At 35.3% G+C, this 121,896-nt stretch overlaps 9 protein-coding genes and 1 non-coding gene across 11 annotated transcripts; 5 read left to right on the top strand and 5 right to left on the bottom strand.

Moving 5' to 3' along the window:
* Nucleotides 1-387: 387 nt before the first annotated feature.
* Nucleotides 388-3,423, bottom strand: LOC126779542 (zinc finger protein 62-like). The gene is made up of 4 exons (XM_050503637.1): nucleotides 3,240-3,423; nucleotides 2,911-3,025; nucleotides 1,755-1,874; nucleotides 388-1,390 (listed from the first exon to the last, which is right to left on the bottom strand). The coding sequence occupies exons 1-4, from the start codon at nucleotides 3,372-3,374 to the stop codon at nucleotides 402-404; spliced, it is 1,359 nt and encodes a 452-aa protein (XP_050359594.1). The 5' UTR covers nucleotides 3,375-3,423; the 3' UTR covers nucleotides 388-401.
* A 376-nt stretch (nucleotides 3,424-3,799) lies between these two features.
* Nucleotides 3,800-9,526, bottom strand: LOC126779517 (zinc finger protein 39-like). The gene is made up of 5 exons (XM_050503566.1): nucleotides 9,383-9,526; nucleotides 8,887-9,043; nucleotides 8,393-8,506; nucleotides 7,784-7,912; nucleotides 3,800-4,822 (listed from the first exon to the last, which is right to left on the bottom strand). Exons 1-5 carry the CDS (start codon nucleotides 9,524-9,526, stop codon nucleotides 3,813-3,815), a joined length of 1,554 nt encoding a protein of 517 aa, XP_050359523.1. The 3' UTR covers nucleotides 3,800-3,812.
* Nucleotides 9,527-14,623: 5,097 nt separating this feature from the next.
* On the bottom strand, nucleotides 14,624-26,172 carry LOC126779774 (uncharacterized). Its single transcript, XM_050503912.1, has 9 exons — nucleotides 26,150-26,172; nucleotides 23,074-23,155; nucleotides 22,275-22,467; nucleotides 21,648-21,900; nucleotides 19,352-19,484; nucleotides 18,286-18,367; nucleotides 15,887-16,023; nucleotides 15,563-15,733; nucleotides 14,624-14,731 (listed from the first exon to the last, which is right to left on the bottom strand). The coding sequence occupies exons 1-9, from the start codon at nucleotides 26,170-26,172 to the stop codon at nucleotides 14,624-14,626; spliced, it is 1,182 nt and encodes a 393-aa protein (XP_050359869.1).
* Nucleotides 25,401-25,482, top strand: Trnas-cga (transfer RNA serine (anticodon CGA)). The gene has a single exon. It is a non-coding gene; the product is annotated as a tRNA-Ser (tRNA).
* Nucleotides 26,173-26,629: 457 nt separating the features above from the next.
* Nucleotides 26,630-30,107, top strand: LOC126779773 (uncharacterized). Its single transcript, XM_050503911.1, has 3 exons — nucleotides 26,630-26,766; nucleotides 29,098-29,281; nucleotides 29,879-30,107. Exons 1-3 carry the CDS (start codon nucleotides 26,685-26,687, stop codon nucleotides 30,105-30,107), a joined length of 495 nt encoding a protein of 164 aa, XP_050359868.1. The 5' UTR covers nucleotides 26,630-26,684.
* A 778-nt stretch (nucleotides 30,108-30,885) lies between these two features.
* Nucleotides 30,886-38,683, top strand: LOC126779502 (gastrula zinc finger protein XlCGF57.1-like). 2 transcript variants are annotated; one of them, XM_050503545.1, is made up of 6 exons: nucleotides 30,886-31,130; nucleotides 31,949-32,088; nucleotides 33,010-33,056; nucleotides 34,612-34,701; nucleotides 34,805-34,870; nucleotides 35,514-38,683. In XM_050503545.1, exons 1-6 carry the CDS (start codon nucleotides 30,960-30,962, stop codon nucleotides 36,701-36,703), a joined length of 1,704 nt encoding a protein of 567 aa, XP_050359502.1. In that variant the 5' UTR covers nucleotides 30,886-30,959; the 3' UTR covers nucleotides 36,704-38,683. The 2 variants fall into 2 exon arrangements, with proteins under 2 accessions (XP_050359502.1, XP_050359501.1); XM_050503544.1 differs by having other exon boundaries at nucleotides 31,949-32,084; nucleotides 33,003-33,056; nucleotides 35,514-38,682.
* A 441-nt stretch (nucleotides 38,684-39,124) lies between these two features.
* On the bottom strand, nucleotides 39,125-49,866 carry LOC126779648 (ferritin subunit). Its single transcript, XM_050503801.1, has 5 exons — nucleotides 49,555-49,866; nucleotides 41,216-41,358; nucleotides 40,620-40,754; nucleotides 40,271-40,420; nucleotides 39,125-39,899 (listed from the first exon to the last, which is right to left on the bottom strand). Exons 1-5 carry the CDS (start codon nucleotides 49,616-49,618, stop codon nucleotides 39,744-39,746), a joined length of 648 nt encoding a protein of 215 aa, XP_050359758.1. The 5' UTR covers nucleotides 49,619-49,866; the 3' UTR covers nucleotides 39,125-39,743.
* A 480-nt stretch (nucleotides 49,867-50,346) lies between these two features.
* On the top strand, nucleotides 50,347-56,068 carry LOC126779644 (uncharacterized). Its single transcript, XM_050503796.1, has 5 exons — nucleotides 50,347-50,598; nucleotides 51,102-51,214; nucleotides 53,976-54,209; nucleotides 54,888-55,069; nucleotides 55,653-56,068. Exons 2-5 carry the CDS (start codon nucleotides 51,106-51,108, stop codon nucleotides 55,815-55,817), a joined length of 690 nt encoding a protein of 229 aa, XP_050359753.1. The 5' UTR covers nucleotides 50,347-50,598; nucleotides 51,102-51,105; the 3' UTR covers nucleotides 55,818-56,068.
* A 5,756-nt stretch (nucleotides 56,069-61,824) lies between these two features.
* Nucleotides 61,825-100,637, bottom strand: LOC126779435 (putative U5 small nuclear ribonucleoprotein 200 kDa helicase). The gene is made up of 40 exons (XM_050503357.1): nucleotides 100,449-100,637; nucleotides 99,938-100,101; nucleotides 99,246-99,444; nucleotides 98,619-98,730; nucleotides 96,914-97,041; nucleotides 96,570-96,680; nucleotides 95,481-95,609; nucleotides 94,840-94,972; nucleotides 93,786-93,916; nucleotides 92,628-92,817; nucleotides 91,228-91,361; nucleotides 90,010-90,207; nucleotides 86,689-86,833; nucleotides 86,211-86,347; nucleotides 85,770-85,876; nucleotides 84,513-84,630; nucleotides 83,931-84,028; nucleotides 83,101-83,263; nucleotides 81,546-81,723; nucleotides 81,026-81,187; nucleotides 79,912-80,047; nucleotides 77,936-78,167; nucleotides 77,335-77,512; nucleotides 76,278-76,384; nucleotides 74,582-74,806; nucleotides 73,376-73,557; nucleotides 72,489-72,669; nucleotides 71,659-71,868; nucleotides 70,939-71,039; nucleotides 68,501-68,631; nucleotides 68,268-68,407; nucleotides 67,600-68,190; nucleotides 67,250-67,410; nucleotides 66,379-66,530; nucleotides 65,515-65,647; nucleotides 64,941-65,088; nucleotides 64,149-64,325; nucleotides 63,576-63,710; nucleotides 63,010-63,117; nucleotides 61,825-62,093 (listed from the first exon to the last, which is right to left on the bottom strand). Exons 1-40 carry the CDS (start codon nucleotides 100,491-100,493, stop codon nucleotides 61,854-61,856), a joined length of 6,450 nt encoding a protein of 2,149 aa, XP_050359314.1. The 5' UTR covers nucleotides 100,494-100,637; the 3' UTR covers nucleotides 61,825-61,853.
* A 3,388-nt stretch (nucleotides 100,638-104,025) lies between these two features.
* On the top strand, nucleotides 104,026-115,326 carry LOC126779710 (probable lysine-specific demethylase 4B). Its single transcript, XM_050503871.1, has 8 exons — nucleotides 104,026-106,851; nucleotides 110,170-110,294; nucleotides 110,649-110,793; nucleotides 111,202-111,306; nucleotides 111,646-111,717; nucleotides 113,110-113,206; nucleotides 114,041-114,118; nucleotides 115,062-115,326. Exons 1-7 carry the CDS (start codon nucleotides 104,296-104,298, stop codon nucleotides 114,070-114,072), a joined length of 3,132 nt encoding a protein of 1,043 aa, XP_050359828.1. The 5' UTR covers nucleotides 104,026-104,295; the 3' UTR covers nucleotides 114,073-114,118; nucleotides 115,062-115,326.
* Nucleotides 115,327-121,896: the final 6,570 nt, after the last annotated feature.

The raw sequence follows: 121,896 nt of genomic DNA, 5'->3' as shown, positions 1-121,896 counted from the left end.
GGTTTGAAGGGTGAGTGAGCCAGTGTAATTACAGGCACAATTGACATAAAATCTTAGTTCCCAAGGTTGGTGGCGCATTGGCTATGTAAGCGATGGTTGACATTTCTTACAATGCCAATGTCTAAGGGCGTTTGGAGACCACTTACCATCAGGTGGCCCATCTTCCTATTTTATAAAAAAAATAAAAAATAAGTGAGATCTAAATGGGTGCCAAGTTCAATGGTCAGTCCTGAAATTTATTTATAAAAATATAAAATATTTTATAACAACTTAAAATACTATTTCTTTTTACAACTTAGGATAATATACATTGAAGTCTGACTTGGCTAGTTTTCATATACGAGAGTACTTTTTTACTTGCCAGCCTTAAAATAAAACAAATACCAAAAAAATACATTTATTTAATCAACAATCAATCTATCATGTATACGTTTCAAATGACGTCTCCATGAATCCTTGGATTTAAATTTTCCTTCACAGTAACTACAGGAGAACAATTTGACATCCTCATGTTTGGTACCGTGTCTCTTTTGATCAGCCTTAGTGAAGAACCTCATACCACAAACATTGCACTGATAATTCCTTTCCTTATCATGAACGGATCTTATATGAATCTTCAAGTTCTGCGGTGACATGAACGTTTTCCCACATTCCTTACAAATTGATTTTAATCGCTGAGCTCCGTGGTCTTTGATTTTGTGTTCTAGTAATTTGTATGAATGTCTAAAGTCTTTGCCACATACGGTACAATATCTCCTTATAACTCCAATATTATGCACAACCCTCATATGTTTCATTTTGGTATAATTCTTTTCAAACTTAGCCGTACACATAGTGCATTTCTTCTCTCGATGAACGGATTGTAAATGTGCTCTCAAACTTAATCTGTTTATGAAGAACAAACCACACTTCTCACATACATTGTTCGTTGAGTGTTTGTTCATGTGGGTAGATAAACGGACAAATGAATTAAAGTCTTCTCCACACGTTACACACTTGAAGCCAGTCTCGAGTTTAAATGGAACAAACATATGATCCTCTGCAGCAAATTCTATGCTGTGTTTATTTGTCAAGTGCTGTTTTAATATCTCCAAGTTATTACACGTCTGATGACACACGCTGCAAGATAATGATGATATGTCTGCATTTTTAGAGGAATACCCTTTTAAGTTGATTTTGAACCCTCTATTGTTGGGATTTGAGTGCATTTTTGTGTGTGATCTTAAATCTGACATGTTAAAAAAGGTTTCTTTACAGGAGTAACATTGGAATTTCGTTTTCAATGACTTGAATAGACAAATATTTGAGTATTTAAGGAGTTTCAATGAGTCTTCTCTTGTTGCTCGATGAATTTTACTGCATTTAGTATTTTGTGTAATTAAAGTATTCTCTGAAAACAATTATTAGTGTTATTGATTAATAGTAATTAATATAACATAAGAATAAATCAATCAAAATATAATTTACTTGAGTAGGCTTTTTAGAAGAACTTTTCAATTGACATGTATCATGATAATAATAAATGCAAAGCAAAGTTTTGATTATACTGAACAGACCGACAAGAAACTTAGTATTTACTCTTCTCAAAATATGAAGATTAAGTATCAGATGGAATTCTGCCCTGAATATATCCACCAACCCCCACTGAAGCAGCATAGTGGAAAAAACTCCAAATTTTCGTCTCAAAAGATAAAGAATTGTTAGCCCGGCAAAACATTTGGAGGCAGTTACTTTTATTTGTGCATTTATCATACCTTCATTACTTTTGGCATTTTCTTTCATTTTTCTTGTAGGTTTATCATTTATATGTATACTAGTTCTTAGATCCGATTCAATTTTAAATGTTGTGATCAAATGCTTTGGATCTAATGTATCTGTAAACAGGAAGAATCAATATAATAATAAAAAGTTTTAGTTATAAGTGGAAACTTGACTGGTTTGTGTGCTAATGTTAATATCATAGTTTTAAAAATCAATGTATTGTTTGTTTCTCAAATTAATTAAAAACAATATATATATCTAGACTAGATATAGTATTCACATACATAAACTATTCGATAATTTTAAACGATTTTCTTATTATCTCTAATAAGAAAATCATTGACAAAGTTATTAAATTGTATTTATTTGACAAGGGATAGTTAACCTACCCACTTCGATAATACATAATAATATGCACTATGATTTGAATTTTCAGCTATAGCCTATTTTTTTTTAATGCTGGAAAAACGCGTTTCGCGTTTCCCCCACGGAAACAGTGTGGGGGTATGTGGGGCTCGCCGGTGTCTAAGGCGCCGAGTGCGCCCCGAACATCGAAATATCCACTAAAAAACCAGCGGTACCCTTTCCGTCTTAATGAGGAGCGCCACGGGATCGCTTTCGAATGCTACCGTGACGCTCTGAAAATCAGCTATAGCCTATTCCAACCACATCAGCTGTAAAGGCATACAACTTCGACATTGAATTGATGCCATTGGTCGTAAATTTGAATAATTTATGATTTTTTATTATGAATTGGCGAAATGAAACTCATCCTTGGAAAGAGGGCACCAGATCAAACATTGAATTACCATACAAAATAAATATTTATTTAAAACAATCAATATATTAATATGGATATATTCATAATGTTGTATCAAAGTAAAGAATACATTAGGTTGTAATAATACAGATAAATATTATCAATCTTATATTGGTTTGTGTTGAGTTAAATCTACCCATAGTAATAAATCATTTTATAAATTTTATTTAATTTTTTTTTTTGTTACGCCTAACTGAGAAAACCACTTAACTAATCTATGTAAAACTTATTAAAGAATATGCAGCATATAATATAAGCAGCTGTGTTTCGCAGTTTAAAATTTAACATATATTGAATTTTTTTTTACAGTGGAATGATATTTTACTTGCCTTTGCATATTTTTTGTAATTCATCTTGTGTCTTTTGAATAAGACGTTTAAATTCTGATGCTTCTTGGAGTTTTTTTACACATTGGCCACATATTTTACTAATTTCTGTAGTAATCTAAAATTAAAAAAATGTTATAATACATTTTTTTAAATATAGTTGATAAAGTCTTGATTTATAAATCCTAAGAACACAAAGGATATTGTTTGAATTACAATATTATTTTACAACTATCATCCTATAGATTTCTATAAATAACATATATTTAATATATGCATATTTATAATATATAAACATATTTAATATATTTATAGCGTGCACTTAAGCTTACATTAAAAGTTTCTTTTACTAATTCGGAATAAATAACTTTTTGTCCGAATAAATTATTATCCATGTCTTCAATATTGTTGTAAGAAATTGAAAGACAACATTGGCACATTTTATCACTCATTTTAAGTCTTTTCATGGATATTTTAGGTAAGACCAGAATAACAATATTTGTGAAAAACACTTCACAACAAAACAAAGTTTAAAAAGTGACAATTAACATTAAATGAAATGTTACCATATTGAGCATGAATCTATTATGAATTATTTACTAAATATTTATTACATTTTTACGAATGAATGTATTTTATTTTAAGCCACGTTATATACTATTTAAATAAATATTAAATTTACACTAAAGCTATTTTTAATTAATTTAATTTTTTATTTGTGTGTTTGAAACTTTGAAATGCGATTTCATATTGCCTTATTTTTTTTTATTACAAAATTTTTCAAAAACTACTAAATCGAGAAAAAAATCTAAAATCTTACAATTATACCCAAAAAACGATCCATGTTTAAAACTTTTTTTCATTTGTTTTGATTATAAATAAAACACAGAAATATAGATAGATTTTTAATTAAGGGCCTCGTGTGTCCTTTTCATATGTCGGCGAAGTGAGTCTCGTGTAGAGAATGGACTGTTGCAAAGAGAACAGGAGAATTTTTTCTCACCAGTATGAGTAACTCTATGTCTAGTGACGTCAGATTTCGTATAAAAAAGATTATGGCAAATGTCACATTCATGTTTTTTCTCCTTCATGTGAACATTTTTAATATGATTATTACACAAACTCTTTGTTATAAAAACTTTAACACACAAAGAACATTTGTATTCCGGTTTCAACATGCCATGTTTTTCAACTAAATGTTGTATTTTAAAATTCTCTTGAAAGAACCTCTCGTCGCAATTCGGACAAGGGAAACGTAATTTTCTTTCAAATTTGACATTGTGTTCGATTCTGTCATGGTTTTTTTTATCTGTTCTATTTGGGAACGTTACGTCACATTCGATACAATTAAAAGTTTTATGCGATCTCGTTTTGTGTAAGTTCAGAAATACTAAATTAGTAAAACTCGCGCCACATATATGACAAACGTGATTTTTAAAATGTTTATTAACATGCATGTTCAACAGCCGGAACTTCCTAAAGGTTTCTGAACATATTTGACATTTCAAGCCCTCAGTTTGAATTTTAAAAGGTATTAATAAGTCTTCTTCAATGTCAAATTTGATTTCGTGGTTTTGTATTAAATGCTGACGCAAATCGTTTATTGTGTTTAATTTTTTTTTACACTTCTTACAATTTAATGACGATATTTCAACTTTTAATAATCTGTTCTGTTGTGTTATTATTTTTTTCTCTATATTTTGAATTGAGTGTTCTTTATTTGAATGTTCTCTTAACGAGCACATGTCCATGAAAGGTTGTTTACAACAGAAACATGTGTATCGACTCTTATTCCATTGAAATACAAACATAGTTGAATTTGAAAGGAGTTTTAGAGAGTTTTCTCGCAGAATAGGTCCTCGTCCCCGCCTCTCTGCTATTTTTATCCAATCCTTTCCACTGTCTGGAATTTTATCTGAAACAAATATAGCAGAATTTTATAACGACTAATAAATGTAAAAATTTAATTGTCTAATACAACTTTATTTTCAATAATGGCAACACTAACAATAATAAGATGTTACTCTATTTTTGTACGTGAAATAAAATACATTCAATTTCGGTTAATGAGAGTTGGTTTTTATTTTTAAACTTGGAAAACCCGCGGCTCAGCCAAAATGAAATTCCGTTTTTGATGAGAACCTTCAAAATCTAAACGTATAATGCCTATTTGAATTATACATATATTGTATATATATAAAAATAAAAAATGGTTGTTTTCGTAAATAGCCATATTAACATAAAAAGAGGCAGTAATTATGAAATCACAGACAGATACAATTTTATTTTATATATCTTAGTGTATATATTCATTACAAAGACAATAGAAAACGCTTACTTCCAAAAGTTAAGTTAAGTTAAAAGTTAAGTTTGGTAGAGCTTTGTGCAAGCTCGTCTGGGTAGGTACCACCCACTCATCAGATATTCTACCGCAAAACAGCAGTACTTATTATTGTTGTGTTCCGGTTTGAAGGGTGAGTAAGCCAGTGTAATTACGGGCACAAGGGACATAAAATCTTAGTTCCCAAGGTTGGTGGCGCATTGGCTATGTAAGCGATGGTTGACATTTCTTACAATGCCAATGTCTAAGGGCGTTTGGTAACCACTTACCATCAGGTGGCCATTTGGGCTCGTCCGTCTTCCTATTTTATAAAAAAAAAAAAGTTAATATGTAAGAAACTATACTAATATTATAAATGCGATAGTAACTGTCTGCCTGTTAAGTTTTCACGACTAGAACACTGAACCGATTTTGATGAAACTTTGCATGTTTGAACCCCGAGAAAGGACATTGGCTACTTTTTTATAACAACCCAACACCAACATCTTCCCCTTACCTAAAATGCGGGCGAACGCTAGTTAGGTACTTATATTTACGTACATAAATTTTCAGTTTACTAATTAAGCATTTGTAATTCATTAATACTATTAAGAAATTCAAACACCTAAGTTAATTATGTAATTAATATATCCATTGTATAAGAAATTAGAAAAAAAAAATCAGTGTGTGTTAGTCAATGAAACAAAATTGAATATAACAACAAAAATATTTATTTTAGAAATTAATATATTTTCTTTATAATATAATAAAACAACCAGCGCCCCAAACTACTAGAGGTCGAACACTAAGTATAATATATATATATTATACTGTTACTATATATGTATAAATCTAAGCCTGAAATGACGTTTATGTGGTAGGAACATAGAAGATACATAAATATCAACAGATAACGTAGTATTTATTCTTTTTAATTTTTATCAGTCATACAGACCACGAGAACAGCAAGAGTAGAAGTCGTAGTAAAAAGTCGTAACTTGGAAAAATGAGTAGAAAGTTACTTCAGACCTATTGAACCTCATTCCAATCGAAGGAGTACGTATAAATCCTATCGATAGGTTTATTTCTAATGCAAATAGCTCTGCCATATAACACACTACAAACAGACGATTAATATACAGGTGACTGGTTGAATAATATCGATACTTAAGGACGTGATCTTTGACGATCATATATGATTTAAAAAAAATACATATAACATAAATATTAATAAACTTCTAAGTAAAGTTAACCAAGAGTTATGTAATTAATTACGCGTCGTGTGGACACCCTAGCTGCGCTGTCGACACAAAACAGGTAGGTACATTTAGTTATCGCGCGGTAGTATAGCTACATCCAAACGCCGCCGTGTTAATAGGGTAGCAGGCTACCTTTGATAAACAAGCATGATCCAATCCCCCTTCATACTTTAATCCTGGCTTAGGACAGGCAAAAATACCACGATTATTCACTCGTTTAAGCAACAAATTTTGTTGACTAGGTAAATGATGTGAACTCGGGACAAAAATTAATATGATTTATTTACCTATCTTGGTATTTCCAGCGTATTTAAAAATGGAATCATACTTATTTACAACGATTGTCAATCATGAAACTACCTATTTACCTACATAACTACACTAACTTTATTCGTGGTTCGTAATAGTTAGCACTGAGTTCTTGAACATGTCGAAAACGATACGGGTGTAGCCCTTCTTTGTGAAGTAGATTCCACACAGTCCACTGAGATACAGGTCACACTCACACACAGATTAGGCGCGTAAGATCGATCGCTAAGCGCGCGCGCGGGAAACGGACGTGCGAACCTTACGGCGGCGCTCACCTGACTACTTGGCCGCGGGGCAGGTGTTGCGGGTGGCGGGCGGCACAGTACAACACCGCGCCGCACGCGCCGCCGGCTTGTGTCCACACTTCATAAATTTAAATTTTTGTAAATTTAGTCAAAAATTAAGTTCCTATTTTTTTACATAATTCGAATGAGAATCATGTACCGAGTATCCTCCTTAAATAGTGATAGTAATTCACTAGTCACCCTGTATAATTACGACAGTTTAATCTCATAATTTGGAACCGTTTTATTTCAATAGAGGTCATCTACTGGATGGTAAGGATGTGTAAGCCTGCCTGGATAGGTACCACTATTAAATATTCTACCGTCAAACAGCAATATGTTTTGTTGTGTGTTGTTTTTAAAGATGAGTAACCAGTGTTAAAGGGTATCTTAGTACACAGGTGGCCCATTAGTCAGTCTGACTATCCTCAAGCACCCTCTCTCAAGCGAGCACAACCATATTTTATAATATCAACAAATAAGGTCATTTTCTCACTATAAAATTTAAAATGTTATTTATTATGAAATAGAATGAGAAAAAAAAGCAATAAATAATATCATACCAAAAGACCTGACATCTAACTCTAATCTGATTTTTTTGTAACAGAATAATTTATTCATTAATTAATGAATTAAAGAAACAAAATGACTAGGCTGTATCAAACAATAAAGTTACATTTAATGAGATAAAAAAAGAAACATACCGCTACTGCTACAAGCAAATTTTTTCCTCTTAGGTTTCTTAGTTCGATGTTCTGATTTCCGTTTCCTGTTTATTGTGTCATCCCGATCTTTTTCATCACATTCTAATTCATTTTTAATACTGATTGAATCTGAAAACAATTTGGAAATTATTACTTAGGGTTTAATGGCTAGCCAAAATAATTATGAAATGGAGTAAAATTCTAATACAGCTACTACTAGCAGTTGTCTGTTTCGACTTTATTCTATTGAAATAACAATAACATTTATTAAAAAAATTATCTCCTAAACTCCATTACAGCACCACCTGCCAGCTATGATCCAAGTCATATATTCAAACTCGAGCACACACAAAAAAAAATATCCAAATCAGTCCAGCTGTTTAGGAGTTCAATGACATACACACGTACGTAAGATTTATAATATTATTTTATTTAAAAAAACGGCTTATTTTGTGATTTATATAACAGACTCGGTCTGTTAATTTGGTTCATATCTGAGCTGTCAGGAGAGCTCACAGTTCACACATCTCTATTATCAGCTGAGTCTACTCACCTAGTCTACTGATCAAATCTCAATACAGATAAAAAATAAAAAAGGCAATTATTTACCATAATCCAATATATTGTTTTGTTCGTTAGACACAGTAAGGTCTTCATTGGACTCTATTTTAAGTGTCTCTGATTTAATAAAACCATCATTCACGCTCACATTGTATTGTAATTCTAAAAATAAATTAAAAATAAAATGAGTAAGGCATCAAGTTAATTTGATTGTTAAATTATTACTTTTTATTTCAAATAGGTAGGCAGACTAGCAAACAGACTTAAAACGGCACTTATACCATTACTTTCACCAAAGAAAAAAAATTAAATGCACTGTCAAAAGAATAAAGTGTGTGAAAAATTTAAGCTTGTTAAAATTCAGTTGCATGATTTGTACATTTGCTCGAATTGAGATAGAGATATAACAATAAAAGCAAAAGTAAATTATGTTTTATAATTAAACAATTTCAATTTTAAAAATCAAAATAAGTAAAACATATTTATAATTTAAAAATATTTTTTTTTATTTCTAATAAAGTATGTGAATGTATAAATTGTACCTTTGTCATTATCACTGTGTAATTTAACAAAGTAGCTAGACAGCTTCTGTTCATTAGCAATCACCATGTTTTTAAAAGCTAGTGCGTCTCTCAGTTTCAAAATGCAGCTGTCGCATATTTGTGCACAAATTTCAGAGGAATTTTTGTTAATAATTATCTGTAATGTCATATTATTGTATTTATATATTTCATTAAATTATGAAAATAAAATGTTCAAAAGCAATAATGAGATAAACCAAAAGATTGTGACGGAGATATTCACTGTGATTTCTTAGACACAGTTTTAAATCCTAAATAATAAATATCCTATGATTGTTTATGAATAGTTAAACGATAAAAAAGAATACTTTTTATGTTCAATACTTTGTACGAGTATAACTCGTCCTTCGCCTAAGACCATATCATTAGAAATTAAAAATATAATTTACCGTTAAGGGCTGTAATATATATATTATATTATTACGTTTACTTGTTATACAGCTAGAAATATACATACATTTATATTAAAGGTTTCTTTTAACATATTTTCGTAATTTTCTTTATGTCCTAAATGGTAGTTATCACTAAAAATATTTTTTAAAACGCCCTGCAAATGACAACAGCGACATATATTTTTTAAATTTCCTCCGAAAGAATACATTTTTAAATGGTGTTTTTAATTAGATTCTATAATATCTTGCTACTTAAATTATACCTATACACAGGTTATTGTATTCTGTCAAAACAAATTATAAATAGTAGCAGTGTTGCCAGTTGCCTTCAATTAAAAAAATAATATTATAATGATGTTTGAGTCGAATTGCAATCGCATTGTAAAATTTGATCCGACATTATATAGATTTAGGTTTAAAGATTATTTATTCCCATAAAGAAAATTACATCACTTACATGAGAACACAATTGAAGAAAAAATACAAACAATTAACAGACATTCGTTGTCGTACTTACATTTTTCAATGGAGAAAATAACACACAAATCAACAAACACAATTTTTAAATAACACACAAAACATCTCCACGATTTGAAAACCACTCTTATTCCATTCTACATACTCAGACAGATATTTTTGTAATAATATAATGAGACAGTCGCTTTTTGAATATATAGAACGAGTCAATATTTTTAATGTCTGAGGGTATCTTTTTATAAAGACGCGCACCGTTATATGTTATTGTGGTTTGACCAAACTTGGTACGAGTTTTAGGCAAAACAATGAGACTCGCGCGTCGAGTGCAGGGGCGCCCAGATTTTTTGCTGCTATTAAAATTGTAAATTGTAGTTCGGTATGGACATTTTTATTAATAGTTTTACGTATGAAAGTGCAGGTGCTGTAATTATATATATTTTATTATGCTCATTAATTTAGTTTCGCGATAATTTTTTTTAGTTGATGTTCGAAATTTAAAATTAAATAACATTTTTATTATTTTATTTTTTTTTATTTTATTCTTGTAGTTTGGCCAATCGTGTTTTGGCAGCACTTCCCCAGATTTCGATTAGATATAATAAACGTGGTTTTATTAGGGAATTATAAATTGTGAAACGTAGTTTACGTAGTATGCACCGAACATTAACCCGCAAGTAGGCATGGAGTGAGATGAATTTGCTTATTAAGTGATTTTTGTGAACATTCCATGTTAAATAAGTATCTATGTATAAGCCAAGATATCTTTCATGAGTTTTTTCTTGTAAAGGCCTGTTATTAATTGTGAGAGGTGTGTAATTTGGTATTAGTTTATTTTTAGCTTTGAATAGTATGTAGCTAGTTTTAGAAATGTCAATAAATTGTACTGAAGCCACTCATGAAGGACATCGAGATCGTATGGGCCTGAGCTATTATATCGTGCATTGACGAACCAAAGTAAAAGAGGCATGTGTCATCAGCGTAGAGTGATGTTACCGTTTAAGCCAAGTTCGTGCATGTTATTAATATAGACTAAGAAGAGCAGAGGGCTTAGTATTGATCCTCGTGGAACGCCATAGGATATGGGTAGTGGGGGAATTTGGGAGTTACTATCAATTTTTACTATCTGTAATCTGTTCTCGAGAGGTACGATTTAAACATTTTTAAAGATTTACCGACAATACTAATGACTTCCAGTTTCTTTATCAGCAATTTGTGACTGGTGGTGTCAAAGGCCTTTTTAAATCAATGAAAACTCCCAGTACAATGTTTTTTTTTAATTCAATATTGTGTTTAATTTTGGTTACCAGATTACCAATTGTAGCTGTGAGTGTATTACTTTTAGGCCGAAACCCGTACTGCCGGTCAAAAAAGAAATTTATACAGTTGAAGTAGTTCAGTAGCCGTGTATGTAAAACTTTTTCGAATATTTTTGATAATATTGGTAATACAGAAATTGGTCTATAATTTCCGGGGTCTGTTCTTGTTCCTTATTTGTAAATAGGTGTAACTTTAGCTATTTTGTTACGTAAATTATATACTATATAGTATTATGTTTGTTATTAAAACCTGATAATAATAATTTTAATTATATATCATTTTTATAAAAAAGTATCACCAATATTGAAAAATGTTGACGATATTTTGTTATATTGACAGTGGGTTAAAGAACGATAATTTAACTACGATTACAGTGCGCAAGGGGTCTATTGGCGCCGTAGACAGAGAAATTAATAGACCATAGGGCCGTGAAACCGCGATTGAGACAGAGATAGTTTGTCAATGTATGCATATAATGTTGCCATAGTAACTGCATTCCCTGTTTTGGGAGATAAATAATTTTCAGGATTTAACTAAAACAAAATAAGATTATTTAATTTTACTTTTTAATATTTATTATACATTTTTTTAATTTAAATATTTTTTTGTCTTCCAACTACACCCAAAAACCGTTGCATTGTTTGTTTTTGTTTCCGTTATCAATTGTACTTCAGCATCTTTATATGGTACTGGATTGGCATTTTCCTCAGATGTTGAAATCTAAAACACACAATTAAATTATTAATAAAGAATGGTTGCCACATATATTTCGATGTCAACCTCTTGACTTGTAAATTCAGAATTATATTATAATCTCAAGAAGAATATTAAATAATGTTGTCATTAGGAAATTATAAATAGAAGAACGAATAAATTAAAATAACATATTCATACAGCATGACTGTTTGAATACTATCGATACTTAAGGACGTGATATTTGACGATCATATATGAAAAAAAAATATAACATAAATATTAATAAACTTTTTAAGTAAAGTTAATCAACAGTCATGTAATTAATTACGCGTCGAGTAAGCACCCTAACTGCGCTGTCGACACAAAACAGGTAAGTATGTAGGTACATTTAGTCATCACGCGGTAGTTTACCTACGTCCAAATACCGCCACGCCAAGATATTACACTTGTTTAAGCAACAAATTTGTTGACTAACCTAACTGTTTACTTGGTATTTCCAATGGTATTATTAAAAATGGAATCATACTTATTTACAACGATTGTCAATCATTAAACTACTTATTTACGTACATAACAAAACTAACATTAACAAATGTTTAAAGTGAGCTCCTTCTCACGTGATACACATGTCGGCACGTTCACGCATATTGTCTTTCACACGATTTAACACGAATGGGTCCCTTTATACAGTTTCGAAAGCTCTGGTGATTTTTACTTTCAACAAACTCCGAACGTATTATTTAAGTACTCACGTACTTGCGTCTGATAGTGCGCGGGTGCTTCGTCTTGTTGATAAAATAAGTTTTGGTGATTACTCAGTGGTACAACATCTAGCATGTCGTTCACTGCATTTATTTAAGTATGACACACCTTTGAGTCTTCCTTCAATGAAATACGACACTACAAACAGTTATTTAAAACACCAGCCCATACGTTAACACTAAACCTGTGCTGATAAGCGTAACGTATGGATTGGAATGACTCCACCATGTTCATTGTGTACGTTAAACTCGAAAATCTCTTTGTAAGGAGACAGGATATGCCGCTCCACCTCATCCTTGGGCATGTGTTGGAACTGTCCGAAGTCTCGTAGTCTTTGTTTAGCGTTTAAGATTACGCTGGCAGTAGGTACTCGGCGATTGTTGAACATCTCCTGGTACAAGTTGATAGCACCCGGCAAGCTATCATTCGCAAGCGCATAAGCACGAACCATGTCAAAGTATTCTGCATTTGTGTATTGATAAGCTATACCTAAATACTAATGACGGGTCACACTCACACACGACATATTAGGTATACGCGTAAGATCGATCGCTAGGCGCGCGCGGGAAGACGTACGTACGAACCTTACGGCGGCGCTCGCCTGACTAATTAGCCACGGGGCGGGAGTTGCGGGTGGCAAGCGGCACAGTATAAATCCAAGCTGCACGCGCCGCCGGCATTTCTGGAAATGTGTCCACACTTCATTTATTTAAATTGAAATTTATGGAAATTTTGTCAAAAATTAAGAACCTATTTTTTACATAATTCGAATGAGAATCATGTACCGAGTATCCTCCTTAAATAGTGATAGAAATTCACTAGTCACCTGTATATAACGAAGCACCTTAGGCTGTTATTGGACTCCGTATTTATTTATTTACATTGTGGACGAGTCAATATTTTTTATCAAATAACGGGATTTTTTTATGAATAATTATAGGTTATGAATGATAAAAACTGGAAAATCCAATCATCTTCAGAATTTTAATGCGATATAAGGTTCCGTCATACTATGGCATAAATAATTATCACTGAGAAAATATATTTAGGGACAAAACCGTCATACTTACGCGTGAAAACACACGACGGCAATTTTCTTCTTGCTATTGCTTTAACATGAAATAATACGACAATGTACCATTGTACAACCTACGATATGATATGAGGATTATTTCTCTGTCTTATCAGTGGTTTAGAATCGTTTTCTCACAAAAAAATAAGCAAAAATTGAACAATGAACACACCAACTGTCAAGTTTGTTTCGCTACTTGAGTAGCCGACCTTGATAAAACTGGTTACGTGATAAGGGACAAAAGATTTGATAATTCTATCTCTGTCTAAACAATTTGAAACGTAATTTTCGGTCTCTTTCTTGTATGAGTGAGAAGGAAATCGTCATTGCTTCTATTAGTTTCCCTGTCTATGTTTGGCGCGTAGCCAAAATCGGAATTAATATCGACACCTTGTCAAATGTCATATTTTTATAGACGCTGCCATAAGTGTTACCATACCCACTTGGAAATCCTAAGCTCCCCTCAATAACGAATGCATTAAATTTTATTAAAAATATAGTATAATTTATAGTAAGTATATTTTGATATCCAGTAATATTGTTACACCTGAATTTATTACACCTGAATAAAAAGAAATCATAAATTTTTGGTAGATAAATTGTAATGCCAATTGACTTGGTGGTAGTACTTTGTGCAAGCCCGTCTGATAATATTCTACAACAAACCAGCTATACTTAGTATTGTTGTGGTCTAGTTTGAAGGTTGAGTGAACTACAGACACAAGGGACAACATCTCAAATCCTAAGATTTTGCATTGGATAAGTAAGGTACGGTTAATATTTCTTACAGTGCCAATGTCTATGTGACGACCACTAACGATAAGGTGGCCCTTTTGCTTGTCCGCCTAACAATTTTATAAAATAAATAAATGTATAGTATAGTAATGGAGATTATAGTTATGATTTTGTCGCAATCTTCAAAATAAAGCAAGTTATATGCCCATACCCATATCCGTTTATTTATTTATTATAATCAAACTAATTACAACATTGATCTGAGCTTCTTTCTGTCCAGTTTAAGTCCAGCGCCTCGCGGCAGTTCGTTTATGAAACGCACTCCGCCCGCCATTTGCATTTCATTTTGAGCCACCTGTAATTGTACTTTCATTGTAAAACAAAAATATTGGATAAAACACATAAATCCTTACATTAATTCATTAAAAAGCTGGCAAAAATCCAGTTTGGTGATCGTAAGCGTAGCAATGACTTAAATAAACATATTGCTTTTTTCATAGGTAGGCCTGGCAAATAAACCTAAAAGTAAGTGATTCCGTCTACGATACATTGGCCAAGAAATAAATATTTACCATTCGCCAATGCGCCAAACTTGGATCTAAGTATAAACTATAATTATAATCTTAAGTTTTTATACTATTGTTCAATTAGCTCAGCAAAAATATTAAAAAGTATGATACATAAGAAAATTAAGCAATTTATGTGTAGAAGAATGTCCTCCAGACCGATTTCGGCCACGGCGGCCAATCTCTAGAGAGACTAGCCAACTGCGCAGGAGATATTATAGTGCACAAGTGTGTGCGCGAACACAGGTGCACTCTCTATTCCCTAACTCTCATAATCCGATGGGACGGCAATCTGTTACGAAGAGTTCAGGCACATACTTACATAATAGTTGCTTTTTACATAGAGAATAGTTGTTGCATGGCAAAATTTTTGCAATGTCGTTATTGTTTATTGTAGAATTAAAATTGATATAATAATTTTAGTATGGCGAATTTGATATGTTATTATATAATATGATAAAATATAGTCTTGAACCGCTACTCGTGTTATTGTATATATTGCATTAAAACTGATTATAATTCTATTAGTCCAATTTATATAATTTTGTATTTGTCTTTTAAAACGTAAAAATATTTATAAATAATGAACACGGTACGTTGGAAGAGAAATTTTAACTCACGGTCTTATTAAAGAAATCTATGAGCTCCTGTTCGGTGACCTGGGTACCAGGTTTCAGCACCACGAAGGCTGTAGGCAGTTCTTGTGCTTCCCCGTGTGGAGCGCCCACTACTCCTACTTCGTGCACTGATGGATGCTGTAGCAGCACCGCCTCCAGCTCAAATGGATACACCTGGTGATAACAACACCTTAAGATAGCAAGCATTAACAAACCAGCCCTTGCGTTTTTTAAAAACATTACTAGTAATTTTAACATTTTTTTTTCAAGTAAGTAATTCGTTTTCTGTTTAAATTAGTTTTGATTTTCTTATAAATCATTTATTACCGCGAAGCAGTTGTATTTTATTATATCTTTAATCCTGTCCACGACATAAACGTATTGGTCTTCGTCGTAGTAACCCAGGTCGCCGGTCTTAAAGAAGCCTTCTTCGTCCAAATAATCGACTTCTCCGCCGATGTAGCCTGCAAATGAAACCTTTATCGTTTTATCTGTTACGTACTATATTTTTTATCTATGATTGACCATAAATGAGATCTTGACATAACAATTAAATAATACTAAAAAGAAATGTTACATCGTGGTACTCAGTAAATAAACACAGGAACTATAAATAACGTAAACAATGGTTTAACTAAGAATAAGTTGCGCAAATGTGCGTTAAGTAAATATTAAAAAAACAAAAAACTGTAATTAAATAGTTATATAACAAGAAGAGTTTACATGTTTTTCGAACTAGATGGCGTGACTTGTATTTTAGATCGTGCTAACGTTGTGTTCGCTTAGTAAAATAAGGCATTTGATTTTTATTCAATGAACAACCCTGGCTTAGCAGTCTTGGTCCGTCGGAAGATTATCCACCAATTGCTTCCAGTACCACAACTGCAAACGTCGTACGCCCTGGACGTGGAGATCTGCATCGACCGCCAGCCCTCCCGCGTGTTCGCCTTTTACAAGCCTCCGCGAAACCGACTTGCAGTGGCTGACGTCTACACTCTGCTGGACTCACTGCTACCTGGACTGGACCAGAGGTCCCGACGCACTACCCGTACCAAGCAACCCACATACCAGACGTCATCGACATTGCAGTCACTCGCGACCTGGCCGCCGCACCGTCGATCGATGTAACGGATGAATACCTGATTTCCGACCATCAAATAGTTCTTTTGACGCTGAAGGCCACGCCCCACATCCAGCCACGTGACGAACAGTTCGGTTTTCGTGCCGAGCACTCCACCACGCAGCAAGTCTCAACCGCCTACAACAAGCGAGAACATTCCGTCGCAGTACTTCTTGATATGGAGAAAGCGTTCGACCGCGTCTGGTACACCGGACTCATCTACAAGCTGTCTACGTCTACTATTCCCCGTCGAGTAGTTAAGACTGTGGCCAGCTTTGAAGACGCCCTGTCCAAGGAACGCCCCATCCGAGCCGGTGTTCCCCAAGAAAGCTGCCTGTCACCCGTCTGCTACAGGAGATACACGCATGATATTTCAATTGCGAACTATGAAAAAAAACAAAGGTGAATCCCATACCCCTGACCTCATGTGGGGGAAACGCGTAAATGCGTTTTTCCAGCGGGAAAAAACAGTGAAGTACTTAATAAATCGTCAACTTAGAAGATTGGTAGTGTTTTACTTTACACTGTAATAAGCCATTTCCGCCCTTACAGTGATAAAAATTAAAATAACTTAAAAATTTTAAAAATCTAAAAAAAAAAACAAAACATTATGAATTGAGAAACAATTTTTTGAGTTTTTTTTTTATATTTGACATTTCATATCTATTACATGTATTATAATTATTATTAATTATTATCAATTAATGGTTTAGTTTATACCTTATTATTACGCCTTTTCATATTATTTTTATTCTTTCTTTTAATATTGTTAAATTTTTGGACGCCCTAAAATGAGTACTTAATATTTGTAAGATCTGTAACTCAAAGTTTTATGCAAATAAATTATTCATGTTATATTATTTTATTTGAAGAAAAAAATTATTTTTTTAGACTTTAGGAATAAACTTAGTTAAGATAGTAAATAATTGTAGCGATCGAAATAAATGCATTTGCAATGCACCCTCCGATCATGTTGTTTTCGATAATTATTAATATGGATGGACCAAATATTGGTCTTGCTATTATCTGTGTCTGATCACATCCTTAAAAAGTTAAGGTTTGCAGTTTAAAGCCACGATGCAAGTGTCTAAAGATGTTTCCTTTCATCGCGTTTTGTTATAAGAAACCTAGCAGGAGTTTCACTCGTTCCAATTAGCTGATGTATGACTGAATATGTAGGCGGGCGAGCAAATAGGCCATTTGATGGTAAGTGGTCACCAACGCCCATAGACCTTGGCATTTAAGAAATATTAACCATCGCTTCATCGCCAATGCGCCACCAACCTTGGAAACTAATATGACAGATCTCATGTCCCTTGTGCCTCTAATGCGCTGGCTCACTCACCTTTCAAACCGGAACACAACAATACCAGGTACTGCTGTTTGGCTGTAGAATATCTGATGAGTGGGTGGCGCTTACCCAGAAGAGCTTCCACGAAGCCCTACCACCAGTAATACCCAGCCTTCTACTGATAATTTTTCAATACACTGCAAACAACTTTTTATTCGCCCTTAACTCGACTTAAAGCCAGGATCTCGGCATAAGCAGTGAACCAACGAAACATTTGACGACCATTTGTGGTGATGAAGTCTGAAGTGTACTCACCTTGCAGGAGTGTAGGTGACTTACAACAAATCTCCCCTCGCTGGTGCGGCCCCAGAGGCTCTCTTGTCTCCACGTCTACGATCTGCGAAGATGACATTTTGATTTACTTTACTTGATACACTTTTAAATAAAAACAAAATTGGATTTGTCTGGACAAAATCAACTTTCGTTTCCATGTGTTTATCTCATATAAGTATAAAAGTAAAGTAACAAACTTAAAATATTTAATAAATATTATCCTCGGACATTATTCACACACGGCCATCTGGTCCCAAATTAAGCAGAGCTTGTGCTATGGAAACCAGACAACTGATATACTACATATACTGCTTTCTTATAAATACATACTTAAATAGATAATTTCACCCCGATTCTGGTCAAACAAGCATGTTCATGCACACAAATGTCTGTCCTGGGTGGGAATCGAACACACAACCTCCAGGTGAAAGGCAAGTATCTACCAACCACGCCAACCGGCCCGTCAAATTATTATTATATTTAATTTTAATTATTATATTTATTCATTCTGCAATCTAACAAAAATATCGTATCCATATAACACATAAATTATACTTAACAATAGATTTTAAGCTATGTTACAATTAATGTTTCATGGAAAAAGCTTGCCAACTGTATTTGTATAAAATATTACAGTAAGCTGGTCTTCTTTATCCTTAGAAATCTTTAACTGTTATATTATATAATATTAATATTGATATTACGAAAATATATATATATTTTTATAATATAGATAGGCGGACGATCATATGGGCCATCTGGAAAAATGGTCACTAATGTCCATAGACATTGCCATTGTAAGAAATGTTAACCATCGCATACATCACCAATGCGCCACCAACCTTGGGAACTAAGATGATATGTCCCTTGTACCTGTAATTACACTGGCTCACCCTTCGAGCCGGAACACAATAATACAAAGTACCGCTGTTTTGCAGTAGAATATCTGATGAGTGAGTGGTACCTACCCAGACGAACTTGCATAAAGCCCTATCACCAGTATATAGTTTGATAGATTTATATTCTTATTCCAAGACTTATTTATTACCTTAACAACGAACATTTTCCGCACCCCACCAACGCTCCCCTGCCGATATCCAAACCTTGAAGATTTCGCATTGCATATGCAGCCAAATTCTGTCATACCATAGTATCGACTCCCTACTTCAGCGCTCGGTATTCTGAAACGATAATATCAATCCATTGTTAGATGTGAAAATGACATTCTGTGAATGTCCCACTGCTGGGACTCTTCTCCTTTCTTGAGGAGGTTTGGAGCTTATTTCACCACGTTGCTCCAATGCGGGTTGGTGGAATACACATGTGGCAGAATTTCACTGAAATTTGACACATGCAGGTTTCCTCACGATGTTTTCCTTCTCCGTCGAGCACGAGATGAATTATAATAACAAATTAAACACATGAAAATTCAGCGGTGCTTGCCCGGGTTTGACTCACGATCATCGGTTAAAATTCACGCGTTTTTACCACTGGGCCATCACATGACATATATACAAATGAAATATAGCTAATTTAGAGGTAGTGACTCTTGAAGGAATGGGATATTTTGATTTGAATAAATTTAAAACAGATAAGACAATTTGATTGTTCTCACCTCTCCTTAAAGGTATTTAAAATACTCTCATTGCAAGTACCACTGACAAATATTTTCCGCAACGAGCTTGTGTCGTACTTGGAAATATCGTTCACGCTATTGATGGAGATGATAGATGGATAGATGGATGCTGCCGATATGGTGCGAACCTGTTTAATAATTAATGTGAAAAATATTTTGTGCGGCCATTTTGAAAGGAAACTAGATAACTGTGCAAGATGCAGGCGCAGTCTCTATTACATCTCATAATCCGAAGGAACGGCTAATTTGACACGACCGAGAGAATTCAGATGCTGGGTTTACGTGTGCAACGAGACAGGAGAGCGTATACTTTGCAAATATCCAAACTTTGGACTGCTACTTAAAATTCTTATCAGAGAAACCCTATCACTCTGTCATCCTATGCGGATGACGACCGAAAATCACTTAGGAAGAAGTTATATTAAGCCTTTGACGTTACATATAGAAAAGCACTTCATTTTGACTTTAAAACATTGCACAAATTAAATCCCAAGAAGTCTTCAGACATTTCTCACCTGATATCTTTGTATTATATCAAATATTTGCGCTCCATCTTGACTAGAACTCAATACCATCGTCCCACCCCCTTGCAGATGTGAAAACAATATAACGCAAGAATTCGATCGGTCCACGGATCCTAGTGACACTGTACCTTCGTTTGCGCTGAAACAGATAAAGAAAAATACAAAAGAATAATAATAAACTGACAACATAAGTAAATAAATATGTCACATTTTTAAACTTGTTAAATGTAACAAACATTATGTAACATATATAAAATTTTATGATGTACGTAAGACACGTACGAAACGATTTGCTTCCTCGTTTCTGATACGTACCGCTAAGGTCTGGAATACCTTCCCCACCTCCGTTTTCCCCACCACCTAGAATATGGGTACCTTTAAGGCAAGAGTGAATAGGCATCTTTTAGGCAAGCGCGCTCCACCTTAGACTGTATCATCACTTTTCATCAGGTGTGATAACAGTCAAGCGCTAGTTTATATATTAATAAAAAGTCACTATGCACGTGATTACAACCGTCACCTCTCACGTTCTCATTTTAAAGACACACACACGATTTTAGTATGTGTTTATTGACACTGTATGTTACTTGGTGGTAGGGCTTCGCAAGCCCGTTTGGGTACCGTACCTTCCATTTAACACATATACCAGCCAGTAATAACACCTTAGTTCCCATGGTTGGGGATCCATCGATGATGTAAGGGATGGTTAAAATTTCTTGCAACGCCAATAATAATAATGTCCTCCAGACTGATTTTCAGCCACGGCGGCCAATCTCAAGAGAAATTAGCCAACTGCGCAGGAGATATTATAGTGTACATGTGTGTGTGCAAACACAGGTGCACTTTCTATTCCATATCTCTCACAATCCGATGGGACGGCAATCCGACACGACCGAAAAGAGTTCAGGTGAAGGAACAACGACTCTACGTGCTTACGTCCGAGGCACGGGAGTGTACACACTTTCAACTTCCAGACTCCGGACTGCTACTGAGAATTTTCTGACAGAAATTCCCAATAACTTTTTATTGGCCCGACCTGGGAATTGAACCCAGGATCTCCGGGTCTGCGGCCTTATATCTAGCCACTGGACCAACGAGGCACTTCTATGAGCTTAGACTGTAGATGCTTACCATGTAGCCCATTTCCAGTAAGCTTACTTAATAACAATTAAAAAAAAAAGTACCTAATTGAGGGATCCTGGACGGAGCACAGGAAGCTGTAATGAGTATGTCTAACTCCTTTCGGCATGCCAGTTGTACCGGATGTGAACAAAATAATTGCCAAATCCTCACATCCGTTCACAGGAGTCGCTTCGAAGTCCTCGACACTCGCGTGTTGGCTCAAGAAGTCTTTAAAATGTATCGCCCCCTCCACAGGTTCGTCGAAGACAATGGTCTTCTCAATGTCGGTGTCGCTTTTAATGATTTCTTTGTTCTCTTGGTATTTAGACGATGAACAAAATAAAATTTTCGATTGCGCTAATTTTAATCTGTGCAAAAGTGACACTGAAAACATTTAATTTATAAAGTTGTATATAATGTATTTTTATCGTAGAAAAATTTAATATTCAATCAAAATCTTGCTAATAAAATGTTCTTTATATGAAATTATAGTTTCTCGAGGTATATACACCTATATAACAGTTTTTGGTTAAATGCTAATTAAAATAAACCACAGCTAAAAATAAAAAAAAAACTTAAAAGGAGGCGGCCATTTTGAAATATCTATGCAAAATTATATGACAATCGGTTGGTTCGTATTTATAGTACTAGAATAAATAGACGAGGGCACTTACAGCCTGTACAGGTACCATTGATGTTAGCTAGTACAGCGCCAGCTAATAAGGTCCCAAAAGCAATAGGTATATATTCCATCCTATTAGAGCTGCATATGGCAACTATATCTCCCTTTTTAACGCCAATATGAGCAAGCGAGAGGGCGATATCGACAGACTGTTGGGCGAGCTCGTTAAATGTCATACGTTCGTCCGTCGCAGCATTAATCTAGAAATACATTCAATATATCAAGCACATTTTAAAGAAACACATCGACTTCGTTTCTAACGCTATCTATTGCCTTTACTTTTAATCGACACAGACCGACACGCACCAGTGGAAGAGGCTTGGTGCGGTACGAGACTGTCCGTGGTCATCAGCGTGAATAATCCACCGAATCACGCAACGTGGGGAACGTGGTTCAGAGGTTTAAGCCTTTAGTGTGATAACAATGCAGTGATGAAAGTTTCCACTGGGGGTAGGGCTTTGTGCAATCTCGTCTGTCATACTTGGTATTGTTGTGTCCCGGTTTGAAGGATGAGTGAGCCAGTGTAATTACAGGCATAAGGGACATAACATCTTAGTTCTCAAGGTAGTTGATGGTTAACATTTGTTACAATGCTAATGTCTATTGGCGTTGGTGACCACCTACCATCAGATGTCCCATTCCGCTTAACTATTCAATAAAAAAAGCTGATTTAAAAAAATGTCGTAGCTAGAAATTAAACATTATTAAACAACGAAAATAATCGCATAATTCCTATGACATTAGCGGTAAATACCATCGGACAGACGGCTCGTTCAAATAACAAAACATATACTCACAACAGCTACCCGATCGCCGAATGATTTAACTTTTTGCAACATATGTTTGCCGAGGTGTAAGTGAGCTGCGATATTAAGATCTTCATCATCACTGCCGTACAAATATAATTTATTTTTTAACATTTTTACAAATTTATTAAAACCTTTTTGCGTGCGTAGACTATTTGTAGCTAATGTGAATTGAATTTATACGACTAGATTATATGTATGTATTTATAATACACGGTATCTATGCCAATTAATGTTTAATTTATAATTCATTTAATTATCTTAATTTTTAATGGTGTTCCAAAATGTTTTATCACGCCCTTTAATCGTGGGGTGGGGTGGAGAGTTGCGCGTTCCTTGAAATTCACGCTTCAGTAGCGCCATTAAAATTTCATATATTTCAAGCGACACTTTTTTTACACGAAGAGAAAAATTACTATAATTATTTTTTACCTCTATCCTCGACATTATAAGAAATCTACCGCAAAACAGCAGTACTTGGTATTGTTGTGTTTCGGTTTAAAGGGTTAGTGAGCCAGTGCAAATACAGGCACAAGGGGCAAAGGGCAAGGTAATCTTAGTTCCCAAAGTTGGTGGCGCATTAGCGTTGTAAGCGATGGTTAAAATTTCTTACAATTCCTATATCTATGGGCGTTGGTGATCAATTATCATTAGGTGGCCCATATGCTCGTCCGCCTACCTATACTATAAAAAAATATATAAAGTTTTATTGCAATAGTCAGTATCTCTTAAATACGTTACTCTATTTTGGCATTATTGTATTTTATCGACAGTTATATATATATATATATATTGTTTTCATTGTCAAAACAGATATGTGTGTTTAATTAAAATAGTGTGTTTTCGATGTCAAATTTATACGAAACCTCAAATAAGGATTCGGCTCGAATTATCTCGTAATTCAATTTATTATGTGTTTAAATATTCAGCTGATAATCACAAGAAATATACACGAGTATATTAATTAGAATTTAAAACATTTGACGTTATCGTCTTCGATTAAGTATATTATATACTAGCTACCTCTCCTAGCTTCGCTCTGGTAAAGTAAAGGTCTAATATTATTTATATCATAATACATATGACTAATAGTTAACGCGGCACATGTCAGTTAAACTCCCAGTCGCCATGTTTTTTCCGACATCTTCAACATTTATCGTTATTTTTCAGCCAATTTTCATAAAATATTAATTAATGATACACCTAAACCTTCCACACGAATCGGTCCATCTATTGATGAAAACTGTATGAAAAATCATTCGGTAGTTTTTGAGTTTATCGCGTTCAAACAGACGCGGCGGGGGACTTTGATTTATAATATGCAGCGATTCTGTTTTAGATATACTATAGATGTCTTCGACGATAATATCAGGGCCATTAAAAAGAAAATGTCTACACAAATCGGTTCATTTTCAGTTTTATCTTTACATTATTTATTTACTTTTTAGTTTAGTTTAATTTTGTTTTGCTTTAAAGTTATTTATTTTTATTTTATGGATAATAGTTTTTATAAGTTTCTTCTTCTTCTTCGAGTGCCACTCCGACTAGCGAAGGTTGGCAGTCAGCTTTAAATACTCCTTCTTGTTCTTCGCGAGGCGAAAGAGTTCGACAGCACTCGCGATTCCCGTCCATTCACGGATGTTGCACAGCCAAGACTTTTTTCTGCGCCCAACAGCTCTCCTTCCGGCAACTTTTCCCATCATAATCAGTTGCAAAAGTTCATATCTTTCATGCCTAAGCACGTGTCCGAGATATGCAACTTTTCTCTTCTTGACAGTCTCCAAAAGTTGCCGTTTTTGGTTGACGCGTCGCAGAACTTCCACGTTCGATAAGTTTCTTATGTTTGTTTTAATGTTACGATGTGGTTACTATTTTTTTCTTTTTTTTTGCTTTTCAGCCCTCATGTAATGTCCACATCGAGAAGTCTTAGTTGTAAATATTTTCTGTAAATAGATTATATAATTGTAGTCAGATTATTGGAATAATTGAAAAAAAGATTCTAATCAATTGAAGATTGAGGATATATTACGTTATTGTGTTTATAATAAAATTAATCACATATTCGACGGTGAAGGGAACGTCGTTCAAACTTCTGTCCTTTTATGTCATTCATACTCTTCCTATTCTCCACACATTCTCTCCTGGGCTATCCGTTGGCGACGCCCTTGTATCCAGGATTGGCTCCAGACCAAGGAACTCCTCGGCAGTATAGATAAGAAAATTTATTTTAGATATTTTTTTACCATTATTTTATTCCTTAAAGTTTAATATACCTTGAGAGGCACAAAAATTGCAAATAAGACGTTACTTTCAGTTTTATCTCTCAAGCAGTCGTGGCCGAGTGGTTAAGGCGTCTGACTCGAAATCAGATTCCCTCTGGGAGCGTAGGTTCGAATCCTACCGGCTGCGATGTTTTTTTTAAATTCATTACAAATTTAATTTCATCTTATATTCATTAAAAAATACATTTATAAAAAAATGATCAAAGAAATTATATAGTACGAAATAAAGTAAAAAAAACACGTAATATCTAATAAAATGTGTATGCGGTGTCTACATATTCATACATGGATGTCTAGATTTTAAATTTTTAAAATGTTTAAGCTCGAGCAAGGAGAGTAACTGTAACAGTAACAGCCTGTTAATGTCCCACTGCTGGGCTAAGGCCTCCTCTCCCTTTTGAGGAGAAGGTTTGGAGCTTATTCCACCACGCTGCTCCAATGCGGGTTGGTAGAATACACATGTGGCAGAATTTCAATGAAATTAGACACATGCAGGTTTCTTCACGATGTTTTCCTTCACCGTTAAGCACGAGATGAATTATAAACACAAATTAAGCACATGAAAATTCAGTGGTGCTTGCCCGGGTTTGAACCCACGATCATCGGTTAAGATTCACGCGTTCTTACCACTAGGCCATCTCGGCTTCAGAGTAACTGAGAAGCGTGAATACCATGGATGTGACACACTTTTGACATGGCGACCGAATACTTTTGAATAGGGAATAAAATAACTTATAATTTCACAAAAAAAAAAACATTTAAATAACTAAAGAGGGTTAATTACGCCTGTTTACCTGTTTGGAACTTGCGACTTCATACTCGTGCTAAATAGAAAGTAGACAATTTTTTCAAATCATTGTGTAAAATTCACTCGATTAATGTTCGATTTACATCAATAATAAATCGGGGAAGTTGATCGAAAAAAGTAAATTAAAGTTAATATTAATTAACAGTGTTGGCTCGTGATTTGCGATTTATCTTATTTATGTACTATTTATATTATTTATGTACATATTACCTAACATATAAGCTTTGTCATCATCAAATAACATATGTTATATTTCTTATAACGTATACAAGACTAGTAGTAATAATGATAACCCATGATTGAATAAATGAAACTTAACTTCTCGTCACTCGTGTGTTTTTTTTTTCTGATAAAATAAATTAGGCACATCAAAGTAAACCTGCTTACAATCTTTGACATTGTCAAAAAAAAAAACATAAATAATAAATTGAGTGTATTCATGAAATTAATCATTACGCATTGCATGTACAATATATAAATATATATTTTTTTTATTTTAAAAAATAATTAATTAATTCAAAATGGCGCTTAAGGAAAATAAAAATATATACGCTGAGTGTAACCATATCAAACGAATCCAACCTGATGCTAGGGTTACAGAAGGTTAATAAATTGTTTATTATATTTATTAATTATAAATAAATAGATTTTAAATTATTTGTTCGCCGAATCATTTTTATAATATTGATGATATTACACTATTTCGTCCACAAAAGCCATACTTGGAGACAAGACAATACAACTACGCATAAAGTCTACTGTAATGAATATATATTTATGTTAGAGGGGATGAATGTAGAGAAGGTCACCTGATGGAAAGTGATTACCACCGCCCATGGACACCTGCAACATCGGAGGGCTTGCAGGTGTGTTGCCAGCCTTGTAGGAATCAGTAGGCTCTTCTCTTCAAGGTTTCTATGTCATATCGATTTGAATAAGTCACCGGCGAAAGCAGGATCTACAGATTGGTTGTGCAAGGCACGAAATGCCTTAAAAATCGCTTTGTTGCTGATTTCCAGACATCGAGGTGAGCTCACTCAATTTTATTTTTTTGATTATATTCGTTATACTGTAATCGTGATTGATGATAAGATATTGCAATCGTAATCGTTAATCATTAATCTGATTACATTTTGCCCAAGTCTGTCTATAACTACTTGTTTTTTTTAAGTTTTGTACTTTTAATTTATTTCCTCTCAACATAGCTTATGGACGCTGGCAGGTAGCTAGTAGTAATATTATCTTAGCAAACGAGCAGCACACGCGTTCGGTACTCCTTGGGAAGTAACAAAGCAAGCATTTTTAAGATCAAACTGTCTTAATGATGGGTCGGTTGGCGTGATTGGTAGATACTTACCTTTCACGCCGAAGGTTGTGGGTTCAATTCCCACCCAGGACAGACATTAGTATGCATGAACATGTCTTTTTGTCCCGAGTCTGGGCGTAATTATCTATATAAGTATGTATTTAAAAAAGAAAAGTAGTATATGTAGTATATCAGTTGTCTGGTTTCCTTAGTACGAGCTCTGCTTAGTTTTGGATCAGATGGCCGTGCGTGAATAACGTCCCAGGATATTACTATTACTAGTCTTATTAGTATTTAATATAACATTCCAGAAACTTCGATGATATTTTGATGTATATAAAATTTGCTTCAATTCAATTACCGATTACTTTGCTTCAGTAGGCGGCAGTAATAATATTAAATCTATAAGTTTTTGATAAATGTTATTACACAATAAATATATATTTATACGACTAACAAAGACTTCATTAACATAAATGATTATATACTAATCTTATTTAATTCTATTTCATACAATATATTTTTTTAATTTCGTATTAATCCCGTAACAGCCTGTGAATGTCTCACTGCTGGGCGAAAGGCCTCCTCGCCCTTGAATTTTTTTTTGAACGAGAAGGTTTGGATATTTTTTCACCACGCTGCTCCAGTGCGGGTTGGTGGAATACACATGTGGCAGATTTTCAGTGAAATTATACACACGCATGTTTCCTCACGATGTTTTTTTTCACTGTAAAGAACGATATGAATTATAATCACATATTAAGCACATGAAAATTCAGTGGTGCTTGCCCGGGTTTGAACCCACGATCGTCGGTTAAGATTTACGCGTTCTTACCACTCGACCATCTCGGCTTATTCGTATTTATTAATTTTATAAGATTAAATTTAAAATATAGTAAATATAACATTTTACTAGGAGGTAGCTACGGCTTTGCTAACACAGTACAGTAACAGTAGCAGCCTGTTTATGTCCCACTGCTGGGCTAAGGCCTCCTCTCCCTTTTGAGGAGAAGGTTGTGGAGCTTATTCCACCACGCTGCTCCAATGCGGGTTGGTAGAATACACATGTGGCAGAATTTCAATGAAATTAGACACACGCAGGTTTCCTCACGATGTTTTCCTTCACCGTTAAGCACGAGATGAATTATAATCACATATTAAGCACATGAAAATACAGTGGTGCTTGCCCGGGTTTGAACCCACGATCATCGGATAAGATTCACGCGTTCTAACCACTGGGCCATCTCGGCTTTTTTTCTAACACCCACTCATCAAATATTCTACCGTTAAACAACAATATTTCGATTAGTATTGCTGAGATCCGGCTTGAAGGATCACTAGCCAGTGTGTAACTACATGCACAAGACATAGCATCTTCGTTCCCAAGGTTGTTGGCGCGTGGGCGATGTAACGGATGGTTAATATTACCTACATCACCAATGTCTATGGGTCGTGGTGACCACTTAACATCAGCTGGCCCATATGCCCATCCGCCTACCTTTAACATAAAGGATATTGCATATATGGCAAACTGTTAGAACGAATTAACTAATAAGATCTTAAAAATGTCTTTAAACAGATTATGCAATAAATATTCAGATGATTATTTTTTTTTTTTTTTCACACAGAAATAGCAAAAGAAATTGGTCAGAATTATCGAACTTTGCCAACATTCGAGAAAGGTCTCTTCGACTATACATATATGCACCATTATTCACTGGATCGGAATGAATTGCTCAAATGTCGCTGGACGCAATACAAGAAACATATTGAAGAACGTGTGTTTGCGCCCTTTCAGTTCCCTTGTATAAGGTAAATGAAATAGGTGGTAATAATAATAAATACTAAACATATATAAATACTATTTACTTTTAATTCGCATCCATTATGTTTTTCTTTGACATGGTAACATTATTGTTTAAACTCATGAATGACGTTTCGAAAAGAGCCGAACTGGTATTTAGTTCTTTTCACTTGTAATGTGACGTCACTAATGGTCACAGGCAGCTTGGCGGCTTTAACTGTCGTAGCTTGGCTTTGGCTTGGCATGTAGCGCGGCAATATGTAGCATGGCTTTACATAAAGCAATAAATATTGTACCTAACTCGTGAATACACGAGTGACTTAAATAATTGTTTTTTTATACACGTGCATCTTAATATATAAGTGAATAATTATATTTCAAAATTTTAACCAACTAAATTCTCAAATACTTCCATTTTACATACTTAATCAAGGTATTTGATTCGTTTAAAAGTTAAATGTTTTCTCATCAAAGTTTTTTTCTGTTATCTACCATTAATTAAGTGAACAAGATTCCATCTCATGAAGTATTTTTCTCAATCTTTTTTAAGACACTAAGATAATTACAATTATACACATATGGTTGAAATGATATTAATGTTTTAGAGATTTACATTTCTACAATGGTTGTGTTCGATTCCTACCTGGCGAATCGATATATCGACATCCCCAGCATCGAATGAAACTCACGTCAGGACCTGGAGTCGACTTTCGCGGTCAAATGCCTATCCCTCAAGAGCTCCTAATGAAAAGAGGGAGAATTGAAAAGAAAAATAACGGTGAAATTATAGTTAAAAGAAATAAAAAAACAACGAAAACAAAAAATAGCACATAATTAGAAAATCATGTCTTGATTTAATAAAACAAATTAATAAAAATCCTTGATTGAGTTATTATTATATTTTACCTATTATATTTTGTGTTTAAAGTAAACAGCTTACTAAAACTATGTTAAATATCTATTCTTAAGGACAATGTACCTATGCAGCGTGCATTGGTGCATTGTAATAATATAAAATAAAGTGGTGCTAAAAATATCTCGTCAAGAGCTATTATTATGAAGGATGCGGTCGGCGCGTGGTCGATACTGCTTATAAATAACAAAACCCAAATATCCTGCTCGGCAGTCATTTATTGTATCCCTCTATATTGACAATTTCCTTTGCCGCCTTCTTTAAAAGGTCATGTTGCCAACTTAAAAATATTAAAAACACAGTAACCACTTAACAGATAAATATTTTGTCGTACTTATTTACAAATTATAACAAAATCGATATAATATGACAAAACAAAATAAATTAAATTAAAAATATTATTGATATGAAATATTTATCAATCTCCTTAATGACTAATTGTAGGTAGTTTAGATAGACTTGTTACACAATGCTGTTCATGCCCATCGTAAATTGTACTATTTATTTTAATAATATACCATACGTTTAATATGCAAGCAAACAAAAGAATGACAATGTTTTCATATCGATTGTCTGAAGGGTTAAAATATTTATACAAATAAATTACATCATAAAATTTGTTTTTAATAGTACAAGCAAAACGTATTTGTCGTTTAATGACATATGTCAATAAGACTTGTCAAAGTGTCAAATTGGAATAGAAATGTTTTTGTATTGTTTGTTAAATGTAGCTTTGCAATGATATTATTGAATATTAAACATATAAATAATTAATGAATATTTTAAATATGGACGCCGGGATTATGGTTGAAACTTTGCCGATACTCGGTACATGTAGTTTGTGCTTAAATGAAGGTGTCGTCAAGAGTATGCTTATTAAACAAAATAATGAAAATAAAAGGGATTCCTACACGGATATGCTGTTCAAATGTTTTTCTATAGATGTAAGTGGACTATACCTATATATCTGGTGCCTTGAAATTTCTATTCTTGCTAATAAAAAAAATGCACTTTCTTAAAAAAAAACATAAGTAGCTAGCTATGTTTATCTTTTAATGGTTCGTGGATTAGAAATTAGCTATATAGCTTTCAGAGATTAATGTTAATTACAAGTAAATTGTGTATTATTATCATAAAATCATGCAAGAATAAAAGTATTTTTTTGTTTGTTTTTTTTTTTTTATTTACAAATCACATTTTCAAAGGATCTCTTATTAAGAAATTAAAAAAATAATAATTATTAACAATAAGTTTAAGTCCATATAGTTTTGGTGAAAATAAGCAAATTAATAAATATATACCGACTCAGTGCTATTAAAAAATTCTAATAGAAAAAAAGTTTCTTAAACAAAATTGATGTACTTATTAAGTAGAACATTTTTTTTATTTACAAGTTTATTTTTTTTTTATCAAAAAAACCTACACTAAAAAGAAAATATGTCCCATATATTTTCTTTTTTAGTAATGCCCCTAATGCATGAAGAAAATGACTGTAATGGTGATCAGACTGCATTAACGCTGAGTGCGGTGTGGTATTTATTTTTCTAACTTTTTCGTTTATATTGCAATTATTCCAATGGGTTTAATATATCAATACATAAAATTAAAAACTTTTACTAAGATTGATTACAACTTTGATCTACCTATTTTAAAAAGAAAAACCTCTTTGCTGTACTGGCATTTTAATCCAGTTATTATTAGTCCATGCTTTCTTTCTCATAGACAATTTCGTTCATTAATTTAGTAAATATGATAATTACAGATGACAGAACTAGACCTTGATGATACGAAACGGCTAATATGTGATGCCTGCATCAAACAGCTTGAATTATGTCTGAAGTTCAAGGACCAAGTCGAGAGATCATTAAAGACATTGGAAGCTAATATTAGATTAAAAAGTAAGTTAAATAGATAATGGGCCCCCTGATGGTAAGTGGTAACCACAGCTCACGGACATTGGTGCCATTAGAAATTTTAGGAATTCTTTACATTGCCAATTGGCCATCAACCCTAGACCTAAAATGCTAGGCCTTGTGCCTGAATTAACAGTGGTTCAATTACCCTTCCATCGGGAAAAATTTTAAGTAGCTATTTGGGGGTAGAATATGTAATGATTGGGTGGTACCTACCCAGATGGGCGTGCATAGCTCTACCATCAATACTCGCAACTATATTGCAACAGTGGATGAAATCTACATTCTAACTTTTTTTTTTTTAATAGAATAGGAAGGCGGACGAGCAAATGGGTCACCTTATGGTAAGTGGTCACCAACGCCCATAGACATGGGCATTGTAAGAAATGTTAACCATCACTTACATAGCCAATGCGCCACCAACTTTGGGAAGTAGAATGTTAAGTCCCTAGTGCCTGTAATTGCACTGGCTCACTCACCCTTCAAACCGGAACACAACAATACCAAGTACTGCTGTTTTGCGGTAGAATATCTGATGAGTAGGTGGTACCTACCCAGACAACAGCAGCTTCATCTGCTAAAAAAAACCGTTTAATGTAAAACAGCCTGTAAATTTTTTTTTGATTTTGATCCCATTCCCCCATGATACACATGTGCCAGAATGTCATCCGACACATGCAAGTTTCATCAAAATATTTCTTGCCTTGCCGAGATAGATTCTAAATACCAATTAAGCACATGAGAGCTCAGTGGTGCTTACCCAGACTTCAAGCAGTAATCTTTGGTCAACATTCACATTTCTATCTTGGATGTTGTATTAACTTATCATTTACTATATATATGTTTTATTTATGTATTATATATTTAATTATATGTACATTAAGTCGGTTTTTCTTGTTATAGAAGCCAGTAAAGAGGAAGAGTGTGTTAAAGTTGAACTTCCAACAAGTAAAGATGGTGAGTATCATTCTTTTGCCGGTAGTGGCCAGTAATCATGAAAAAAAAAAAACAAAATAAGATTTAATTATATTCCTTACTTTCTAAATATCTATGTTTAATCTGTCAAATCAATGACAGTTTTTTTTTGTACATTTAATACTGCACATTGATCTGGTTACTTGTTCTTACTTATAAAGTATAGATGCAGAAGAAGTATCTCATACGGGTCTTCATTCGAAAATGTGTACCGATTTGTATGAAATAAAAGTTCCAGAAATTGCCAGAATGGCGCTACTGTAGCTGGAGGGTATTACCCGATTATAAAAATTAAGCATTAGTTAATTGGGATTTATGAATTAGATTAATTTGAAAATAGCGACATTTGATGTCTAACATTCTTTCTGTACTTCCGTTTCACTCAAATCAAAATTCAACATAGAAATTACTTATTCATTGACGAGCCGGTTGGCGTGGTTGGTAGAACACTTGCCTTTCACGCCGAAGGTTGTGGGTTCGATTCCCAGAACAGACATTTGTATCCATGAACATGTCTGTTTGTCCTGAGTCTGGTAATTATCTATATAAGTATGTATTTACAAAAAAATTAGTATATGTAGTATATCAGTTGTCTGGTTTCCATAGCACAAGCTTTGTACAAGCTTAATTTGGGATCAGATGGCCGTGTGCGAAAAATGTCCCAGGATATATTATTATATATTATATGTTATTCATTGCCGAATTATAAACGATCACCGGTATTGAAAAGAAATAATCTGAAAAGAACCGGCGAAAGAACCTCAAACTATCAAGTTAGCACGTTCCTTGAAATTTCACCACCTAACTTCAGCATCCTCATCTAAATTTCATACATTTTGATTTTGGACACTTTTTTTACATGAAGGTACTTCTCCTTACCTCTACACTCCACATCCTTATGCTTTAAATGAGCATAAAATATAAATACTTAAACATAACAAAGAGAGAAACCGAGATCAAATCTATACTAGTAAATGGGGAGACGTTTTTGTAATGCCAAACTGAAAAAAATACTAAACCAATATACATAAAACTTTTATCAGACGATGAAATGCTTATCGAAAAAGGTTTTAGCATATAATATTACTCTATAAGTAACAGCGCTTCGCAGTTTTACGCGCTTTAAATTTAGACTATTGACGTGACAAGCATGACGTCATGTTCTTGTATTATATAAAATGATACAAGTAACAGCCTGTTAATGTCCCACTGCTGGGCTAAGGCCTCCTCTCCCTTTTGAGGATATGGTTTGGAGCTTATTCCAAAACGCTGCTTCAATGCGGGTTGGTAGAATACACATGTGGCATAATTTCAATGAAATTAGACACATGCAGGTTCCCTCACGATGTTTTCCTTCACCGTCAAGCACGAGATGAATTATAATCACAAATTAAGCACATGAAAATTCAGTGCTGCTTGCCCGATTCTGAATCCACGATCTTATTTAGCTATATAAAAGCCGAAATGGTCTAGTGGCCATCTCGGCTTTTATATAACTAAATTATGTAGCAAAAAAAAAATATTTACATATTTCTAGATATTTTCCAAGTGGCTTTGAAAAACGTGAACGACGATTTGGCAACTGTGATCGGATGGTCGAAGGATACCTTCGAAGGCGATGATACTGGTAAGCAATTGACCGCCGTAGTTTGTAAGGGGGGGGGCGTGTTTTTGATACCCTATGTACTTTTCTCCTAACTATGTACATATTTATTAATTTCTTTTTATAGACGATGAAAGAATACTCTTTCCCAGTGTTAAGCAAGAGGACGATAGCGACTTCGATGATGACACAGGTACGTATTTTATATACTGCTGGGTATATAACCTTTTCCAATTGAAAGAGTAGATTTATATATTTCATGCGATTCTCTAATAGATCGGCTATGTTATGCACTACAAACATTTCTCGATTAATATATCGATTTATATTACAACACTATTCCCCTCAATCTAATTCGTGTCCACTTTTTTACATCCAAAATGTCTTTGTAATTCATAACGTACTTTTTTCACGAATCCATAATGAATATCATAGATTATTCAAAATCTCGAAGAATGATATCCCATTAATTAATTGACAAAGTTGTTTAATTTGTCTTTACTCCTCCTGCGGTTGGAATGGGCTTTACATAGATATCCCACTGCTGGGCAAAGATTTTCTCTCCTTTTCATGAGAAATGTCTGACGGTAAATACAGATTGCAAAGAAAAATAACTTAAGTAAACATATATATTAGCAAAATCAATATCAAACAAAGTTATTAACACCTAATGGCTGTGCCCAGCAGTGGGACTTTAACGAGGTTTTACTTTAACCCCAGAATCCCACATTAAAAGCAATTTCATTAATACGTAATAAACATTTGGGTCATGATTTGTTTTCTTGTTTATTCTACTAATTGCAATGTATTTAATAATGTGACATCTTTTAACCCAGAGTATTATCCAGCAAGTTTAAGCGATCTGATGATAAAGAAAGAACTGGACGAGTACAGACCGCGACGGACGAGAAAAAGAACTCTACCAACGAGCAAGAAAAAAGTCTCATACTCCGTCAAGAAGCAAGCGGATTTAAAGGAAACGGAGAAAATGTTAGAGGCTGGACTTTTCCCGTTCAAAATGGGGAAAAACCAAACGTACTCGTGCGCAATATGTCCAGAAAAATCAACAGTCCTCGATGATATCAAAGTCCATATTATGCAACACAACATAACAAATATCCACGTCGCATTTAAGAAGATGATATCGTCGACATTACAGAAATTCTACAAATCTTCCGGTAAATTTAGATGCAAGATATGTAGGAGCGAAATAAACGATTACGAAGCTCTGAAACAACACATAAATGCCTGCGTTTCCGTCAAATCTGGTACCGGATGGAACAATTTGCCATTCAAACTCGAAAAGGACCAATTGGATTGTCCGATTTGTCAGAAAACATTTTTAAATTTCGTCAGTTTAAACACGCATATGAATGTTCACTACCCTAACCACATTTGCGACAGCTGCGGCAAAGCTTTCGCTTCAAAAGCTCGTTTGCGAGGTCACATGAGAACACACGAAATAGGCGATTTTCCGTGCAGATATTGCGATGCGGTTTTCGATAGAGTAACTAAAAGAGAGAACCACGTGTCAAAAGAACACAAGTCAGGTATACGGTACGCGTGCAAGAGATGCAACATATCTCTGTCCTCGTTTTACGCGAGACAAAAACATCTAGCGGAAGTTCACAATGAGGAATTGAAGAGATACAAATGTAAGGCCTGTACCCAAAGCTATATAACTCCAGGACACTTGTCCAGTCACGTTAGGAGAGACCATCTGAACGAGAGGAACCACAAATGTTCGAAATGCGATCTCGCGTTCTATACAAGGAATTCTCTAAAAATGCACATGATTAAACACGATGGGGAGCGAATTCATTCGTGTAATATATGCCATAAGTCCTATCAGAGGAAAAAAACGCTGAGGGAACACATGCGTATACATAACAATGATAAGAGATTCATCTGTCCGGTGTGCGGGAGGGCATTCACGCAAAAGTGCACCCTGAAGGGTCACTTGAAAGTCCACGAAAGGAAACCGGATGTCGATGAACGAGTACCGCAGCCCTTACATTCGATATAAACGGAAGGTATATCGTAGAAATATTTGTTATTCTTATTAATTGTTAAAAGTAATTTTTTTCTTTTAACTCTTTATGGTATATGATTATGGATATAAGATTTTTTTTGAAGTTAAACTTCTTTGCCTGTTAATGTATCACTGCTGAGCTAAGGCCTCGTCTCCTTTTTTGAGGAGAAGGTTTGGAGCTTATTCCACCACGCTGTTCCAATGCGGGTTTGTAGAATACACATGTGGCAGAATTTGATTGAAATTAGACGCATGCAGGTTTCCTCACGATGTTTTTCTTCACCATAAAGCACGAGATGAATTATAATCGCAAATTAAGCACATGAAAATTCAGTGGTGCTTGCCCGGGTTTGAACCAACGATCATCGGTTAAGATTTACGCGTTCTAAACACTAGGCCATCTCGGCTTTTTTTACTTTAAACTTGATTGTTTAGAGGGAAATTTCAAGGTCGAGCTTTTGTGCGACGTTTCCAAAGCAACGACCTCGTGAAACGTTGTTCACGCAAAAATGGTATCAATGATTAGGAAAAAAAATGACAGCTTTATATAATTTATTAAAAATGTCTTCTTTATTAGTTATAGTTTAGTTTTTTTTATGTATATAGATTATATAGATATTTTTTTTCATATATCTAGACAATGTCTAATTAAATAGTTTTATTTGTAAAAGTTGTTAGTTAAATTTTCTAAGCACAGTTTACATCTGTGTTACAGTGTATGGTTGAACTGGTAAGACCCTGCGTGTAGGTACCACCAGATGTGACGTGCAAACCCATATACTAGGCATATGATGAGTTTATAATACACGATTGTCTTGTTGGTCTACTGACTAGCTTATAAGGCCGCAGGTCCCGAGACCGAACACTCTGGTGCCTAGATATAACCGGGTCTGGACATACAATATTTTTCTCTAGTGTATTTATTTATCAACCCAGAACAAAACAATACCAAGTGTTGCTGTTTGGTGGTAGAATTAATTATGAGTGGGTTATATCAACCTAGACGTTTACAAATCCTAACCACTAGAAACGTTCAATACGACGAAATTAATAAAAAAAATTTTTTACTATCTTCAACATTAGTTGCCCGTTCAACTTGTGTGAGTCCTGCTTATAATTTAAATTATTTGTATCTATGGAATGTACAGTTTACGGAGAAGCATATCATATGGGTCTTTAACCGAAATGTATGAAATTGGGGTTCCATAAATTGCCAAAATGGCGCTTCTGTAGCTAAGAAATAAATTACCTGAAATTACATTTGCCGATAAAAGTGTGCTACTTGAGAAAAATAAAATTGTTAACAACAATAGTTGTTATTCGAATATTAAAGAAAATTTTTGAGTTCAAATGTCCCTCTGACTCCAGCAACGCTATGTAAATTTCATATATTTCGAGGGACGATTTTTATACACGAAAGTACTTCTCCTTGCCTCGACACTACAAATTTAAAAAAAAAAATATGTAACTGCCAAGTTATTCACGTGACTAAACCTGTGAGCTTACAGTTTCAGTTAGCCCCTACCCCTATCGATCCCACACAAACATTAACGCACTTACAATAATGACTTACGCTGACGTCATCTGTTGCTCGAACCCCCCGTTTGCCCCTACTGTGTATCGAGCGCTGAGATATTTAGAAATCTATTATATAAATTATTTTATCACACACAGAGTATATAACTACGTTTTGTTTGTGATCACAAAACTTTTTTTTAGGACAGAATGTTTTTTTTTTTAAATATTTGTAATAATTATTTTAATACGCACAATTTGTGATATTTAATTTAAAGAAACTTTAGCATTTTCACACAGTTACTATACATCAACGACATTTATATAAAAGTCCATTTAACGACAATGTTAAACTACATAATATTGTTTTGTTATTAGAAATAAGAATGGATGTTATAAATTGTAAAATATGTGCAATAAAAGAATAATTGATTTTACAAATACATTTTTTTTATTTCAATTTTGTCTACAATAGTAATTATAATGCCCATTTTGATATGAAAATATGATATATATAATCCTATCATGTAAATGTGCAAAACGAAGTTAAAATTTTACGAATAAATAATATGATAGCGATCGTTTTTTTGTTTGATTCTTTTTATTTTATATTTTTTTAGCTAAATAACTACCAAAAACTTTTGTATCTAAGTGATACTTTTTTTTTTAATTTAAAACTAACGTTTATCAAGTGATCTCTTCGATATAACGACATAATTAAAATTAACTTATTAATCAATTTTAGTTTTATTACAAAAACAATCCTAAGTATAAATTTTGTGTGTATACTGGAAGAAATGTCTGCAACGGATAAGCTGCCTTTTATACTTAGCTTTCTTTTGTAATTTTTTTGTATTCATTTTATTTCTGGTTCGTATAAAATAGTACAATAAAACAATATTATAAGACGATTAAACTTTATATTTACGAAAAGATATTCAGAACAACACCATCATACCTTGAGCATTAAAACATTAAAAAAAAACATTTCCGCGCCAATTGAGACGTTGACAGCTGACAAACAAAAACATTTTCTTTATTTTTTTCCACTCGTATTAGAATAATGCGTTAAATACTTTTAACTGTTCTACCATAGTTCTTACATAACATCTATTTAAGCTAATGCTTTTTTTTAAGTTACAACGGCAAAATATAAATTATACATTTGTACTGAAATCAGCTAATGGCTGTTTTTTTATTAAACGTCAAATAATAATTTACGTAATTATATTCATAGTAGTCGGTTACTTACTCTTGCAACATATTTTGTTGTTTAAGAAAGTTCCCAGTGAAGTGAGAAAGAGAAAGAACTACTTATACCAAATGGTTATATATGAATAATAAGATTTTGTACGATAATCGAATATTTTTTTTTTTTTATTTGTAATTATGATTTGACATTGCGATTAAATTAACATGTCGCTACCAAAAAGTTTTAATATACACATTGTTAATACAGCTTAACAAAAATTGAACAATTTAAAAAAACAGACTTAAATAATTGACTTGGATTCTTGACTTAGATGTCCATTCCAAGGAGTTTCTTGTCGAAGATGAACTCGCCGAGCGATGAGTGACGCTCCATCATCTTCTTGAGAGTGGAGGCCTTGCCGGCGAGGTCACGTTGACCCTTGTATTGTTCTTCCAGGAACTCACCAGTCAAGTAATCAACAAGCTGCGAAAAAGTAACACAACATTCATACAAACATTTATTCATTCAATTGATTTAATGAGATATATTCTATTTTTTTTATTTAAAATAGGTGGGCAAATAGGCCAACTGGTAAGTCACCATTGTCTATTAGACATTGGCACTGAAAGAAATATTAATCTTAGGAAGTAAGATGTTATCATAATATTATCGTTAAAGACTAGCATCTGAGACACAGTCTCGGCCTAGTTCAGCTTGTACCCATTGAATAATTATTATGTATTACTAAGTTAAGAACACTACTATTTTTTTTTATTCAGCGTACGATTATTTCATTACTGGCCAGTCTAGCATTTTTACTGATAAATTAGGCCTTTTCTACATGACATACTCACATGATAGTCATTATTCTCGTGACCCTGGCCGTCTCGGTCGCTTTCACACTTGATGATAACATTCTTAATCGCCTTCGTGACTTCGGTTTCCAGTTTTAGAGCATCTTCCAAAGCTTCTACACCAGATGCCCAATGTTTACGTTCTGGGGGCTGGAAATATTAATTATATTATAATAATTGTTCCTTATAATAACCGATTAAAAACGCTATTTTTTTTTTTTTGATACGTCAAAAGTGATACCAAGGTATCCAGGATAAAGGCCAAAAATTTTAAAATATAATCACGATTTTAATAGGGAATAACATTTTTTCCAAAAAAAAATATCTATAGCCAACCAAATAAACTCACCCTGATAGTAATCAATGAGGTCACGTTGGTTGTAAGCTCACCCCTCATCAGGAGATACTCAATCAGTTTCATGGCATGACCCCGTTCCTCGGAGCTGGCGTCGAAGAACAGCTTGGCGAAACCGGGGCGGTTCACCTATGGACGGGTGCGATATTAACTCTGGTGAACCACATATGATCATTGCTAGCCTAAACATAATTAACTATCTACTTTTTTCATTTATATAATTTATTACATTCCGTAACAGCCTGTGAATGTCCCACTGCTGGGCTAAAGGCCTCCTCTCCTCTTTTTGAGGAGAAGGTTTGGAGCTTATTCCACCACGCTGCTCCAATGCGGGTTGGTAGAATTCACAGTAACAGTACACAGTAACAGCCTGTTAATGTCCCACTGCTGGGCTAAGGCCTCCTCTCCCTTTTGAGGAGAAGGTTTTGGAGCTTATTCTACCACGCTGCTCCAATGCGGGTTGGTAGAATACACATGTGGCAGAATTTCAGAGAAATTAGACACATGCAGGTTTCCTCACGATGTTTTCCTTCTGAAATCCTCTGAAATTTATTTTTTTACTTCTGAAATCCTAAACTAATAGTACTTACAGAATCTTTAGAGAAGTGAGCACCCATAGCCAAGTACTGTACGGAGGCCGATACTTCCATCTGGATCTGCTGACGGACGCTGCTGCGACATCCATGAGACATGGTGATCCATTGCTTCGGAATATTTACCGGGTTTACGTTACCTTCAATCATTATTCATAATTAGATTTATTTCTGAACAGATAAACAAAGCGAGACTTAATTGACTAAATACTGACTGCTCATTGGTCGCTTAGTATGTCACCAGCTGCCTCGACCAATGAACATTAAGATCATTTAATCTAGCGTTACAAAAAATATACGTTTGAATATGTTGAGATACGATTAAGTATTTTTTTTTTGTTTTTGATAAGTTATTTAATAAAATGTACAAAACGTTTGAAAAAAATAAAAATAATAATATACTTTTTTTTTAAATAAAAATAAAAAAAATAAAAATGTCTGCCTGTGATTACAAATTAAATGCATCTTTTTAAGTTAAAATTTGCGTGTTACCAAAATAATCTTTTTATTCTATACTAACGATGCTTCATGCCTATAATGGTGTCGCTACTAGTCTACTGTTATCGTAATTATTTGTTTTTATTTTTTGTGAACATATTCATGGTTCTTCTTATATCAATAAAGGAATAAATAAATATTTTATATCTATAATGTGCATTATGGACGGTAATAAAGCAGATTTGGTAAAATACTCGTCACAAACTGAAGTCTGACGAAGCCGCGGGTTTTAGTATAAAAGCTATGTAAGCTATAAAAACATTTATATCGTAGGTACTTGTAACCATGTCGTACAATTGTATGTAATATAATTCTCATATTTATTAATTTACAATTTCAAAAGTATACCAGGCGATAGATTCGCAATTATGCTCATAATTGCGAAGTTTGTTTATTTTTAATTGATATTGGTGTTATATTTCATTGTAAAATGAAAAATTAATAATTTCATAACCATGTTTAATGTAACATCGTAGAAAGGAAACAAAGCTATCACTTTTTGGCACGAAACATTAAAAACGACGTCACACGACGCCATTTTGTCTTTGTACCTTGAACTTTGGCATTTCGGCCGTGTTGTGAACTTCTTTCAATTTATTGTTTTAATTTTCAGCGAATGTGTATCGAGGTTATTACAACAATACAATGTGTATGTGCATATAATATTACTATCAAAATATTTGAGTTTACAAAATAGAGATTTTACGTATGTAGTATGATAGATTAAATAGTGAAGCTACAGATATTACGAAAAATAACATAAACAATTATCATTTATTTTTAAATATGTATAAAGAATGCCAAACAAAAACAAAATAAATGTGACATTAGGAATTGCTACATAAAACGAAGATCTTCATATTTATCTAATCTATACCCCTGCATTAACATTTAAACCGACAGTATTATATCTAATGTTAAGTGTGACTGATAAAATAATACGTGCTTCTAGAAATGAGATAAATTTTCCAACAAACATTGAGAGATTGATAAATGATTATTTGTTACCTATATATTATATTTAAAAAATATATAACGTTCCAACTAACGCTATTGCAATAGAATAGCTTTCAAGCGTTTGTAAAATGTGGCTGTATGATGCTAGCCTTTTTCAAGAGGAGAGAAAAACCAAAAAAAAAAATTAAAAACCGGTCTTAAACGGAATAAGACAGCCAGAAACAAAAAAAAGTATACATTGAAATACTTGTAACCGCGACTTAAAATATTTTTTTGATCTATAGTTTGGAGAGTTTTAACTAATATTGTTTCTTCGTTTAGATTATTACACAAAGTAGTATATTTTTCAATAAATTAAATATCGGACGAGATATTTAATTTAAAGAAAAATATACTAGATAGAGCATAGACATTGGCGCTGTAAGAAATATTAAATATTCCTTACATTGCTAATGCGCCACCAACCTTGGGAACTAAGATGTTATGTCCCTTGTGCTTACACTGGCTCGTTCCCCCTTCAAACCGGAATACAATAAGGATTGTTGTTTGGCGGTAGAATATACACTGGCCGCCAAAAAAATCGACCCACCCGTATTTTTTTACTTACAAAGTTGTTATCTTAACTATGCGACGACCTAGGTGGATTGTTTTACTTATGGGACATACATTTAACATTTTATTACCCACTTGATATTGATTTGGAGGAGTTGTAAGTGTTATTGAGGATATTTGGAATATTTTTAAAGTATTGATAAGAAAACGTTACTTTGTGCACAAAGTGCATGGTTAGTTTATTTCCAGTTCTTAACGCGGAGTCATCTCGGTTCGATGTTTATTATTGATTAAGTGTATGAAACTTTGTTGAAACAATAATTTTAATAAGTTTAAACATAAAAAATGGATACTACTGAAGCAGAAGCTGCTCAAGTCGTAGCTCTTATTCATGAGGGGTTATGTCAGCGAAATGTGGCTAGAATACTAAAATTAAGTCGTTCAGCGGTGCGAAGAGTGTACAAACGCTACTTGGAGAGTGGGGAGTATGGCCGGAGACCAGGATCTGGCAGGGGGCGTGTCACGAACCCGACCGATGACCGTTTTATTGGTTTGACGTCTTTAAGAAACCGACATCTTTCGGCTGTTGACGTTCAAGGTAGACTCCGAGAAAGTCGTGGAGTGTCTGTGAGTGAAAATACTGTAAGAATAAGACTTCGAGAGCAAAACTTAACCCCTCACAAGCCAGCAACAGGACCAAAACTCACAGCATCCCATCGACAAGCAAGACTACAATTTGCTAGGCAGCACGTCGATTGGACACTGGACCAATGGGAGACAGTATTGTTCAGTGATGAAAGCCGAATGTCTCTAGTAGGCTCTGATGGACGACGTAACGTCATGCAAAGGCCAGGAGAACGCTACTCTCAGTGTTGCATTCGAGAAACAGTCCGATTTGGTGGAGGCTCTACAATGTTTTGGGGAGGTATTTCTTTGACGGGACGCACAGAGCTGGTTTTTTTCCGTAATCGTGCTGTTAATGCTGAAACTTACATAACGGACATTCTGGAGCCTGATGTGATGCCTTACGCTGGATATATTGGGGATAATTTCCAACTTATGCACGACAACGCACGACCTCACGTCGCTAGAATTGTTAAAGACTATCTCAGGGAAGTCGAAATTCCAGTTATGCAGTGGCCAGCCAATAGTCCGGACTTAAACCCGATAGAGCACCTCTGGGACCAGCTAAAACGTACGGTTCGAGCACGAAATCCAATTCCAGAAACCCTGAATCAACTGGAAGCTGCCCTAACTGAAGAATGGCAACGGACCCCACAGGAAGACATTAAAAAGCTAATCAGGTCACTTAATAGGCGTATGCAGGCAGTGATTAGGTCAAGAGGAGAAAACACTCCCTATTAAAGTAAGATTTAGGCTCCCAAATTTAAAAACAAACGGCATAATCGTTTTGTACACAAAAAAATAAAATTGCGTAAAATTTTGTGTTTTCGTGTTTTGTCACATATTTACCTAAAAACCTATTTTTTGCGCACTATTTCTGTTTTTGTACAATCCTACAATTGCATTTTTTCATTATCAATCTTAAAAATATAAATATGTGGTAGTTTAAAACCATACGATAATTTTTTTAAAAAAAAATTTGTAGGTGGGTCGATTTTTTTGGAGGCCAGTGTACATTGAGTGGGTGGAAGATCAAGACTTTCATAAAGCCCTACCAACAAGTTAATATACACCAATGGTAACGAGAATTCTTTGTAACGCCTAATATTTCACAAGTGAGGTCTTAATTTTTTTTTTTTGTCAATTGTTAAACATATTTTAAATTAGAGAACATTGTCAGCTGTCAAATGTTTTGTATTTTGTCAGAATTTGTGTTAAAATCTATGAAAATAAGTGCTAATTATTGCGAGCAATACATTAATTTTGGGTTTCGTAAAAACATATATACAGTTTATAATTTTATTGATTTTAAGAAATGTTATAAAAAACGGACAACAGTAGTAATATATCGATGTGAGTGATTCATTCCTGTTGTTTCAATACCCGAGGCCAAACGATCGATAGCTTTGCAACGCAGACTTTATAGTTTGATCCAATTGAGAAATATTTACATATAATAACAATACGCATTACATTTGTACACAAACGATACAAGATAATTCGATCTTTAAATTCTCCATTATATCTTTAAGTTTCACATTTGGCTTGGGTAATAGCCTGTGGATGTCCCACTGCTAGGCTAAGGCCTCCTCTCCCTTTTTGAAGAGGTTTTTGGAGCTTATTCCACCACGCTGCTCCAATGCGGATTGGTGGAATACACATGTGGCAGAATTTGATTGAAATTAGACGCATGCAGGTTTCCTCACTACGTTTTCCTTCACCGTAAAGCACGAGATGAATTATAATCACAAATTAAACACATGAAAATTCAGTGGCGCTTGCCCGGGTTTGAACCCACGATCATCGGTTAAGATTCACGCGCTCTTAGCACTGGGTCATCTCGGCATCTGTCTTTAGGTATAGGATAATTTACTCACAATTTGCAACTCAACTTAGCCGTGCATACTTCTATTATAAGCATATATTTTATATATATTTCTGTATAAAATTAGAAGAGGCATATGTACTTATACTGTACTTGCTCAGAACAAGGCACCGGCCTAGCCCCACTCAGCCAAAAATAATAAAATTTTACTTTAACCGCTTCATGAAGTACCTCAAATTGTTTCCATTATGAACACATCTATAAATAATAACTAAACAAGGCCTAACAGATGAACAAGGGAAACGCCCACTTTTAGATTTTCACTAAACAAATGAAGTTGTAATTCTGCAATTGAGTAAAATAAACATTTTCTTTTAAAAGTGGACAGCATATTTATCAATATTTTTAATAAAGTAAATTTTTTTTAAGTTTATGTATGATTTAGGCAATTCGTATCAGGTCATACAGATTATAAATCACCTTATTGTGTTCCAAATTCGAAATTATAGTAAGAAACTTGATTTGCTTTTTTTTAATAGATTATATAGTTATTACTCCTTTGTCACCAAAAGTAAAGATATTTGAATTTAGAATGTTTTTGAAACAAAAATAGTCATATTAAATATAGTAAGACCAAAGTTAGTTATTATTTTATAAATGATTATGATTGATTTATTGTTGGTCAGTAAGTTGTCATTTAATATAACGCGAATGATAGATAGCCTGCGTTCTTTGAGATAAGACACGAACAATATTATGTATAAAAATCCCAATGAGGTCTTGCTGGGTGCCGAGTGCCAATGCATCGCTTATCAACTTTTACAGCTACAATGTCATATCAGAATAATTTTTGTTAATCTGTGATTATATTATATTATTTTTGTACAGTTGGCTGTAATGGCTGAGGCTTTCTATATCTAAATGGGGCAATAAAATGGGCAATTAATTAAATTTATGTTATAAAATACAATCAAATACTCAACTTGATAGTTTATGTTGTAATCTTCGCCCTGATTCTCTATGACACCAATTAATTAATACATATTGGATAATATTATTACAACCTGCATTGGAGCAGCTGGGTGGAATAAGCTCCAAACCTTCTCCTCAAAAGGGAGAGGAGGCCTTAGCCCAGCAGAGGGACATTAACAGGCTGTTACTGGATAAGTTAAAATGTTATATAGTATTCATTAATTGTTCAACTCTTCTGGTTTTCTCCTATTAGTTAACTCATAAAAAAGAAATTCTTTGACAACAGCTAAATAAATTGTGCCATCCCAGTAATGGACAAAGATCACTCCTTTTATTCCTAATGATACTGTGTTTAATTCATCATGCAATCATATAGGTTTTCAATAAGTCTCGCAAAATACTCCTGGTAGGACTTTAAACAGGAGCACTGTTTGAAGGGTGAGTGAGGCACAAGGGACATAACATCTTAGTTCTCAAGGTTAACAAGCGATGGTTAACATTTCTTACAATGCCAATGTATATGGGCGTTGGTGACCACTTATCATCAGGTGGCCCATATGCTCGTCCGCCTTCCTATTCTATTTAAAAATATATATATAAGTTTTCAATAAGTCTCGCAAAATACTGGTGGTAGGGCTCTATGCAAGCTAGTCTGGGTATAGGTACCTTGGTATTTGGTATCGTTGTGTTCCTGTTTGAAGGGTGAGTGAGGCATAAGGGACATAACATCTTAGTTCCCAAGGTTGGTGGCGCATTGGCGATGTATGCGGTGGTTAACATTTTTCACAATGACAATGTCTATGGGTGTTGCTTAACATTAAACTTTAACTTAAAACAATTTAATATGACCACAAAGAAAAATTTTTTTTTTGTTTTTTTATTTCCTCTTGAAAAGTCAATGGTATTGTACCATACTGCCTTTTTTTTATTTCATTAATAATGAGTCCAGTTATTTAAATACCTATGTATGAAATAGTAAAAAGTATTTTTTTAAAGGTAAAGATGATTTTGTTTATATTATAAATGTTTACAATATGTATATGACCTTAATTATAGGTGTTCCAATTCATGTCTACTTATTAAAATAATTGCTTAGATTACATTCTTTATTTGATACTTTGGTGCAGAAATTTAAATATGTATATACAGTATAGGAAATTCTTTTCATTAAATTATATACAAAGAAATGCTGTGTTGTTATGTAATACTTACATACAAGGCATATGGAATGTATGGCATTAAATAATATAAATAATTAATTGAACACAATCAACAGCCAAGACAGCCCAGTGGTAAAAACGCGTGAATCTTAACCGATAATTGTGGGTTCAAGTCCGGGCAAGCACCACTGAGTTTTCATGTGCTTAATTTGTGATTGTAATTCGTCTTGTGCTTTATGGTTAAGGAAAACATCGTGAGGAAACCTGCATGTGTCTAATTTCACTGAAATTCTGCCAAATGTGTATTCCACCAACCCGCATTGGAGCAGCATAGTGGAATAAGCTCCATACCTTCTCCTCAAAAAGGGAGAGGAGGCCTTAGCACAGCACTGGGACATTCACAGGCTGTTACTATATACACTATAATCAAATTTGATTATGAAATAATTTTGGTCATGTATCAAAATTTATTAGGTTTACCGCTACATGACTAATTGCTACTTTAAGCTCTTTTAATATTATCTGCAAAATAGTAACAATCTTATTAATATGAATCAAATAGATGATTAATTGAACTTTCTAAAACTCATTTCTTAAAGCTGATAAAATAATGTTGAAATGTTTTGTTTAGTATTACTCATCTATACTCAACATGTATTTATAATTTAAATACTAAATTCATATTTATAGTATTTGGCAACAACAATTAGACAGCTCTCCTTAAACAAATATCAACATTGAATATTAAAAAAATATATATCCAACATCTTCTAGAAAAAATGTTCTAACAGATTTCGAAAAAAGAATTTACCATATCTTGCAATCACATCATGACAGCACATTGTTATTTATACCAATGGCTATAAATATTTAAAAAAAAAAAAACAATATTCTACATCTTCTAGAAGGTTTTAAAAATATAATTTATATTATCTTTCAATTTGATCATGACAATTACTTTATATATTACATCTGTATATATTTGTAAGTTTAATAATAATTTATTCAATCATTTTTACACTGATGCTATATATCTATTACCATATACTCATTCGTTTTTGGGATCAAGTCCACCTTGGCACCTTCTAACTTTGTACTATTTATTTATTTTCAGTAAATACGTACGTAAATATGTTAGGTAAATACTTTTTTTATTAGCAGTTTTTTTTAAAGACCTATCTATGCATTCAATTACAAAGCCCTGGAAACGAACACTGATTAATGATACATTTTTAAGATCATATTATTTATATAAATCATAAATATAATAGTTTGGCTACATAAATATTTCCTTGATAAGTCATATTTGCAAAATACGAGCACATAACAAACATCGAATTGTCAGATTAAATTTAAACTAATTTGTGTTAACATAGTATTTAATACTAAATGACCAAACAAAGACTTTAATTATTATATTTATTTTAATTATATAAATATAGAGTAGATAACATTTTATAGCAAATGAGGGTAATCTTTAAAAGCAAGATGATTTCAAGCCGTAATACCTAGATTCATAAATAATTGACAAAAATTTTTTTAATTACGAATATTTGTTAATAGGACGAGAGTTCTAAATTCAAAATTAGTAATTAAAAGAATATTAACATAATTGACATTGTAATGAAGGTTCAATTCCTTTTTCGTCAATTAGAACGTCAATTCATTGACAAAACACGATCGAATTACCGTAACCTTTGTATTGTATCTACACGAACAAAGAAAAAAGTAAATAAAAAAAAACTTACATTGTGTACCGAATGCTGAAGAACAGACGGCCAAAAGCACGACGATTGCCAAAAAGATCTTCATTTTTAAACTTTTCTAGAATAAAATCACAGATAATTTGACGAGGAAAATAGTTTACCGACTAAACGTATCGCTCGATTGAAAAGTGCCTTTACACTCACTGGCGCAGAAGGCAACTTATCAATACAAAATAAAGTTAAAGACAAGGGCTATTCATTTAAATCGCACTGAATATACGAAAATATTGAACTACGCAGTGATAACACATCTCGATGACAAGTGTGCATGAAATAGTTGTGACACACGTGTGAGGGAGATGCAAGATTCGTATAATTCGAGGTTTTGTGTTCCAAGAATGTTATGGAATATTTTTTTGACCTCAAACAAGTTTTTGGGCCTGTTTTATTTGTTTTTTGATCGTTTTTGATGGTTAAGGGTTTTGTGGAATGCTTCAAGTCGTAAAATAAGAGTAAAAATTTAATAAGAATCAAGAGACATTATTAAGAAAATTCTTGTAACACAAAACCTCAACAGTTATTGGATTGCGGGTGACGTCACTAGAGGGAGGCAGGGCATTAAAAATTGCCAGCCTTTAAATATTGCCAACATTGAGGGAAATATATTTCATTACAGGACACGTTAAATCTCTTTAAATTAATCCGAAAATTAGTCAAAACAAATTGAAGTAATTTTAGTGTCATATTTTACTTAATAAATAATTATTTAACGTAAAATTGTGGGAAGCAGCTTAAGTTGTCGGGATATTAAATATTTTTAAGTGGTTGCCCCAATTACGAAGCCAACTTCAGATAAAGTTAAAATAATAACCTACCTTTGTATTCGTCGCTGTCAATCACTATACTACGCGGAAAAAGAGATATAATTCATTATATATTTTGTTTTTGTCGGGTTCGACGCTAAAGTTTATCAGTTTTTCTTTGTTGGAAGTCGCCTTCTGCGCCAGTGAGTGTAAAGGCTGCACTTTCAACGGATCTATTTTCAATAATTTTCCCGTGTTCGATTATTAAACGTCGCAATATTTGGTAAGTTTTTTTTTTAATATTGCCCTTTGTCTACCTGCCCGTGGTGATTTCTTTTTAGTTTTTTTTTTATAAATCTAATCTCGTGTCGCTATCAAGTAATCAATTATATTGCCTTGTGATATAATATAAACATTTGTTCGTCTATAATAATCATTTTAAATCCTCAATAAATCACATTTTACAACAATAATGATAATTTTAGACATGTATTGGTTGTATTTGTTATCAAAAATTGCTGATCGCGTTGATTCATTAACTAGATTATGACGAGCTTATATTTTCAATTAATTCACCATTTTTAATCATTAATTAAAATTTATTTGATTGTTTGTACGCATTACATTAGGAATGACATAGTTCTATTTTTAAAATAATACGAGTTTTGCACACGAATTTGGAAAAATAGGATGTTTATATATTTTTAGATTTGCTGTAATAACTCAAATAATGAAATATGGAATTAAAAATGAAATAGGCAAGTAATCAATTTGTTTTTTATTTAGCAACATGAAGGCTGTATACGCTCTTGCTTGCCTTCTGGCTCTGTCTGCTGTTTCGGCAGAGGTCTGCTACAATGAGGTGTCAATGGAATGTGGAAGGGCAACTAATAGCTTAGGTAAGCAAATCAATTATCAAATACTTTGACACAGAAACAAACAGACCCCTAATATCGACATTGTTTTTTTATGGCTATTGATGAGGCTTAGAAAAATAACTAGCACATTAGTAATTTAAATTTTATTGTACAATAAATACAATGAATCACTATTCAAAGTGCATGATAAATTTATTCATATGTTACCTAACCTCTTTAAATGTTACTTTTTAATTTTATTCTGCCAAATAAACACAAAAGATATATTTATTGTTATTGATGTCCAATAATTAGGCTGATAAGTTTATTTATACAATTTATGTATATATTCTTATCTATTTACTTTGTATCAGTTTCTGTGTGTTTATAAACTTGGGAAACAAAATTTATTTATATTGTAATACATAACTGAAAGAGCTACTAAACCACTATAGATAAAATTTATAGCAGAATAGCAACATGTTTCAGAGAAGGTTTTATTATATAGTATTACTATATAAGTAGATGAGCTTTACAGTTTCATCTGCTTTAAATTTAGGCTATTGATGTGACAAGTGTGAATTTCATATTCTTGTTATTAACTTGTAATAGCTTGCTAAGAATAAATATATAACTTAACAATAATACGATGAAAACAAAAAAGAATTATAATAAAAGATCAATTGATTGTTACCTTTGACAGAATTTATTACCAAAAAAAATTAAACAAGACAAAGAGAGCCATAGACTAAAAAAACCTTTGTAGAATGAAACTAAGCGATTGATTAGACAGTCAATAATCAAAGTCATTTGTAATAAGCTACACACATTGACACTAGTGCTATTCTTATTAACTAGCTCTGCTTGTGACATCAGTTTGTGTATATACATACTGAAATGAGATAGAGCATATTCGTTTTCGCCGTTTAATTTCATTTGACCTATATGTTGGTCTTTAGTGTCAAAGACATAGACAACTGAGCTCACTGAATGCTTTGTCTCTCTCACACATATGATACATAAATGAAACACTAATTAATCCTTTAAATTTGTTGAAATATGAACATAGTTGTTGAAGATATTATTTATTATAATATCAACACCAACAAGAAGTACATTAATTAATACAATTGAGTCTTTAAACATAATATTATATAAATCGAGTGTCTCCTTAATTATAGGTGTTGCAAAATATGTCAACATTTCGAGTTATAAAAATAAAATAATTTGAAATATTAAAATATTTATAACAACGACAAATAGAAAAGATATTAACAATTAATTATTATAAAATTATCACATGATTAAATTATATATAAAATTATTAAATTATAAATATCTGAGAACACTTATAATTTTTGAATATGATTAAAAGCAAACAAAAGTAAGAGGTACCTTCTTTGTCTTCATAAATATAAAAAAAAGAAGTTAAAAACAAATTTTATACATTATTATTGAGAAAAAAATAGATAATTTTAGAAAAAAATTTGCCATGTAAACTATTTGTATTATTAAACACTCATTTGCCTAATATAAAGATATATAAGTTGAGGCGAATAGTATATTATATCCCATAGTGAAAAACCAAGCTCAATATCAAGATAATTGTACAAGTTCATGGAATTGTTCTAGAATATTCCTAAGTTCATTGTGACTTGTGATATTGTGACGGATAAGATAAATCATAGACAGTTGATATGCTAATACAATAACCTTTATTGACTGTCATATATCTACCACCGGTATTTCCTGCGAAAGAAACCAGTGAGTTTTTTTTTATATCTCCGAAACCGAAACAGCCTGTGAATGTCCCAATGCTGGGCTAAAGGCCTCCTCTCCTCATTTTGAGGAGAGGAGGCCTTTTATCTCATTATTTACAGTTATATTTAATATACAATAATAGTTGTATTTTTTTTATTTGAAGTGGCCTTCCAGTTATCTTATTTCCAAGGTGTGCAATCATCTAAAAAGTCATTGGTTGTGTAATATTCTTTAACATATATATATATTATATTTTCCCCTCCTCTTACAAGCCTTCAAACGAGGCGTGAAGAGGCATCTTGCGGGCAGGCAAGGCGAAGGCGGCTAGTGCAGAACATTTTTCCCGTCTGTACTGGCCGTCGTCGCGTTTGGACTCTACTACCACTTACCATCAGGTGGAGTTGAGTCATTAGCTCTCGGCGAATATAAAAAAAAAACAACAAGCGTTCCTTAACAAATCTTTTAAATTTCACAATTGAATATTTTTGAACGTTCCGGGATCCTGTTGTGAAAGCTTCAAGCTTGCTTCATACTAAACTTCATCGAAATCGGTTATGTTGTTTAACCAGCTTACATTTTGGGTTTAGACTTACTTAGAGGTATTGTCGCGTTTATAATATTAGCATAGATAAAAAAGTCCGATAAAATCCAGTGAATATGGCAAAAAAACTTTGCCAAAGCTTGCAGGAGCCTGTTCGGAACAAGCTCCCTAACGAATTTTCATGTTTTTTAAAAAAACTATTTCATTGTAGCATTCATACGAAAACGACGCGACGACATTTTTATTAAAATATAACGTGTAATAAAGCTAAAGGGCAAACAAACATAATTGTTTTTAAAATTATTTTATGATAATATATATTTAGTTTTAATTTATAAAAAGAGTATTTGTTTGTTTTAATTTTATTTAATTAATCACTCAATGTTTTTTTGTCTTTTTTTTTTGTTTTTTTGTTTTATTGTATAAATGACCTTTAATAACCTTTCACGCAAGCCTTTTAAGCTAAACACCTGCATATATTAAACTCAAAAATATTCCTAGCTCTGCCCAGCTGTAACGCAATCTATGGAAACTTCGGTCGCCAAGGAAATGTCGCTAACGAGCTGCAGGCGTACGCCAACCTGCACCTCCGCAGGTCTTACGAGTACCTGCTATCTGCTGCTTATTACAACAACTACCAGACGAACAGGGATGGCTTCCACAAGCTCTTCAAGAAGCTCTCAGATGACGCGTGGGCGAAGACAGTTGAGATTATCCAACACGTGACCAAAAGAGGTATGTTGTACTATTTTATGTATTTCCAGCCAGTAACGTTATTTGACAAATTAAAAAATATGGCCTCTACTGTTTTAATATATGCATAAAAGATAAATTTAAAACTATCTTTAAATAGCGATATATTCGCACTGCTATTGATTTCGAGCATTAATGTTGCTCTAAGCCAAGCGATAGCTGCCTGTGACATTTCTTACAATGCCAGGCTATGGGCGTTGGTGACTTACCATCAGGTGGCCCATATGCTCGTCCGCCAACCTATACTATAAAAAAAAAGAAAATCCGTTTTGTATTTTCAGAGATTAGCGTGTACATACAGACAGACAAATGCATTTTCATGTTTAATATAAGGTTTCATTGAAATCGGATGACAGTGATAAAAATTATCGTTCTTTATAGATAATTTTAAATCCATCCTCTATACATATAATAAAACAGTAGAAACCGTCTGTCTGTACGTTATATGAATCTATCAAAAAAATGAGCGGGCCTTGAAAAAATCTTAAAAGTACATATAAATGCAATTTTTTTATATATCGTAATAAAAGCGACTTAAACGCAGAGGAAGTTGCAATGCTAGATTGGAACCCACGATCCGTCAAGAACTACATGCCACTATCCACTGGACTTGAAGCTTTATATTGAAATAAATATACTCAAAAATAATGTCACCCCCAGGCGGCACCATGGACTTCCGTTCTCGCAGCTCTCTGGAGACAGAAGCCAAGGACAGCACTCTGGAGCTGCAAGAATTGGAGTCGCTCGCTCACGCTCTGGACACACAGAAGGAAATCGCTGAACGCGCCTTCTTCATCCACCAGGAGGCTACCAGGAACAACCACAAGACCCATGATCCTGAGGTGAGCTGATCTTTACATTCTAGATTTCCCGTCACAGTATATCTATATATATAAAAAAATATCTGAACTACTGACATAATAACGCACAGCCCAAACCACTGAGGCCTAGCACTATGAAAATTTGCATACGGGTTTTACACAGTAGGCTAGCAGTATCGAAGGATTTTTGGAAACTTAAACCGTAGATTAGTGTAAATAAACTCACATTCATATTTATTATTCGAATGAGTTTTAAGGATTATATAAATATAACAGTAACAGCCTGTCAATGTCCCACTGCTGGGCTAAGACCTCCTATCCTTTTTTGAGGAGGAGGTTTTCGAGCTTATTCCACCACGCTGCTCCAATGTGGATTGGTGGAATACACAGAATTTTAGTGAAATTAGACACATGCAGGTTTCCTCACGATGTTTTACTTCACCGTCAAGCACGAGATGAATTATAATCACAATTTAAGCACATGAATATTCAGTGGTGCTTGCCCGGGTTTTAACCCACGATCATCGGTTAAGATTCACGCGTTCTAACCACTGGGCCATCTCTGCATAAAAATGATATAATATATAATTTCATTCATAAACAGATCGCACAGTATTTGGAGGAAGAATTCATCGAAGACCAGGCGAAGACAGTTCGCGACCTAGCCGGACACACATCTGATCTCAAGCAGTTCATCACGGCCAACGAGGGCAAGGACCTCTCTCTGGCCCTCTACCTCTTCGATGAGTACCTCCAGAAAGTAGTCTAAATTAATATCTCAAATTAATTAAAATTGTCATTATATCATATTAGTAAGTGTTATGGCAACACTGCAAATTATCCTGTCATTATATCCGCCATATTAGTAAGTGTTTTGGCAACACCGCGTACAAAATATAGGCTGTTAGTTTGTGATTTATTATTTCGTCAGTCACTATTTTTTAATTTAAGTATAAAAAATGTATGCGCATTATTGATTTTTTCAGTTATTTTCAAATAAAAATTTAATAATCACCGTTATTTGTTTTTTTATTTATACCAACACTCGTATTTATTTATTCTTCTCAAGTTTCCGAACGGCGTCGCCGCGTGTGTAGACCCCCCCCCCTTAGGTTGTGTCCTATGTCCTTTTTGTATCCCTGTATAAAATTACAAAATCATGGGTTGAGTAGCTTTATTATTATTATGAAATAGGTAGGCACCTGATGGTAAGTGGTCACCGTGTCATTCAATATCATAGGATTCACAGGATAATAGATTTCGAAACATTTAGATAGGTAGAAGTTGCTCACATCCTTAAGCAACTAGAAAAAAAACTGACGACGTTCAATCAGCTGAACATAATATACTCTTTAATCATATATAAGAACATTCTCGATCAAGTCGCTTTTAAACAAGAAACTAAATTCAAGTCCGTTTAGAGCATAATAATCGGTTAAACATATAACATTCCTAAGCAGGCTTTACTTTATTTTCAACTATGTTAAATTTAAAAAAATTTTCACACCTAAATAATTTGAATTAAACAACAGCTTGAAACTTCAGGAATTTATAAAACAATGTTAAAATATACGTGATAAATCCGTTTATAGTTGTTTAATTTGTAATAATCCCGAAACCTAAGAAATCATTACCCAAATATTTTTTGTTTGCGGCCTACGATTCCATGTCTAACACGTGTTTATGGCCCCTATAAAGAAAAGTATCGCTGAGCTACAGCATAGACTAACGAACAGTTTTTTTTTCAAAAGTCAAATATTTTTGTTCAATATAGAAGCGTTACACTTGCTCATTGATTGTCATAAATCTACCAACGGTTCTGAAATAAACACCTCAGACCTGAGAAGAACCGGGGAAAGAAACACAGCGATTATTTTTATTTTTTTAAACTTAACTTCATATATATATTTAGTATCTAGAAGTGATAATGATTTAAAATACACCTCGAATTGTTTTTTTTTTTTAAAAAGAACATCAAATCATACAAATTGATGTAAATAACTCAATTATTTATAAAAATCCAAATAACACAATTGAACATTCAACAAGTCACAAGTCACGCCAATAATGAATTAATCACTTCACCTTTCTGTTCATTAACAAAATGGAGGTTTTAAATTAGCGTGCGTCTTTTTTTAACAACGTTGTTGTATGGATCAATGAGTCACGTAACTATATATTTTTTTCGCCCCTGTGTGAGGGGGGGCAGGTACGCTATGTCGTTTCCATACCGCGTACGGTACCCTGGTACGGTGATTGTATGTGTGTAAAATTACATAATAATCGATTAATAAGTAAGACGTGACTAGCGAAAAACACACACTTTCGCATTTATAATATTAATAACGAAAACTGAATAAAATCCTTAAACTGCAGCTATAAAATCTTATCCATATAAAAATGTATGTTTTGAATATCAAAGCTGACATTTGGAAAATAATAAAATAATAATAAATAAATACACTACGGGAAAATATCCGTGCAAAGTCGGGACTGGTAGCTAGAACATCATAAACTTGAAATATATAATAATAAGGTTATTAGTTTGTGCCAATCGTTAGTTATGCAGCATAGTTTCACAAATGTCATGATTACATTACAAAATGTTCAAATATAATACATATCCTTGACTGTATATGTCGTACACATATGTCTGATAAGCATTTACAATTAGTATACAATTTTGAAATAAGTACCTACAGGCGCGCGATACTTAAGCACGCGACAGGTCTGAACTTGCTTTCGCAAATATTAAATTTAAAAAAAAACCTTTGCGAATGAAATACGAAGTGTTTAATAAAAAAAAACATATTGTGTTTTGTTTAATATTAGATTTAATATAAAAAACACTAAAATTAAGACACAAATAATTTAAACTAAAAATATTTACAAATCGCACGCTTACAGCTTATAAAATCATGACACCTTCGTTCGTCACTGCGGCGCATTCACGATAATAATGTACCGAGTTACCGAGCTCGAGGCGCGTACGTACTGACAGACAATACTGTATAAATAACATTAGCGTGGTCTTGGGACCGGAGTAGCAAAACACGACGCTTAAATCTGAGAGTTTCAAATGTGTAACACGATTTCCTTATGTGTATATTTTTTAATGTTTTAAAATGTAAAGAGAATTGAATGCCTTGTTGGTCTATGGGTAGTTCGCAGCGTTCTCGTCTAATCCCGCAATCGCTGAAATTCAAATTTGGTGGAGGTTATTTGGATTTTCGTTGAATTACTCATTACACTTTGATTTAATTTACACTCAAACCCCGTCCCGTTTTTAATATTCACTTGTTTTTAAATCTACCAATCGAAGAATGTCTGTCATAAAAGTCGTGTCCAGTACAATAAAGCCTTTAGATTGCTGATGGGGTTGCCTCGCTTCTGTAGTGCTTCAGGGATGTTCGCTGAATCGAATATAGACTGTTTTTACGCATTAATCCGAAAAAAGTGTGCATCCTTGGTTCACAGGGCCAGTGCGGGCCAGCTCATACAAAATTCTAATCATGGTTGCTAACAGACTAGACTGTATATTTATAAAACGCTGTTGTAAAGTTTCAGCTGGACCAGTAAATTGTATAAGTAGTAGATAGTAGTGTTTATTTTATTTTTTTGTAATTTTGTACATGAGTCTTGTTACTTGAATAAATAAATTATTATTATTATTTACATTATTTATTATCAAAATATATTTTATAGAAACACTTAAAAAATATCATTGAGACATTATTAAGCGGAACACTTAGCTAATATCTATCAACATCATTTTTATCAGATAAAACATTAATATTCATTACTCAATAAAAAATAATTTTATCTATGGTTCTCATCTCAGGTATTTTTATAAACATATCGAAAGCCAATTGAAATGTTCGTATTACGAAACTCCTTTGTCTAAGTTGCTATGGTTATCCAAAGATGACAGATTGACATTGCTATCAACATAGATATTATAATCGGATCGTTTTATTTATCAATATGTTATATACGTGACTGATAATTTGATCTATAACTATGAATGTATTCAACCTTTTTTGACCTCGGATTAAAATACAATCATAGTATATGTCAACTTTGCACAGATAAAATTAATGGTAATAATTGTTATGCCAAAATTTTTTTTTTTATAATTTTGTCAGCGATCGTAATAAACGCTCGGATAGATAATTTTGTTTCCGACTACTGAACTGTAAGCTATATCTCAATAAATGTTGTCCTCGGTAAGTCTCAAGAGAGATTAGCGAACTGCGCAGAACATATTATAGTACACAAGTGTGTGCGCAAACACAGGTGCACTCTTTATTCCCTAACCCTCATAATCCGATGGATAAATTTAAATTATAGTATTTTTTACATTACGATATATATATATATATATATATATATATATATATCGTATGTGTGTTTTATATATATATATATATATATATATATATATATATATATATATATATATAAAACACACGCAAGTATAGCCCTCAGTGGTCTTCCTTTTCGATCTGTAGGCGTCCTAAATACATTCTTATTGCTCTCGATGATAAGATTAAATCGGTCAATATCAACACGATAGGTTAGAGTAAACACCGACCCCGCCGGCGAGGTCGAGATCCCTCTTTTATTATAACCCGTCTGCGCTTAGGTGTATGACGGGGTCATTGCACACATAGTGTTCTCCTTCCTGACATCGACGGTGTCCTAAGCAGAGGTTCGGCTTTACAGAAGGCGCTCTTAGGACACGCGTATTCTGAGCCCTTAAATGGGCTACCAACTTCCGGCTGAGTATCTTAAAGACCCCCGCCCGGTGACAAAATTAAAAATTAAATAGCTACAGTACAAATCATAACCGCGTGGAATGGTCGCAAGAATGCTACTGCATTTCCTTGTTAAATCGCATTTCCGGGACACCAAAACTCCCAGTAGAAGCAATGAGGTGTTATTCGTCTAAATTATATTTTATAATCTATGGGTTCCAATGTTTATTTACCCAACCCCCCACTTCCTCATGTCGGCGAAGCCGTAGTCAGAATATTGTATAGTAAACAAAATTATATAACCAAAAATAACACAGTACTTGCACTTTCGATTTATTTGGCAACCGTTCAAAGTGCAACAAAAGAAATATTTGTCGAGAAAGTATACAATGTTATATAGTGACAAATTGTGTATATAAGGTAATTGCGTGTATATAGATCGCTCTATCTATTTAAAACGTGGCGCAGAACGATATCCCACTTTGTTAATAAAGATTGTGTTTTAAAAGGATTAAATTTATTATTTCTTTATTCACTCAATAACTTATTCAGTTGATATGTAACTTTTACAATTTGATAGTTTGTAGTTACAAGACGCATAGACTTATGTATTAATTTTTATAAAGAATTCTAGTAGGCTTTCAATTGTAATGTTTTTCAAGAAATTTTTCATTTTTATCCCACTGTGGTATTTGGTGGGTACGACACACCCAAGGGGGTTCGGATCCTATCACCTAAGGCTTTCACATTGCAGAGTATATTTATTTTCTATCTTATCATATAAACGTTGTAAGAAACCAAACGTCTGTATGAGTACTTTGAACAAACTAACCTTAATTTCGTTAAATTCTTAAATGTATCTAATTTCACTGAAATTCTGCCACATGTGTATTCTACCAACTCGCACTGGAGCAGCGCGGTGTAATAAGCTCCAAACCTTCTCAAAAAGGAAGAGGAGACCTTTAGCCCAGCAGTGGGACATTCACAGGCTGTTACGGAATTTTATTCGCATGTCGTTATACTTTAGTAGGTTTGGCGCACATACACATGTGGCACTTTTCATTGTTTTTTTTTGACAACAAAGTGATGCTTGTTATGGGTTGAACCCGTAATCAAAAAAAAAATTAATTAAATATTATTATTATATTACTAGCTTCCGCCCACAGCTTTATCCGATATTTTTTTCGTTAGGTACCCTATGTCTTCTGTACCCCTAACGTAATTCAATATCATAATGATCGGTTTAGTAGTTAAGACTTGAAAGCGTGACAGACAAATGAACAAAATCACTAACTCACTTATTAGTAAGGATTTATTTTTATATGCGCCGTAAAGGCAAATGACTCTACTCCACCTGATGGTAAGTGGTAGTAGAGTCCAAACGCGACGACGGCCTGTACAGTCGAGAAGAATGTTCTGCAGTAGCCGCCCCCGCCTTGCAGCCAGCAAGCCTCTTAACGCCTCGTTTGAAGGAACCCAGTTTGTAAGAGGAGTGGAACACGTAAGCTGGTAAGGAATTTCATTTTTTGGAAAACCTTTTTTTATATAGGAAGGCGGACGAGCTTATGGGCCACCTGATGGTAAGTGGTCACCAACGCCCATAGACATTGGCATTGTAAGAAATGTTAACCATCGCTTACATCACCAATGCGCCACCAACCTTGGGAACTAAGCTGTTATGTCCCTTGTGCCTGTAATTACACTGGCTCACTCTTCAAATCGGAATACAGCAATACCAAGTACTGCTGTTTTGCGGTAGAATATCTGATGAGTGGGCAGTAAAAAAACCTCCACTACTGTATTTTTGCACGCATTTATTTTATAATTTTAAATTCATATACAAACTTAATACAAACAAATAAGGAGTCATTTTTTGTAATCTTTTAATGAAAACAAAACTACTTGACCAACATACTAAACTTATACCAGAAGATGCAGCGCGTTCCGGAGAAGGTTTTAGTATATAACTGACTATTGACGTGACATTGTTTCATGTAATTGTTTAAAATAAAACAACAATGGGTATAGAGCTATTTAATGATTCGCGATTATTCCGACTCGCTGGAGTCCGAGGCGGCGTCCTCCACGTCCACGTTGAACTTGTACTCCTGGTCGGCGCCCAGGTAGGCGTCCGACATGAAGTACAGCGTGTACGTGTGTCTGCCGGCAGCGCCGCACACGAAGTCCAACCGCACCTTGGCGGAGCGGCCCAGCGACACGCGCTTGATCGACAGCAGCGTGTTCGTTTTGGGGTCGCCGATCACCACCCACCAGCCCTCTTCGCGTTTCTGGAAATAATATTTAAATATTTCATATTATTAGTATATTTAATTTAAATTATTTTGTTATAATTTATAATAAGGTATGACGTAATATTTTTCTGTTAAGTGGTAACTGTCTTTTTAATATTTTTATGTTGGCAACATGGTCTTTTAAAAAAGGCGGCAAAGGGAATTGTTTTTTTATTTTATTTATAGAATAGGAAGGCGGACGAGCATATGGGCCACCTGATGGTAAGTGGTCACCAAACGCCCTTAGACATTGGCATTATAAGAAATGTCAACCATCGCTTATAGCCAATGCGCCACCAACCTTTCGAACTAAGATTTTATGTCCCTTGTGCCTGTAATTACACTGGCTCACCCACCCTTCAAACCGGAACACAACAATATCAAGTATTGCTGTTTTGCGGTAGAATATCTGATGAGTGGGTGGTACCTACCCAGAAGAGCTTGCACAAAGCCCTACCACCAGTATTATTATAGAAAAACTAATATATAGCCGAGATGGCTTAGTGGTTAGAACACGTGAATCTTAAACGATGAAAGTGGGTTCAAGCCCGGGCAAGCACCGCAGAATTTTCATGTGCTTAATTCATCTAGTACTTGACGGTGAAGGAAAACATTGTGAGGAAACCTGCATATGTCTAATTTCACTGAAATTCTGTCACATGTGTCTAGTACTATCCTCATTGGAGCAGCGTTTTGGAATAAGCGCAAAACCTTCTCCTCAAAAGGAGAGGTCTTAGCCCAGCAGTGGGACATTAACAGGGTGTTACTGTACTATAGAAAAAACTTATACATTATAAGATTAAACTTGCGCATCATTATGTAAACGATTAAAAACGACATGACTTAATTAAAAGTTGCTCAAATTTGAACACACCTTCGGCTACAAGCATTGAACGAGTAGAAATTAACCAACCTGGGGGAAGAATGGTGCGATGACCGGCCCCACGATCTCATCTTCCCTCTCGAGGGACACTTCGACCACTATCGGCTTTCCGGCGCGCAGGCGACGCTCGTTCTTCACCTGATCCAAACAATTCAAATATTTTATTATTCAAATCGAATTATATAAAAGGTAGGCATATATTAAGACTTTGTATCATCATGTCGCAGTATCTAATTTAATACAAAAAATATTTAGATATTGATCTCTACAAACGACTATGAATGTATTTATCGTATATACATTAACATATTTTTTTATCATTTCCTGACGTTTCAAACACTTTACAGTGTCCGTGGTCACGTGCAGTTGTTTAATTCAAACTTTTTAGTGTGTTAAAAAAAACCCCTGAAATTGAAAAAAGTTGCAAATAAGAAAACACCGGATTGGTCAACCACAAAAGCCCGGCGGTTGAGTTGAGCTGAATTAAATTATTAGATATACCAGCGGTTCAGTTCTACCAAGAAGAACCGGCAAGAATCTTAGTAGTTTATATTTTTCATTAAACATATTTAATATGTAATTGTACGTTTTATTACCTCATATGTCAATTCGACGTTGGGGTATCGGTTGCAGAACCTGGCCACGTCAGCCATCTCGGTAGGCGACAGCTGCAGCAGCTTGGCTCTGGCACCATCCTCCAGTTCCATCACGTCGAACACCGTCTCAACACTCTGGGGAAAATACAAAAGACCATCAGATTGTAATCATCAAGAATATTGCTTTAGGATATACTATTGGGCAAAGACCACTTTCCATTTGTGTTTATAATTAATCTCGTGCTTGATGGTGAAGGAAAACATCGTGAGGAAATCTGCATGTGTCTAATATCATTGAAATTCTACCACATGTGTATTCTACCAACCCGTATTGGAGCAGCGTGGTGGAATAAGCTCCAAACCTTCTTCTCAAAAGGGAGAGGAGGCCTTGGCCCAGCAGTAGGACATTTACAGGCTTCCTCTACAATAGATATGACAGGTCCTACATGTATAAATATGGCAGTAGTTCAAATAGATCCTAAGCAGCAGGTCTGTGATAAAAATCCATCAAAACCTATCAGCTGCGTGTCAAAATAAACATTTTGCATCAATACCCGATCTCCAACTCCTCACCTTATCAGCACATCTCTGCACCAGCTCGGGTGTGAAGTGTGGCAACTGCCTCAGGTACGAATCCTTGGCCCACATTGCCTGTGTGACCATCTGTGCGAGCTCCATGGCCGCTACGGCCGGGGACAGCCAGCCGCTGCTGGAGACTACGTCCACACACGCCTGGATCAATCTTATAGCCTGAAAATAAATAATACAAATTTTATTATTACATACTAAAAATTATTAATATTATTAAGTGAGTTTTTTTTGTTTTTAACGCTTCCTACTCATTCTATTATGATAATATTTTGTATACATTTTGTTAGGGGTATAGAAAAGTACAAAGGGTTACCCCCCTATTCAAGCGCGTTATTATACCGCGAAATACCGGCAAGAATATCACTAGTTACTATTTTCCACCATTTCAATTAAAAAGTTATGTCAATTTTAATACAATTAAATTAATTTAAAACCTGTCTAAACGCCAATAAATACTAACTTAACCCTTTTTTATTATCTATATAATATTGTATTGAGTATTTATCTCATTTATTAATGTTTTTGATGTGTAAACATCTTAGCGCTCGGTACATGGTAGCGGCTAACTGAGAGTTCTACCGTCAGATGACGTCAGCGTAAGATTAGTTATTGTAAGTGCGTTAATGTGTGCGTGCGTGCGTGAGATCGGTACACGAGCTCACGTGTTTACACGTCAAATCTCGGCACTTCCCCCTTTTTTTTTAAATTAGGCAACAAGACCTTTAAGAGAACTTCCAAGCCTCAACCGGAGCTTTATAAATATAACTGGCTAACCTTTGTGAGAACGATCGCCGTATCCGCTTGTAACTCAGCCGGGAGCTGCATGCGTGACAAGTGCGCTTGCAAAAGCACATGCGCCTTGACATGCGGCTCGTTGTATTTCACCGTACCACCTGACGGTGTCGCCGGCTTGTGTGGTACCCTGCAAACATTCGAACAAACATAAATATTAAATTTTTATATTTATTATTTTATAATTATTATATTTTTCGTTGATGCTGTATATAGTATATATTTATATTATATACTTGTAATTTTGTATGTACTGATAATATAATTTATTTATTGATATACATATAATATGTGTATTTTATATTTACATTTGTTTATTGGTTTTGTTTTAATTAAATATTTATATTATTTCATTCATACCACCACCTACCTCATATCCTATCTGTTACTCACTCCGTTGGTTGCCTGGAAGAGATCGCTATGTAGCGATAAGGTCGCCATAATTGTACATTTATTTAGGCAGTATACATGTTTTGTATTTTTCTCTTTGTGGTGTGGTGTACAATAAAGTATAAAGTAAAAGTAAAGTAAATTTATCGAAACGAATTATACTTACTTCGCTGCCAAAGCTTTTATGATGTTCTCCTCGCGATGCCTGATACAGAGGTCGGAGTACTCGGCGGCTGACGATATTATCTCCAGGAGACCACGGATCTTCGTCTTCGAAGTCAACGAGAGACTGAAGAGCTCTGAAATATAAACAAAAAATAATTATACCTTTTTTTTGTATTAAAAAATCAAAAAAAAATCGGCAACTAATTTTCATCAACACATCTGCTTTTTTGAACTTTACAATATAAATAACACTGGATTTAGGGGACGAGCGGGGGGGGGGGGCGAAGAAAATGTGGATGGATTGCGTAAGAAAGGATATGTGTATGAAAGTGGGAAGTGCTGAGATGACGTAACAGAGAGAAGTGGAAGGAAAAAAGATCTTGTTCCGACCCCACGTAGTGGGATAAGGGTAGGAAGAAGAAGACAATGTAAATTACACTACCAATATTATAAATGCGAATGTAAATCCGTCTGTTTGTTTCTAACCTTATCACGACTTGATAACATTGGTTGAAATTGACATTGAAACAGCTTTAGTTCTTATCCAGATAGAAATATAAATTACGAGATTTAGAAGAAAATTCAGGTGGTCAGAGTTTGGAAACTACCGTTCCTCGGAGATAACACTAAGCAAGTAAGTCCCTCACATGAGAGAGTTCAGGCATACAGCCATAAGGCATTACGTGCTTATCGAGGCACGGGAGTGTATACACTTATCTATATATCTTCCTGATGGCGGGATGCTACAGAGAAAAATCCAGTAACATTTTATCGGCCCGACCTGGGGTTTGAACCCAGGACATCGGTGTCTGCTGCCTCATATTTAACAAGTAGACTAAGGACGCAAGTAATAATAATACCGTACCAATTGTTGTATAGTTGATGTAGTAGTATGAAGCTATCATGCCGAGGTTCAAAGGCTGGACGTCCATCTCGTCTTCTATGGCGATACACTTCGACTGCTCCAGATCTGATAGTGTTGTCTCGACCAGTTCCGAGAGATGATCTGACAGGTGCCTATGCAATGAGAAAATATATTAATATGCTGTCATAGAACATTGGTGGTAGGACTTTGTTCAATCGCAGCTGGGTAGTTACTATCCAAACATTCTAACCCTAAACAGCAATACTAAGAATTCTTGCATTCCGATTTGGAATGTTACAGGAGTGAGTCTTTGTTACAGGCATGAGGGACAATTGAGTTCTCAAGGTCGGTAGCGCATCGACGATGAAAAGAAATTACAGTAACAGCCTGTAAATGTCCCACTGCTGGGCTAAGACATCTCCTTTTTTGAAGGGAAGATTTGGAGCTTATTACACCAAGCTGTTCCAATGCGGGTTGGTGGAATACACACGTGGCAGAATTTCAGTGAAATTAGCCACACGCAGGTTTTCTCACGATGTTTTCCTTCACCGTCAAGCACGAGATGAATTATAATCACAAATTATGAACATGAAAATTCAGTGGTGCTTGCCCGGGTTTGAACTCACGATCATAGGTTAAGAATCACGCGCTCTAACCACTAGGGCATTTCGGACGATGTATGGGATTGTTAATATTTCTTACATTGTAAATGTCTACGGGTGGTGACCACTTACTATCATGTGGCCCATTTGCCAGTCTGCCAGCCTGAATTCAATAAAAGAATACATTTAATCAATCATTTAAAATGTAATGGGCGAATGGCATATACAATTAGAATGTCAAAAACAAATCAGTTTACATGATTTCTCACCTATGTGTAACACCCTGTAGATTATAATAGTTGGGATTCTGCGTGAGTCGCCGGTAGAGGAAGGTCCACGTCAGATAGTCGACGGCGTCCTGTTTGTTCTCTATTGTCTTTGTGACAATTTCTGCGTTCATATGATCGTGTAGTCTGTGGTCGAGGTGACTCTGGGGATGAAAATTAAAGTTTACAATATAAATAATTTTTATATCCAAATATGTATTTAATACATTATTGATATTATAAGATGTGTCAACAGCGCAACGGTTTATGGCCGGCTTGGCGATGTTAAAGTCGCAGATTCAATCCTGAACCCTTGGGGTATTCTATTACCAATAGAGCAGGCGGGAATGTACCTCGAGCGGAAGGCAGTCGTTGAGCAGCTTGGTGAAGAAGGTCTTGTGGTGCGCGGCGCACATGAGCACGGCCACCGAGTGGTCGTCGTCGAGCGGGCGGCACGCGCGGCCCAGCATCTGCAGCACGGTGGTGACGGGGTACTGCTCGTAGCAGTGCAGCTTGCCGTTGTACACGTGCGTGTCGGCCACGATGACGGTGTGGCAGTGCGCGGCGAAGGCGAAGGCCAGCTCGGCCGCCACGACGCACAGCTGCGCGGCGCCCGACTCCAGCAGCTGCTGCGCGGCGCGCCGGTCGGCCGCGCTGACGCCCTCGTGCAGGTAGGCCACGCCCGCCGCCAGCGTCTCGCGCAGCATCTTGTCCTGCAGCTTGCGCAGGAAGGGCGCCAGCAGGTCGGGCCGCGCCTGCAGGAAGCGGCCCGGCGTGCCGTGCGCCGCCGCCAGCGCCAGCAGGTCGGCCGCCAGCAGGCGCGCGTGGCGCCGCGACGGCACGAACACCACGCACGGCTTGGTGCCCGCGTGCCGCACCACGGCGTTGTAGATGGGCTTCGTCATGGCGGCCAGCCGCGACGCCGCGTGCGAGATGTTGAAGCCCTGCGACGAGGGTTTATTTATTTAAGACGTCAGTCGGAACTTCATTTAATCCGATCACTGTTTAATAGAGTACCGACCTGGACGTGCAGTTCGAGAGGTAGGGGTCGCACGCTGGGGTGGAAGTTGAAGGCGCAGTTGGCGTTGCAGCCGAGCCACTGCCACACGTCGCGAGCGTCCGCCAGCGGCAGGGACAGCGCCACTATACGAATCGGACGACCTGCGGACAAGAAATAATTAATTCAAATAAATAATAAGTTTTTTTTTTATATAATCACTCTCCCCTCCGTAGTGGGCATTCGTTATCACAAACCGGTTTGCGAGGCGATGTATCTCATGCGCGAGCAGGCCACCTCCAAAACGGGCCCCTCCTCTCCGCCCAGCAGCTGCAGCGCGTCCACGATCAGCAGCGACACGCTCTGCACGCTCTTGCGGACCTTCCACCTGGAACAAATTCACTCTTATTTATATTAAAAACCCATAAAAGGCCTCCTCTCCTCTTGAATGTTTAAAGTTCATTACAAAATGGTGTTTTAAAATAATCTTATAGAAATTATCTTAAAGTCTCGTTATTCAGCACTCAAGATTCGGCTTTAGATATATATTAATAATAATTAGTTAAATATTATTCCTAACTAATATTTTTAAATTTCTTTTTTTTATATATTATAAGTAGGCGGACAAGCAAATGCCACCAACATTGGGAACTAAGATGTTATTTCCCTTGTCCCTGTAATTACACTGGCAAACTCACCCTTCAAACAGGAACACAATAATACCAAGTACTGCTGTTTTGCGGTAGAATATCTGATGAGTGGTACCTACCCAGACGAGCCTGCCAAAGCCTCGCAAAGCCAGTAAATGTCACCAAAAATAAAATAAATTATAAATGAGAAAGTGAGTATGTTTGTCTGTTACCCTTTCTCGTCTTAACTACACAACCGATCATTATGAAATTTTGCGTACAGTCCAAATGCAGGACGGTACCTAACGTGGGTACCTAATGAATGGTATGAAAAGTAGCCGTATGTATATAATATTTATTTATTTATTTATAATAGCACACTTACAACATACATATAAATCATTGAAAAGATCAATTTATAAAACAATAATAGTCTATCTAATATGCATGTCAATTACAAGTGTACATAGTACTTTCAGATTCATCTAATCAAATTCAAATTAAAAGTAACAAGAAAACATCAGTAATTTTAAAAAAATGTCAAAATTAAATTATACATAATGTCGTTATTATAATAAAAAATCAATCGGCGAAAATGTATATATGAGTACTATAGTATAATAAATGAGAAACTGCCTCGTTGGTCTAGTGGCTTGATGTAAGGCCGCAGACCCGGAGGTCCAGGGTTCAATTCCCAGGCCGGGCTACTAAAAAGTTACTGGGTTTTTCTGTCTGAAAATTCTCAGTAGCAGCCCGGAATCTGAAAGTTGGAAGTGTGTGCACTCCAGTGCCTCGGAAAGCACGTAAAGCCGTTGGTCCTGCGCCTGAACTCTTTCCGGTCGTGTCGGTTTGCCGTTCCATCGGATTATGAGAGTTAGGGAATAGAGAGTGCACCTGTGTTTGCGCACACACTTGTGCACTATAGTATCTCCTGCGCAGTTGGCTAATCTCTCTTGAGATTGGACGCCGTGGCCGAAATCAGTCTGGAGGACATTATTATAGTATATGAGTACTGAGGCCCAATTCTACTAACAAATGATCACTTTATCGCGGTCGAATCCAAGCTTGATGATATTTACCGTTTATCCGTTTTCTTATTCTTTAATTATTATTTTTTTATATGCGCCGGGATTTCAATTGACTCTACTCCACCTGATGGTAAGTGGTAGTAGAGTCCAAATGCGACGACGGCCAGTACAGTCGGGAAGAATGTTCTGTACTAACCGCCTTCGCCTTGCCGGCCCGCAAGATGCCTCTTCACGCCTCGTTTGAAGGAACCCGGGTTAGAGGAGGCCGAACACGTGAGCTGGTAAGAAATTCCATTTTTTGGAAGTGCAACAAAGAAAAGAGTTGCCAAATTTCTTTGTGCGCGATGGAATTGATGTCACAGTTAGGCGGTGACATCGAGAACCAGCTCGCGTGGACTTAAGAAGGAAGGGGGAAGCGGGAATTAGAGAGAATAATTCCTCAGAGCGTATATATAATTATCGACTATTGGCATTAAAGCTAACAATTACGTTTGCGTTTGACACAAAAGTACATACAAAGTTGGATTGGAATTGAATCGGGAATGTATCTTGATCATTATATATTAGTAGAATAACGGGCCGGTTGGCGTGGTTGGTAGATATTTGCCTTTCACGCCGAAGGTTGTGGGTTCGATTCCCACCCAGAACAGACATTTGTGTGCATGAATATGTCTGTTTGTCCTGAGTCTGGGTGTAATTATCTATATAAGTATGTATTTACAAAAGAAAAGTAGTATATGTAGTATATCAGTTGTCTGGTTTCCATAGTACGAGCTCTGTACAAGCTTAATTTGGGAACAGATGGCCGTGTGTGAAAAATGTCACAGAATAAAAAATAAAAAAAAAGAATTCACCCCTGTTTGTATTACATAATATAGCAGAGACATTATCAAATCTTATGGAATATGTAAATTTATGGTTCGTTTATCTTCATTCCCCCTGGCGATGGTATGTAGTTTGATCACTTTAATTGTCTCGAATAGGGATTTGAAGCCGACATGATCTCCCAACAAAAAAATATATAAAGGATAAACTCACCGTCTTGAAAGTACATCCCATTTATCAGCAGTTGTTATAATGATCTGTCCCTTGTTGAGTAGCTTGTGGTCAGTCGCCGTCTCGCCGGTTAATTGCACAACCTGAAAAAAAAACAAATATGTAAATACATTATAATATAGTATATATATATATATATATATATATATAAGATAGGTTATTGCGGATGCTCAAAATGAACCACAAATTGTTTCTCTGAAAATACAAAGAAACGACATTTAAAGTTCACTAATATCGCTTCCTCTATTATATCTCTTTATTTTCTTACAAAATCAAAGTTCAAAATAATCTAAGCATTATCCGTCATTCTGTCATTCAACCATCAAATGCGCGGCAAACTGACTTTTAGTTACAGATTAAAAACGCGCGGAGCGCAGCAAATTTGGAATAATGAAATGTCATTTCATTATATATATATAAATATATATATATATATATGTCGTGGAAAACGATATTGTTAAGTAATAAGTTACCGACAGATTTGGGTTAAATGTAATCATATTAACGATTACAAAGTGTAATCATCAATCACGATTACAGAATAGCTTGGATTCTGAAGAGGGCGCGCAGGGTTGCGCTGGGGCACTTCACTCATTCGATTTACTTTTTTGATTACTTTTGTTTAACGATTACACTACATGTAATCTTTTTTTTTTAACCAATTCACTACCTACGAGCTCGTAACGATCTCAGCCGCCTCACCTTGAGGTTGAACCTGGTGCCGAACCGGTGGTACCAGTCCGCGAACACGATGTCGGCCAGCGCGTCCTTGGGCAGCAGGTAGACGGCGCGGCCCTGCGCGTTGGTGGCGAGCAGCCGCAGCAGCGCCAGCTCCGCGATCACCGACTTGCCGGAGCCCGACGGCGCGCCCACGAACACGTTGTCGTCCGAGTTGTACACCGCGTTGAACACCTGGGAACACGCTCAAAACGATATTCCACCACTGCGAGTTGTTTGATACACTTATGGGTCAATTTCAACCGACACGTGCAGGTTGCCTCGCGATTTAACACGTTCAGCACGAACTAAGCACATGAAAACTCAGTTACGCTTGTTACAGCCTGTGAATGTCCCACTGCTGGGCTAAGGCCTCCTCTCCCTATTTGAGGAGCTTATTCCACCACGCTGCTCCAATGTGGGTTGGTAGAATACACATGTGGTAGAACTTCAGTGAAATTAGACACATGCAGGTTTCCTCACGATGTTTTTGATGTCAAATTGTATATGTACATAAAGTTATTCATTGTAAAAGAATCCACGATTTGCCGATCGTCAGCCAATGAGGATAAGGCGAAATTAAACGAGCGTGCGTGCGTGTACGTGCGTGCGTATGTGTGTGTAAACTAAGGTTTAAGCAGCACATGTACTTCGATAATCACCTTCATATAACATACAAACAAATTAAAAAATACTATAACAGTTACATAAATAATTTATCACATAATTATGAGTTAAAAAAATATCGTGTTATACGATGTACGTACATTTTCTTATTTTTATTTCAACCGGTAATAAATTTAAACCAATATTACCTGTGTTTGCACAGGATTGAACTGTGGAAACGTATCCGCGTACATCTCTTCGTATTTCGCGTTCCTCAGCGCTGATATCGGCAACGGTTGCAGGTCCAGCAGTTCGGTCGGTGGTAGGTTCTTCTCTGGCAAGATCAGGTGGCGGAAGGATACCGGCAGCTGGGTCTCGGCTGCTATCCACCTGGGGATCGAATTAGTGATTTAATAATGTGACATTCAAATACAATAGAAAAAAGGTCGTAACCAGGGCAAATAGGACAGTTTTCATATACTTATTAGGACCGTGTTGCAACTCACAAAAACCCTGACAAAATTTATTAAGATTAATAGAGAATGACATATAATGTTCACTTGATCCATCTGGGTAGGTACCACCCACACATCAGATATTCTATCATAAAACAGCAATGCTTAATATAGTGGTATTGTTGAGTTCCGGTTGGAAGGTTGGATAAGACAGCCACAGACACAAGGGGCATACCATCTTAGTTCGTAAGGTCGGTGGCGCATTAGCGGTATAAGGGATGATTGTTATTATATACCCACAAGTTGGTGGCTACTTACCATCAGGTGTTCAATTTGCCTCTATTTATGATATAATAAGAAAAAACTATTGTATAATGTTATGCATATTATATAGTACGCTTAAAGTTTGGGCGGTTTGAAATATTCTGCACAACACGGTTTAATTCATCTCGTTCTCGATGTTAAAGGAAAACATCGTAAGAATTCAACATGCAGTGTCAGATAAAAATCTGTCAAGCAGATCCAGCATCCCGTACTGGAGCAACGTGGTGGAATAAGATGCAACACTTCTTAAAAGGAAAGATGGTCTTTGGTAACCAGTGTGACGTTTACAAGCAAACGAATACAATGATTGCTCTCACCTATCAGATACCACTCTTAAAAAGTATTGTGGGGGGAGCGGCTCGAACACTGGCACGAACAGCTTGACGTGGTGCTCGTCGCGGCAGTACTTCTGCTTCAGCAGGAAGTACTCGTGGTGCAGGATCACCTCCGAGTCAACATCCTCGACAAGGATCCAGAACGCTTCCGACTGCCCATGTATCTGTTTTCATAGTAATAAGAATCGATTAATGTATTGTCCCACTGATGAGAAAATGTCTTCCCCACTTAAGAACGATATGGGACTTATTTCATTGATCAGAATTTGTCACTGAAAATTATATGAATATATTATATATATATATATATATATATTGATATTCTACCGCAAAACAGCAATACTTGATATTGTTGTGTTCCGGTTTGAAGGGTGAGTGAGCCAGTGTAATTACAGGCACAAGGGACATAAAATCTTAGTTCCCAAGGTTGGTGGCGCATTGGATATGTAAGCGATGGTTGACATTTCTTACAATGCTAATGTCTAAGAGCGTTGGTGACCACTTACCATCAGGTGGCCCATATGCTCGTCCGCCTTCCTATTCTATAAAAAAAAAAAATATATATATATTCTCCTCAAAAAGAGGACAGGAGGCCTTTAGCCCAGCAGTGGGACATTCACGGGCTGTTACGAATTATATATATATATCGCAGAATCAAAGATAAGACGCCATAATTTAAGTACAACGCCGTCTATACGCGGTTCCAGGAAACGTCGAGTAGTACGCTTGTGTAAGGACGATACAGGAATTCAGAGTGGCCACTTGACAGTTAATGATTAATGAGTTGTTAATGGTTTGACATCGGACACTTGGGGTTTGCTGAACGCTCTCGTGCAGGGGACTTGGGAGAGGGACTTCGGAGCGAACGGTCGTCTTCTTGTATCGAACTTGCTGCGTTTCCGACCACTTTAATCGGCGCGGTTAATTGTTATTTTGTGATTATCGATTGTAAGCGAACAAATAAACAACAGTTGTACGAGGCTGAACTTTAACTTTGCGCCTCCAACATGTCTGATAACGGCACCGACAACGAATTGCCCCACGTGATCAATACCACCCCGTTATATATATTAGCTGCACATTCTATCTTGTACGCGTAAAATAATATTTTTTTTAATTTACGTATTTGTATTTTTTTTTAATTTTTTAATTGCAGCAAATTTTTAGTACGAATTAAATAAGTGATACCTTCTCGTCCCACTGGAAGTCCGGCGTGATGGTGAGCTCGACTCTAAGCGTGGACCGCGTGACCGGCTGTATGTGTGTGCTCAGCTCGAGCTTCGGGAACTGGTGAACGTATTTGTGTATCATCTTGCCGAGTTTCGGTGCCCTAACGAGCTCGCCGATTTCATTCGGACCGAGTTCATACAATTTCTCCCATGGGAAATTTTTCTTCTCAAGTTTCTTTATAACCTGAAAGTAAGTTATTACATACATTTTATTAGTAAATATATATATGTCGCCACGCCGCTCCAGTGCGAGTTGGTGGCAGAATTTCAGTGAAATTAAACACATACAGGTTTCCTCACGATGTTTTCCTTCACCGTAAATCACGAGATGAATTATAATTACAAATTAAGCACATGAAAATTCATTGGTGCTTGCCCGGGTTTGAACCCACGATCATCGGTTAAGATTCACGCGTTCTTACCACTGGGCCATCTCCGCTTTTTAATAAAATACCCATCTTACATTTTCACAACTTGACGTCTGACAACCGACCAGCACAAACATATATATACATACATACATATATATGATTGTATATAGTCGATTAGTGTTCTCAGTTTTAGACATATCCGGTTCGTTCGGACGATTCTATAACCAGGAAATGGGAGTAAAAATAAAATAAACAACTTTGATCTTGTATGGACATTAGATAATTTATCAATATATTTTTATACATAGATTCCTGGAATTTAGGAAGTAAAATTATTATTATATATAAGTAATATATAATAATAATAATAATAATCATTAATTTGCATGAAATGTAATTTTACAGATGTTATGATTTCTTTAATAATAATATCCTGCGACATTTTTCACACACGGCCATCTGATTCCAAATTAAGCTCGTGCAGAGCTCGTGCTATGGAAACCAGACAACTGATATACTACATAAACTATTTTTCTTTTTGTAAATACATACTTATATAGATAATTACACCCAGACTCAGGACAAACATACATGTTCATGCACACAAATATCTGTCCTGGGTGGGAATCGAACCCACAACCTTCGGCGTGAAAGGCAAGCATCCACCAACCACGCCAACCGGCTCGTCAATTCTTTATATGTATCTAATACATTTCGCCCGCTCGCTTTCGATAGACACGCAAATATATTTTGAGATAACACCAATTGTACATTAAAATAATTATATTTATATACGTATGAAATGACAGGTATATAAAATAAAAATTGTTTTAAAATTAACAATAATTAATTAAATTCAATGATTTACTTAGTTTTACTAAGTTTACACATTTAATTGTATAATTACGTATATATATACGTAATTATAAGGTTTGTTTATCTTTACTTCAGTTTTTTATGAATGCTATGATGGACGAATTAAGGATTCTTTATTTTTTTTTTTTATAGAATAGGAAGGCAGACGAGCATATGGGCCACCTGGTGGTAAGTGGTCACCAACGCTCATAGACATTGGTATTGTAAGAATAAATAACAAATATGTTTAATATTTCTTAATGATTCAATATCTAAATTTCATATTCAATGTAGATATTGAAGCATTAAGGGCGTTGGTGACCACTTACCATCAGGGAGCCATCAGCCAGTCCAATAACTTAATAAATAAAAAACTAAAATTACTTAACAACTTATAAATATATAAAAAATAAAAATCATAAAACTCACTTCTTCCGGCATCTTCCTGAACTGTCGGAGCGGCGACATGGATTGCCACATCCGGCGGTCCACCATCTTACACAGGGCTAACGTTTTGTCCACCAGCTGGGCCCAACCTGTGATAAAATTCTCTATTCATGAAAATGAAATTAACACTTGTTAACAAAATTCAACAACAATTTAATTTGTAACTCTCCTTATTTTTTTTTTTTTTTTATTGTAACAATTGTCCAATACCCAATATATGAACGCAGCAAACTATTTTTTCTTTTTCCATGACATATCAATATGTTCCATAATCAGACATACAATTAATTTTTTCTATATTATGTATTATTATTATTTTATAGAATAGGAAGGCGGACGAGCATATGGGCCACCTGATGGTAAGTGGTCACCAACGCCCATAGACTTTGGCATTGTAAGAAATGTCAACCATCGCTTCCATAGCCAATGCGCCACCAACCAAATTAAGATTTTATGTCCCTTGTGCCTGTAATTACACTGGCTCACTCACCCTTCACACCGGAACACAACAATACCAAGTACTGCTGTTTTGCGGTAGAATATCTGATGAGTGGGTGGTATCTACCCAGACGAGCTTGCACAAAGCCCTACCACCAGTAAATAATTATACATAATTATTATTATAATTTAACTTCTGTTTAGGTTCTCAATAAATAAATACATCTCGTGGACCATTTAAGCCAAAAACTCCAGTCTTAAATACACTTCTTGTTATGAACTCCAGTTAGATTTATTAATTTAACTTCTAAAGTTAGGTTTTAATAACGAAGGTTTTAGAATGTTCTCGATGTATAGCGTTAGCTTTAACTGCAACTCATTTTGTAAATGTGACAGTTTGGATGTTTGTTACTAAAAAACGTTTAGACGGATTTGGACGATATTTAGAAAATATATAGCTTAACATATCGGCAACTTTACAACACCCCCCCCCCCCCCCTCACTCAAACACGGACAAAACTGCGGACGAAAGCTAGTTTAATATAAACATATCACAATCGCTTATAAGAGCCTGCTTGAATAAAGACGTGTGGGGTAGTACCTCTGTGTAGCACAATTTCGTAGAGAGCCCGCAAGAGCCTGGCGGCGGACTGCGTCACGTACACCATGTCCGCCATCAGCGCGAAGCCCTCCAGCTTCAGCTGTGAAATGTACGCTTGCAGCAGAACGTTGATCTTGGCTGACGGCTCCTCGATGCTCTCCTTAATCGGTATTGGTACCTGGTGACATTAAACAAAGTTAGAAGCTCGCTTTAGACTCTTCAGATTTAGATCAGTGAAAATACCTCAATATTTTCAAAAACGGTCCAAAAGCATCAATTTTATATATATATTTTTATAGGCGGACGGGCAAATGGGACACTTGATGGTAAGTGATCACCACCACAGATAGATATTGGCACTGTAAGAAATATTACCCATTCCTTACATTGTCAATGTGCCACTGACCCTGGGAACTAAAACGTTATGTCCTTTGTGCCTGTTACACTCACTCGCCCGTCAAACAACAATGCTTATTATTGTTGTTTGACGGTGAAGTATGTGACGAGAGGGTGGTACCTACCCAGGTGAGCTTGCACAAAGTCCTACCACCAAGTTAAAATACATACGTTACAATAAATAAATATGTAATTCAAATCACACCCTCTCCATAAGCTTGTGCAGTTCCAGCTTCTCTTCATCCCTCACAGCGATATGCTTGAACTCGGCGGAAAGCGAAAACACCCTGAACAGCTCGATTTCAGCCAGAGTAGGCTTCAGCAGCTGGTTGTAACTCTGCATTGTTTCGTATGTGCAATAGAAGTGGGACGCGATCCGACCGAGTTCTGTGGCCTGGAAGTGACCGGATTTCCTTTCGTATTTGATGAGACCCGCTCTGAAATTGATAACATATATTATTATATAGACGAGCCGGTTGGCGTGATTGGTAGATACTTGCCTTTCACGCCGATGGTTGTGGGTTCGATTGCCACCCAGGACAGACATTTGTGTGCATGGACATGTCTGTTTGTCCTGAGTCCGGATGTAATTATCTATATAAGTATGTATTTACAAAAGAAAAATAGTATATGTAGTATATCAGTTGTCTGGTTTCCATAGTACGAGCTCTGCTTAATTTGGGATCAGATGGACGTGTGTGAATAATGTCCCAGGATATTTATTATTATTATTATCGTAATGCCATTAGAAAGAGAGCAGCGTTTATAATGGCTGGGATGCGCGCAGTTTCTAACAGTATCCTGAATATATTGATGCTAAAAATTGGATAAGCCATTTGTTGTACATTGGGGGAAATTTCATGTATCCACTCATTGTTTTAGACCCCCTATGTATGCTAAATGAAAATGACTGCCTCGTTGGTCTAGTGGCTTGATATAAGGCCGCAGACCCGGAGGTCCTGGGTTCAATTCCCAGGTCGGGCCAATAAAAAGTTATTGGGTTTTTCTGTCAGAAAATTCTCAGTAGCAGCTCGGAGTGTGGAAGTTGGAAGTGTGTACATTCCCGAGCCTCGGAAAGCACGTAAAGCCTTTGGTCCTGCGCCTGAACTCATTCCGATCGTGTCGGATTGCCGTCCCATCGGATTATGAGAGTTAGGGAATAGAGTGCACCTGTGTTTGCGCACACACTCGTGCACTATAGTATCTCCTGCGCAGTTGGCTAATCTCTCTTGAGATTGGCCGCCGTGGCCGAAATCGGTCTGGAGGACATTATTATGCTAAATGATCGTTAATATATCTACTAACATAGTTCTTAAGCTTGTAAATAACACTAGGGATACTTGTCTGTAGATAAGCATTCATTATTATTATTATGTATACAAAAGCGTTGTTAAAAACAACAAGATGCTACGCTAAATTAAAACCGACATTTTGTTGGATAGAAAGGTAAAGTAATTAATTCATTATTGGTGGGACTTGTGATTTGGCCAAGTGGTTAGAACGCGTGTATCTTAACCGATGATCGTGGGCTCAAACCCGGGCAAGCACCACTGAATTTTCATGCGCTTAAATTTGTGATTATAATTCATCTCGTGCTCGACTGTGAAGGTAAACATCGCGAGGAAACCTACATGTGTCTAATTTCGTTGAAATTATGCCACATGAGTATTCTACCAACCCGCATTGGAGCAGCGTGGTGGAGTAAGCTCCAAACCTTCTCCTCAAAAATGAGAGGAGGCCTTAGCCCAACAGTGGGACATTAACAGACTCTTACTGGGACTTGTGATTTGTTGAATCTGTTCAAATGTGTCATTTGGACTTTTAAAAGTAATTGAGTGAGTTATTTAAAACAATTTGTATGATTTGGTTTTCTATTTTTATTGATTTCACTTTGCGCAGATTACGTCATAGTAACACGACTGGGCGAGTACGGCCACATCATAATTTTTCTATTTATATTATTGTCGCGAGATCGGACCTGTGAAAGTTAGTTATATTCTTTTATCAAGTTGGAAGTGAGCTGATAATCTTCAAAGGCGTGAATAGATCTTCATAATTTATAGGTAAAAACCATCGCGATAGCATCAGGTTTCAAACAGACAAAAACGCATCAAAATCGGTCCATCGTTTCGAAGCTACGGCAACGGACGCACAGATTACCATAAATAAATATATACTAACTTATCGAGCAAGCATGCCGCCGTGTGGATTAGATCAGCTCGATGGAGTTCCAACAGCGAATCCTCTTGTAACTTCTCAGGCGATATACCGTAGAGAGCCGGCTGTCGCAGCATCCTTATGTACAGATACGTGTAACCTGAGAAAATTCGATTTTACGGCTCATTCCGACGGCAAGACAAACAGATGAAAAAAATAGGTAAATAAGTAAAGTCATACAAATAAAGCGGTATATATATTCCGTAACAGCCTGTGAATGTCCCACTGCTGGGCTAAAGGCCTCCTCTCCTCTTTTTGAGAAGGTTTTTTTGGAGCTTATTCCACCGCGCTGCTCCAATGCGGGTTGGTGGAATTCACATGTGGCAGAATTTCAGTGAAATTAGACACACGCAGGTTCCCTCACGATGTTTTCCTTCACCGTAAAGCACGAGACGAATTATAATCACAAATTAAGCACATGAAAATTCAGTGGTGCTTGCCCGGGTTTGAACCAGCGATCATCGGTTAAGATTCACGCGTTCTTACCACAGGGCCATCTCGGCTATATATATATAAAAGTTTATAAATTAAATAGTATTGGAATACATATTAATCACACAGAGAACTATCCGTTGTGCATAAAAGAATATTTATTTAATACTTATTGCATAACATATAAATAACTTAAGTGTAATAGGAAACAATTGGACAACAAATGGCGCGCAAACGCGGTTTTATCGCTTAAAGCGATCTCTCACAGACAACCTAGTACATAGTAGACCTATTAGAAAATCGCTGTTTATCACCATACTTCATAGACGTTAGTACTTTGCTTACAAAATGTTTTATTTTAGTTTACCTTTCGTTCTTTTCTCTCTTTCTGTCATCATTGATTTGACATTCGAAAGAAGAAGACACATATTATTTGACACAAGACAAACGTACATATATACGTGGTAAGATATCCATTTTCCTTGTAAACGAAATGATATTTCTTGATATTAAGAATAAGCGTTACAACATAGAATTTCAAATATCGAACGCAGTGCACACAAGCTGCAACTGTTGCGCATGCGCAATATGTAGCGCTGTAAATGGAATGTTTTCAAATATCGAACGTCCTCAAGCCACAACCCACCGAGCCACGTGACGGCGTCGCGCACGCTCTGCACGGAGCCGAGCACGATCTCCGCGTTGAGCGCGTCCGGCAGCTTGCCGACCAGCTGCGACTCTATCGGCAGCTGCTGGTTCAGCAGCGACAGGTAGTACTGCAGCTCCGAGTGGTTCGTGATCAGGATGCCTGGAAAATAATTGATATTTAAAAAAAAGAATAGTATTTAATGTATGTATATAATGTGTGTGTTTTATTATTATAAATCTTATATATGAATTATATTGCATCTTATATAGTTTTTCTATAATTTTGTACAAACATTTTACAGTAAGACGAATGGGATACCTGATGGTGTGTGATCACCACCGCACATAGACAATAGAACAGTTAGAAATATTAGCCATTTATTAAACCGTCAATATATGACCAATCATGGGTACCAAGATGTTAATTCCCCTGTGCTTGTTATTACACTGGCAATCTCATCGTTTAAGCGAGCCTCAGTACTGGTCGGTGTTGGCAGACAACAGCTGTGGTCGCTCACCCTCCCCCTTGGTGTCGTACTGCGGGCGGCCGGCACGCCCCAACATCTGCAGCACGTCGAGCGCGCCCAGCTCGCTCCAGCGGCCCTTCTCGGGGCTGTACACCTGCGTGCCCTTCACGATGACGGTGTGCGCCGGCAGGTTCACACCCCACGCCAGAGTCGCCGTCGACACCAGAACCTGCGGAAATTATTGCAGACATGGCTTTATGGTGCAAAACCTTTGCCTCTTACGAAAAAAGTTGAACGTTAAATTCTAAATCGATTCAACTTCATATTGACATCGATCATCAAATATCGTACACCAACCTAATTTAGAAGTACAACCGATCTAAAGGTGGCTTCCCACGCTTGCGTGATTCGCAGATTATTCGTGCACGGCCAATAACCACGGACAGCCACGCACCGCGTCGAACGGTCTTTGTCAGTCTTGAGATTCGCATCTGTTTTGTCATTCAAATATGACAAATCTCGCACCGCACCTTTGAAGTTACCGACTCACGGCGTACGGACTTTTATGCGCTTCTAGTGTCGGTGCGGACTGGTCCGCGTCTGTCCGTTATATCACACATCGTGGGAAGCCACCAGTTAGAAGGATCTCCATGCAATTTGTTTAATAATTTTTCTAGCAAAGTAAGTATTCACATATATAAATGTATTTGAACGGTCCAAAGCATTCTATAAGAATCGGCAAGAATGTTATTTGTTTTTTATCAGATAACAATAAATAAAAATGTAAAAGGAACAATGGGACTGACATACCATAGGACAAAAGTTCCAAAATTCAATTAGAGAAAAACAGTATTCAAGTTATTCACCAATATATACTGGCAGTAAATTTTTTTACTGCTTATACACGACTGTCCAACTTCAACCTTGGGAACTAAGATGTTATATCCCTTGTACCTCTACTTACACTGGCTCACTCACCCTTCAAACCGAAACACAACAATATCGAGTACCGCTGTTTTGCGGTAGAATATCTGATGAGTGGGTGGTACCTACCCAGACGAGCTCGCACAAAGCCCTACCACCATTAGATTATTATAATGTATATCTATTGTTATAATTAAGTTTTAGTTTATCTATATTTAGTGTTACATGATTTTGCTGTCGCTACTTTTTTATGTATGATCTGACGAGCCGGTTGGCGTGGTTGGTAGAACACTTGCCTTTCACGCCGAAGGTTGTGGGTTCGATTCCCAACCAGGACAGACATTTGTGTGCATGACCATGTCTGTTTGTCCTGAGTCTGGGTGTAATTATCTATATAAGTATGTATTTACAAAAAGAAAAGTAGTATATGTAGTATATCAGTTGTCTGGTTTCCATAGCACAAGCTTTATACAAGCTTAATTTGGGATCAGATGGCCGTGTGTGAAAAATGTCCCAGGATATTATTATTATTATGTATAATTTAATGTGTTGTTACGTATAATATAATTTAATGTGTTATATATATATATATATATATATATATATATATATATATATATATATATATATATTCAGTGTATATATATATTGGTAAACCTTAACAAATAAATACACGCATAACCTGTATGTGCCTATCCGCGAAAAGATCCTCAACAAGTGTCCTGTCCACTCGACTCATACCGGCGTGATGGATCGCGAAACCGTACGGCAGCAGCTCCCTGAGCTCAGGATTCTTGACCTGTTCCGCTTCAGTCCTGAGGACTTCCACGCTGGCCGAACCTTCCCTGTGAAATGAAAATATATATATATATTAAAACAACTAGCAAATTAGCGTTTCTGGCCTCGATATTAATATTTAGCTGTTTAAGAATTAAATTATATTCAATATTGCGATATCGTTCAAAATAAAATCAAATATTTTTTGCTGTTTTCATGTTTCCATTTAAGTAAGCATACATTTCTTCATTTATGTTAAATGTATATATTTAACATAAAATTAATTCAAGGTCCGAGTTGTTATTTGCCTTTACTCCTCTTTCGGTTGGAAAATGCTATATCTAAAGGGTCAAAGACCCTTAATTAATTATTATACTTGTAATTTAACTTCTTGTAATGTAATTTAACTTCTTGATTTTTTTTTTAACTTTGTAATTAGTCGATTTGATTGTACTCGTAGATTGCATTGTATTTTTGTCTCTTTCTGTTGTCTTTTTTACATGCATACTCTAACATTTGTACTATTTTTAAGTGGAAACTTTATTGGTTTATGATTTAGTAATAATTCCTTAATTCTATGTAATAACACACTGTATGTTTCCCAAATATAAATAAAATAAAATAAAATAAAATAAAATAAAAATTATATTTTGGTAATTTCGCTATTAAACAACGATATAAAGAACTTGATGTTCCGTATGGAGTATAAAATGGGGGATAGGGGTTTATTCTTACCTAAGGAACTGTCCGAGTGTGTCCTTTTCCAAGCACATGTCTCGTATAGCACGCGCCGTCTTGCCGGTCTCCTTGCGAGAGTGTACGAATACTAGAATCTAGAAAAAAAAGTTTGTGAAAATATTATCAAGTGGTTAATTTGTACTACGGAGTGATATTTTTTTATTGCGCCACCGCCAATATCTATCGGAACTTTAAGAAATTACCCATCCCGTACATCGCACCACTAATTTTAGAAACTGAAATAAATAAAAAATACTTGCAATGATCATTTTAAAGTAATTACCAATATTCATATTTAAACCTCCAATTAAGCGATAACCCGAAGTGATAGATCAGGATCGAACCTGCGACTCACATCGATAAGCGGTTGCGCAAACCAGTAAGCCATTGCGCTTTTGACTATTATAAACGCATATGTTTTGACCCTTGTGTCTGTACTTACACTGGCTCACTCACCCTTCAAACCTGAACACAACAATACTAAGCTGTTTGTTATGTGATGAGTGGGTGGTAAAAGAAGCATTTATTTAAATTAAAAAAAAAAATTAAACGGACAAGTTATCAAGCTATATACCGTACCTGATTCCTTCCAGCATGTTCCATTGCCTTCTCGTAGACAATATCGTTCATAACTTGGAACCTTTTCAGGGCTTTCTTCTCCGTAACACCGATGTACTGCTGTTCCAGGGCCACCGGTCTGTGATGTAAGAAAGAGTTAAAAAACACGTCGAGTATATAACACAGAAGACAAAGAAAAAAAAACTCAGTGAAGATACTCATTATCGACTACTTGTTTGTGCTTGAGTTTCTCGCCGGTTCTGTTCGGTAGAATCTACATTCCAAAACGGTGGTTGATTTATTTTTAATTTTCAATCTTGTAACATGATTTAAAAGTGAATGTAAAAGCTTATTTAATAAAAAAAATTATTACGTTATTTGTTTTTATGAATATAAAAAAAATTATATAAAAAAATTACATATACATAAGCCGAGATGGCGAGTGGTAAGAACGCGTGAATCTTAACCGATGATCGCGGGTTCAAACCCGGGCAAGCACCACTGAATTTTCATGAGCTTAATTTGTGTTTATAATTCATCTCGTGCTTAACGGTGAAGGAAAACATCGTGAGGAAACCTGCATGTGTCTATTTTCATTGAAATCCTGCCACATGTGTATTCTACCAACCCGCATTGGAGCAGCGTGGTGGAATAAGCTCCAAACCTTCTACTCAAAAGGGAGAGGAGGCCTTAGCCCAGCAGTGGGACATTAACAGGCTGTTACTGTATATATATAGACAATCTAGGTAAAAAAAGCACTTTCAAACAATAAAACGATAGGATAACACATCTATGGAGATTACGAGACAATATAATAATAAAAAGTATTATTATATCAGGTTACTTATAGGCAAGCGTGCTGCATTTTACTGGTGGTAGGGCTTTGTGCAAGCTCGTCTGGGTAGGTACCACCCATTCATTAGATATTCTACCGCAAAACAGCAGTACTTGATATTGTTGTGTTCCGGTTTGAACGGTGAGTGAGCCAGTGTAATTACAGGCACAAGGGACATAAAATCTTAGTTCCCAAGGTTGGTGGCGCATTGGCTATGTAAGCAATGGTAGACATTTCTTACAATGCCAATGTCTATGGGCGTTTGGTGACCACTTACCATCAGGTGGCCCATATGCTCGTCCGCCTTCCTACACTATATATAAAAAAAAATCTTAGACCGTATCGATGCTTTACATCAGGCAAGTCAACGGTCAAACGCTGGCCTATTAATTGTAAAAAAAAAAAATTGTATGTATGTCTATCAAACAATCTGTTCAACGCACCTGAATGAGTTATCAAAGTAGAACAGCCCTTTCTCCGGCTTCACCCTCAGGAAGGCCGCCACGTCCGTGTAGTTCGGCAACGTCGCCGATAGGCCCACCAGACGGACCTGCGCACGAGGGTTTGTTACATTGATGGGCCAGTTGAATGGTTGGTAGATACTTGCCTTTCACGCCGAAGGTTGTGGTTTCGATTCCCACACAGAACAAACATTTGTGAGCATGAACATGTCTGTTTGTCCTGAGTCTGGATGTAATTATCTATATAAGTATGTATTTACAAAAGAAAAGTAGTATATGTAGTATATCAGTTGTCTGGTTGCCATAGTACGAGCTCTGCTTACTTTGGGATCAGCTTGGAATGGCCGTGTGTGAATGATGTCCCGTATATTATTTTTATTATACGACTGGGGTCGGTGCGTGCGCGTGCGCGGTCGTGCGTACCTCCTCCTGCGTGTGCTCCACGGTGCGCAGCGTGCGCGCCACGAGCGCCTCCAGCACGGGCCCGCGCTCGTCGTGCAGCAGGTGCACCTCGTCGATGATGATCAGCCGCACCAGGTTCGTGAACGAGCGCTCGCCGCCTGGGCGAAAGTATAGCTATTTAGTTTTTATGTTTTTAACTTTCTTGTTACTTCCGACATCTTTAACGATCATCGTCATATATCAATCAATTTACAGAAAACATTAATGAATTATACACCAAATTAAAAAAGAACTCGTCACGTGTAACCCCACAGATAAAAAAAAAATGACACGTCAAACGAATGATAAATTTTTCACACACGTAAGCACAAAACGAGTCACTTGTCATATCGATACTAATATTATAAATGCGAAAGTACTTTTTATACCTATCACCTAAAATCCCCCATACTATCGCCTTCAGAGCTGAACGAGCTGTCTCGTGAGAATAGTGACTCACCCTTTCTGGTCACGATGTCCCACTTCTCCGGGGTGCAGACGATGAGCTGAGTGGCGTCTATCTGCTCCCTCGTCAGCTGGTGGTCGCCTGTGAGCTCGGAGACCTTCATGTTGTACGCAGCGAGACGTTTACTGAAGTTACCCACCTGGGAAATTAATTAGTGATTTAATCGAATGGGTTAAGACTAGGGCTACAAATTATTCTTTGTTTAGTTCTTGCAATCTACGAGCGCGCGTGGCCTTTATTTGTGTTTGTAACCGTAAACACATAAATGCGTTAGTGTGTGTAACCGACGGAGCGATCAGTAGCGAGTGAGCCTTCGCTCGGGTAACTTGTCCTTATTGTTTCCGCGTCGCTATTGTTCACGAAGTACGGTCAGCATGTCAAACCTCAAATGTGAAAGAAAACGTAAAATAATTCATAGCGAGGTAAGTTTTTTTTATTTTTATACTTGTTTTTTGATATTGTTGTAGTTACCAATATGTAACTTTACTACTATTTGCAGGGACGCGCCATTATTGCCCGCGTGTACCACTTTTTTCAAGAAGAGTATAATTTTATGAAAGCGAACAATATGGATCATTGCGATTTGAGTCCTTTGGCTAATATACGGAAACGTACCGCTGAAGCTACAGGGTTTAGTGAACGAACTGTAACTACAATTTTAAAAGAAGAAAAAGAGCTGCCATCTTCTTCTGCAAGTTTTACTTCACCTATGAAAAAACGACGCAAGAGAAATAATAAATTTAATTTAGACAACATGAACCTTGAAATCATTCGAACTACTGTGCAAAATTTCCATATTGTAGAAAAGCAATTACTAACATTATCAAAATTGCGATCAGTTTTGAGAGAAAAGATTGGGTTTGATGGATGCTTAAACACATTACGTTCGATATTAAAGAAATTAGGCTACAAATGGAGAAAAATTGGGAACAACAGAGAAGCATTACAAGAAAGACATGAAATTCAACTTTGGCGTTTAAATTTTTTAAAAAAGATCTTTCAATACCGTTCGGAAGGTCGTCCTATTGTATACACTGACGAAACATATGTTTTGACTTCTCACGTGCGGCAAAACACCTGGTTGCGTCAAAACAATGACCCCAAAGGCAATAAACAGTTTTCAAAGAAACTGAGCACAGGAAGCCGCTTTATTGTAGTGCATGCAGGCAGCAGCGACGGTTTTGTGCCTAATGCTTCGCTAGTCTACAAAGCTGCATCTACATCAGGAGATTATCACTCAAATATGAATCATGATAATTATACAAAATGGCTTAATGAAAAGTTATTGCCAAACTTACCTGAGAAGTCAGTTATTGTTATGGACAACGTTTCTTATCACAATACTCGGAGCAGCAAAATACCGACCTCTAATTCCAGTAAAGGGGAAATGCAAAAGTGGCTGACAGAGAATGGCATCTCATTTGATAATCGTTTTAAAAAAGTAGAACTGTATGATTTAATTAAAAAGAACAAGGACCGTTTTATAACATTTAAAATAGATGACTTTATAAGAAAAAAGGTTTCGAAATCTTAAGACTCCCTCCGTATCACCCAGAGCTTAACCCGATTGAAAATATATGGGGTATTATAAAAAACCAAATTGCCTCAAAAAATATAGGCCAAACCATGACCGTTGTTCAAAGTTTAATAGATGAGTGCATAAATAATATAGACCAAACCACCTGGCGAAATACATGCAAGCACGTTGAAAAAATTGAAAAAGACTACATGAAATATTTCGACTATGATTTCCAGTTTATTATAAATGTGAGTGAAGATGATGACAGCGACAATGAAAGTGAAAATGATGACAGCGACAGGGTAGAAATGTTTGATGAAACTAGTAATATAATTTAAATTCTTTTGTTATTAATAATAACTGAACGAACTTTTTATTTTGTGTATATTTTAATTTTCTACCTGTAATTATTTATTATTACTAATGTAAATTAGTAGTTACTTTAACGCTTTTGTTTATTTTTCATTTTGACCACTCCTAATAAATAAATAAATAAAAAATATTTAAAATATAAAAATAGGTGAAATCCATAAATTAAATTAATGAATTTTTGGTTGCTAACCGTACGCACGGTCGCTTTTACGCCTACATTGACGCGTATACAGATTGGTCACTCATACAACTAAGGGCGACGCGCGCTTGTAGATTGCAAGAACTATAATAAGAAACAAGGTAAGAATTTTCCTAAGAAAAAGACTTCAAATTTTATTAGTCCTGTTTGCTTTGTGTTACTTTATAAAATATAATAATAATAATGATAATATCCTCCAGACCACGGCGGCCAATCTCACTTGAGATTAGCCGACTGCGCAGGAGATATTATAGTGCACAAGTGTGTGCGCAAACACAGGTGCACTCTCTCTTCCCTAACTCTCATAATCCGATGGGACGGCAATCCGACACGACCGGAAAGAGTTCAGGCGCAGGACCGACGGCTTTACGTGCTTTCCGAGGCACGGGAGTACACACTTCTAACTTCCAGACTCCGGGCGGCTACTGAGAATTTTCTGACAGAAAAACCCAATAACTTTTTATCGGCCCGACCTGGGAATTGAACCCAGGACCTCCGGGTCTGCGGCCTTCCATCAAGCCACTAGACCAACGAGGCAGTCACATTCATTCCTGAAATATACTAATTAAAATGAGAATTTATTAAGTAAATAATAGTATATTTTTAATCTATGTACTGTAAATAAACAAAATGTTATGTATTACTTCAATGGCATTACGAATAATGGTAAATATACAAATTTAAACTTGAATCGGTATTACGTCATTGGTTGAGATCTATATAAAGACATTTTAATTAACAATTCAACATTCAACAAATCGCATGGAATATGTATGTATATATAATAATCATAATAATCATAATAATATCCTGCGACATTTTTCACACACGGCCATCTGATTCCAAATTAAGCTCGCGCAGAGCTCGTACTAAGGAAACCGGACAACTGATATACTACATATACTACTTTTCTTTTTGTAAATACATACTTATATAGATAATTACACCCAGACTCAGGACAAACGGACATGTTCATGCACACAAATATCCGTCCTGGGCGGGAATCGAACCCACAACCTTCGGCGTGAAAGGCAAGCATCCACCAACCACGCCAACCGGCTCATCAACTCCTCTATATATATATATATATATATATATATATATATATATATATATATATATGTGTGTGTGTGTGTGTGTGTGTGTGTGTGTGTGTGTGTGTGTGTGTGTGTAATTTTTTAAAAGAGTGACGTAAGTATCGAGTGTATAGTATGTAGTGGGTTACCATCTCCTGCACGAGCGAGCGCATGGGCGCGACGTAGATGACTTTGAAGTCGTCGGCGTTGACGCTGCCGTCGTCGTTGACGTGCTTGCCCACCTCGCGCAGCACGCACAGCAGCGCCACGTTGGTCTTGCCGGCGCCCGTCGGCGCGCACACCAGCAGGTTCTCGTCCGACTCCAGCGCCGCCGACGAGATGCGGCTCTGGAACCGGGGGCTGGAGTGTACTCATCGGAAACTCACGGGTAGCTTTCGGAATGGTCACCGAAAGCTTTTTTTTTATTTAAGCGACCTGATGTTTAATGGTCACCCCCACCCGTAGACGTTGGCGATGTAAGAAATATTAACCATTCCTTACATCACCAGTGCGCCACAGCCTTGCGAACTAAATTGTTATATTTCTTGCATCTGTAGTTACACTGGTTCACTCACCCTTCAGATCGGAATACAACAATACCAAGTATTGCTTTTTAGTGGTAGAATATCTAAAAGGTGCTTAACCACCTAGGAAACTTAGGCAAGAAGCTGTCAGGAAGACATTTATCAACAACACTCAACTCGTATATATATGTCAGAGATAAATATAAGCGGGTATATGACGTCACTTATTAGAATAGCAACACCACACAACGTGATGTATGTCATGTAGGCTGGTCGGTTGTCAGACGTCAAGCGTGAAAATATAAGACTGGTATTTTATTATAAAGCCGAGATGGCCCAATGGTAAGAACGCGTGAATATTAACCGATGATCGTGGGTTCAAACCCGGGCAAGCACCACTGAATATTCATGTGCTTAATTTGTAATTCTAATTCATCTCGTGCTTTACGTTGAAGGAAAACATAGTGAGGAAACCTGCATGTGTTTAATTTCACTGAAATTCTGCCACATGTGTATTCCACCAACCCGCACTGGAGCAGCTTGGTGGAATAAGCTCCAAGCCTTCTCCTCTAAAAGGGAGAGGAGGCCTTAGCCCAGCAGTGGGACATTCACAGGTTGTTACTTTACTTTTATTTTATTAGACAGCCGACTGATGGAAATATAAAATATAAAGGAGTATGACAGTAGCGCGTGTGATCATCTTGTCTAGCGACACCCGCGGTCTTCAGCGATCAGCGCCGGAAGTGCGCACTGACTGATTTAATAAAATCAACATATCGGACGACAATGGCGGCCATTAAAATGGCAACCCATTTGAATCCGCGACATATATAAATAGATTACCTGTATCCTATTCAACGTTTTGAAACCTTCGAAAGCTGGCTGAACGTACTTCGGTAACTTCTCTATTGGTAGTAGGGTTTCGTTCTCTTCGAATGGTTTCGGTTTCAGAGCCGGCACGTGGACTTCTTCGTAACCTTAAAAATTTGATTATAAAATATACTGTTAGCGATCTGTGGACAAAAATGCCTGGCAGCGTGTATATCGTAGCTGTCACGGACATATTTTGTTTTTGTTTTTTTTTTGTTAGCGGTTGCTATGGTAACGATATTTATTTATTTTTAATTTTTTTTTATAGAATAGGAACGCGTACGAGCATATGGGCCACCTGATGGTAAGTGGTCACCAAACGCCCTCAGACATTGGTATTGTAAGAAATATCAACCATCGCTTACATAGCTTACATAGCTTGGGAACTAACATTTTATGGCCCTTGTGCCTGTAATTACACTGGCTCACTCACTCTTCAAACCGGAACACAACAATACCAAGTACTGCTGTTTTGCGGTAGAATATCTGATGAGTGGGTGGTACCTACCCAGACGAGCTTGCACAAAGCTCTACCACCAGTGTAACGCTGATCGAGTAGGGTAATATCTTAGGTCCCAAAGTTGGTGGCGCATTGACAATGTAAGCGATGATTAACATTTCTTACACTGCCAATGTCTATGGGCGTTGGTGATCACGTACCATCAGGTGGCCGATATGCTCGTTCGCCTTCCTATGCTATATAAAAAAGGGTAATATAAGAAGAGCAGGCATATCTATAAATTATTTTTATCGCGACTAATTTGAAATATCCCTTTCGTGTCTAGATAAAATGTCCTTAAATTCGTAAGGGCGTGGCCACATGTCCACGGTACGACGCCATGCTCTTACACGGCGGCCGGTGCTGTACCATCGACATGTGGCCACCCACGCCCAAATTTTGTGATTAATTACTTATTTTTGATGTATCACTTTTGTACTAAAAATATTACATTTTTAAAGCTCTTGAGATTGGATCGTTATAATGTATAATAAATCATATTGTTTTCGATTATCTGTGGGCAATAGGCCTGGCAGCATACACATTGTAGCTGTCATATTAATAATACCGTCAATGCGGCGTTTTTCTTTACATTTCGCCAAACCTTTATTAATTTATTAAATCAACCTTTACATGTTTTAAGATATATTTTTTCTGCTTATATCTTATGTCTTGTAGCATAACTTTTTTATACCGCGAAATAAAGTTTAAATAAATATAATCTTATGAAGATGAGATAAAATTAAGTTATAATTGATTTTGTATTATTTTCTCGCTATATTTAATAAAACCTATGTTGAAAAAATATATCATATTTTGCTGTCTGTACTAACGTTAGTACTTTTCAATTTAAATATATTAAAACTAAACTCACCTTTCCTCTGCTTCCTGAATGATCCAGGTGGTAGCTGACAGCGCTTGTTGGCCATCAGATGTGAACCGGCCGCGAACACGAGCTCTTCGAGCTGCAGCACCTTCCTGTTGCCGCCGACGGTGCCGACGCCGCTGGTGGGCTCGGTGCCGGTCTTGTGACGCTTCCGCGGCTGCTCCGATTGTTCGGCCGTCTGATGCAAAAATATTTACATAATAATATAAACGACGTTAGACGTAAATTATATGTGGTAAGAACGCGTGAATCTTAACCGATGATCGTGGGTTCAAACCCGGGCAAGCACCACTGAATTTTCATGTGCTTTATTTGTGATTATAATTCATCTCGTGCTATACGGTGAAGGAAAACATCGTGAGGAAACCTGCATGTGTCTAATTTCATCGAAATTCTGCCACATGTGTATTTCACCAACCCGCATTGGAGCAGCGTGGTGGAATAAGCTCCAAACCTTCTTCTCAAAAAGTTACTTACTTACTATACATATGTTTGTATGTTTGTCCTCTTTGCTTTCTTAAGCCATTCATCCAATTGTGATAAAACTTTAGTAAGTTATTCTGTGTATGTCCATAAAAGTTTCTGAACCCAAAGCACAAAAATTTTGTGTTTGTATGTTTGTGTATGTTTGTCCTTAAATATAAACGTTTTATGTACACCCTTATTCAGCCCGCGCAAAGCTTGGACCGGTAGCTAGTATATAATATATAAAAGGCATCTTATATCTTTCTCCATAACATAAAATAAGAATCTGTAAAATATATCTGCCAGGCGTTAACTCTTCTTGGGAATATGTCGAGCTTATCCAAGCACTCTCACTCTTATGCGGGTCGATGGATACACACACATGTGGTAGTTTTACATGCAGTTTACCCCACAAAGTTTTCTTTAATCGCCGAGCACGAGACGAATTAAAGACACAAATTAGCATATGAATATTCACCGTGAGAGGTGCCATCTATATTTTCACGGAGTAGACTTTTATAATAACTCGTTTGTTGTTACTCGTCAATAGATGGCGCCACACAAAAACTTATATAGTTTATTATTTATAGTTTTTTTCAGCGTAAGTCGTTTCGAATAATAGTTTACAAATTTAAATATGAATTGCAACACTGTAAATATCTACGTATAAGCAGTTCTTACCTCATCCTCTCCCTTCCCCGTATCCAGCTGCGCGAGTATCTTCTGCAAGTGCGGCTGTTTCGACATCTCCTCTCTGATCGCGGCTCGCTCGCTCTCCGACTGAGACGAAGCTAGCTTCGTGCAATACAGGACTGAAAGAGATAGATATATATTTTATTTTAAGTGTCACCGTGTTTGTAATCAACAAGTATTTAAAGGCTACTGACGCCATCTAGTTATTATTTTCGAACTTTGTCATATTTGCATCGTGTACTGCTTATACACGACTCCTCAAGAAAATTATTATGTTTACAGGATTATATATGTATGTATATTTGTCTATTCCACAATAACTTTTAAATGTCTGAACAGATTTGGATGAAATATCTTTAGAAGCTTACAACATCCCGAATGACACTGGTTGTATATTTTTTACTTTTTAGTTTCTTTATTGGTAGGCATATTTTTAATGTTTAAAATCATCATAATTTGTTTTTAAATATTTTTAATTAGAAATTATTGATTGAAGCGATTTATTGTCAATTGAAATATTTTTAGACTATATATAATATTTTATTATTAATGCATAGCAATTCAGGTTAATTAAAATCGTGAAAAGGAACGCAAGACCCCTTTCGGTTTCTGAACAAGGCCTTTAACTATTTTGACAATCTTTCATGTAGTTTGTATAATGAAGAGTTACAAATATATTAGATTAAGCTAATTTTGCATTGTTGGTTTGATAACAAGTTTTGTCAGTAAACAATGAGACATTTGTTAGTAAGTAATCACCACCCATAGACATTAGCTTTGTAAGAACTATTAACAACCCTTACATTGCTAATGCTCCACCAACCTAGGAAACTTACACTGACTCACACTTCAAACTGGAACACAACAGTACTAAATTGTGTTTAACAGTAGAATAAGTGAAAAGTTAGAAGTTCATACCCAGGAGACTACCATCATAACAATATTTAAATCATTAAACACAACCCGCTCTAAGAGATTCTCCCATCCTTCCTAAGGGAGAACTTTAACAAGGTATTGTGTTCGACAAACAAAAACTACATACCAGTATATCTGTATTTGTTTAATATCTTCACGAGGTCGAAGCAGTCGTAGCCGAGGAGCAACACTAGCCTATTCTCCAAGTCCCTGTCGTCGGCTGCGTCTGCGAGAGCGCGCAACACCTCTGACGATTTAGCCTGGAGGATTAAATACAAAAAAGAAATGAGTGTTTTTTTTTCACATAGAATAGGAAGGCGGACGAGCATATGGGCCACCTGATGATGGTAAGTGGTCACCAACGCCCTTAGACATTGGCATTGTATGAAATGTCAACCATCGCTTACATCACCAATGCGCCACCAACCTTGGGAACTAAGATGTTATGTCCCTTATGCCTGTAATTACACTGGTTCACTCACCCTCCAAACCGGAACACAACAATATCAAGTACTACTGTTTTGCGGTAGAATATCTGATGAGTGGTTGGTACCTACCCAGATGAGCTTGCACAAAGCCCTCCCACCAGCGTACGTATGTACGTAAGTAATTTATAGTATATGTGAGAACGTGTGCGTGTGTGCGTGTATATTGATGGACGTGCTGGTATGTGTGTGTGCATGAGAGTGTGGGTGTTTGTATGTACGTGTGTTAGTATATATGTTGTGTAACGTGTTTAAGTTATTATATCTGTGTGTGCGTGCCCACCTGCGACAGCATGGCGTCGGGGAAGTGTCGGGACAGGCGTCGCTGCAGCCAGTACGCGTCGATGTCGAGCGCGTGCAGCGTCTGCGCCTCGCGACGACGGGACTGCGCCTGCGCGCCCTCCTCCGAGAGCTGCCGAGAGTAAGTATACATTACAATTAATTTAACGTTCTAAATATGTTTTGCTAACCCTATCCCAGTACAAAAGTCGAAACTTAAATAAGCACTCTGTGGATCTACTCCAAAACAGTTACATAATATTATCTAATGCAATACAAATGCGAATTATATATGAAATCTTAAAACAGCATTACTCGGCTATGAGAATCTGTAGCGTCAGAAAAACAACCGGCAATATTATATCAATATATTTGTTATAAACATTACCTACAAGGATAATGCTTGAAGTGAAAAATTAAAAACTTATTTCTTATAAAAATGTGAGAAATAATTGAGTAAATTAAAAAAGAAGTGTAATGCTTATTCATTGCATAAGTGTATTTATTTGCATAAATCTAATAAAAAACTTTTTAATTAGGGAAGAAAATTCTTCTTAGTTAAGAGTTAGACAAAATTTAGACCGGTTTGCGTGGTTGGAAGATACTTGGATTTCACGCCGAAGGTTATGGGTTCGATTCCCAGCCAGGACAGACATTTGTGTGCATGAACATGTCTGTTTGTCCTGCGTCTGGGTGTAATTATCTATATAAGTATGTAATTATAAAAAAAATTAGTATATGTAGTATATCAGTTGTCTGGTTTCCATAGTACGAGCTCTGCTTAGTTTGGGATCAGATGGCCGTGTGTGAATAATGTCCCAGGATATTATTAAATTTTTAACTTGTATAAGAACGAGGTTAAACTTAACATGACTTAAACACAACCCGCCTTACTTATAAACATTGCCTACTGAGTGAATAGATAACCATGCTGCGTCTTCTTCTTTCAAATGTCAAATCAATAATGATGAAAAGAGATCAATGTTCAGCTAAATAGCTAAGCAACATTTATAAGTAAGTCCATACGAACTGAGATCCAGGTAATATTAAGCTCAGCTCGGTAAAATATAGAATATTGTAGGTGTATACTCACTTTAGCATGTATTGCATTTTTCTTCCCCTCCCCATCGCTGTCATCGCCCGAACTCTCTTTACCCTCCTCATTTTCTGACACATCACCTTCTTCTTTCTCTTCATCGTGGACCTGTCACATTACAAAAATATAACAAAAAAAAAAACAAAATCTTAAATGTGATTTAACTTCAATCAATTCATTTGAAAGAAAACATTGTGATGGAACTTGCAATCTCTATTGAATTTGTAACTATCCAGGTGATGCTGCAGCACAGAACACTATACTATTCAACCAATCTTGACAATTTAATAGCAATTAATTCTCAAATGAATTTAAAAAAAAAGATGACTTCATGCCCTCACCTCTCCGTAAGCATCTTCATCATCCTCTTCCGATGACTCTTCAAATTGTACGTTGATGCCGTATGTCTCGTCAATTTCAGTATTGCCCTCCGTTGCTGAGCTTATAGTGAAGTCGGTGATCTTTTTGCCTGTTAAACAATATCATATCATAATATTATTGTCAGTGATGCATCCACATATTAATTAATTCGAATAATATACATATATGGGACGAGAAGTAAAGACAAACAAACCTTATATTTACATATTCCGTGCGATTCACTAATATCTCTGCTGTATTATGTACTAAAACAGTTCTTGATTAATATATCTTTTTTTATAATACAATATTATTTCATTAAGTTATATATACTTTAATCAATTTATACATGGAATATATCTAAAGTCTGTTTAAATTTACTCCATCTTACCCTTACCCTTGGAGTATACCATATTGTTAGAAATATTATTTATATATATGGCAACATTAAATAAACAAACTAATCTATTGTTGCTGTGTACTCTGTGATATGTTTTGTTTTATCTGTGTAATATTCGAAATAAAGTTGTTACTTGTTCCTTATATGCTACACAAGAAATAAATTGTTTTATAAATTATGTATACAATCATATGCTTACAATACACTATTACAAATATTTTATTATGCATACTAACAGCTGCTCCAGAAAGTTACCTTAAAAATTCCTACTACAATAAACATGAGTTCTATAATATACAGTACAGTAACAGCCTGTTAATGTCCCACTGCTGGGCTAAGGCCTCCTCTCCATTTTGAGAAGGTTTGGCGCTTATTCCACCACGCAGCTCCAATGCGGATTGGTAGAATACACATGTGGCAGAATTTCAATGAAATTAGGCACATGCAGGTTTCCTCACGATGTTTTCCTTCACCGTCAAGCACAAGATGAATTATAATCACAATTTAGCACATGAAAAATCAGTGATGCTTGCCCGGATTTGAACCCACGATCATCGCTTAAGATTCACGCGTTCTAACCACTAGGCCATTTCGGCTTCAAGTTCTATAATATGTCTTGTAAGTTTGCATCTGTACAGTATATCGGATTATGTCCTTACATAATCCTTTTATACAGTGTGCAATAAATATAAATAATAATAAGTATAAAAGAGATGTTTATCCCTTGAAGATATTTCTTATAATACATTTAAGAACAAAATTATTGGCCACGACGACCAACTGCACAGGACATGTTTGCACAAATGTGTGTGCAAGTACAGGTTCACACTCTATCCCCTCACTCTCACGGAAGTGTACTCACTTTCAATTGCTCCAGACTCCAGGCTACAAATACAATAACATTTTATTGGTCCGTCTTGGGATTTGAACCTTGGGATCTGCGGTCTTAAATCTAGCCACTTCTTTTTTTTGCAGTGGAAATCTTCAGCAATGTACCCGGGTCCCATGGGGATGGAACCAGGTTATGTGGGATTCTATATCTAGCCACTAGCCCAACGAGGCAGTCATTATATATAATAATTACGGACACAATTAATGAATAAATAAACAATATTGTGAGGATGATAATATGATTTTAAATAAACCAAAGTTCCCATTGGGCTTTTCAAAATTTATATATATAAAAGACTTATAGGTTCCAACTGAAACTTCCAACAAAATAAATCCTAGCCAAGTCTTTAATGAAGCTGAATGTTTTTAAAAAGAATCACAGTTTAAAAACTTACCCAAGTTAACTAAAAGTGCAAATCTCTCATCTGGTATCGGTCCAAGAAGCATTTCCACCTCTTTCTTCCTCTCGGGATCCTTTAGTTTATCATTTTTGAGAACAACCAAAACCTATAAAAAAGTATGTAGTTAATATTCGTTGAATAATTATTTAATTGTATTTCATTAGTCATTTGATCCTTAGTAAAAGTTAGTGTTGAGTGTATTGTGCAAATACACATGCTCTCTTTATACCCTCATTCTATTTATGAAATGACATGCCAGTCAAACTGGAAAGAGCATGATTGGACAGATGCATGATTAATCGCTTTTGCGTCAAGAGTTTTCCGAGGCACAGGAGTGTAAACTGTTTATTGGCCAAACCAAGGGTTCAATTCGATCCATAAATCAGGGTCCGTGGCTTTATTAGATATTAGACCAATGAGATTATTAAAAAAATTTATATAGAGCTTCCTTTATCGTTCTTCTAATTAATCATAAAGAAACATGTATAACATTTAATATAAATATACTATGGATACAGCGTATATACTAAATCATGAATAGATTAGCGATATTCAATATGAACAAGAACTCCGGAATTTCAACCACATTAATCTATCACTCGCTTAATATCTAGCACTCACTTCATCACAAGCCCCACATAATATGTCTCTTGGCTGATCTCCTAGTGCACTCTGCATAAACGCTAGCAACAACTCATAAGCATGTCTCGTGTGTTGTGCTCTCGGTCTATACAGCACTCCTGCTGGTGTGTCATCTGCCCATGCTACTCTGGATTTTGATTTCGACAGCTCATATGATGCTTCATCTCGTTTTTGTCGTCTGTGAAACAATAATAATAACAATAATAATAATATTACACAGAAGATACATAATTTCTTGGTTATAAAAAAGGTAGGTATGAGGACTCGCAAATGAGCTACCTGATGGTAGCTGATCACCACTGCCAATAGACATGGCACTGTAAAAAATATTAATCATTCCTCACATCTCCACCTCCTCATTAACTAATATGATATGTCCGTTATGCTCATGGTTAATTACATGTTGTGTAATTTTAGCATGGTTGTTTATAACATAAATGTTATATATACTTTCTAATATGTTATAAAACATTTATATGTATTACAATTTCTTTTTTACTATTACAAATACAATTAAAAAAAAAATTTAATATTTCCTTACATTTTTATTATTACATATTTATTAAGAACACACTATTGACATATAGCTTCATATACATTGTTAAAGATAAAACAAAAACAATAATACAGAAAATTTAAGTAGATAAAAACAAAATTAATATACAACTCACTTTGCTTTCCTCTCCTCTGCTTTTTCTGGTTTTGTTCTCTGAGCCCGGTCACCCATACGGGTACCTAGGAGCTTTCCAGAAAGCGACAACACTTCTCCTGTAGCTTCATCGCGACCGCGACGTTCTATAAGCCTTACATCAGCTTGTAATACGAGATTGGAGTTCTGTGGAAAATCAGATTAAAGGGAAAAAATATAAGTGACTTGCAGATTGTTTTTAAAGATTTTATTATTAGCAATAAAAATAAAATCTTGCGTAGGTAATGCATAAGTTGAATACATAAATAAGTCTCATGAGACTAGCAAGAATTAATGAAAATTTACTACAAGTAATAAAAAAATTAGTACATATTATTCCACAATACAAACGAAAATTGCATTTATATATTTACACAGCTTTAAATAGTTTAGGTATCACTGCTCTTGGATATTCAGGGTTCAAATAGTGTTAAAAAAACGTGATTTGGACATCGTATTTCACAACAACAAGAAACTTTAATAACAAAACTTACAGCTTTATATTCATATTGCAGCTGTCTGGCCGCCGCATCCGCCATGGCGAAAACTTATCTTTATATTTGTAAATCACAATTAATAATTCTCAATTTAAATTTCCTTAAACGCAATTAAAAGAAAACGTTATTCTTAAATATTAACACAACGTAAGCGAGGTTATACCGCTAACGCCATTTTTATATAAACGTCAGGAATGAGTTAACGTAAATAACAGTGTTGCAATGCAAGTGAAGTAAATACATGTCATTACAGTCGAACACAAACTTTTTTAGCATTTAACAAGGCAAGCTATCTATTTTATAGAGGACTCTAAGGTTAGAAATTAATCTCAAAGGAATATTTTGTACACCTCTAGGTGTATGCGTTATTCTTTTTACTAAAAATTACACACTTCACACATATAGCATTCTTTTCTGATTTAAAATTGTAATTTTATTTATTTAGAAAAGTTAATAAGCATTAATTTTATGCTTTAATTTATAATATCAATGATTGTAATTCAAAATCAATATTATTAAATATCAAGGTCCCAAATCACTGTAGTAATTTTATCTAGAAATATATTATGTATTGTGAACAAGAAGGAATTTTAGGCATACGCAAACATTATACTGACAGATAAAAAGGAATTAATAATTATACGAATAAACTTAACACAAGTTTTGTCCTTCTATCACAATATACATACCTTTTACTTTTTCTCCATTGGCAAAGTTTAAACCTGATTAATAAGTCCTCAAATTAAAATTGATTTTGATCTGATTTTTCTGCAATTACAAACGAATATAAATAAGACCTTTGTGTTTTTTCGTTTCTGAATTATCATATGTTTCATATTATTATCATTTATTTTTATATTTCTTCTTTACTATACTATAGAACAAACGGTAACTTCTACTAATATGTCTTTTCTTTAAGTTAGTACTAGTCATGCTTTGCTAACACAATTGAGGCTGTAGCTTCTACAGCTACAGAATTACGGATCACAATTTATGATTATTGAAAGTTATGTTCTATTTTTTCACCTATGAGTAACTAAATGCAAACAACATTATTTTCGCTAAAAGTGTTTCTTTATTTCTACCGTCACTGAACTCCTAAGCAGCTGGGATGATTTTGATGGGTTTTTTTTTGGTGTATGATACCCTCGATGGCTTAAATTGAATCTTTTAGGTCGATGCGCTGCGATCAAGAAAGAACAACACATTGAAACAAAACATTATTTTTTTCCAAAAAAATAACAAAACGAATGCCTATTTCATACGTAGCAATAGTACGTAAGCGGGCAGATTGTATTATAATATATTTATGTTTCTTATGTTTATGTTCATTAAAATAATGGAATAAAACAATACACCTAATTAATAGTTTATGTAAGTGAATAGTGTAAAAAACATAACTTATGATCTCAAAAGTTTAAGTCTAAGTTATTTTTTAATATTGTTTGATTTAGTTTGTTTCTAATACATCAGCTGAAATTAGAATCACTCTTGTTTGTTTAGATAACCTTCAACCTTCAATAGTGTGTTAAAAGTTCATTCACCTGAACCAGCTGACATTGACAGTTTACGTCATCGAGAGAATATGCTACTATAAAACAGTTATAATATTATGACATAAACAATAAATTAATGAACATGATTACGTTGAATGTACCGACTTAGAGATATACAGATGTGTCACGGCTTTATAAACAATGTTTAGCTCTTGTTTTGTTAAATACTAATTTCTCTCTTTCCGCCATTATTGTATTGACATTCGGAAGAAAAAGACAGAGCATTGTTTATCGCCCTCTAAGCAACATTTAAAAGTAATTCTGTAAATGATAAATCAAATAAAGTCTATTTATTTATCATATAGTATACATGAAAAAACGGTGTCAGCATCTAACAATGAGCAACTACAAAATAAATGCAATACTTACAAATTAAAATAAAGATTTTCGATTCATGTATTTGTATTACACATTATTATCACGTGATGTAAACATTGACTGCATAGCGCGCGAGTCAGGGCTGTCTGATAGATGCTGATTTGGCAATTATATTAATAACATTTTAGGTAAAACTATTTTATTTTAATTCGTAGTGTATTTATTGTTGATATAGAAAATAAAATGTGGACGGCATGGGACGCCCGGGTAGATATGAAACGTGGAAATAGATGATTATTAAAAGATTTTATCAATCTTTACATTAAATAAAATCAATAAATAAATATGGAGTAAAATAAATAAAGATATCGTTTAATTACTTAAATATATATATTTTTATAATTATAATAATATTAAGCAGCGAAATGTAAATACACGTGCCAAGAATACACTAGGAAGTAGAATCCGGTAAAGGAGATGAGGCACGATGTCATGATAATAGTGTCATGTCGTTTGCCGTCACGGTACACAAGTTATTTCTTTATTAGCGCGCTTGTTTATGTCTCACATAAATACAATTCAAATTCAAAATGCAAATCATATTATGTCAATGCCTTAGATTATATGTTTTTGGTAACTTGGTAATAATAAAACTACTTGATTTTCTTAAGCTTGATCAGATTTTGTTCAGTAGCGATACATCGATTCTACCATTTTTATTTAAGTGTTTAGATTAAAATGCGTGTAAAAGTTATACGTCCATTTTAAAATTGACTGTAATGCAGCAATACAATACGTAGATTAGAATACAATCCATATGTTTTAAGAATTGCTTACCCTAAGTTTTATCTTCGAAAACTCTAAGACTATCGAGATTACTGGTAGAGGCAATGATCATTTAATTATCTTTTTATATCCCAAGAGTGATAAAATCAAATGTAATGTTTCAAAATTCGGGCTAACAATCGGATAAAGTCACAAGTAAGAGCTGGTATAAAATTAATTTATATTTAGGACCTTAAAAGCGATAATATTTCGTAAACATTTTGTGTACACACAAGATACCTACATATTAATGACAATTAATCAATCGAAATAATAAAAACTTTTTTACAAAAAAAGAATAATAATGCTTTTGTTATGAATACTCTTTTTTTATTGATTTTCTATTTTATGCACAAACGTCTTGAATTTCTTACAGTTTGCAGCCCTGAATTGTTATTGATTGTATAATATTTAGAAATGTGTGCAAAGGCGTATATTCCTTGAAGCTTCAACTATACATTAGTGTGCGTAGCATTCGTAATCGTAACGTCAAACTCGCATCAAAGCAACACAATTTTACCTGCAAGTGTCATGAGAAAGAAAATATAGATCACAGTTTGATAAATTGAGCATTCAAAATGGCGACTCCATCTAACGGAAGCGGCAATTTGGTGGAAGAATTCGAAGAATCCTTTCAGGTTAGTTGATAAACATAAAATGTAATTAATATTTTACAATAACTTTAAAAACCAATTCTATTTATAACCTCTTCATTTGTATATGTGTGCTATCTGTCAAAATAGTACAACAATACCAACATCACAAATCTAACTATCTATATGGTGTTGCCGTATACGTAAACTTGAAGCTTCATAAGCTAAAACTAGTCATTGATGTTGAAAACGTTAAGAACTTTTGTGAGTACGTGACCCGAATTCGCTTATGCGGCTTCGATCGCCGCTAGAGATTTTTGTTGCAAACGCATCTCATTCAAGTCGGCCATTTTACTGATAATGTTTTTTCATTATTAACAAAAGTTAATCGCGTTTCATTTTGATTGAATTACTAATATACCTCGTGCAAGTGTAATAAATAACACGAGATACAACTTTATAAATATGGAGGTGTGGACGAACGTGTGAAATTGTGGTTTTTAATGACGAAACATTGTTGATTCGGATTTTTGATCGTAAAATACTACGATAATGTCGGTGACCGGGGATGATGTTTGTACATCGAGTGGTGGAGTATCTATACAAGTGTTTCGCCCAACATGGGATGAATTCAAAGACTTCAATAAATACATACAGTATATGGAATCGAAAGGAGCCCACAAGGCTGGACTCGCCAAGGTGATTCCTCCTCCCGAGTGGGTTCCCCGCAAGAAAGGCTATGACTTGGACGAGCTGAACGTTACCATACCTTCTCCTATTTGTCAAGTGGTCACTGGGAAACAAGGTTTGTTTCAACAGATCAATATTCAAAAGAAATCTATGACAGTGAAACAGTTTGCAGTTTTAGCAAATTCAGCTAAGTATTGTACTCCTAAACACACGAACTATGATGATTTAGAAAGAAAATACTGGAAGAATGTTACGTACGTTGCACCAATATACGGTGCTGATGTCAATGGCAGCATAACAGATCCAGACGTGAAGGAATGGAACATTAATCACCTCGGTACGATCCTGGACTTTGTAAATTCTGATTATGGCATAGAAATCGATGGAGTCAACACTGCTTACCTGTACTTTGGTATGTGGAAGACAACATTTGCTTGGCACACCGAGGATATGGACTTGTATTCGATAAACTACCTTCACTTCGGCGAGCCCAAGACCTGGTATGCTATCCCGCCAGAACATGGGAAAAGATTTGAGCGAATTGCGTCTGGCTTCTTTCCCACATCCGCTAAAACATGCCAAGCATTCCTAAGACACAAAATGACTTTAATATCTCCGCAAATATTAAAGCAATATTCCGTGCCAGTTAATAAAATTACTCAAGAATCTGGTGAAATCATGATAACATTCCCGTATGGTTACCATGCAGGTTTTAATCATGGTTTTAACTGTGCTGAATCAACAAACTTTGCAGCACCGAGGTGGGTTGAGTATGGTAAACGAGCATTGCAGTGTACTTGTAGTAATGATATGGTAAAGATATCCATGGACACATTTGTGAAACGGTTCCAACCCGATCGTTATGAGCTATGGTTGAAAGGTCAAGATATAGGTTGCCACCCGGAACAGCCAGAAAAAATGGTCCCAGCTCCTCATCCCTCTGGTCAAGATATATTATGTAACAAAAATAATACCGAGCTCCCTGAATCGTTTATAGAAGCAGAAGTTGAAGGATTAAAGAAGAAGAAACGACATCCTTTACATTTGAAGAGAGCAATGGCTAGTAAGAGCATATCAGAGGGGGCTATAGCTGTGTCTATTCTCGGTCATGATGTTATGGATGATGATGAAATGACAATGGCGGAAGGGGACTTAGATATGATGACATCGATGAAACGTCCAATGCTGCCCATGGATCCAGATGATAATCAGCTTGATGCTCTAGAAGACATATGGTTGAAAGGTGATGAGATGGACCCCTCTGAAGCCCAACTGCCTGATATTGGTTACATTGATTCAGACAGAGATTCGGATTATGTCGCGCCCGCCTCAAAAAAGAATACTAAGATAAGGAAAAAACGAAAGGAGAGTATTAAAAAGGAACCAAGGGAGAAAGTTATAAAAGAAGAAAGTGATACTAGTCATGAACATGTAAAAGTTGCATCGCAACCCAAAAAGCAACGTAGAAAAATGAAATCTAAAAAACTATCAGATGAACAGCTAGAAGACATGGCAGCGGTGATCTCTAGTTGGGAGTCACCACCTCACAATATCGAAGATAGTATTAAGAATGAATCAGAACCTGTTCCATCACCTAAGACTGATCCTTTACATGAAACACTCACATCACACTCGATCACATTAGATAATTCAATAGAGATAAAAAAAGAACCTAAAAAACGCAAATCCAATACTAAAGCTGATTGGGAAAAGAAAGATACACCTAAAAAAGAGAAAGTTAAGAAGGAATCAGTTAAACGTGAACCTAAAGTCAAGAAAGAAAAGGTGGAAGGGGACCAGAAAGTTAAGAAACCTCGTAAACCTAGAACACCGAAGAATGTTCCGAAATTTGCCTATAGTTCACCTCTCGAACCAGTTATTGATGCTCAGTCCAAATTATATTCACATTTAGGTCATCAAAAACCATCTGCAGCAAGTACATCCACCCAACCTTCATCAATTGCTCAAAAACCACCTCAGACTAATCCAAAGACTCCATTGAAATCATATTCAAGTTTCCACCTCGACTCTAGTCCTCGAGTACCAGCTGTAGTTCCGCCTATTAACAAAAACCCAAGTGCATTTCAAGGCGAGTTCCACAAGTTTATGACAACTAAGCAGAATAGAGTCACAGAAACATCAGAATCATACACTCATAAGAAGTCATCTCAGAAGAAAGTTATAGTGGAAAGTGTCGAGCCCAAATCTTACCCGAGGTCACCAGAGAAAACGCAAGATATACCACTTCCAGTGGGTCAATATAATGACAGCATTTTCTTGGATACACCGATAGACTATAGAACATATACACCTCAAAATGGTACTGAACGGTTACATGAAACCATGAGTCAGCCGAGTTACAGACAAGAACGGAACCAATGGAGGCCGGAGTACTATCCTAATCCTCAAATACCATCAGTGCAACCAATGTATGGACAAATGAGTTCTAATCAATATTTCAGAAGTCCATACCAGTCACCGTGGTTTAGCTATCAAAAGTGAAGGCAGTATTCGTTAATTAGTATTATTTAAACGTTCAGAGCACTCACTTAGTCGGTGATATGTAAAAATTATTTTCCAATGCTAAATTTTATTAAGAGACAATTGTATAATTAAAAAAAAATAATTTTAAGGTATGATCCGATTATTAATTTGTGTGCGAGTGGTAGAGATTTAAAGTCTTATGTACAGATGATAAATAAATTTAATTGAAAATTTAGTTTGAATTTTTCAATTTAGATAAAACCTATGAATAATTTTTTTATTACAAAGATATGATGCATCACTATGAGAAAATGTTAACTAATTATTTTAATCTGATAGCATTTTTTTTTATAAAATGATTATAGTACAAATCTTTTGGATTAGGTTTTTTTTGAAATCTGTTGAAATTAACAATTTAGTTTTTTTTTTTTATTCTAATTATATTCAAACTGATTTTAATGTATCTTTGATTGTGATAAAACAGTTCTGCCTAGAGTGCAAATAACTTTTTTATGTAATATGATAATTTTATGAAATAATTATTTATAAAATTTATATTCTTGTCTACTTACTAATTAAAGAGACTGAATATTATAAATAGCCTGATAACTTAAGAACTTTTATTTATTGTCTATGGCATCACATACTATCATTTAAAAAATATGGTTTCTTATTGATGGATGAATGAAAAAGCCAGTAAAAGAAAAAAATATAGCTAAAATATCTAAATAGTAAATGAGCCTTCTGTTAATCGATTTAAATTTTAATGTATGTATGTATACTGACAATTTGCAGAGAGTTGTAAAGTTTACTTGGAAACAATTAAGATATTCTAATCTTATAAATATTGTTATCAACAATGGGCTTTAAGTTACATACAGAAAAACACCAATACAAAGTATAACTAACTGTATGTGGAAGTAACTTTTGCGAGTGTTTTTATTTATATAAAATATAATTTTACAAAGCCACGCATTCGTTCTCAGCTAATATAGTAATAATAACCGGTTATTACTTGTTAATTTGTTATACTCATCTCTAGACTTTGTATATCTTTTTTTTTTCTAGTGTGGTAAAGGAGCACAATCACAAATCCCACTATTTTAGGTTTAATTGTATTCCGCTTATTTTGTGTTTGATCCATTCATTTTAGCTAAAATATTTTGACTAGGTTTGTTTTGAGATATTATATTTTATGTTTACAAATAACGACGTCGAGTCATACATTATAATACTTGTATTATAATATTTTTTTTCGTCATTATCTTGCCCTGGAGTAAAAAAAATACGTGTTTTATTTTATTTTTTAGGTATTTTAAAAGTCAATTTTAAAATTTACTTTTTTGCATTCGAACGCTCTGTGTCCTTTTAGGTCAGCAATAGATAAAAAAAATGGTTGTAGTTTTTTATGTCAATTAATTTGTATGACTAAATTAACAATTAAGTGCTTTTATTTAATCTCTAGTCAATATGATTAAAAAAACAGGCAGCATTTTTATTTATTTAAAACTACCCTTTGCTTGACATTAAAAAAAAAATCAAATAGACGTGATAACAGTCTCATTATGACGACAGATTATATATATTAGGTATCAGTAATTAATTAAATTGTAAGTTTTTTTTAATTTGTTTGAAAACCCACCTTATCTTATCTAATATTATATAAGATTATGTTTATATAAGTTTTTACTTTTGAAGTGATGCGGCTTAATTTATTATAATCGGGTCATACTTAATTCATAGATGATATTATAGTATAAATGGTTATATTGTTAGTTCTAATAATTAAAATGAAAGTTTGTTAAAATAAGTAATAAATCGAATTGAAATTTATTATTGTTTTAATTTTTTTAATCTGTGTATCTCGTACTTTAATATTGAACAAAATTATGTATAAAGGAAGAAAAACGTCTTTATTACATACACGAATGTAAGGTAAATAGACTTGCGGGCATCTAAATTAATTGTCTGTTATGATTTTGATAAAATTTACTACGAAGCAAGCTTTAATCCCAAGGATGTAGGCTCGCTATTTTTTTTAAATAAACCATTGAGGGGGGGTAAATTCGTGCTTGTATGTCAGTTCTACAATTTTGAATTATAAGTTGTACAAATAGGTAATTGATATATTTTATATCTATCATTGAAATCTTAGAAAAATATTAGATTATGTATTTTGGTTGAATTTCACGTGTTTATCTGATGATTTCCTGATCAATTTCGGCCACGGAGTCCAATCTTAAGACAGTCTAGCCAACTGCGCAGGACATATTATAGTCGGCAAATGTGTGCGCAAACACAGGTGCACTATATTTCCTCACTCTCAATCCGATGGGACGGCAATCCGACACGACCGGAAACTTAACGTGCTGTCCGAGACATGTGAGTGTGTCCATCTTCCAGATCAGGGCTGCTACTGTGAATCTTCGAAAGGTAAACTCAATAACTTTTTACCGGCCCGACCTGGGGCTTGAATTAGGGATCACTTAGCCTTATGTCAATCACTATATACACTTATCTATATAATCCTTTATTGAGTAATACCTCTATATATAAAAGCGTTTCATTGCGAGGCAAAGTGCTACATATGCCGTTTTCCAAGTAGATAATATAGATTTTTTGTCATTCTTACCCCTACAATCAGCATCGGAGTCTAGTTATGTTTTTGTAATTCACGATTCAGTTGAAGTTGCATTAAATGGTTTACATATTTCGTATGTACAATGAAAAGAAAGAACGGAAAGTCATTGCCGAGATGTTTGAAGGCTTATTTTTGCAAGATATTACAAATTATTTCACGTTAGCGCTGTAGCTACAAAAATAAATAAATTGGTATCTAAATTTGCCGTTATATATCAAGGCTACTCAGCCTGCTGGTTAATCCACTATTAAGATACACCACGCACACAGGGTAGGATTTGATACCTTGGATATCCTAATTCTACAAAAAATTGCCATGTAATTATTGGAATATCCATATGTGCACATAATTCAGGGTTAAGGATTTTTACGAGGTGCTATGGACACACTTTCGAATATAAACATGTTAATCTGGGTCCACAGGGCGCGAATACTAAAAAACACAAATCTTAGTAAATTTTGCTGCCCGAGGGCCAAGCCTATCTACCCTATAAGGATATATATATATATATACCCCCCAAAAAAGGGGTGAGATCAAACGAACGATGATTCCTCACAGCGGAAATTCGATTAGGAAAACAATAATTTAAAGAACGTGTTTATTTCTGACAGGCATGTCTGAACGTGCTGACGAAACAAGAAGCGTCCCCATGCGTCGAGAAGGAAGAGGTCAAGGTCGAGGTTGAGAGGTTCATCGATCTCGCGAGGCAGATGGAGGCGTTTTTCCTGCAAAAAAGGTAACATTTTTACCCAAATACATATAAATCCAAATATATTTTAGATTTTTTTTTTTGTACTATTGGTAAGCAGACGAGCACAGGGCCACCTGATGGTAAGTGGTCACCAACGCCCATAGACATTGGCATTGTAAGAAATGTTGACCATCGCTTACATCGCCAATGCGCCACTAACCTTGGGAACTAAGATCTTTGTCCCGGGTGCTTGTAATTACACTGGCTCACTCACCCTCCATACCGGAACACAACAATACCAAGTACTGCTGTTTTGCGGTAGAATATCGGATGAGTGGGTGGTACCCACCCAACGAGCTTGTAAAATAACCGTGTACATTATTAAACGGATCGTTTTAGATTCTTACTGTCAGCCATGAAACCGGAACTACTCGTGAAGGAGGATAACAACGAGCTGAAGTGTGAGTTGCAGAGGAAAGAGGAATTACTGAGGAGGCATTATGACAAGATCAGCCAGTGGCAAAACCTCCTAGCAGACTTGCAGGTACATATATTTATCTATATATTACATATGTGGGTTGTACCCATATATAACGATGACGACGACGAGCCGGTTGGCGTGGATGCTTGCCTTTCACGCCGAAGGTTGTGGGTTCGATTCCCACCCGGGACAGATATTTGCGTGCATGAACATGTCTGTTTGTCCTGAGTCTGGGTGTAATTATCTATATAAGTATGTATTTAGAAAAGAAAAAGTAGTATATGTAGTATATCAGTTGTCTGGTTTCCATAGTACGAGCTCTGCTTAGTTTTGGATCAGATGGCCGTGTGTGAATAATGTTCCAGGATATTATTTATTTAATAATCTTATATATTACAATATACAACCAATTAGACATTCACATATTCCTTGGATATATTTTCGTATACTTATATATATGTGTTCGACCAGGGTCACACGCAGTATAATAAGTGTCAGCCACAAACGCCTCAGCCAGCTTTGCAGCAAGCGGCGTCCCCGATGCAGCAGCCTTGCAGCGTACAGCAAAACGTACAGGTGAAAACAGTTACGGAATTGCTACAAAAAAAAAAAAACTTTTATTTCCGCATTGCCATTTGGAGTTTAAGAAAAGGCTCAGAAGAATGAAACGAAAAAAAGGCCTTTAAGGCAAATTCAAAAATCTTTATTCGATATAGAAGTGTAACGACCCTCACTTATTGACTGTCATAAATCTAGCACCGTAGAGCTCTTACGCTGCGTTAGGTATACGTTACCGGCCAATACGTAAATATAAAAGCGCTTTTTTTAAATCGAATATAATTGTGGGTTGGACTTCAACCGTAAATTATCTAAATATTAAGTACTCTATTTGAAATTTGGCGGTAAACACTCTAGGCGCAACAAATGGCAGCAGCGGCAGCGGCGCAGCAAGCGGCATTACAGCAACAAGCGCTGCAGCAACAGCAGGTACCGCGGCCCCCGCACCCGCCCGCGTACCCCGCCACCGTGCAGAGGCGGTAGCGTGTGGCGTACTAACTCCCACCAAGGGCATTAAAAACTTTGTTGTTATTAAATATGTCGACCAGTCGTTGATCGAATACGTTCAAGTGTTGAACATACGATAAAAAATATTAGTGTCGTTTATTTTACCGAAAAAAATTAAAAAAAAAATTATGAGTATGTCTCTATGAACTTAGAATAAATATTGTAATTTTTTGCGCTAAATCTTATAAAAATATATATAAAAGCAATATTTAAATTGACTGACAGATATCTTGAACGCATTCTTTCTGCGGTTGGACCTGAATAGTTGTTGATCGTTGTGGAAGGTCAGTTTTTAATAGCTGTGGGTCGGGTTAAATGTAGAAGTAATAATTTAAAAGTGGCCTTTGTCCAGCTGTGGAATTAAAATATTTAGAATACATTGTTGATATTGCTTCTACATAGATATATAAGGTTTATTATAGTGATATAATTAGGAACTTCAGTTTATACTCGATACCAATCAAATGATAAATATAAACGTTATATATTCCATGCGATTTGCTAATGGCTCTGCTATGTTATGCACTACGAACTTAATTAAAATATCTTTATTTAAAAAGTTATATCCACTTTAGTTTTACATCCGAAGTTCCGATGACAACTTCACCGGCATTCAAGACGCCATTTTTTTTTCGTATCCATAGTGAATGTCACAGATTATACAAGATCTCGATTAATAATATCGCGTCAATTAAATGTCAAAGAAATAGACAGAAATAGACAGAGCAAGTATAACGTTAGCATTACGTATAGCTTTAAATATATTATAAGAGGGAGGTGCTTGGCCAAGATGTTCTAGAAAAAAAAGACGTTTTGTTCTTTTTTTTAATTCGTCTCGTGATCTGTGGTGAAGGAAGTAATCGTTAGGGAATCTGCATGTGTCGGATGGAAAGCTGCTATCTGAAACCTGCTCTTCAAAATGGCCGATATATCTTTACGTATTATAAGGTTGCCCCCTATAGTTGTCAGTTTTAGTTTAAATGCAACTGTATAATTTGAAAAGCACTTTAATTTTTGTTTTATTTTTTTTTAATTTCGAATACACATTTTTTTTAATTTGTTTTGCGTTTTATTTATTTTTCCTGCACTTTTTTTTTGTTTTTAGAATGCTTTTTTAATCTGCACCATTTAGTTTTCACAAGCGGTAAGTTTTTTTTTATAGTTTTTTTGATTCACATTGTTTTATTATATTCGTTTTTTTTATCTATATAATATTTTTCTATTATTGAAAATTAAATATATAATATTATATATAGCGACATTGTTAATTTACCATATTGTATTAAAAAATGCATGTAACATTTTTTTTTAAAGATGCAAAACATGTTCATGGCGGGTGGGCGAGGCGGTTATGCCGGCGCCACACTGCAAGGACCATTGGCTTACTTGGAGAAGACTGCTACTAATATAGGTACGTTCTATTATCTGTGCTTTCATATTATAGATTATTTATAAAATTAAATAGTTCTTTATTCACAGACCTCCTAAATGGCTGGACCGATTGTGATGAAATTTTATGTGTGATCATAGAGTTGACATTCAAAAGTATAAAACACAGTTTTGTTTAACTTATCACCCCCTAAACAACATTTAAGGATAAAGTGATAGATTTTAAATGAACGTGTTCTTAAAAAGTGGATTTTAATTCCTAATTATTCAAAAAAAGCCGAGATGGCCCAGTGATTAGAACGCGGTGAAGGAAAACATCGTGAGGAAACCTTCTTGTGTCAATTTTGCTGAAATTCTGCCAAATGTGTAATCCACCAACCCGCATTGATGCAGCGCGGTGGAATTAGCTTCCTTAAAAATCTTCTCAAAAAATAAATAAATGAAAGGAGGTCTTTATTGTTATTAAAGATCTTATTATATTATAGCAGTAAATAAAATTATTCCAGATTAAAAAAAAACTTATTTATTTACAATATTATATTTTGTTCCTTTGCCAGCAAACGCAAGAAAAATAACGTGTAATGAAAAAAATATATAAATAAAATTTAAAGTTGCTTTGCGTTGGGAATATGCCAAAACTAGAAGAAGTACTTAAAATTGTCTATGGTTTCATCGATATCTTTCTTAAGGTACTGGTAGTATTGACAGTCCGCCTCAAGGCTGCGTGTGAGCAATGTCTATGTCAGTTAACTCAGTACCGATTAATACATTAATATTATTTGTATAAACAAAGACTAAAGACCAATGATAACAATAATACACTTTGTTAACGGAGTCACTGACTGTTTTGATTTAGACATGGTGGGTCTGGGCGATGGACGCAGGTGACGCGGCCGCGGGAGGGGCAGGGGTCGGGGCCGCGGCAGAGGCCGAGGTGAGGACGTTTTTTTTTCTCTTTTATAATAACTTACTATAGTCTTAACCAGCTGTACCTAAACTGCGGCCCGCCGGGCTTTTGTGGTTGGTGTTATTTTGAACTATTTTATATTTCAAAGGTTTATATTAAGACAGAAATAATTTGAAATAAACAGTTTGTCGTGGCCACGGACACTAAATAAATCTGTTCGTAGTTGTTTATTTGTAACAATCCCGAAACCTAAGAAATCATTACGTAAATATTTTTTGTTTGCGGCCTTTGACACCTTGACTTACACGTGTTTATGGCCCTTATAGAAAAAGTTGAGTATCGCTGGTCTGCACTAATGTCAGGAGTCAAGATACATAAACAAATTTGACCTTGATTTAACATGACGTCATTGGTCGAGATGTAATATAATCTATGGTATTTTGTGTTATCTGTTTTATAAGTTAACGTTGCCAATTGACGTACATTTATTTTATTAATAAAGACAGCGAATTAAACTATCATTGGTATGTCATATGCACAAAAAAATACTAATTCGACATCGCTCGAATCGAATTATATTAAAAAATAGATTTATACTGCATTTACACTTTCGCACGAATGATGACACGAATGGCAAGCACGCAAGTGTAATGGCCGGTTGTCATTCGCCTCGTGTTTCGCCTCGCCGATCTTAATGTTCCGTCGTGAGCGGTCATTTGGACTTGAGTCAAAAGGAATTTACATTGAACAGGCTTCTAGGCAAGAAAACGGTCAAACGATGGCCTATAAAAGATTTTAAAAAAGAGGGGCGAGGCGAACTTGTGCGAATGTTTATATACAGCCTTAAGTATTTGAATGTTTCGCCGAACAATTCATCAGGCCGAGAGCATGCATGTGTAATTTATTGTATTTTATAAAATACGATAAAGATATAACTTAATACTTAAAGATGTGTCCAATATTCTTAAAGGTCGTGGCGCGTCCCCTGAGTATGGCGGCAGCATGACGCCGCCGTAGCGCCCCCTCCCGGCGCTATTCGCGCATTTCACACACACTCGCTGACTCACATCGTACATTCGTTCTTTTCTGATATTTATACAAACATTGTACATATAATTTATTTTTTATTTAATTTTAAGTGGAATTTATTTTTCATGTGATAAAATATATTTTTTATTGATTTTAATACAAAAAATATTTCATCATTGAAGTCAGCCAAATATTGTTCATATTTTTTCGTGATAGTTAATATTTATTAATATTTTTAAGCTTAATATACAGCCGTTTGGTGGATGGCAGTTTGTCAACTTTTTTTTTCTAGGTGAGCCTGTTACTTTTTTTTTATTGTATATAAAGCAAACGCCGTCAGTGAGTGTGATCATTCAACGAATTCCATTGCACATCAGTCATAAAATAGATATATAAGATATTTATGTGAATATTATAACGTTAAATAAAAACAAATCGGTTATTTTTATATAAAACGAAGTCTATGTTAATTTCGAAATAGTAATCTTATAAGTAATTTAATTATTTTGTGTGTCACAACAATTATTTATTAAGCATTTGTACTATAATAGTTATGTAAAAACAAGGCGCTTTGTTATCGCACTCTAAATAAAATACAGATTATAAATAACGTACATATTCCGATTTTTTTTTAAGTTAAATACGTAAAGGAATAATTTATTTCGTTGCGTTCAATTTTCGAAATGCTAATTACATAAGCAATTTTTGATTTGTATCGTTACATGATGTAATTATATTACTCATACGTAACCGGAGATCATATAAATATATTGTTTATATCTAATATATAATCTGTAAAAATATTTTTTAATCCAATCTGTCATTATATAATACGTCATAAATCCAAATATAACATATTGTATTTTAATAAATATAAAATCGAAATACATTTTTAAAATAAGTCATATTTATTAATAATTATATTTAGTAAAGTGTGTATTAGAAAATTATTAGCGAAAATATACTTATCCATATAATAATAAAATTTCTTTTATTTCTTAAATTGTTTTTGTTGAACAAATGTTGAAATAAAATAGATCGCTGATGATTAGAGTACGAATTTTTTTTTATAGCTATTAGGCTTGACCATAATCATACCTGATGGTAAGTACTGATTATGGAGTGTAGAGGTTAGAAGTATCTCATATGGGCAGCAGTCAGTCTTCAGAAGACAGTGGGGTCTTCCTGTCTAGTCTAAGTCAGACTGGGTATGGTAAGTAAAGTAAGTAACAGCATGTAAATGTCCCAATGCTGGGCTAAGGCCTCCTTTCCCTTTTTGAGGAGAAGGTTTGGAGCTTAGCCACGTTGCTCCAATGCGGGTTGGTGGAATACACATGTGGCAGAATTTCGATGAAATTAGACACATGCAGGTTTCCTCACGATGTTTTCCTTCACCGAAAAGCCCGAGATGAATTATAAACAGAAATTAAGCACGCGTTCTTACAGTGGTAAAATCCAGTTGAGATGGCCCCACTGGCGCCATCTCAACTGGGTATGGGCATTGAGGTTACCCTTACCCGGGATTACTCAAATTGTGTTTACAGAAATGTATGAAATTCATGTTCCATAAATTGCCAGAATGGAACTACTGTACTGCTACTCTACCAGCTACTGTTATACCCTCTGTATGCAATCTTTTAAAAACAGCGCGATGCGTTAAAAAACGAAGCTGTATGTAGTGGCGGAGATCATATCTTGGTTGCCCTGGCGATGGAAAGTTGCGGCCCTCCTGCTAGATGAATTTTTTAATAATCGAAAATATTACGGGTAATTTTTTTTGCGTCATGCTATGAACACTTATTTTAGTTTTTAAATGTTTCTGTGGTTTCAAAGAGGACGCGACTGCTAAAAAAATGTTAGCAAGTTTTGTCGACGTAGGCCCGGCCTTACTCAGCTTTATTTTTTTACTTAGGACATAGATACATTAGATTTACTGGTGGTAGGGCTTTGTGCAAGCTCGTCTGGGTAGGTGCCACCCACTCATCAGATGTTCAGGGTGAGTGAGCCAGTGTAATTTACAGGTAAAAGGGACATAACATCTTAGTTCCCAAGGTTGGTGGCGCATTGGCGATGTGAGCGGTTAACATTTCTTATAATGCCAATGTCTATGGGCGTCGGTGACCACTTGCCATCAGGTGGCCCACATGCTCGTCCACCTTCGTATTCTATAAAAAAAAATCGGGAGTAACGCTGTTGATGTTTCACCTTTGTGTTTTATAAACACTCGGAACAAGCGTAAGCGCTCGGAAGACACACGACGAACTTTCTGATTTCTAAAATGAATTTAAAAAAATGCTATTCTCGTGGATGTCACAAGAAAATAATGAAAGAGCACAAATTACTTTTTCTCTAAGAACTGTAGAAGACTCATTAACATTTCTCTCTCTACAATATAATATGATTAAAAATATGAAAAACATTTGTGAAAGATACAGAAGTTATATTTATTTTGGAATATAAAATCGTGGATCTCAAAAACTCACATCATAAGATTAAAGCATGGTGACACTCCAATATACCCATCGGACCATCTAACTAAAAAAGGTAATATGTCCACTTGGCAAGGGAAATGACCAGAGTATGACCAGAGACCAGGGGGTTCACAGTCAGTTCTCCATACCAATCAACTTAAACCATACATTGATGCAGCCAGATGTTGGTACCACCAAGTGTTGCACCTCACGGCGACACAGATAAAATAAAACACAAAAATATGCTAATATAATTTATTATTATCAATAATTAATACTACACTATTATTCTTATAATTAATATTCGATTCCACAATATATCCAATATTGTTATAACATTTTCACAAACAACATAAATGCTACATATATACATAGAATGGATTGAATTGTCGTGTAAACACGTGAGCTCGTGTGCCGATCACGCACGCACGCACGCACACATTAACGCACTTACAATAAATAATCTTACGCTGACGTCATCTGACGCTCGAAATCTTACGCTGACGTCATCTGAAGCTCGAAATCTCAGGCCCTACCGTGTATCACGCTAAGATGTTTGCACCAAATGATTCAATTAATATTTGTTATTGAAAAAACAAACAAGTATCTGATGAGTTTCTTGTCGGTTCTTCTAGATAAAAAAAATATTTTATTTTATCTTAATACTGAGTTATATGTATGTCTGCTCGCGCTTTTTACTATAATTGTAATTCAACAATGATTGACAGATTTAATCTTAGTAAAAACGTGACCTGTTGCGTATTGATTCTAGCATTTATGTCGCCATTTTGTTTTTTACCCGCCATATTGTTTTTAACAATATTCTAATGACTTTTTACGTTAATTATGGCTAAAAATCAAATGTTTATGTTTAATTATTTTACATATATTTAAATACATAATATAATACATGTATTAACGGTGCCGAAACGTGGACACTAACTGCGGGACTAGTCCACAAATTCAAAGTCGCTCAGCGTGCTATGGAGCGAGCTATGCTCGGAGTATCTTTGAAGGATAAGATCAGAAATGAGATTATCCGGAAAAGAACCGGAGTCACCGACATAGCTTGCAAAATTAGCAGGCTGAAGTGGCAGTGGGCTGGTCACGTATGTCGTAGGACCGATGGCCGTTGGAGCAGACGAGTCCTAGAGTGGAGACCGCGAATCGGCAAGCGCAGCGTAGGGCGCCCTCCAGCCAGGTGGACCGACGACCTTAAGAAGGTGGCGGGCACCAACTGGATGCGGAAGGCGGAGGACAGGGAGCTTTGGCGCACCTTGGGAGAGGCCTATGTTCAGCAGTGGACAACGATTGGCTGTTGATTGATGTATTATGTACTAAATATTGTAAATAATTTTTTTATTAGCAAATCCAATCCATTCTACATTAACAATTAAAAATCAAGCAAAACATAGCGATTCATATTTAATATAATAACTGTGACCATTATTAATTTTTTATATTGTTAAGCGTTCAAGTATTACGCGGGCGGATTTAAGGAGAAGAGGAGATTTCTCACAGGTTTAATAATAGTCTACTTCCTTTATATCTTTGCTGTGGATAGCCGGCTTAGAATTGTACTCCCCCAATCTTATCCCGTGGGTGTCGTAAGAGGCGACTAAGGGACGTGAAAAAGGGGGGATGGGCAGCAGCGTCCCACACGTGAACAACTTACCCCCCCCCCTACTGCACTCGCCAATACGCCAGCCCAGCGCGGCGAGTGTGGGCAAACCCTCCTAGATGGTAGATGCGCTTAATAAGAAGCCCCCAATTAGCTATGTTCAGCAGTGGACTACGATTGGCTGTTGATCGTTTATATCGTAATACATTTAACTATATTGCAAGGCTTCCAATTGACATGATTTTTTCCGACACTTCAACGAACATCGTTATATTTCAGATACATAGAATTATAATGAATTATACCTTGCTTACGAATCAATCCGTCCATTGGTGGAGAGCTTGTGATACTCCGATCGTTCTTTACTTCATCACGTTCAGACATACAGACGCTATATGAGAAATTTGTTTTATAATGGTGATGATACCCTAAAGATAAATCTCATCCAACTGCGCGGGACATATTATAGTGCGCTATGGGACGGCTATCCGACACGACCGGACGTGCTTTACGAAGCATGGAAATAACTACACTACACTACACACGTAATAGCTCCTTAGAATCCTTACGTCACGTGATACTTGAACGAACCATCTGTGTTTTCGCTGACAAACATTATAATAATAAAAAAAAAAACAAATCAGACCTAAAGATATCACTTTTTACACCTTTATTAATCATTCTTAAAAATATACAATATGGAGTTTGGATTAAAATATAGTAATGATTGAAAAATAACAATATTATTGTCTTGAAATTCATTTAACTGTTTTTTTTTTGTGTAGGCCATAAATTATAGAGCCTTGAAACTTTAACGCCACAGATAAATCAAAAGAAATACGTTGCACATCTTTTCATTTCAATAAAAAAAAAAAAAAAAACATTGTAAAAGATAATAAATAATATAGATAATTTATACATTATCAAGTTAATTAAAAATTTTCAAACACAATTAAATTAGTTTTAATCTTCCTAATTAAAACCATATGTATATCGAATTGTATAAAAATGCAATGTAATATTATATGATAGTAATTTTAAACAAAAAAAAAAACTCATTCTTTTTATCATCGTCGTAAAAGATAGATTAAAAAATAAATACTACAAAAAATCTACTAAGTAATATTGCCATATTAAAAAATCCGACTAAAATTATAGGAACATTGCTAATTTATAAGTTGTATTATCGAAAGATAAGCACCAACTAAGTTATTTGTTATGTCATGATAAAAAGTAATCAGCTCACTTACAAACGTTCTAAGGGACTGTTTAGTTAAACACTGACCTCTCTTTCTATCATTATTGATTTCACATTCGAAAGAAGGAGACATATCATTGTTTAACTAATTTCTAAATAACAATTTGAGTAAGTCCGTTATATTTTTAGCTAATTGATTTGGCTAAAATTAAAAATGTCATATATTAAAAGATAATACTAGCCGAAGAGCGCGAATTAGAATCGAGGCATAACTGCGGTTATATGACGAATTCGATCCAATCTGATCCGGTGGTATGGTGGTTTAGAGGAATTTCAACCTTATTGCATTGATAGTACAATTCAATTTTGCCGGTTACATACATATCAAAGAGGTTGTCGAACGAAAATTATGTCGCTGTACAACCGTAGTCTGAGGTATGTCACAGTTTGTACACACATGTAAATCCGCCTCGAGAGGACCAACTATTTTTATATGGTATTAAGTATTTTCACGTAAATATCTTGCGGTATATTACTTTTATATTATAATAGTTAAGTTTTCGTTCCAATCAGAAAAATCATACAAAAAAAAAAAACAAACATTTTTTACCTCACAAATGATCTAATATTTAAAAGCGCATCACGTAAGTTAAATATAAGCGTAACAATCGAACTTATCAAATATTCATAATTTTGGCTTCGAGTAAGTACTACGGTGCGGCGCGCGTTTACATTTTTCATTCCTCCAGTGATATTTAAATATATATTTCATTCTTATATTTACTTGAAGACAAAAGTCGATATCACACGATTAGTTAAAAAACAATTGAATTCGTTACAACAATGAACATAATCATTATCGCCTCAGGCCATTTCAAATAAAAAAAAATATATAATTCTAATATTGTATATTATCTATAATTATACAATATGACATAAAAACTGCTGTTTTTTCGGTTTTTCTCAGAACTGAGGTATATTACTAGTAAGAACGTGTGAATCTTAACCGATGATCGCGGGTTCGAACCCGGGCAAGCGCCGCTGAATTTTCATGTGCTTAATCTGTTTTATAATTCATTTCGTGCTTGACGGCGAAGGAAAACATCGTGAGTATGCATGCATGTGTCTTATTTCATGGAAATTATGCCACATGTGTATTCTACCAACCCGCATTGGAGCAGCGTGGTGGAATATGCTCCAAACCTTCTCCTCAAAAGGGATTGGCCTTAGCCCAGCAGTGGGACATTAACAGGCTGTTACTGTACTAGTGTTACGTTTGTAGATTTATGACAATTCATAAGTATACACAAGCTTCTATATTGAATAAAGATTTTTCAATTTTGATTGATTTTTGAAGGTACGTGTATACACGTGGTACCTTCAAAAAAAACTTTAAGGGCTACACGTAATGGATAAATAGTGTATGTACACTAATAAGTAATCGATTCAAAAATATAAAACTGTAAATTGTTTGAAATCATATTTT

The sequence above is a fragment of the Nymphalis io genome, chromosome 29, assembly GCF_905147045.1.
Source record: "Nymphalis io chromosome 29, ilAglIoxx1.1, whole genome shotgun sequence".
Classification (NCBI taxonomy): domain Eukaryota; kingdom Metazoa; phylum Arthropoda; class Insecta; order Lepidoptera; family Nymphalidae; genus Nymphalis; species Nymphalis io.
The sequence above is the reverse complement of the archived record's forward strand: the minus strand, read 5'-3'. Positions and strand labels throughout refer to the sequence as shown.

Excerpts from the sequence above, each read along its gene's own strand:
- LOC126779644 (XM_050503796.1), top strand. The coding sequence starts at position 51,106 with ATGAAGGCTGTATACGCTCTTGCTTGCCTTCTGGCTCTGTCTGCTGTT. Across the intron at positions 51,215-53,975 it reads AAGGGCAACTAATAGCTTAG|CTCTGCCCAGCTGTAACGCA; the intron begins GTAAGCAAATCA and ends AAATATTCCTAG. Across the intron at positions 55,070-55,652 it reads ACAAGACCCATGATCCTGAG|ATCGCACAGTATTTGGAGGA; the intron begins GTGAGCTGATCT and ends ATTCATAAACAG.
- LOC126779773 (XM_050503911.1), top strand. The coding sequence starts at position 26,685 with ATGGCGCTTAAGGAAAATAAAAATATATACGCTGAGTGTAACCATATC. Across the intron at positions 26,767-29,097 it reads TGATGCTAGGGTTACAGAAG|AAATAGCAAAAGAAATTGGT; the intron begins GTTAATAAATTG and ends TTTTTCACACAG. Across the intron at positions 29,282-29,878 it reads TTTCAGTTCCCTTGTATAAG|AGATTTACATTTCTACAATG; the intron begins GTAAATGAAATA and ends TTAATGTTTTAG.
- LOC126779435 (XM_050503357.1), bottom strand. The coding sequence starts at position 100,493 with ATGGCGGATGCGGCGGCCAGACAGCTGCAATATGAATATAAAGCT. Across the intron at positions 100,102-100,448 it reads TGCAATATGAATATAAAGCT|AACTCCAATCTCGTATTACA; the intron begins GTAAGTTTTGTT and ends GATTTTCCACAG. Across the intron at positions 74,807-76,277 it reads TCAGGAAGATGCCGGAAGAA|GTTATAAAGAAACTTGAGAA; the intron begins GTGAGTTTTATG and ends ACTTACTTTCAG.
- LOC126779648 (XM_050503801.1), bottom strand. The coding sequence starts at position 49,618 with ATGAAGATCTTTTTGGCAATCGTCGTGCTTTTGGCCGTCTGTTCTTCA. Across the intron at positions 40,755-41,215 it reads CTCACTTCTCTAAAGATTCT|GTGAACCGCCCCGGTTTCGC; the intron begins GTAAGTACTATT and ends ACCCGTCCATAG. Across the intron at positions 40,421-40,619 it reads CCTCATTGATTACTATCAGG|CCCCCAGAACGTAAACATTG; the intron begins GTGAGTTTATTT and ends TAATATTTCCAG.
- LOC126779774 (XM_050503912.1), bottom strand. The coding sequence starts at position 26,172 with ATGAAGTCGCAAGTTCCAAACAG. Across the intron at positions 21,901-22,274 it reads TGTACTAGCTAACATCAATG|AGAACAAAGAAATCATTAAA; the intron begins GTACCTGTACAG and ends CTAAATACCAAG. Across the intron at positions 14,732-15,562 it reads TAGATTTCTTTAATAAGACC|GTGGCTCAAAATGAAATGCA; the intron begins GTGAGTTAAAAT and ends GTACAATTACAG.
- LOC126779502 (XM_050503544.1), top strand. The coding sequence starts at position 30,960 with ATGAATATTTTAAATATGGACGCCGGGATTATGGTTGAAACTTTGCCG. Across the intron at positions 31,131-31,948 it reads TCAAATGTTTTTCTATAGAT|ATGACAGAACTAGACCTTGA; the intron begins GTAAGTGGACTA and ends TGATAATTACAG. Across the intron at positions 33,057-34,611 it reads ACTTCCAACAAGTAAAGATG|ATATTTTCCAAGTGGCTTTG; the intron begins GTGAGTATCATT and ends ACATATTTCTAG.
- LOC126779517 (XM_050503566.1), bottom strand. The coding sequence starts at position 9,526 with ATGTATTCTTTCGGAGGAAATTTAAAAAATATATGTCGCTGTTGTCAT. Across the intron at positions 9,044-9,382 it reads AAGAAACCTTTAATATAAAT|ATAATTATTAACAAAAATTC; the intron begins GTATGTATATTT and ends ATGACATTACAG. Across the intron at positions 4,823-7,783 it reads ATTTGCTTGTAGCAGTAGCG|ATAAAATTCCAGACAGTGGA; the intron begins GTATGTTTCTTT and ends TATTTGTTTCAG.
- LOC126779542 (XM_050503637.1), bottom strand. The coding sequence starts at position 3,374 with ATGAAAAGACTTAAAATGAGTGATAAAATGTGCCAATGTTGTCTTTCA. Across the intron at positions 1,875-2,910 it reads ATTACAAAAAATATGCAAAG|ATACATTAGATCCAAAGCAT; the intron begins GCAAGTAAAATA and ends TCCTGTTTACAG. Across the intron at positions 1,391-1,754 it reads AAATGCCAAAAGTAATGAAG|AGAATACTTTAATTACACAA; the intron begins GTATGATAAATG and ends AATTGTTTTCAG.
- LOC126779710 (XM_050503871.1), top strand. The coding sequence starts at position 104,296 with ATGTCGGTGACCGGGGATGATGTTTGTACATCGAGTGGTGGAGTATCT. Across the intron at positions 110,295-110,648 it reads GCGTTTTTCCTGCAAAAAAG|ATTCTTACTGTCAGCCATGA; the intron begins GTAACATTTTTA and ends GGATCGTTTTAG. Across the intron at positions 111,718-113,109 it reads AAGCGCTGCAGCAACAGCAG|ATGCAAAACATGTTCATGGC; the intron begins GTACCGCGGCCC and ends TTTTTTTTAAAG.